Below are 128,248 nucleotides of genomic sequence, written 5' to 3'. Positions count from 1 at the left end.
GTATGGGGGGTCCAGAATAAGGTGTCCAGTCTCAAAATAAGGTGCCGACCATTCATGACCGAGTCATAGAGTTATACAGCATGGAAACGGACCCTTTGGCCCAACCTGTCCATGCCCACTTGAGCTAGTCCCACTTCCCTGTGTTTGGCCCATAGCCCTCCAAACCCTTCCTCTCCAAGTGCCCGTCTAAATGCCTTGTAAACGTAATTGTACCCGCCTCTCTCACTTCATCTGGCAACTCGTTCCACATACCCACCACCTTCTGTGTGGAAAAGTTGCCCCTCCCCTTTAAAAGTTGCCCCTCTCACCTTAAACCTATGCCCTCGAGTTTTAGGCTCCCCTACCCTGGGAAAAGGACTGTGAGCATCTACCTTATCTATGTCCTCAACTGAGATGGGAAGAAGTTTCTTCACCGAGTGCATGGTGAATCTTTGGAATTCTCAAGCTAATAGGGCTGTGGAAGTTCAGTCACTGAGTTCACTCAAAGCAGACACTAATAAAATTTTTTGGATAGTATGGGAATCAAGCATACAGGGTTAGTGCAGGAAAGTGACACAGAGGTAAAAGATAAGATAAGGTATTTATTTATTAGTCACATGTACATTGAAACACACAGTGAAATGCGTCTTTTTGCATTACTGAGAATGTGGTGGGGGCAGGCACGAGGGACTAAATGTACCACAGCTATGTCTACTTCTTATGTCTTGTGGCTTATTTGAGTTTGGGTTCAGTTGGATTTTCACCAAGGCAGGCAACCCTCCTGGTGCAACAAACGATCTGCTGGAGGAACTCAGTGGGTCGAGCAGCATCTGTGGGGGGAAAGGAACTGTTGACGTTTTGAGTCAAAACCCTCCTGATGTTCAGTGTTCAATAGTGTGAGGTACCCAGGTGGCACATGTAGAACAATACACCACAAGAGAAGGGGAAAGGAAACCAGAAACCTTAAGACTCACTGGGTGACGCCATGGCACAACTCGAGCAACCCAGGTTCGATGCTGACCTCCGGTGCTGTCTGCGTGGAGTTTGCATGTTCCCCCTGTGATTGCGTGGGTTTCTCCTGAGTACACTAGTTTCCTTCAACATCCCAAAGGCAGGCTAATTGGCTACATAAATTATCCCTAGTGTAGGTGGGTGGCAGAAGAATTAGAGGGTGCTACTGGACATGTGAGAGGGAATAGATTACAGGGAAATGTGGGGGATTGGGACAAATGGGAATGCTCTGAGAGCCTCCAGTCTCAATGGGCTGAACGGCCTCCTTCTACGTCAAAAAACACTGACTACTCTTGAAATGCGTGTGGATGTTTATGCAACAACAGCCTGTTGTCTGTACGTGGGTGCAGTTATCAAAATGAAATCCAGACCTGGCAGTATGATCCAATGCCCAGGAAAACAAGAGGTTGCAGGGAGTAGCGGACACAGCCCGGTCCATCACAGGCACAGCCCTCCCCACCACTGACAGCATCTGCAGGAGGCGCTGCCTCAAGGAGGTGGCACCTATCATCAAGGACCCCCACCATCCGGGTCATGCCCTCTTCTCGCTGCTACCATCGGGCAGAAGGTACAGAAGCCTGAAGTTCCACACAGCTCCTTTCCTACAACCATCAGCTTCTTGAATTCACCGGCACAACCCTAACCCTACCTCAGCAACGGAACACTAGGGACCACCTCTTGCACTGCCATGGACTTGTCTCTGATTGTGTCTCTTTTTTGCACTAATGTCTTGTTTTGCACAGCCTTTTTTTCTCTTCAGTGTCTTGTATAATTTATGTACAATTTATGTATCAGTTTTGTGTGTTGTCTGAACCGACATGCCTGTAATGCTGCTGCAAGCAAGTTTTACATTGTATCTGCACCTCACCATACTTGTGCACATGACAATAAACTCGACTTGACTCTTCTCCATGCACCCTCCTCACACACCTCCCAAACCAGGCTGGGTGGGAGACTCTGTCTTGTAACTACAAGCTTTGGAGTACAGGTGGATCCCAAAAGAATCCCAGGCAAAGCCTCCAGGACATTGGCTGAAGTCTCTACCCAAACGTTCCACATTTCACCAAAGGTGGAGTATATTCTCTCGTCCATGCTTCCATGTTTCTTAAGAACAAAACTTCCAATTATCTACTTAAACATGGCTAATATATAAAAGGTAAACAAAATTAATGGCCTGGGACATCTGAAGTCTTTGCTGATGAACTGACACTGTAATCAATCATATAACAAATAAGCATCTGTGCTTGCTCCAAGTGATAGGTTGGTTTTATAATTGGATTTGAGTTCTTAAAACTCAAACCTTATTTCTCAGGCTCAGCACTCACTAACTGAGATTGGTTGGCTTCATTATTGTGACATATTTAGCTTGCAATTACTTTTACTGCCTCACAAGCAGACTGAAACCTGCATTTATAATGCGCCCTTAACAACATGCCAAAGTGCTTTAACACCAACAAGATATCTCTTCGAGTTTAGTCACCGTTGTAATATAGGAAACACAGCCACCAATTTGTACACCATAAGTACACTCAATTAACAATATTTGTGTTTAATTGGGGTAATAATGTTGGCCATGGCTTGGGAATAAAGATTTTGTTCTTCCCGGAAGTGATGCATTGTGCATCCATTCAAGAGACTAAATGGGACTGTGGATTAATATGTCATCCAAATGTTCAGTGCTCCCTCAGTCCCGCATCGGAGCGTCAGGCTAGATTGTTGTACTGGAATCTCTGGAGAGGAACTTGAACCCACATGGGCAAGGTGCTACCCACTGAGTCACAGCTGATGAGTACAAGGAGCACGTTGCTTCATCTTAATTCATAACTACCTTGCTATCTTCAAAGGAAAGAATCCACTCCAGTAGCAGCTAAATGTGAAGATGGACTGAAGTACTTCCACAAACCTGTTTCACCTAGTGGTTGGAATGCACTTACAAGTGAGAGAAAGCTAACAGCATGAACCAGTGGGGAGGTGACATCAGCAAGAATTGGAGGAAATTAAACAAGTAATGTTGGCAGAGCCACCAGTGAAGTATGAACACCAGTACACAGAGCTGTCTCCACAGTAACAGTTCCCTGTTTATTACCATACCCTTCTCTTCCTTTCTCCACGTACTTACATCATTTTTCCAATGCTGGACACCTCAGTCACAGAGCACTACAGCACAGAAACAGGCCCTTCGGCCCATCTAGTCAATGTCGTCCTGGTTTTCTGCCTAGTCCCATCTACCTGCATCTCGACTATAGCCCTCCATACCTCTCTCACTCATGTACCTATCCAAACTTCTCTTAAATGTTACAATTGAACCCGCACCCACCACTTCTGCTGGCAGCTCATTCCACACTCGCACCACCCTCTGAGGGAAGTTATTCCCCCTCAGATTCCCCTTAAATATTGCACCTTTCACCCTAAACCTATGTCCTCTAGTTCTAGTCTCACCCAACCTGAGGGGAAAAGGCCTGCATGCATTCACCCTATCTATACTCCTCATAATTTTGTATACCTCTAGAAGATCTCCCCTTATTCTCCTGCGCTCCAGGGAACAAACTCCTAACCTATTCAACCTTTCCCTTTTACTCAGGTCCTCAAGTCCCGGCAACATCCGTGTAAATTTTCTCTGCACTCTTTCAATCTTATTGATATCTTTCCTGTAGGTAGGTGACCAGAACTGCACACAATACTCTAAATTTGGCCTCACCAATGTCTTGTACAACTTCAACATTACATCCCAACTCCTGTGCTCAATGCCCTGATTTATGAAGGCTAATGTGCCAAAAGCTCTCTTTATGGCCCTATCTACCAGTGATGCCACTTTCAAGGATTTATGGACCTGTATTCCAAGATCCCTTTGTTGTACCACACACCTCAGAGCCCTACCATTCACTGTGTAAGTCTTACCCTGGTTTGTCCTCCCAAAAATGCATCACCTCACACTGTCTGCATTAAATTCCATTTGCCATTTTTCAGCCCAGTTTCCCAGCTGGTCCAGATCATTTTCCAAGCTTTGATAACCTCCTTCGCTGTCCACTACACCCCCAATCTTGGTGGCATCCACAAATTTGCTGATCCAGTTCACCACATTATTATCTAAATCATTAATATAGATGATAAACAACAACAGACCCAGCACCGATCCCTGCGGCACACCACTGGACACAGGCCTCCAGTCAGAGAGACAACCATCTACTACCATTCTCTGGCTTCTCCCACTCAGCCAATGTTGAATCCAATTGACTACTTCATCCTGAATGCCAAGCGACTCAATCTTCTGGATCAGCCTCCCATGTGGGACTTTGTCAAAGGCCTTGCTGAAGTCCATGCAGACAACATCCACCACCTTTCCCTCATTGACGTTCTTGGTAACTTCCTCGAAAAACTCTATAAGATTAGTTAGACATGACCTGCCATGCACAAAGCCATGTTGACTATCCCCAATCAGGCCCTGTCTATCCAAATACTTACATATCCTGTCCCTCAGAATACCTTCCACTAATTTACCCACGACTGACGTCAGGCTCACCGGCCTATAATTCCCCGGCTGATTCTTAGAGCTTTTCTTAAACAACGGAACAACATTAGCTATCCTCCAGTCCTCCGCTACCTCACCCATGGCTAAGAGCATTCTAAATATCTCTGCCAGGGCCCCTGCAATATCTGCACTAGCCTCCCACAAGGTACAAGAGGACACCTCATCAGGCCCTGGGGCTTTATCCATGTGATGGGTGTGCCAAGTTCTAATCCTTCTGAGGGAAACCATCACTCTTAAATACCGGACTGAATTTATGAGCATATATCATAGTGCGGTACATATTACTTTAGAACAGTGAATATTATACAAAATCAGAGCAGGAGTTCACCTTGTGGGCCCTTGTGCCTGCTGCACCATTCTATAAGATCATGGCTGATTCTGCTCTTGGCCTCAGCTCAAACTTCCTGCCTGTTCCTCTTTAACATTGACTTTTCTATAGACCAAAGAAATCTGTCTGTCTCAGCCCCGAATATATTCAATGAGTCAGCACCCACAGCTCTCTGTGGTAGAAAATTCCAAAGATTCACTGCCCTCTGAGAGAAGAAATTCTTCCTCAACTCTGTCTTAAATGACCAACCCCTTGTTCAGAAATAATGGTCCCTAGTCCTGCACTCCCCAAATCTTTGCACCACTCTTCTGCTTTGCGTTTATTCTTGTATTTGTATTTATTATCACCAGGTATAGTGTCTACTCTGTGACATTCACACGAACAAGGAATTTCGCGTCACCCTGGTATATATGACAATAAACGAAATCTAATTTAATCCCTCTCATCATCATTCTTGCTTTGTGTGAAAGTTCCCCTGGATTGATGGATAATTAAATTTACAAAAAGCACCTGACTTTATGCCCCAATGTTCCAGTCGAATATATTGTAGCACAATTATGATTTATCATCTCAGAATTTACCCTGTCAAGGATCTTTTATCATGATTATCTTTTGTTTTCCTAAACTCCGATTAGTGTAGGCCCAACCTTCTCAACCATTCCTCTGAAGACAAATATCTTCATCCCAGTAATCAACCTTGTGAACCTTTCTTGAACTGCAAATAATCCCTCCTTAAACAAGGAGACCTGAGCTGTACGTGGCACTCCAGGTGTGCTCTCATGAAGGCCTGCACAGTTGGAGACTTCCTTGTTCTTACGCCCCCATCCCCCTTGCAACAAAGGCCAACGTCTCATTCATCTTCTTAATTACTCACTGTACTGCATGCTAACTGTGTGTTTTGTGTATAAGTACATCCAGATGCATCAACACAGCAGCAGGATTCTGTAGCAGCTCTTTAGTTAAACAATCTCTTTAGTTTAGTTAAACTTGATGGAGGTGTACAAGATGATAAGAGGCATAGATCGAGTGGACAGTCAGAGACATTTTCCCAGTGCGACAATAGCTAACACGAGGGGACATAATTTTAAGGTGATTGGAGGAAGGTATAAGAGAGATGTCAGGGGTAAGTTTTTTACACAGAGAGTGGTGGGTGCGTGGAACGCACTGCCGGCAGAGATTGTGGGGGCAGATACATTAGGGACATTTAAGAGACTCTTAGATAGGCACATGAATGATAGAAAAATAGGGGGCTATGTGGGAGGGAAGGGTTAGATAGATCTTAGAGCAGGATAAAATGTCAGCACAACATTGTGGGCTGAAGGGCCTGTACTGTGCTGTAGTGTTCTATGTTCTATGTTAATCATTTTCCTACCAAACTGGATAATCTAGTATCCTTTACAGGGAAATATATATTTACTTGGAATTGAGAATAACACAGTACAGTTTATAGATTTATCTGGATTTATTATGCATATCATAGTGTAGAGAAGAACTTATTTATTAGGGTTATATTTATGATCACTTACTTTAAATCCTCCCATGTGGAAATGTCTTAAGAGTCAGAGACGCATAGAGTCATACAGCACAGAAAGAGGCTACCCGAAACGTCTATCCATTTCCCTTCATAGATGTTGCCTGACCCACTGAATTCCTCCAGCACTGTTTGTGTTGCCCCAGTCAGCAAGTACCCATCTGTACCCAATCACATTTACCAACCTTCTATGTCCTGGCGATTCAAATCCTTATCTGGATGCTTCTTAAATGTCGAGAGAGTTCCTGCCTCCACCACCCTCTCAGGAAGCGTGTTCCAGATTCCAACCACCCTCTGCGTGAAAAAATTCTTCCTCAGATTCCTTCTAAGCTTTCCACCCCTTCCCCTGAACCTATGCTGTCAAGACACCAACGCTGTGGGGAATAGTTTCCAATGATTTACACTGTCAATGCCTCTCACTATTCCGTAATTTTGTCAATTCTGCCTCCACCATACCAAAACTGTTCACAGTTTCTAAAGGTCTCTAACAAGTCACAATGTACTGTTAAGAATGAAAGCCTCAGCCAGTTGCTAACAGCTTCCAGACAAAACCGGAATCCCTTTCAAAAGAACAATTTTGCTCCATTCTTTAGAACTGCAGTAAAGCTACAGAAAACCTGTTCAGGCCAGTGAACCCCATGAGAATTTAGCTCCTGCATCGTGTGAAAATTACCTTGGAGTGACAATACTTGATTAAATTATCAAGTTCAAAAAGCAACTGAGTCCTAATACCTGAGTGTATTGTGCCGCAAATAGACTTAGCCCAGTACCCTTCCTAACGCTGATTGTAAGACCCGATCGATCTCTCTTGGAGGCAAAAATCAAGAGACAGAGAGAGCTTACACTGTAAGAGATATGGAGCAGGTGGCTAATGCAGATTGCCATCAGGGGCTGAGAGTGGGAAAACTGGGCTTGGTAAGGCATGAATGATGACATCTATTCACATTAACTTGAATGGGGGACATCGTTAAAAGATTAGCGGGCAGTTACTTAAAAGTGAGGTGTATAGGAAATTTTTCTTCCAGAGGGTGGTGAACCTCTACTCTGGCCGGTTGCTGAGGTGACATCACTGGAGGTATGTAAAGAGAAGGTAGATCAGATGGGGGAATAGAGGGCACTGGGAAACCAATACTAAATAGAAGTTGAGGCTTGGGGCAGATCAGCCATGATCATATTGAATGGTGGACAGGCTTGAGGGGCCGAGTGGCCTACTCCTGCTGTTTTCTTGTGTTTACCTCCAGATACAGAGTGAACAACATGATTGTGGATACATTACACAAGCCATTGCTCAGCCAGATTCAGCTGGGTGAGGAGACAATACAGTTCACCAGCCTTTCCATTGGCTTGAGAGATCAGACTGCCCAGTGTGATGATATTGAGTTTGTCGTCCGAGAGCTCTAAACTTAAGTCTTTAAGTTCTACCTGGCATAAGTATCTGCGAGTACCCTCACTATAGTGAGATTATATTGTATCAACTGACACTTCGAGGACTAGTTTACTTCACTATGGAAGGGTCTAGCTGTCAATAATCACTACTTCGAGCAGTGGGTCCCTCCTCCCAGCCATGAAGATATTTCCAGCTACTGAAGCAGTTTAAACACAGTTTATTTGATTTTAAGTGAGATACGTTTAGTTCTAGCAAGTAATTCTTAACAATGACTTGTGACTTACAAAGGACTTCCAAACACAAGTACAATTCTTACAAACTAAAAGGTCACACCAACAAGTTGCAGGTGAACAAGTCGTCCATTGCAAAAACCAAAGGCTGAGGAATGAATTCTTGGTCTTCTTTCTGTAACCCCTTCTCTCTGTCAATCCTCCCCCCCCCCCCCCCCACCCCCGCACCCTGACTGCTTTCTAACATTTATACTGGTTTTTCACTCACTTGACATTATTGGCATGTGATGTTTTTTCAACCACGTTTTCAGGCCAGGTGGCTGTTGTTTAATTAAGTAGACGTGGATCCCATTGTTCTCTTGTTTATGTGAGAGGCTGAGCAGGGAATATTGGTTAGAAGTTTAACTTAACAAACAACAAACATCTTGAGCCTTGGACAATTTCTGCTGTTTTTGCAAAAGGGATTTTTACCTTAATGAGCAACCACTTCTTGGCCTTTGGATAGGTCATGCTGCTGTGCTAAAAAGCTGAGGTTAGCAATAAGCCTATTTGGGGCCTGGAGAGTGAATATCCATCACATCAGCAGCTGCACTGGAAACATCCCTGAGTTTGATGAAGTTCGTCGACTCTGTTTTGCCCAACCCCTACCCCCAAACACACACAGACCTGTCAATCTTCAACTCTGCCCGCCATACTCCACGCCCCTCCCTCCACTAACCCCGCCCCCATAGAACACAGTCTCCCCTACACTGGAGAAACCAAACACAGATTGGGTGACCTCTGTCCGCAAGGGTAACCCTGAGCGCTCGGTCTCCTACCACTTTAATTCTCCACCCTATGCTCACTTTGACCTCTCTGTCTTCAGGCTCCTACATTGTTCCAACATTGCCCAATGTAAGCTTATGAAACATCTGCCCTCTGCAGCCCCGGGACTCAATACTGAACTTAACGACTTAAGGTAACCCTTCCCTTTTTTCCTCCAGAGATGTGGTCCTTTTTTGTTTCAATTTCTTCCTTTATTTTTCTCTTCTGTCTGTAACTGCCAGATCTTAAAGTAATTTTTACCTTGGCAACTTTGGGCACAGATGTTGCTTTTGCTCTCTCAATCCCACCTCTTCTCCATGGAACTTGACCTGCTTGACTTCTCACTTTTCCAGTTCTGATGAAGGGCCTTCAACCTGAAACATCAATTCTGTTTCTCTACCCGCAGATGCTGCTTGACCTGCTGAGTACTTCTTGTGTTCTTGGTTAGGGTTTCGGAGTTGCCTCACTGCCTGGTGTGGAGGCTCCAATGTGCAGGATCGAAAGAGGCTGCAGAAGGTTGTGGACAGCCAACTCCATCGCGGGCACAACCCTCCCCACCATCGAGGACATCTTCAAGAGGCGGTGCCTCAAGAAGGCGGCATCCATCATTAAGGACCCTCACCATCCGAGACATTCCCTCTTCACAATGCTACCATCGGGGAAGAGGTACAGGAGCCTGAAGACCCACATCCAATCATTCAGGAATAGCTTCTTCCCCTCCATCATCAGATTTCTGAATGGTCTGTGAACCCATGAACACTACCCCGTTACTCCTCTTTTGCACTATTTATTTATTTTTGTAACTTATAGTAATTTTTATGTCTCGCACTGTACTACTGCCGCAAAACAACAAATTTCATGACATATGTCAGTGATAATAAACCTGATTCTGATTCTGATTGTCTTGGTTTTTAGGTTGCTAGACCAGTAAATCAACCACAGTCCAATCAAATGGCCCAACAGAAGCAAATCCCTCTGGAAACCATGAGAGGTGGTACACTGATCGACTTTCCTTTCTCTAGTTCCTTCCTCTATACTCTTGAAGGATTTGATCATTCCTGAGCAGGTTCTGACTACCTAACCCAATGACCATTCTTCCAAAGAACAAATTCACCATAATATTCAACTATGTCGCAAGTCACCCAGGGAAATTCAATGGTATCTTCACCAGACACCCACACTGCCTTGTGGGAGATTAATACAGAAGAGGCTAATCTTAAACTAACCTCCAGTTAGTAAGTTCAGCTCTTTTGAAAAGTTTCCCTGGTGTGCTAACATACCTTGATGGTGACACTTCCAAAGTTTGATGTTGAATGATTGATTGATTGCCATTATCACATAAATTCTTCAATTTTCTAAGATGCTGCACCTCACTTGTCAGATGACCTTCACTGTGTGGCCACTGCTCACAAAGTACTCTGTAATCTAAACATGACTTTTGTTCACCAAGATCCCACAAACACCAATTTGATAATCACCAGATTTTTGTGAACTATTCATTCACAGGATGTAGGCATCACTGGCAATGCCAGCATTTATTGACTATCCCCTGAGGAAAGGCAGCCATTAGGAGTCAACCAGATTGGTGGGTCTGGAGTCACATCTGGCTCAGATCAGGTGGGATGGTAAATTTCCTTTCCTATGAGCCATGTATAATTTTCCAATAGATTGGTGTTCACCATTATTGAGACTAGTTGTTTTTTCAGAAAATTCAAAATGTATTTAATTACTTATTTAAATTTCCCAGCTGTCGTAGTGGGACTTGAACTCATGTCTCTGGATCAATGGTCCAGAACACCAGCTGCCAACCAGTAAGTTAACCACTATGCCAACAGGTAATCAGTGTTGGCTGATGTTAGAAGGGGGATAAATACTGGCCAGAGCTCTGGGGGGGTGGGGGGGGGGGTGAACTCCTGTGGTCTTCTTTGAAACAATGTCAATTGGTCCCCAAAATATTGACAACTACCCAGGAATTCCACATCATGAAATATGAATTTAATTTGAGTAATCACCAGGAGTGGGCGGGCCAGGTTCTCAGCCTCTGAGCAGGCAGCAGTATCCTACATATGGAAAATTTTGCCAGAGGAAACAGTAACCAACCCATGCCAACCTTCTGTTTTTGGGGAATAGAGTCATGGAGTCATACAGCACAGAAACAGGCCCTTCAGCCCAACTGCTCCATGCTGACCAAGATACCCCATCCAAGCTCGTCCTATTTGCCAGCATTTGACCTTTCCTATACATGTACCTGTCCAAGTTTCTTTTAAAGGTTGTTATTGTACCTGCCTCAACCACTTCCTCTGGCAGCTCGTTCCACATATACACTACACTTTGTGTAAAAAGTTGCCCCTCAAGCTCCTATTAAATCTTTCCCCTCTCACCTTAAACCTATGCCTTCTAGTTCTTGATTCCCCAACCTTGGGAAAAAGACTGAGTGCATTCACCCTATCTATGCCCCTCATGATTTTATACACCTCTATAAGATCTGTCTCCTACGCTCCATGGAATAAAGTCCTAGCCTGTCCAACCTCTCCCTATAGCTCAGTCCCTTGAGTCCTGGCAACATCCTTGTAAATCTTTTCTGCACTCTTTCCAGTTTAATAACATTTTTCCAATGGAAGGGTGACCAAAACTGAACACCATACTCCAAGCGTGGCCTTAATTTTATCAATGCACCATAGAAAGCATCCGATCTGGATGCATCACGGCTTGGTATGGCAACTGCTCTGCCCGGAACTGCAAGAAACTGCAGAGAGTTGTGGACACAGCCCAGCACATCACAGACACCAGCCTCCCCTCCTTGGACTCTGTCTTTACCTCTCGCTGACTTGGTGAATCAGCCAGCGTAATCAAAGACCCCACCCACCAGGGTCATTCTCTCTTCTCTCCTCTTCCATCAGATAGAAGATACAGGAGCCTGAGGGCACATACCACCAGGCTTAAGGACAGCTTCTATTCCACGGTGATAAGACTATTGAACGGTTCCATCATATGATGAGATGGGCTCTGACCTCACGATCTACCTTGTTGTGACCTTGCACCTTATTGCACTGCACTTTCTCTGTAGCTGTGACACTTTACTCTGTACTGTTATTGTTTTTACCTGTACTACATCAATGCACTCTGTACTAACTCAATGTAACTGCACTGTGCAATGAATTGACCTGTACGATTGGTTTGTAAGACAAGTTTTTCACTGTACCTCGGTACAAGTGACAATAATAAACCAATACCAATACCAGCATTCTGTATAACTACACCATGACCTCCCAATGTTTATGCTCAATGTCTTGTTGGTTAAAGTTTGAGGTACCTTATTCTGACTGCCCAGGACTGCCAAGATCTTGTGCAGCCAACATTTCTCACAGCGGTTGACGAGCAAGTGATCAGTGTTTGAACACAAAATCTCCGATAACACTCCACTGCGGCAACAAGGGAGTGCGTCGTGGTCTGAGGTGCCATTTTTGCAGGTGGGATATTGTTCCAAAATCCTGCATACTTTCACAGGTGCAAATAAACTATCCCACAGCCCAAATTCAGAGAATGGAAGAAAGCTCCTCCAATATCACAGCCAACATTTATATCTTAATTAACATTAATAAAAAGCTGATTATTATCACATCTCTGTTTGTGGGAGCTTGTTGTGTACAAACTGGATGGCAACATAAACTAGGAAAAATTTAAAATGGGTGCAAGAGCAAAGATCTGGGAGATATTTGTGCACTGATCATTGAAATCGGCAGATTAAGAGGGGATCTGATAGGTGTATAAAATCAGGCAGGACCTAGAGGTGGAGAGAAAGTATTCCCGATGGCAGAGCAGTCAAGGACCAGGAAAAGTAGAATGAAGATGACTGGAAACAGAACCAAAAGAACCGGAAGTGGCGTGAGGAAAAACGGTGTGCAGTTCGCAGTTAGAAACTGGAATGCACTGCCAGGGTAGTGACAGAGGCATATTCATTTCTACTGTTCAAAAGGGAGATGGGTAACAACTTGTGGAGCTATAGAGAGGGCAGGGAGGCGGGAGGGACAAACTGGATTGTTCATGCATAGGGCTAGCACAGATTTGTTGGGTTGAGCAGCCACCTTCCATGGCCTAACCATTCTGTCATTATGCTTTCTATATTACAAAGGTGTTATATGTCACAAGCACTTATTAGTCTATAAAGCACTCTGCAATATCCTGAAGGAATGTGAAAATTATACAAATCTGTCTTTCTGTGTGTAGACAGGACTCTATGAAAGACACAAGCCCTAGAACAGCACACTCTTACTCTTGCCTCAACAAAGCACATAATTACAAGATAACAAGAAGAGACCTGAGTACATTGAGGTCTCTTGGCTACCTATCAAAAATAGTTGGCTACTTTTAGCCCCGTTAATGTTTCTGACACGAGTTGGTGCTCAAGCCTCTGGCTTGTGTCTGAAAATCTCCCAGTGCACATCAACAGACAGTCCTGCAAAAATTAATCCTTCTGCATCATAAAGACACAAAGAAGTGAGAACAAAAGTGAGAAAAGATTCAGTGTCTAGGTTTATATTTCAGAAATTTTCCTTCAAATGTCAGACTAATCCTAAACCAGGCAGTTGAAAGAGAGTTACTCTAACCCTTATTATTCTAATCCAAACCTTTCGAAAAATAATCATTGCATAGCTTGCAAACACCCTAAGCCGAACATTTGACACAAGCCCGAATGGTGTAATACACAAACTTTGAGCAGAAATCTCTTCTATAAGTGGTGATCTGAATGGGACCTTTTGTCTCAGAAATGAAAGAACAATTTTCTAACACAACTCTCTCATCTTCTCCCCACACGCAACTAATTTTGTTTGTGACTTTAGATTCTGGCCCCTGGTTTATAAATCAGCAGTGCTGCTGGTCTAATGAGTTTACAACCACAAGGCAGGGTTCACAAAGCGAAGCTGGATCATACAGCAAGGCTCCACAATAACCAAATCACTCAAACATCACATAACGTTTCAGTGCTTTCAACCAGCATTTTGCGGACTGCGTGCAGAGAAGATTAATGGTGGAGGATTTCAGTCAAGGGAGGAGGTTGTTTTAAGTAGTAAAACGGGTGACAGGAGTGGGGAAACTGCGTCAAAAAGATTGATAAAGTGGGGGCAGAGAGGTGCAAGGGGGAGCAAGGAAATAGGCAGAGCTTGAACTCAGAATGTGAGCAGCTGCCTTTGGCTGGAAATGTTTCTGTCGCATTATGCTGCATCTTTTTCTGCACTCTCTACGACGACAATGTGGCCCTTGAGGGAAACCTCCTTCAGTGTGAAGGGTGACTTCCACATGTTGCACTTCAACTTCTTCTCTCTGAATCTGTTCGCCTTTTTGGCAGGCTACATCTCTGCCCCTGCATCAGTCTACCCTTCTCTAAAGGACGATACTATCATCCAACATGGTCTTCACACCAGCAATGCCCTTGAAGTGCCTACTCCAGCCATCTCTGTAGCTCTTTGGCTGTGGTGCTGATTCTACAAGGCTTCCTCAGCCATTGATATCTCCCAGAAGATGTGCAGAAGCTCATTAAGAATGAACTCCCTCTGTTGATCTCTGCTAGCCAAAACCATTCTTGCCATCCTGCATACTGAAGACTTTTGTTCTGCTCAAACCTGGCTGGTGATGTACTAACCATTGAAGGGAAAGCTAGGTGAAAAAAATGCAGATACTGGAAGTATGAAATAAAGGCAAAAAAATGCTGGAAACACTTGCCAAGTCAGGCAGCATCTGTGGAGGGAGAAACAGTGAATGTTTCAAGTCTTAAAGCTTTTGCCAGAATTGAGAAAGAGAGAAAAGAGGTTGGCTTTCAGCAGCAGAGAAGATGGGGGTGAAGGAATGGATAGAATGAAGGGAATATCTCTTATAGGGTGAGACCAAATGCGTAATTATTGCAGTTCAAACATATTATGTTTCTTTGCCTGAGATATGAGTTGCTAATGGTCTGTGGAATGTACAAAGCAGGTCAGGCAATGCTAATAAAAAGAAAAAATAAGATAAGATTTCTTTATTAGTCACATGTACATCAAAACACAGTGAAATGCATCTTTTGCATAGAGTGTTCTGGAGGCAGCCCACAAGTGTCGCCGTGCTTCCAGCACCAACATAGCATGCCCACAACTTCCTAACCCGTACGTCTTTGGAATGTGGGAGGAAACCGGAGCACCCGGAGGAAACCCATGCAGACACGGGGAGAACGTACCAACTCCTTACAAACAGCAGCCGGAATTGAACCTGGACATAACTTGACAATATACTGAAGAACAGGGAAGTTATTCCAGGTGTCTTGGAGACTGTCAATCAATATCCTCAGAGCAGGCAATGTTGTCATTGTCACAATGCTGCTTGTGGGAGCTTGCCATGCCCAAATAGGCTGCAACATTTCCTGCATTGCAACAACAACCACACTTTGAAAACTGCATCATTGGCTGTAAAGCAGCCAGGGACCTCCTGGGGCCATGAAGGACACTGTGGAAATACGCTTGCATGCTGTATAACTGTGGTGATGACCTGCATTATTCTCCCATAACCCGCAACAGTGTGGCAAATGCCATACTGTGTTATATGTTTGAGTCTGAATGAGTCAGGATGAGATATATTTGGCACCATGCCAGAAGTGGGCCCGACCCAAGTAAAAGTACTTATTAAAAAAATACTAAAAATACTCCAGATGGCAGAAATCTGAAATAGAAACAAAAACTGCTGGAAATATTTAACAGGTCAGAATAAGAGAAAATTGAATTTTCAGGTCAGTGACCTTGCAACACAAGGTCATCATCTGAAATATTAACTCTGTTTCTCTCTCCACCGACAGTCCCTTTACTGCTGAGGATGTCTGGCAGTTTCTACATTTTTCTTTTAAATAATTGGGTTGATCTCAAAAAGCAAAAGGAATTGTCAGCTGAAGTTTTTTCAAGTAATCAGGGCAGCATCCACGAAACTGCAGTGAGACCATTTGGGACAAGAGAAAGTACTTACGCAATTAACACCCAAGAACAACTGTGATAAAAATATTCAACTTCAAAGGGTAAACGTCAATAGAATGAGGAATGAACCAAAAGATGCCATGTGGAAGGTAATACTGGATAATACTTCAGCTCAGGAAAAATATGTAAGATCTACATTTACTCAATATCGTATAATACTTTGAGGTGTAAACCAATCAGCTGGTGTAAGTACAAACGATTGCAGTGGACGATATTCTTCCAATGGTCATTGATGCATTGATCAGAAGGAGTTTCAGCCCATATTTAACATGTCATCCTTTCCTAGGGATAAATAATGATGATCCAAGCCTTCCAGGAAATATATCCAATTCACTAACACCAACATGTGGCTACTGCTCTGCCCAAGACCGCAAGAAATTGCAGAGTTGTGCACATAGCCCAGACTATCGCGAAAACCAGCCTCCCCTCCGTTGACTCTGTCTACACATCCTGCTGCCTCAGGAAAGCAGCCGACATAATCAAAGACCCCTCCCATCCCAGTCACTCTCTCTTCTCCCCTCTTCCATCGGGCAGAAGATACAAAAGCTTGAGAACACATATAAAGACATCTTTTATCCTGCTGTTGAACGAACCTCTTGTACGAAAAAGATGAACTCTTGAGCTCACGATTTACCTCGTCATAGCCCTTGAACCTTATTTGTCTACCTGCACTGCACTTTCTCTGTAACTAACACATTTTGTTTTTCCTTTTGTTCTACTTCGATGTATTTATGTATGGAATGGTCTGCTGTCTGGATGGCACACAAGAAGCTTTTCACTGTGTCTGGGTACATGTGACAATAATAAACCAATCACCAATTACATCCAAACATGTATAATGCTACCATCTTCACCTTGGTAAATTGCCCGCATACCTATGGGGTTAAACTCCTTTAATGGAACATAGAGAAAGAGTAGGCCATTTGCCCATTTGAGCCTGTTCTGCTTTTCAATATAATCATGGCCGATCCTCTATCTCAATACCATATTCCTACTCTCTCCCCTATCCCTTGATGAATATTGTATCTAGAAATTTATTTATCTTCTTTTTAAAAATTGTCAATGACTTGGTCTCTACAGCTGTCTGCAGTAGTGACCACCACAGGTTCACCATCCACTGAGTGAAGAAATTTCTCCTCACCTGAGTCCTATGCAGGTGACCCCTGTGTTACTGGGGGATTGCCTTCCTCGAAAACAGACTGTATCATGAAACCGCGTCATCTGCATACGTGTCAAGAAAGGTGAGGTGAAAATAATAATGCTTGAAAAATAAAAACTGTGTTAATTTCTTTACTTTTTCCACACATATTCCATGAGAGCGGATTTTATTCTGAATCTCAAATGTTTTGGGTAGTGATTTGTGAATTCTGTGAGGGCAAATTTCTATTACCAGAATGGCCGTAATAACAATGCAGATGCTAAAAATCTGAAATAAAAACAGAAAATGATGAAAATGCGCAGCCGGTCAGGCAGCATCTGTGGAGAGAGAAGCAGAGTTAATGTTTCAGGTGCGAGACCCTTCATCCAAATTTGTCAAAACAATGCATCCCTCAAAGGGACAGTTCTGACACACTTCAACAAATGATTGGACACAAAAGATTATAGAGGAAACAACTTAAAGAGTATTATAGAATTTTTAACCCTACTGCAATCAACTTCTGACTTACAATCAGGGCTTTCAACTGGCTTTAAGTTTTAAACCAGCTTCCTTCATAGCTCAAGGGTGCTGCAATTAATCTCAAGATGCCAAGACCCCAAATCAGATACTTGGTCTCAAAATTGCAGGCCAATTTCTCCCAGTGCAATACCAAGGAGGTGCTACACTGCCCGCGATGCTACTGTCCAGGTGAGTGTTAAATTGCTCTCCTAGTTGTGTGTAAAACATCTCACGTCAGTAGAGTGGAGGAGTTGTTCCCGGTAGGGCCTGGGTTTGGACCTGAGTCTGTTGAGAGACAACTATATGTACTGTGTGTGTGTGTGTGTGTGTGTGTGTGTGTGTGTGTGTGTGTGTGTGTGTGTGTGTGTGTGTGTGTGTGTGTGTGTGTGTGTGTGTGTGTGTGAGAGAGAGAGAGAGAGTGAGAATGACAGTGTGTGAGAGAGAAAAGAAAGAAAGAGAGAGAGTGTCATGGAGTCATTATCTTACAGAATGGAAACAGGCCATTCAGCCCATGACATCCATGCTAACCAGTGGGCACCCACTTGTATTAATCCCATCATCCGGTATTTGGCCTATATCCTTCTATGCCTAGGTGATTCAAGTGTTCGTCTAAACAGTTCTGAAATGCTGTCAGCGACTCTGCTTCCACTAGACAGTGCAATCCAGAGAGAGAGGTGAGGGAAAGCTGGCATGTAAAGAACTGTTAGTTATGTTATGTCAGTTCAGGGAAATCATAAGTTCTTGGACTCAGGTTGAATCTACACTGGACTCATTAGACTGAGCACGGGCCAGGGCCCAATTTTAGCCACAAGCACACCTCCAGACCCTCATCTACTGGTCAATACATATCCTTTAATTAGCTTAACCGAGAAAGAGTTTACATGGTCATTAGCACATTATTCAAGGGAACTTGCTTTGCACAAATGAGCTACCCAGCTTTCTACAATGACCATGCTTCAAAAAGTACTTCACCGGCTGTGAGGCATCTGGGATGTTTTAGTGTTCAGAAAGGCAAGGCACCATAGGAATGCAGAGCAACACACAAAACGCTGGAGGAACTCAGCGGGTCAGGCAGCATCTATGGAAGAAAATGGACAGTGGACGTTTTGGGTCGAGACCCTTCATCAGTTCCTCCAGCTTTTTGTGTGTTACTCCAGATTTCCAGCATCTGCAGTCTCTTGTGTCACCATAGAAATACAATTTTTCTTTAGAACTGCATAGGCAGCCCTAGAAATTAGCCCAAAATGTCCTTCCAAGAGGAGTTCAAACATGAGTTTAAAATGTTCCATGTCATTGCTTTAATTTTACAGAAAGAAATACATTTAATCAGGCATTTTCTTCACAGAGAAAGGTAGGTTTCTTATCTAACCTTCAAAGACAAGGTGTGTGTGACATGCAATAAGACCTGTCTGCTTGAAAATGGAGGTAATAGGAACAACTTGTCACCTGAGTAGCAATCAGCATTATGTCAGTGAGATTGTGAAAGTGCCAATTTTGAGCAGATTGCAGCAATAACAAATCACTTGCCGTAGTAATGGTCTGTACATCCATGTTCTTACAACATACTCTAAAAGAAAAATAAATTTGCATTTATATAACACCCACTGGATAACACAAAATGTCCAGTGAATATCTCGGAGAGGAGACAAATAGCAGCTTAGGAACTGACAATGCAGGCCGACCAGGGTTGGTACACAGCGCACTGACACCTGTTACCTCTGTGGGCTGGCTGTAATGAGTATCACCAGGCCATTATCCATAGGAGAATGGGAAGTCCAGCGGCAGGGACCAAGGCTGAGCTCTGGGTTGGGTGGGTGGGAGAGGGCTGGCTGTTCTCAGGGGGAGGAGGGAAAAAGAGTGGACATGTGATTGAAAGCCTAATCTAGGCCTGGGGAGAGGGATTCTTTATTGAAGGCCTGATCTGCAATTGGAAAGGCACAGGTGAGGTTTGGAAAGAGTCATAGAGCATGGAAACAGGCCCTTCAGCCCATCGAGTCCACACCAACCATCAAGCACCCATTTACAATCATCCCATTTTATTCTCCCTCCATTCCCAACAACTCCCCTAGACTCTGCCACTCACATACATGCCCAGAGCAATTTACAGTGGCAAATTAGCCAACCAGCCTACATGTCTTTGGGATGTGGGAGGAAACCAGAGCACCCGATGGAAACCCAAAGTCATGGGGAGAACATGCAAACTCCATACAGACAGCATCCAAGGTCGGGATTGATCCTGGATCACTGGAGCTGTGAGGCAGTTGTGTCACCCCAAGGCCCAATCAGATGCAGGGTTGAGGCACGCAGTTGGCCAAAGACTGGCTCATAATGGTGGGGGGTGGTGAGGTGAGGTCTTCACTCAGGAAGTCAGGGCCCAGGCCTGTTCCAAAAGTTTGGGGTGTTTGAGGGATAGGAGGTAAGTTATGGGTCTCACCCTCGTGAAGTCCCAACCAGAATAACATTATACCCAATGACAGTCTCTCCCGAGACACCCTGGGCTATTTCCCCCAGAATACACCAAAAGGAGTACTGGGGAGAGAATGCCACCAGTACCACAAGTCTGACTTACGCTGGGAAGTCAAATTTCCAGAGTGATAGAAAACAATTAAAAAAGTGGTTGTTACATCAATTCACACTGGGAGAAGTCCATTGTCAATCTCACCACTCTGAAAGAAAGCACATACGTGATACAATTTCTAAGCCGGTTTGGTACAAACACAATGAGCAAAAAAACTAAACAGTTGCTCTTAACCTCGACCTCTGGGCCGCAGAGGGGAGACTTACAACAGCCTGGGCCACTCGTAGTCACCATCCACATGTGGCAGGGGCCAGCAGGAGGGCAAGCTCAAGTCCATCCTCAATGTCTCTAAACTCTTTTGGAGTGGAATGGATGAAGAAGGAGCAAATCTCTACCCCACTTCCCACCAGCACACTGCTGAAAGGTTAATCCCTCTGTATGTTTTTCCTAAATTACTGGAAATAATTTGTTTCCAAATTATAATTAAATTTATTCATAATAATAATTAAAACTCTTCTGGTACCACTTTGGTAAAGCTTTTCTCTCCCTCTCCAGAGCCTCTCTGTTACAGAGACCAGAAGCATTCATCATGCTACACCCCTAACTGAAAGCTATCAACCTGAAATGTTGGCTCTGCTTCTCTCCCCAGAGATGCGACCTGACCCGTTTCATACCAACAGCATTCTCTGTTCACACTGTTAATTGAACTGACTGGCTTTACTGAGCTGGTCCACATTTAGCTGACAAAACACCGTGTTTGTTTCCTAGCAACCCATAGTTTCATGGTCACCATTACCGACACTAACTTTTTGTTCCCTAATAACCAGATTTATTTAAAATGCATATTGACTGAGCTGTCACAGTGAGATCTGAGCTCAGCCTGGCAACACAACGGTGCAGCAAGTAGAACAGTTGCCTCATAGCTCCAGTGATCCAGGTTCAATCCTGACCTCTGGTGCTGTCTGTGCAGAGATTGCACCTTCTCCCTGTGACCAGGTGGGCTTCCTCTGGATGCTCCAGTTTCCTCCCACATCCCTAAGACGTGTGGGTTGGTAGGTTAATTGGAGAAAGTTGCTCCCAATGAATAGGTGAATGGTAGAATCTGAGGGGTGTTGATGGGAATGTGGGGAGAATAAAATGGGATTAGTGCAGGATTAGCATACATGGGCACTTGATGATTGCCATGGATTTAGTGGGCCGAAGGGCCTTTTTGCATGCTATGTGACTCTATGACTATGACTCTAATCCATGTTTCTTGATACTCATCCACCAACTCAACCACTAAGTCACCATACCTCTATCACTGGTTAAAGAACATGGAAAATCTCCTTCATGCCACAATGATAGTGTACAATTAGAAACTGGAAACCTTGCATCTTCCAGAGATCTAATAACAGAACTAGAACAACCTGGAAATCCTTAATCACTGTCAAACATCAGCAGAAACTGATTTATCTGTAACAAGAACTGTTTTTGCACCAAATTACTTAGTCTCCAGACAGAATCTTTACATTCTACAAAAGGAAAAAGAACAATCAAAAGGGTACGCAGTGTAATCAGAAACTGCTAGTAATTAGACACCTGCTGCCAATTACAGTTGAATGGGTCACTTTCAAGGGGGATGTTCCATTCTGCAATGTTGTAGTTGGAATTGTGTGGTTTAAAACCATTCACCGCTCAGCTGGTGTCTTGACCCCAGCCAGGAGCCAGTGTGTTTGTCTCCAGGGTAGTCTCAGGTCAGCTGAGAGGGATGTAGATGGACCAGGTAAAGGGCTATAAGAAAACAATGCTGGACTGGGGAGATTCGACCTGTGCACAATACTCCAAATGTGGTCTCACCAACGACTTGTATAGTTGCAACATGACGTCCCAACTCCTGTACTCAGTGGAGCGAGAAACAGAGTTAATGTTTCAGGTGGAACAGCCTTCATCAGAATGCAGTAGGACTGTTTCGCTCTCTGATGTTGGTGGATGACCTGCTGCGTATTTCCAGCATTTTCTCTTTTCATTCCCAAATTCAAGTATCTGCAGGGCTGTTGGACCAGGCAAGACCACTGGGGAAGTGAGAGGTGTTGGGATGTAAACTTCAGCAACAGCTCCATTCAGAGCTGAGAACTCTCTGATTGGCTGAAAGGGGCCAATAGAAATGAATCTGGCATGCAAACACAAACATTCTTCCATCCCTCTCCCAACAACTGAACTAGACTGTTTATCACCTATATAAATACCTTGCCACCAGTCTTGCCTAAGAACATAAGACAAAGGGGTAGGCCACATGAGCCTTCTGGCCTGTCTTGCCACTCAATAAGATCACAAAACACAAGGAAATAGAAGCAATAGAAGGCCAATTGCCCCTCAAGCCTGAACTGCCATTCAATACAACTGTGGCTGATCTGCTCCAGATCTCAACACCTTTTCTGTCCCAATTCCCCAGAGTGCTCAATTCTCTGATCTTTCAAAAACATATCTACCTCTTCTTTAAATACCCCCAACGATCCAGCCTCCACAACCCTCTGGAGTACAGAATTCCAGAGGTTCAGCATCTTCTGAGAGAATCATGCATCAAACTCAACACTGTTGATGTAAACAGGACTGTGTGCACAGCCCCCCTTCCTGAAGTCAATGACCAGGTCTTTTATTTTGCTGACATTGAAAGAAAGGTTGTTGTCATGACACCATGCCACTAGGCTCTCTATCTCCTTCCTGTACTCCGACTCGTCATTATTTGAGATGCAGCCCACTACGGTGATGTCATCTGCAAACGTGTAGATGGAGTTAGAGCAGAATCTGGCCACATAGTTATGAATGTATAGGGAGTAGAGTAGGGGGCTGAGGACGCAGCCTCGCGGGGTACCAGTGTTGAGGATAATCATGGCGCAGGTGTTGCAGCCTATCCTTACTGATTGCGGTCTCTTGGTCAGGAACATAGAACATTACAGCCCAGTGTAGGCCCGTCCGCCCACCATGTTGTGCCAACATTTTATCCTGCTCTAAGATCTATCTAACCCTTCCCTCCCACATAGCCCTCCATTTTTCTATTATTCATGTGACTATCTAAGAGTCCCTTAAATGTCCTTAATGTATCTGCCTCCATCACCTCTGCAGGCAGTGCGTTCCACACACCCACCACTCTCTGTGTAAAAAACTTACCCCTGACATCTCCCTTATACCTTCCTCCAATCACCTTAAAATGATGCCCCTTCATGTTAGCCATTTTCACCCTGGGAAAATGTCTCTGACTGTCCACTCAATCTATGCCTCTTATTATCTTGTACACCTCTAACAATTCACCTTTCATCCTCCTTCTCTCTAAAGATAAAAGCCCTAGCTCGCTCAACCTATCCTCATAAGACATGCTCTCCAATCCACATAACATCCTGGTAAATCTCCTCTGCACTCTCTCTAAAGCTTCCACATCCTTCTTCTAATGAGACAACCAGAACTGAACACAATACTCCAAGTGTGATCTAACCAGCATTTTATAGAGCTGCAACATTACCTTGTGGCTCTTGAACTCAATACCCTGACTAATGAAGGCCAACACATCGTACGCCTTCTTAACAACCCTGTCAACCTGCGCGGCAACCTTGAGGACATGGACCCCAAGATCCCTCTGTTCGTCCACACTGCTAAGAGTCCTGCCATTAACCTTATATTCTGCCTTCAAATTCAATCTTCCAAAGTGTATCACTTCACACTTTTCCAGGTTGAACTCCATCTGCCACTTCTCAGCCCAGCTCTGCATCCTATTGTAACTGCGTCCTGTTGTAACCTACATCAACCTTCTACACTATCCACAACACCACCAACCTTTGTGCCATCTGCAAACTTACTAACCCAGCCTTCCACATCCTCATCCAAGTCATTTATAAAAACCTCTGTAATGGCCACAACATGGTAGTTCTATGTACTTACCCATGCTCTAAGTTCATCACCTTTGTTCCTGATACTTCTCACACGAAAGTAGACACACTTCAGCCCATCCAACGGACAGCAATTTTGCCCTTTCAACTGCTTATCCTTCCTCACAGTCTTTCTACACTCTGCATCTACTTGTACACTAAATGCACCAACCTCTGACCCATCACTCGGGATCTCATCCCCCTGCCAAACTAGTTTAAACCCTTCCCAACAGTTCTAGCAAGAATATTGGTCCCCCTCCAGTTCATGTGTAACCCATCCCTTTTGTACACATCGTACCTTCCCCAAAAGAGATCCCAATGATCAACAAATCTGAAACCCTGCCCCCGTGCCAGCTCCTCAGCCACACATTCATCTGCCAGATCAACCTATTCTTACCCTCACTGGTGCGTGGCACAGGCAGCAATCCAGAGATTACCACCCTTGAGGTCCTGCTTTTCAGCTTCCTACCTAGCTCCCTATATTCCTTCTTCAGGACCTCATCTCTTTTCCTACCTATGTCATTGGTACTAATATGTACCACAACCTCTGGCTGTTCGCCCTCCGCCTTCAGAATGCTGTGGACCTGATCCGAGACGTCTCTGACCATGGCACCCAGGAGGCAACATACCATCTGGAAGTCAAGGATCCAGCTACAAAGGGAGGTGTTGACTCCCGGATCTAGGAGTTTGGAGATGAGTTTGCTTGGAATTATTGAACTCAACAAACAATGGCCTAACATAGGTGTCTTTACTGTCCAGATGCTCCAGAGATGAGTGTAAGGCCAGGGAGATGACGTCCACTACAGACCTGTTTCGGCAGTAGGCGAGTGCAGTGAGGTTGTCTGGGAGGCTGGAGTTAATGTGGGCCAGGATCAGCCTCTCAAAGCACTTCATGATGGTTGATGTCAGAGCCACTGGGCAGTGGTCATTAAGGCACGTTACCTTATTTTTCTTAGGTACCAGGATGATAGTGGTATTTTTAAAGCAGGTGGAAATCTCAGATTGAAGCAGGGAGAGCTTAAAAATGTCTGCAAATACCCCCGCCAGCTGATATACGCAGGATCTAAGGACACAGCCGGGGACTCCATCTGGGCCAGACACTTTCCGCGGGATCACTCTCCGGAAGACTGATCTGACATCTGCAACGGTGACTGTGGGTTCAGGTGCATTGGAGGCTGTCGGGGTGGGTGGTGACATTCCACTCCCCTTCTGTTTAAAACGTGCATAGAATGCATTAAGCTTATCAGGAAGAGATGCGCTGTAGTCGGCAATGCTGCCCAAGTCTGTTTTGTGGCCCATCATAGCATGTAAGCCCTGCCACAACTGGCGGCTGGTCTGGGACTCGACTTTGGGCTGGTATTGTCTCTTGGCATCTCTGATAGCTTTATGGAGGTCATATCTCATTTTCTTGTATAGGTCAGGGTTAGCTGATTTGAACGCTGCAGTCCTAGACTTCAGTAGGAAGTGGATTTCCCAGTTCATCCATGGTTTCTGGGTTGGGAACACCTAGATTGCCCTCTTTGGTACACAGTCCTTACACACTTGCTGATAAAGTCCGTGACGGTTGTGACATACTCATCTAGGTTGGCTGCTGACTCTTTGAATATGGACCAGTCTACCAACTCAAAGCAGTTGTGTACCTGCCTCAACCACTTCCTCTGACAGCTCGTCCCTTATACACACCACCTCTGGATGAAAAAGTTTCACCTCAGGTCCCTATTAAATCTTTCCCCTCTCACCTTAAACATATGCCCTCTAGTTCTTGATTCCCCAACCCTGGGAAAAAGACCGTGTGCATTCAGTCTATCTATGACCCTTATACACCTCTATAAGATCACCCCCCATTCTCTGACGCTCCAATGAATAAAGTCCTAGCCTGCTCAACCTCTCTCTATGACTCAGTCCCTTGAGTCCTGGCAACATCTTTGAAAGTCTTTTCTGCACCCTTTCCAGTTTAATGGCATCTGTCCTAGAGCAGGGTGACCAAAACTGAACACTATACTCCAAGTGCGGCCTCACCAACGTTGTGAACAACTGCAACATAAGAGTCAGTGTGTCAGGCTGAGAATGGGCTACTTCTGCAGATTGGGAGGCGGCTGAATATCATCTAGTTGTGCTCTCAAGCCCGCACATAGAAAAAAATGGCTTCTGATGTTTCTCTTAACTCACTCCGGGGGTGAGTATCCCTGGGGGGACAGGCATTTATTAACCATTAACGTCAACTGTCCAGTTCCCTCCACGGATACTGCTCAACCCACTGAGTCCCTCCGGCATTTTGTCTGTTGCTCCAGATTCCATCATCTGCAGTCTCTTATGCCTCCACTTATTAGCCATTCCTAGCTTTCCCCACTTTCGTGTGAAGATGGTGTGAATGAACTACTTTGGACACTCCAGTCTGTCTGCCGAAGGTGTTCCCATGGTTCTGCCTGACGATCACCCCACCTGCAGACTCTGCCTCACAGACAGGAAGGGAGAAAATTGGACACAAAGAGCCTCCTTAAGACGAAAATACAAAGGAACGCAGTCGACAAAGCGAGGTACTTCATCCCTGCAGCACAGAAGCATCAGATGCATCAAAGCAGCTGCCACATAAACACTGTGCAGACTGTCTTTGGAGTTGATGTTTGTACAGCTTTTACACACAGGATAGGAGAGACTAATAAAGCAGACTCAACCTTTGGTTCCAGAGAAAGTGAGTTTACACAAAAGCAGGACTCTTCTCAACAGCTCTGCTGCAAACACTTTAAATCAATGGCATCTGGCAAACATAACATTCCATTTTGTTTTCCCCATTAAAATTTTTGCCTGTACAGCTCAAGCCTCTGAATTTATGCAAACCCTCAGGCATTGTGTTGTTCCTTTACAGCCCAGTGCAATCTGGCAATTATAAACACGTGTTCTGTTCCACGGAGCTAATCTGTAACTGCAGTCAGGAAAATCCTGCTTCCCACACTCCAGCCCACACTGAGCCTTGTTCTCACATGTACAAAAGTAAAATATTGCAAATGCTGGAACACTGAAGGAAAGGCAGGAAGTGCTGGAAACACTCAGCAGGTCAGGCAGTATCTGTGGACAGAGAAACACAGTTAGCGTTTCAGGTTGATGACCTTTCATTAGAGCTTAGCTTGCTTCGACTTATCTGCCAAAAACCAGACCACTGGAGGAATTCAAATGAGTCGAGCAGCATCTGTGGGGGGAAAGGAACTGACATTTTGGGTCAAGGCTATGCATGAGGACTGTCAATATTAATTGGAATCCTTTAAATAGTTCATGGAATATAATCGTAGGCACGGTAGTGTAGCGGTTAGCATAATGCTTTACAGCGCCAGCGATCCGGGTTCAGTTCCGGCCGCTGTCCATAAGGAGTTTGTACGTTTTCCCCATGTCTGCGTGGGTTTCCTCCGGGTGCTCCGGTTTCCTCCTACATTTCAAAGACGTAGGGGTTAGGAAGTTGTGGGCGTGCTATGTTGGCACTGGAAGCGTGGCGACACTTGCGGGCTGCCCCCAGAACACTCTACGCAAAAGATGCATTTCACTGTGTGTTTCGATGTACATGTGACTAATAAAGAGATCTTATCTTATATCACGATATTGGTATGTAATCCATCTATAATATGTACTCTCATGTTCAAATCACCCCATGGCTTCCCTACCTCTATAATTTCCTGAAACCTTCCAGGAACTCTATTGCACCAATGCCAACTTCTTGCATATCTCACGTTCTGTTCAACCCAGCATTCAGAGCCATGTTTTCAGCTGCCTGGGCTTAATGCTTTGGAGTTTGCACTCTGTCTCTTCACTTCCCTTTCACGCTTCATTCCTTCACCCAGTGGTATAATGTCCTTGCGTGTGGCTCAGTATCAATTGTTGTTTGATGTCATTCCTAGTGAGCATCTTAATGATGTAGTAAAAGTGCCAGATAAACTCAAGTTGTTGAGCATTAGAAATGAACAGATCTGCGTGAGTATGGAGGCAAAAAAAGATCTATATTTAGCAGAAACTTTCAAGTCGCTTTCAGAATGCCCCAAAGCATTTTATGTGCAGTGAAGTATTTTGCAGGTGTAACCACACACCAGCCACTTTGCACAAAATAAGCTCCCAAAACCTGCAAAACAATAAAGACCATATTGAAAAGGGGCAACACACAGGAGCTGGAAGAACTCAGCGGGTCGGGCAGCATCTAAGGTGGGAAATGGACAGTCGAGATTTCGGGTCGAGACCCTTCACCTGGACTGGAAAAAAAAGTGGAGATAGCCAGTATAAAAAGGTGGGGAAAGGGGGTGGAGAAAGAGCTGGCGGGTGACAGGTGGATCCAGGTGAGGGGCGTGATCCGAAATGTCGACTGTCCATTTCCCTCCACAGATGCTGCCTGACCTGATGAGCTCCTCCAGCTCCTCTGTGCGTTGCTCCAGATTTCCAGCATCTGCAGTTTCTCATGTCTCACATTGAAAGGGGGACTTGGATGGGCACTTGGAGCTAGAAGCAGCAGGGTGGTGACCCAAAAGCTGAGAAGTAGGTTTAACCTAAATGCTCCTTAATTTTACCTGGCCTGCAAATGGCTTTTTTCTGTTCTGTAAACTCTGGACAGCAGTGATGTTGTTCATTGTGCCTGTGCAGTCTCCATGAGAGGGCTATCCATTAGTCCCATTACATCATTCTTCCTGGGAGTTATACAAATATACTTTCTTCCTAAAATGTGCATGAGTTGCTGCATTCATGTCATCATTCATGGTGCAAGACAGGGTATATTTGTTTGTTCAAATGCATGCCACAACAGGTTACCTCATCCCACTTACAAGATTAATTTTATATCATCATGACATAAATTTTGGTTTAATTCCGTGAGATGAAGTCCGAGGGTTTTTACAAGGGTTACTGACTTGGGACCCTGAGGGGAAAACACCCCTTTATTTGAGGTTTCCAATGACCATTCCCTTTTGTTTGGAACCTCCATGGCTCACAATACAGTTGCTATGACCCAGTTAAGCTCATCCATTTGCAATGTACCAAAGCAAAGAAAGAGCCACCTTTATATTTTGCATCTTGGAGAAAAGTCTCAAAGTTGATCTTAGTCAAACACATTTTTGAAGTAATGTCACTGTTGTTGTGCAGGCAACCCACAGATCCTGTTCATAACAATCCGTTCCTCAAATGGTTCCAGATCTTTTGTTTCTCCTAACCTACCAGGCACTGTATTCGTTGTCTATGCAACACAATTGTTTGCAACTTATCTTCACTATTTCAAAACTTATTTATTTGAAGCTGTGGCGCCCCATTTACTGATGCTGTACCACATACATTTTAGTCGACTCCAAGTCAAATCTAAGTCTTGGCGATATTGCTTCACCACTGAAAGCGGCTGGTTAAGTCTCCTTTCTGTAAAGATGGCAAAGTCTTTTTTAAAAGGTGTCCTGAGATGAGCTTCCTGCCTCTTTGAAGTGTCAGTTTGCTTCCTGATAATTTCAGATTACAACAAGCAAGATAAAAGAAAACTCAATGCTTAAAAGAAAGAAATGATATTTATGAGGAATATGTGTTATCTTTAAATTTTATTTCTGAGGACTAAGTTCTAAGAACAGGGCTTTGAAGCATGGAATAATTTGATCAGTTACTTCTGACTTTCATGTCCAGTATTCAGTCCCCTTTCCCCACAGGTTCCTTCTCTTTCCCCGAACCATGGTATTTGGACAGGTTCATGGATGGGGAAGGTTTAAAGGGATACAGAACAAATATAGGCAAATAGGCTAGCTCAGGACATCACCTTGGTCGGCATGGACGAGTTGGGCCGAACTGCCTCCTTCCATGACTCTTTGGCTCTATAACTCCAAACCAAATAGTCTAACCTTAATTCCAATCCCGATTCCTAAATTTTTAGAGTCATAAACATTCACTGTCCCCGCATTACTGAGATTCCAGCTGGTGCCATACTGCCAGTCCAAGTGTTTAGTGTTAGCAGTGCACTAAAAAACACATTTCCTTTATTCCTGGGATCAAGGAATTGATCTTATGAGGAAAAGATGAGCAATTTGGCCCCATACTCATCAGCGTTTTGAAGAATGAGAAGTGATTTTATTGACACAAAACAGATAATGAAGGGCTTTGATAGGTTTGCTGATGAGAAAATGTTTCTCTGGTGGGGGAATTTAAAACTAGTGAGTATCATTTCAGAATTAGGGGCCCACTAGATCCCCATCTTATGTGCATTGTGAGTATGGATAGAGTCATACAGATATACAGCACGGAAACAGGTCATCCTGCCCAACTCGTCCATGCCGACCAAGTTGCCTACCTGAGCTCGTCGCATTTGCCTGTGTTTGGAATATTAGGAAGAGGAGCAGGAGTAAGTTGTACCGCTCCATGGCTGATCCCGTGCCTATTCACTTTCCTGCCTGGGCCACATAGATCCCTGGGTTCTCACACTCTGTGCATCTCACTCTTGGATATATCCAATGATTCAATATCTACAGCTCTCCGCGGTAGGAAAATTCAAAGGTTCGCAGTTCACAGTGAAAATAATTTTCTTCTCACCTCGGTGCTAAGTGCTGCTGAGACTACACCACCAGTTCAAGACCCCCTTGTCAGAGGACTTGGCTTCAGCTCTGTCAATGATCTTACATGTCTCAATAAGCTCATTTTCCCTCTCCTGAGCTTTAATGAGCCTAGGCCAATCTTAATCTCTTCTCATCCTAAGAATCAATCTGATATTGACTCAACGTCTATTCTTTATTTGGTAGCTTGAATTATTGTTCATTCTTTGATATTGAACATGGCAGCTCAAATTGTCCCTTTTTTTTAAAGTGAGTTTTTTGATAAACTGATCAGGGCTATTATAGCACAAAGTAACCCATTCACAGTTTGAACAGTGGGCCCTGAGTCCACCTGAGTTTTCAAGAAAGAGTTCTGAACTGACGTTTGTAATCGAATCCCATAGTAGGAAGGGCTTGCTTGCATTGATTAATTGCCCTGTTCCCAAACTAGAGCATGTTCTCACTTATGGATGCTTTTTTTGACCTGTTTTTGAGACATCTTTTGAAATAGCTCTTTATGTGGCGTGAATTACATGACAATATTTGAGTCCTTTGTTTCTTGGGTAATTAAGCTCCACGTGCTGTTACCTGAGCACAGGATTAATCTTAATGTCAGCAGAAAGCTGATTATCCTATTGAGGATATTATTTTAAAATGAGATCAATGGGAACATTTTAAACCTCGGTTACACTTATAACGGCGTAGGTAGCCTAGTGCTCATTTTACAGGATTAGTAATCGAGAGGATTGAACTAATAATCCAGACCCATGAGTTCATTCCCACTCTGGCAGCTGGGGAATTTAAATTCAGTTAATTAAATAAGAATATGAGGTAGTAAGAAAATAGGAGCAGAAGTAGGCCACTCGGCCCTCCATACCTACCCCTCCATTCAAAATGATCATGGCTGATCTGACCCAGTCCTCCCATCTTCCTCTGTGCCAGTTCCCTGTAGCCCTCAACTACCTGATCTTTCAAAAACGTACCTACTTCCTCCTTAAATACCTCCAATGGTCCAGCCTCAACAATCGCCCAGTAGCGGTTAACGTAACGCTCTACAGCGTCAGCGACCCGGGTTCAAATCTGGCCGCTGTCTGTAAAGAGTTCGTACGTTCTCCCCGTGTCTGTGTGGGTTTCCTCTGGGTGCTCCGGTTTCATCCCACATTCCAAAGATGTACAGGTTAGGAAGTTGTGGTCATACTATGTTGGTGCCGGAAGCGTGGTGACACTTGTGGGCTGTCCCCAGAACACTCTACACAAAAAGATGCATTTCACTGTGTGTTTCAATGTACATGTGACTAGGAAAGGTATCTTATCTTATCTTATAAATTCGCCACCCTCCGTGAGAAGTTCCTGTGCACCACAGTTTCAAATAACCCTTCCCTAATCTTGTAACTATGACCCCCTGTTCGAGATTATCCCTCTCAACATCCACCCATCAGACCCCAACAGGATATATATTTCAATGAGATCACCCATCCTTCTTCAAAACTCCAAAGAATATAGATCTAATTTCTTTTGTCACCCTTGACTTCCTTTGGTAATGATGGATAGTTCATTTTCCTCATGGGATCCTTCTTTATAATTGGAATAAATTTCTGCTGAGTGTTATGAACTAGTTGTTTAAGTATCTGCCACTCCTCAACCACTGACCTATCCCTCGGCCTGTTTCCCATTCAGTCCTCTCTAGACAACACTACCTTTATACCTTTAAATTTGCCCTGGTTAAGTTGAGGACATTGGTTATAGATCCCAGGTGTTCACCCTCAAACTGAATCAGGAATTCTACCATAAAACTTGGGTTATGCTGCATTTGGAGTACTGCGTGCAGTTCTGGCTGCCCCATTACAGGAAGGATGTGGAGGCTTTGGACAGGGTGCAGAAGACGTTCATCAGGATGAAGCATGGAGTATTAGCTATAAGGAGAGGTTGGACCAACTTGGATTGTTTTCTCTGGAGCATCAGAGGCTGAGGAGAGACCTATTAGAAGTTTATAAAACTATGAGAGGCACAGATAGGGTAGACAAAGTCTTTTTCCCAAGGTACAAATGTCAAATACTAGAGGGCATAGGCTTAAGGTGAGAGGGGGAAAGTTTATAGGAGATGTGCGGGGTAAGTTTTTTACTCAGAGAATGGTAGGAGTCTGGAACAGGCTGCCTGGGGGAGTGGTATAGTGGGGGATAGTAAACTCATAGTAGGGAATAGTGAATTCTTGGCTTAAGTAGCTACATGAATAATAGAAAACTGGAGGGCTATGTGGAAGGGAAGGGTTAGATAGATATTAGAGCATGATAAAATGTCGGCACAACATCGTGGGCCGAAGGACCTGTACTGTGCTGTAATGTTCTATATATATGAAACCCACGCAAGGGTTCTGAATAGGGGTCTCACTTTTGTACTTTTTTTGTATAGAGCAGCAGATGATTGTGTAGCAGAGAAATAAGGGGGGACGCTACAGGGTTGGTACCAGGCAGTGAAAGTCTGTGACAGGCTCAACTGGCCCGAGCCACAAACTGTAGGTTAAAGTGAACGATAGTGAACTCATGCCTGGTTACCAGCCCGACAACTATCCCATAAACTCCAGGACGGAAGCTTGCCATTGCAGAACAGCTCACAGCTCACTGCAAAAGGCTTACCTGATTCTATGTATACACAGCACAAGCAGGGTAGAGATAGTGGGGGGAAAAGTAGATAAGAAATAGTATAAGAATAATGAAAACTTTGGATCGGGGAGCATTCGTTCCTGGACGAGTGACTCCTCTGCTGACGTCAGCTTGTATTAAAGAGAAAGTTCGTTCTGAAGGCAAATCCTGGGTTTGAATTCTTTCTGTCTACAAAGCAGACATGATAGGAATGTTTAAGGGGCATTTAGACAGGCACATGAACATACAGAAAATGGAGGAATATGGATCATATGCAGGAAGGTGGGGTTAATTTCATTTGGAATCATGGTCGGCACAGACATCCTGGGAAAAAGGGCCTGTTCCTGTGCTGTACTGTTCCTATGTTGTGGTCACTACTCCCCAGAGGATCCTTAACCTCAACATCTTTTATTAATCCGCATGTCCAAATCTAAAATAGCTTGTTGCCAGGTAGGTTCTCTCAGAAAAAATCCCTGATTCACTCCACAAATTACCTTTGCAGGTTTGCTTTGTCTAATCAAAATGCTGATTAAAATACCCACAATGAGTGGAGTTCCTTTGTTACATGCCTTTGTTACTTCCCCATTTATTCTTTGCCCTATTGAGAAGCAACACCTTGCGGGGCCTTCAGACAACTCCCACCTGTGTCATTTTCCCCATTTATTTCCAGCCAAACTGATTCCACATCACTAGTCCCTGTACCTCGGTACAAGTGACAATAATAAACCAATATCAATACATCACTACGCAACAGAAACATATGGCAATGTATAAAATACTTGAGCAGATATTGTTTCCACAGGGGTCGGTTGCTAAGTTTGCAGATGACATAAGAAAGCAAGAGCACAATAGGAAAGAGGTAACTTTAATGAGTGGGCAAAGGTCCGTGAAATAGAGTATAATGTGGGAATCAACACACACAAAATGCTAGAGGAACTCAGCAGGTCAGGCAGCATCGATGGAGAGGAATAAATAAACAGTCGATGTTTCGGGTCGAGACCCTTCAGCAGGACTGGAAAGAGGGCAGAAGCCAGAATAAAACTGGAGGGGGAGAAGGACAGGCTGGCAGGTGACGGGTGAGTCCAGGTGAGGGGAGGATGGTAGGTGGGTGGGGGAGGGGGGGCTGAAAGGGAGAGATGTAAGAAGCTGAGGAGTGATGGGTAGAAGAGGCAAAGGGTTGAAGAAGAAGGAATCCGGTAGGAGAGGGCAGTGGACCATGGAATAAAGGGAAGGAGGTGGGGAATAGGAGGGAGGTGATGGGCAGGTCATGAAGGGAAAGAGAAGGGGTAAGGGGGCCACAGGAATAAGGGAGAACAAAGGGGGGATGGGGGGGAGGGGAAAACAGAGGGGAGGGTCTCCTGGAAGTTAGAGAAATCAATGTTGATGTTAATGTGGGAATATTGCCCATTTGGCAATTAAAATGAAAAAGAAACATATTACGTAAACAGTGAAAGATTCCAGCGGTCTGAGATGCAGAGGGATCTGGGTCTTAATCAATGAGGCCTGCTTGCAGGTACAGAAGTAATTGGGAAAGCCAACAGAATGTTGTTGTTTATTGTCAGGGGAATTGAAAATAAAGCTGGCAGCGATGTCAGGTCATTGGTGAGACCACATCTGGAGTGCTGCATGCAGTTTTAGTCTCCTTATTTAAGAACGAATGATAATGCATTGCAGAGACTTGAATGAAATGTATAAGATCCTGAGGGGCCTTGGCAAGAGTGGATGTGAAAAGAAGGTTTGCTCTTGTGGGAGAATCTAGAACTAGTGGTCACCGAACCATTTAAAAATAAGGGGTCACCAGGTTAAGACTGAGATGAGGTGAATTTGTTTTCCCCCTCAGAGGGTTGTGAATCTCAGGAATCTCTTCCTCAATGAGCAGTGAAATAATTAAACGGCAGAGCAGGTTGGAGGGGCAGAGTGGCCCAGTCCAGCTCCTAATTCATACGTTCGGATGTAAATCAAAGCAAGTCTGCCTCTCAGAGGTGGGTCTCACATCTCTCGTCTGAATGGGTGTCACGTGACTCTGTACCTGAGATTAATGATGCCAACAGTCCCACACAATACAGGACTACTTATATCTGAGAGTTGTCTATCCTACACATCGATGCGGTTTGCCAACTTTTCCTTAAAACCAACCAAGGTTGTGGAGAAGATGCTGGGGATCCCCAGTACTGCCACAGCTCCTTATAGGAATGGATGGTGACATCATCGCCAGTTAACCCCGAAGCCTTGAGGTGTGTGGGGACTGGGCAGAGTTTGGTGGAGGCTGCAGTTGAAGACCTGAGTGAAGAACCTGACTCCCCTGTCGCCTGTGCAGACCCAGGGCCAGGCGCCAGAAAGCAGCCTGGGACCAACCTAAGCTTGAACACCAGCCTGAGGCGAGGGACCCAATGACCACCCTGGGTATGAGCACCAGACTGTGCCAGGGAACTAGAGACCAGCTTAAGACTGGGCACCAGAGACCATCTTGGGTCTGGGCACCAAACCAGACCTAGGCATCAGATTACATAGGATCCAGGATGAGCAAGTCAATTGGATATAAAATGGTCTTGGTGGAAAGAGACAGAGGGTGGTAGGGGAAGGTTCTTCTTCAGACTGGGGTCTTGTGAGCAGTGGTGTGCTGCATGGATTGGTGCTGGGTCCCCTATTGTTTGTCATATATATTGATTCGGATGAGAATGTAGGTGGCATGATGGTGTGATTAGTAAGTTTGCGGATGGCACCAAAATTGGTGGTGCGGTGGACAGTGAAGAAGGCTGTCTAAGGCTACAACAGGATCTAGGTCAACTGAGAAAGTGGGCCAAGAAATGGCAGATGGAATTTAACTGAAGCGAGTGTGAAGTAATGCATTTTGGGAAGATAAACCAGGGCAAGACATACACAGTGAATGGCAGCGCCCTGGAGAGTGTTGTGGAACAGAGAAACCTCGGGGTACAAGTACATAGTTCCCTAAAAGTGGCGACACAGTGGTGAAGAAGGCAAATGGTATGCTTGCCTTCATCGGATGGGGCATTGAGTACAAGAGTTGGGACGTCATGTTACAGCCATACAGGACGTTGGTGAGACTGCACCTGGAATACTGTGTGCAGTTTTGGTCACAATACTATATTGGTATTGGTTTATTATTGTCACTTGTACCGAGGTACAGTGAAAAACTTGTCTTACAAACTGATCTTACAGGTCAATTCATTACACAGTGCAGTTACATTAAGTTAGTATAGAGTGCATTGATGTAGTACAGGTAAAAACAATAACAGTACAGAGTAAAGTGTCACAGCTACAGAGAAAGTGCAGTGCAATAAGGTGCAAGGTCACAACAAGGTAGATCGTGAGGTCATGAGGTCATAGGTCATAGTCCATCTCATCGTATAAGGGAACTGTTCAATAGTCTTATCACTGTGGGGTAGAAGCTGTCCTTAAGTCTGGTGGTACGTGCCCTCAGGCTCCTGTATCTTCTACCCAATGGAAGAGGAGAGAAGAGGGAATGTCCCAGGTGGGTGGGGTCTTTGATTATGCTGGCTGGTTCACCAAGACAACAAGAGGTAAAGACAGAGTCCAAGGAGAGGAGGCTGATGTCCGTGATGCGCTGGGCTGTGTCCACAACTCTCTGCAGCTTCTTGCGGTCCTGGGCGGAGCAGTTGCCATACCAAGCCGTGATACATCCAGATAGGATGCTTTCTATGGTGCATCGGTCAAAGTTGGTGAGAGTCAAAGGGGACAAACCAAATTTCTTTAGCCACCTGAGGAAGTAGAGGCGCTGGTGAGCTTTCTTGGCCATGGCATCCACATGGTTTGTCCAGGACAGGTTGTTGGTGATGTTCACTCTGAAGGATGTGATTAAGCTAGAGGTTGCAGAAAAGATTCACAAGGGTGTTGCCGGGACTGGAGGGCTTGAGTTATGAGGAGAGACTGGATAGGCTGGGACTGTTTTCCCTGGAGTGAAGGAGGTTGAGAGCTGACCTTATAGAGGTTTATAAAATCATGAGGGGCATGGATAAAATGGATCGTCACAGCCTTTTTCCAAGTGTAGGGGAGTCTAAAACCAGAGGACATAGGTTTAAGGTGATAGGGAGAACATTTAAAGGGGACCTGAGGGGCAAGTTTTTCACACAGAGGGTAGTGGGTGTGTGGAACAAGCTGCCAGAGGAAGCGGTAGAAGCAGGTCCAATTACAATGTTTGAAAGACATTTGGACAGGTACATGGATGGGAAATGTTTAGAGGAATATGGGCCAAATGCAGGCATTTGGGACTAGCTCAGGAAGACACCTTGACCAGCAAGGATGAGCTGGGCCGAAGGGCCTGTTTCCGTGCTGTATAACCCCCGACTCTATGACCAGAGAGCAGGCCGAGTCTGAACACAGCCTGGAGCTGATCGGGATGTTCAATTGCACTAAGTGCATTTTAAAGAACTCTTATTAAAATCCATTAGGTTGCGAGGTTCATCCCTGCCACTGCCCCTCTCTTTTCAGAGACAGGCACAAGTAGGGATTCTTGGATAACCCGAGGGAGTCTCGGATAAAGCTGGAGGACTGTGGACTTTTAGGGTGGACAGGGACCTGTGTGCAGCTTCCTGATGCGGGCGAGTGGGAAATGTTTACCGCCAAAAAGTGTAAACAAAACCAACACTCAGCTTCAATGTAATTTTTCTGACTAGCTTGGAGTGCTGCCTTTTGAGTTTAATGGTCAGATTTCAGGAATGGGTAAGCAACATCCCCTGTATTAGAGTCATAGAGTCATACAGCACAGAAACAAGCCTTCCAGCCCAACAGGTCCATGCCGACCAAGATTCCCAATCCAAGCTGGTCCCATTTGCCCACAATTGGTGTGTATCCCTCTAAACCTTTCCTATCCATGTTCCTGTTCAAATGCCTTTTAATGTATTATGTTTTCTTTTTCTCTTTCACTCTCTTGTTTCCACAGTTACAGCAGACAGTTTGGCCCATTGAGGCTGTGCTGATCCTGGGATCTTCTGTTATACACTGTGGTGTGCTTGCCGTAGCCCAGCCCACATCCTCTTCATTACTGTCGGAATACAATGTTGGTGACCCCACGCGGGTTACACGTGAATAGTATTTGCCTTGTAGAGGAGCCATGCAAAGGATTGGATCTACTGGGCCTCTTGATGAGTATACCTCCCATCTGTTTCCTTGCTTGCTTGGGCAGTCAAGAACTAGAGGGCATAGGTTTAAGGTGAGAGACGAAAAATTTAACAGGAACTCGAAGGGGCCACATTTTTTACGCAAAGGGTGGTATCTATGTGGAATGAGCTGCCTGAGGGAGTGGTTGAGGCAGGTACAATAACAACTTTTAAAAAAACAGTTGGACAGGTACGTGGATTGGAAAGGATAGAAGGTTATGGACCAAATGTTGGCAAATGGGACGAGCTTGGATGGGGCCTCTTGGTCGGCATGGACCAGTTGGGCTGAAGGGCCTGTTTCCGTGCTGTATGGCTCTATGCTGCTCAAACATAGAAGATGGAACATAGAACAGTACAGCACAGGAACAGGCCCTTCGGCCCACAATGTCTGTGCCGAACACGATGCCAAATTAAGCTAAATCTCTTCTGCCAGCACATGGTCCCATATCCCTCCATTCCCTGCATATTCATGTGTCTATCCAACAGCCTCTTAAACACTGCTATAGTATCTGCTTCCACCACCTCCCCTGGCAGCCTGTTCCAGGCACCCACCACTCTCTGTGTAAAAAAACTTGCCTCACACATCTCCCTTAAACTTTCCCCCTCTCAACTTAAATGTATGTCCTCTAGTATTTATGTTATTAACAACATTTAAAAGACACTTGCACAGGTACATGGACAGGAATGGTGTAGAGGGAGATGGATCAATGCGGACAACTGGGACCAGTTTAGTCAGCGTAGACCTGTTGGGCCGAAGGTCCTGTTTCCCTGCTGTATTACTCTCTATTCAAAGTAAAACATTTGCAATACTCTCTCTCCTCCTGACCAGTTTCAGAACTTGTCCAGAGTATAAATGAGCAAAACACAACCAAAAGTTGTATCCCAGAGTGTAGAGTACCCTTGAGCTCAGAAAACCCTGGAAAGGGGTAGTAGAGTGGGACATAGCCAAGTAGATGGGTGTAGCAGCTGGGGGGAGTGGAGGGGGTCACAGAGATAAGAGGAATAGGAAAGGGTCAATCAACAAAGGCAAGGATTTGTGAAGAACATGCACTCCCACCCACCAACAATCTCTCCTCTCCCTTGCCCCAGGTTGAATGGGAGCCTGTTGCCTAGGTGACACAGATGGTAGGTGTGTATCTGATTGTAGGCTCCAGCAGAAGGCAAACAATGGCTGCAAGTGGTTGCACAATTAGCCAGCAGCTGGCTGTTTGAACAACCCATTCAAAAGGCAGCACAGATGGATTAATTATTCAATGCTTTTCAGCTCGCACTCCTCATCTACCGTGACACTAATTACGGAGATTTTTTTCTCTCTCTCTGTTCAGTGCAGGGTCCGCCCTGGTTTCTGACGCACACAGCTCAAAACGGCGCATCCTAATTTTTTTTATATATGTGTATTTTGCACTTCTTTAAAGAAAAAATAAGCGAGTCGAAGAAGGATGCACCAGCTCAGAGGACTGGCGGAACACGGGCACACCATTTGAACAGTCCCGTCAGTCCGGTTACCAGCCGTGCCCAATCGCACCATTGCAACTCCCCACATCTCTGCCACTTCATATGTTACAACCGGAGTCCTCGGCGTTATCAGAAGCCGGATCTCCGGCTCCCATTTTAGCTCTACCCAAGCCTCGTCTTGTACCACGCCGAAGGAGCCTTCGTAAGCTTTCTCCCGTTGAATCTGAAGCATCAGTGCACTATCAAGTGTTTTAATTTTCCAAAGGGGAGGTGGGGGAGCATTTAACAACAGAAGAATAACCTTAATCCGACTCAGGGAAATGGAGACAATTTGACAGGTAAGAGGTAATGTGTTGGACTAAATCTGAAACTGCAAACACTTATTGTTCTGAGGTTGGAGATTTGAAGGATTTGTATATTTTGCAACCTAACATTTGTGGAGCTCCGTTGTGTGTGTAATTTTGTGGAAAGGTGCGGTTACTGTCAGTTGATGGCAATTGCATTAATCCAGTAAACTAAACCCGGGAAATTCTACAAAGGTTGGCCGGCAGTCCGAAGGTTATTATATAAAGCGGCTGTGAGCAATGCGGAGGAGATGCATTAATTTTTTACGATGACTGGAGATTGCAGATATAACAGCCACGTGAATGGGTAGGGTGCATGTATCGAATTAAAACGCAGATTGCAAATCATCTTGACAATCTGTTTTATTTTATTCAATTATGCTTTTGTGTAGCTAGTGCTGAAAGGTAAAATAGTTTCATTTAGAAACTTAAAATAGACATCCTGGGAGGGAGATCCAGTTGCATTATTTGCATAACTTTAATTTTCGAGGATAATTTGGGGGTTCCATTGGCTGTATCCCCGTCTAGAATATTTCATTGTTGCCACGATTTGAGCGCACGCCCCGATTCGTAAAACTAATGGGGGTGCGATAAACACAATTTTTCTTTTAAAAAAAAATCATGCTGGAGATTAGCCATTAAACATGTGCCGTGGTGTCCATGAAGTGAAGCGATTAATGGGCTGATAATATGGTGAGGGAATGAGAGGACATGAATCGTGAGGTGAATGGAGGTCCCACAGGACTGATCCGGATTTGAAATATTGGTGAATTTGTTGTTAGTTGCGAAGTAAGCCAAAAGCCACCGTGGGGTCTGCCTCATCTGTGCATTTTCTCTAGTGGGTTTGTATCTGTAGTGGGTTTGTATCTCTAGGTGGGCAGAAGGTACATTATGTTGGCGAGACATTGGCTAAGGTAGAACCACAAACCTTTTTGGAAGAGGTTTTCCAAAACCTGTTGTCAACAGATATATTAATGCTTTCACCTGCATTCCTTTGGACCATTCCCTCGGTGATAGTGAAAAGGTATTTCCTTGTAAGGGAGTGCGAGAGGGAAAGTTAAGGAAACACTCCGGATTGTCTTGCTCTGGACAGGGCTTGCAACAGTGTGAAAATAGTGTGCCATTAGCAAAGCTGTGTAAATAATGGACTGGTGTTGACGTGTTTCTGTAACTTGCAGAATAGAACACAGTGCTCCAAGGAGTTGTGCCCGAGGGGGAAATGGACATTGAGTGGGGAGTGAGGGGAGTGGCTTTTGCAGGTGGAGTGAGATGCAACGCAGGGCAGAGAGGGTTTTGAGGAAAGCATCTGACTGCGTGATGAACAGGGTGCTGCCGATAGTGAGGCGAAAGACACAGCCCTGGAAAAGCAGAGGATGCAGCTTTTATGGAGTAAATCCTGTGAACGTGAACGGTGATGCAAATGGTTGCTGGTGAATCTGCAATCCAGGTAATATCACTATTATTGTCCACATGAAGTGCCTACTTATTGGGCAATTCACCTTAAAATAACTAATTACTGTGCAAATCATGTCCTTTTGGATTGCTGTTGTGCAAACCGCATGAATATGTCATGTTGGATTGCAAGTTGTGCTGTAAAAGTAAATTTGTGTGCATTTGAAATTAATTGGTGCTGATTCCTTAATTTTCTGAGTTGCCTGGTGCAATTTATTTGAAAATGTGGCCAAATCAGTGCTTAACTCTGTGTTCTATGTTGCTCCTTCACAAACTACTCTTCAGCTCCGCAAAAAAAAGAGTTTTCTTTTTCTACGAATCCTCATTCCGCAGGGGGTTTGCATCAGGCATGCAGTGAAATGCCTGCAAAAACTGCATTGCAGAAGGCCCATCTTCACTACAGGCACAGAAATCACACCACCTTTTGGAGAAGGTGTTGACCAAAAGGCAAGGCAACTTTTTTTTACCCTTGGATCCCTGTTCACCAATTGGTTGGGGGTCAACCAACATTCCACTGGTCTGTGTGTCACCTGACACTGTTGGGTCATGGATGTATCAGTACTCAGTGTCTGTACATCAGTGCTCTGTTCAAGTTTAGACAGGTAGGCCAACACGTGCTGTTGAATGAAGATGTGGATTTGCACCTGTGACTGTTAACACTTGAGTTTCCAATGCACCTCTTCATTGCAGAGAATTTGAAGTTGAGTATTCCCTGTGGGAAATTGCTGAGGGATCACTAGGATTCAGTTCAGATGCTGTTCCAGGAGCAGCAAAGTCAGGGATCTAGGGTGTGTCACCTGCACGTACACCCTCAATGTGGCAAAGCCTGAGGAACCAAGCCTGTAACTGGGGTTCGAGGATGACTTAATGAACATATTGATTGTGCAGAACGATACTAGACTTGCAGTCCGGGAATATCAACGGCTGGGTTCCTGAACGAAGCGGGAGCAGCTGTTGGGACATGTTTTGGTAAGGACAGATATTCGGTTGTGTTTCCTAGAGTGTTCACGTGTGACAGCGAGCAAAGGTGCAGTTGTGATGCTGCTTCTGTTCGAATACCCTGACACTTTTGGTCAAGGTTGTAAAACATAGATGAAGAGGTACTGGTTCTTTTAAACACTTGAATCAGTAGCAGTAACACCTCTCTAAGTGTGAATCTTGTGTTGCTTCACGTGCTTCTGACTGGTTACATATTTTGGAGTCATTAACTTCAAGGGTGCCAGGCACGGATAGTTAAATGTTGAGACTTTCTATTTTTATCCACAGAGCTTTTTGTCCAGTTGTCTGGAAACCATCTGTGCTCAATGGAAATTGGATTTGTAGAACAAACACGCAGCCTTGTGTGGCTAGCCCAATGTGTTTTGGACAGAATAGGCAGAGTCCAGAAGAACCCCTTTTGTGGTGATGTATCTGTTTACTAGCAGCACCAGATAAGACCATGCTTGCTGCTCAGACTGCAGTTAAATGGGTTTGTCTTTTCTTTCCCTAGTCACATTTCCTAGTTTTCTTTCCCTAGTCACATGTGGCTGATTAGCTGGGGAAGGGATTCCACAAACAACAGTTTGCATTTGTGTAGTGACTTTAATTGTGGTAAAACATCCCAGGCTACTTTGCAAGCCATCTAATAAAATTTGATACCAAGCCACAAGGGTAATATTAAGGCACATAACTAAAAGATAGTTGAAAAGGTTTGAAGGAACATCTTAAAAGAAGGGAGTTTTAGGGAGAGAATTCCTGGCAAATTGTGCAGTACACCAAACCATGAAAGATGTTGATAGAATGGAATAAAATGGGGGATTCCAGAGTTCAGAATAACCACGGGTCAGGAAGACTCTTCACTTGTCTATCCCGAGCAAAGTCAACCCATCAGTGCCTCGCTGTTGAGATTGTTCTACGCTAGTCCTTTGACTGTACCCTGAACTGCTTTCCCCATAGTTGAAAAGGGGAAGCAAAATGGAGCTATTGTCTCTTGGGTAAGAATGAAACAGGGCTTGAAGGCTCAGATTGCAAGGACAGGTTGCCCAAACATTGCCTGTTCCCTTGACTATGGTTGACTGAGGGTTCATCTCATTAAGGTGATGGCATTATTGTAAGGGTTGATGGGGAGAAATGGGTGCAGTATCCAGAAACTTAAAACTGGAGCAAGACCTTTCAGAAATTAAAGCAAAAGGTATTTAATATTGAAAAGCAGGTGGAAATCTAGAGCAACTTCAGTCCCATGAGCAAACTGAATGGTGGACTGTAGGTCTTCTGCTATTCCTGTGCTCCTAACTTTGGAGTCACCTTCACAGGTATGAGCTAGCAGGGAGTTGGTTACCAGTAGAAATGGGGAAACGTTTGATTTGCTGAGGAAGGCACAATGCCTGTGATCTCAGCTCATTGGCTGCCCTACTCCAGAGGATTTGTTTGTAAATCATCCGTTTAATTTGCTTGGCTCGGGGCTGGTCTCTTGACAGACAAGGTGCTAGTTAGAGGTTTGTCTCGGAGCTGAGCCACATGAGCAGTTCTGTGCCTGAAGTTAGCAGTGATTTGTGGACTACACTGACCACCATGCCCATGCTAGGAAAGGGGGTAAAGCTCAGCTAGGGATGCCACTGTTCCTTGACATCTAATGTGGAAGGCAGGTAAGAAATGGAAGCTGATGCAGGTCATTTCTGCTTTGCCATTCAATAGGGTCATGACTGATCTTTTACCTCAATGCCATTTTCTTTTGCTAACTCTGTAATACCTTGATTCCCTTAATATCTAAAAAATCTCTGCCTTGTGTGAACTCAGCAGTTGATCATCCAGAGCCCTCTTGGGTTTAAAAATTCCAAAGATTCACCACCGCCCGAGTGAAGAAGTTTCTTCACGTTAGTCCGGAATGACTGATCCCTTTTATTGAGACTGAGACCAACAGTTCTAGATATCTCAAGGGAAACATCATCCCTGCATCTCCCTGTCAAGCTTCTCTCTAGAATTTTGTATTTTTTCAATGAAATCTCTCATTCTTCCCAGTAAGTACAGGTTCTATCTGCCAAATCTCCTTGGGGAGTCGGGGGTATAAAAAACAGGTAGGAGAGTGGAGCTGAGACCATGATCTTATTGGATGGCAGAGCAGGCTTGAGGGGCTAAATCCTGCTTTCTGTCTCTATCATGGGCAGGCACGCTATTACAGCGCACCAGGTTCAATTCCGGCCGCTGTCTGTAAGGAGTTTGTACGTTCTCCCCGTGATTGTGTGGGTTTCCTCCCACATTCCAAAGACATACGGGTTAGGAAGTTGTGGGCATGCTATGTTGGCGCTGGAAGCATGGTGACACTTGTGGGCTGCCTCCAGAACACACTACGCAAGAGATGCATTTCACTGTGTTTTGATGTACATGTGACTAATAAAGAGATCTTGTCTTAATGTTCTTCTCCTCCCACCACCCTTGTGATATAGCAGGGTTTGTTTTAAACTACACATGGATGATTATGTATAGCATGCAATTACCTCAACGTGGTACCAATGGCAAACAGTGCTTGCACCATTCATCACCATGAATTCAGAGTAGATGGCAAGGGAGTTGATTGGAGCAATAAGATGTATTCATGGAAATGGCAAAAGCCTGTATAAGCATATGTTGAAACTCAGAAGAGCAAGGAAGGAGGAGTGGCAGTGAAATGAGAGTGAGTTTGAAGGAGTTGTTGCTCAATGTAAGAATGAGTTCGGAACTGTGGTGCTGGAGGAGGGACCGGTTGGGACACAGTAACTGGATATTTTAGCTCAGACTTCATTGCAGAAAAGTGTGCAATAGGAGAGATTAAGAGGGGATGGGAGAGAGAAAGCTAATAGTGTTGCAATTACAGTAAAACTCCAATAATCTGGCACCCTCAGGACTTTGGTATCAAACTGGCAGATTTTCTAAACAATTGGATGTTATTCCTGTTAATACTCCAACCCACTTTTATTTCACTGTCTTTATTTTGCATGTTACACAGTGGTGTAATCTTTTCCAGCAAACCTGGTGAGTTCAAAGGGAGCAGGAAATATACTAGTACTCCAGCCACAAATCTACCCACGTCCCTGGTATTCTAGTCCCTATCCTGGCTCCAGCTGCAGACCCCCCTGCTCACATTATGGAATAATGAATGAGCCAGATGCTGGATTGTGAGGAATTCTGAACAATTGGATGCCAGATTATTTGGAGTTTTACTGTAAACACAAGTGCCGATAGGTTGACCCAAGCTCGCTGAAACTTGAGGCTCAGGTGGTTGGCACCCTACAGGATTAAAAGGGGGAGGAAATTGGGCAGAGAGTTATAACTTTTCAAAATGTGCTAAAGTTGGAGGTAAAGCAAAAGCATTGGAAAGTAGTGAACCTTAAATTCAAAATGACGGGAAAAGACAAAGTGAATAACCGTAAAGCAATATTTTTAACGTTACTAGCAGCAAAATCATTCTAATTCAATTTCAGGGACTTGGTTAGCATTAGAATGGCTTTAAGCCTGATTAGTGAGAGTTGGGGAGTGGATCCAGTAACATTTCTTCATTGTTATAAGTGGGATGAAAGGATTTGGCTATGTAATGAGGCCTGGTAAATGGGTTATATTCTGCAGGGTTGAGGTTAAGCAGTGTTCTGATTGAAACTTGACTTTTACCTCCACTTATTGGCTGAAACCCTTATCCAAGCTGTTGTTTCATCCTTGATATTCCTATTAGCTCCCCTTGTTCCACCACCCCTCACCCACCTGTGTCCCCTCCCCTGCAGTAATGTTGAGGTCAAACAAAACACTAATCCCCACAGCCCAGCCAGTAGCAAACCCTACTCGCCTCTCTGCTTGCTACCTTATTTAAGCAGTGCCTCAAGTCTTGACCTTCTTTCCAAATTTCTCCAAGCACTTGTCCTTTCTTGTTTTTTTTTGCTGTCCTAAACACAAGAAAATAGGAACTGGAGTGGTTTATCAGGCTCTGCTAGTGTACCCCATTGTTCAATAGTGACTGGTCTGCCACATCCTCAGCCTCTGCTCCTCTTCTGTGCTAATTCCTGATATCCCTCAATTCCCAAACCTTTCAAAGGTTTATCTACCTCCTTTACAAGTCTTTACTTTCTGAGAAGGCTGAGGAGATTCGGCATGTCACCGAACATTCTATCAAACTTCCAAGGGTTTGCTCTTGAAAGTATCCTGGCTGGTCGCATCATGGTCTGGTACGGCACTTTGAGTGTGCAGGAACGCAAAAAGCTGCAGAGAGTAGTGACTCAGCCCAATACATCATTGGCACATCCCTCCCCACCATCAGTAGTATCCACATGAGGCGCTGTCTCCAGAAGGCAAAATCTATCATCAAAGATCCCCACCATCCGGGCCATGCAATCTTCTTGCAGCTGCCATGAGGCAGGAGGTAAAGAAGCCTGAAGTCCCAAACCACCAGGTTTAAGAACAGCTACTTCCCTTCAACCGTTTGGCTCTTGAACTAACCTGCACAACCCTAATCACTATCTTAGTATAGCAACACCGTGACCACTTTGTACTACAATGAACTTTGTTCTTTTTGTTCTAATTGTGTTCTTTCTTGTAAAAAAAATTGTTTAATTTGTTTTTCTTGTGAATGTTGTGTATCTGATGCTATGTGCCTGTGATGCTGCTGTAAGTAAGTTTTTCATTGCACCTGTGCACACATGTACTTGTGCATCTGACGATAAACGCGATTTTGACTTTGAAGTTCCAATGATCTAGCCTCCACAATGCTCTGGGGTAGAAAATTCCAGTGATTCGCCACGTTCTGAGAAGAAATTCCTCTGCATCTCAGTTTTAAATGACCACTCCCTTGTAACTATATGTACTCATCTGAGACTCTCCCGCAAACCCCTTAACGTCTACCCTGTCGTGCACCTCCAGGATCTTGCATGCTTCAGTAAGATCACAAGATCACTGCCCTCCTAAAATTCCATAGTATGCAGATCCAAGGCCCATAGACCTCCTTGATCTCTGCACTCCAATTCTTCCCTCTTGCCTGCCACCAGATTTAATTACTCTGCCACTGTACCTTCAGCTCTAGAGCCCCATAACTCGAACTTATCTAAAATCCGCACCCCCTCATCTAAATAAAAGGTATGGCATAATGCAGGGAATTGACAGGGTAGAAAAGGAAAGGCTCTCCTCTTGAACAGGGTTGGCGTGAGGTGGAACAGGTTGCTTTCAAACAAGAGAGCACTATCTAAAGATGAAATCTTGTTTGGTGAAACCCCTCTGCAGGTATTGGTTTTATTGTCATGTGTATTGAGATGCAGTGAAAAAAAAAACTGCATGCCATTCAGACAGATCATGCCATCCATAGGTACATTGCGGTAGTAAAAAGAAAACAATGCAGAATATAGTGTTGCAGCTACAGGGGAAATATGCAGTGCAGGTAAACGAATAAAGTGCGAGGGCTGTGACAAGGTAGATTGGGAGATCAAGGATTCATCTTTAGCGTATGTGAGGTTCAAGGGTCTGATAAGCACGATAGAAGCGGTCCTTGAGCCTGGTGGTACGTGCTTTCAAGCTTTTGTATCATCTGCCTGACAGGAGAGGGGAGAAGAGAGAACGGGGGCAGGGAGGTATCTTTGATTATATTGGCTACTTTCCCAAGGCAGCAGGAAGTGTAGACATAGTCAATGGAGGTGAGGCTGCTTTGCGTGATGGAGGTGGTTGGGAGAATATGCAATGCTGCAAATGGGAAACATGCTAACTGACCTTAATTGGGAGGCAAGGAAAAGGAGAAAATGCCGGGAAATGAGATCAAAAGGCTAAGGAGATGCCTTTGGCAACAAAATGGTGGATCATATAGTCTAATTTAGTTCTTGTGGTAACACTGAATGCTTGGGTTGATTTGTTGGCGTGTAATCTTAAATCACTCTCTTGTCTTTTTCTTACAAGTTTCAGTGCAGCCCAGAGCTGACAATCAAGGAAGGCAGATTGTAATATTTTCTTTTTATTTTCTCACCAGTGTATTTTGACATTAAAATCTCAAAAGTATAAGCAAACTCAGTGGAGTGTGCAAAGCCTTATAACCTTGTGTGGTTTGTAGGCAGCCATCACAGAGGCGCACACAACTCAAATCTGTCAGGCAACATTTGCAATGAGCTTTATATAAATTGAAATCGAGGGGGATAAAAAGAAAAGCTTGCGTTTCAATTTGCATATCATTAAAATGGCTCAGTGCTTCATGTGGATTAATTACCTTCTAAAATGCTGTGACTGTTGTAATGGCAGTAAGTGCAAGGGTCATTCTATAGCAATATCCCAGAAATAGCAACAAAATAAGTAGCAGATTGGTCCATTATGTAGTTTCAGTACTGGGGTGGGTAGAAGCCCATTGGTAAAAGACCAAGAGCACCCACAGTGGTGGCTTGGAGCCTGTGACTTGCTCATGGCCGAGGGTGCCATTCACATCTGCTCGTAGAGAGTGTGAACTTCATACTAATGCACTCTGCACTAACTCAATGTAACTGCACTGTGTAATGAATTGATCTGTATGAATGGTATGAAAGACAAGATTTTTCACTGTGCCTCGGTACAAGTGACAATAATAAACCAATACTGATATCTGGCTTGCACCTCAGTGTCAGCAAAACAAAAGAGCAGGTCATTGACTTCAGGAACTGGGGTGGTGTGCACACTCCTGTTTACATCAACGGCGCTGAGGTCGAGAGGGTTGAGAGCTTCAAGTTCCTAGCAGTGAACATCGCCAATAGCCTGTCCTGGTCCTACCATGTAGACACCAAGAAAGTGCACCAGCACCCCTACTACTTCAGGAGGCTAAAGAACTTCGACGTGTCCCCTTTGACCCTCACCAATTTTTATCAATGCACCATAGAAAGCATCCAATCCCGATGCATCATACTTGGTACGGCAACTACTCTGCCCCAGACTGCAAGAAACTTCAGAGTTATGGACACAACTCAGCACGTCACGGAAACCAGCCTCCCCTCCATGGATTCTTTTCTCACTTCTCGCTGCCTCAGTAAAGTAGCCAACATGATCAAAGACCCGACCCACCCCAGACATTCTCTTCTCTCCCTTCCCATCAGGCAGAAGATTTAAAAAAAAGCCTGAAAGCGTGTACCACCAGGCTCAAGGACAACTTCTATCCTGCTGTTATAAGACTTATTGAATGGACCCCTAGTATGATAATGTGGACTCTTGACCTCAAAATCTACCTCATCATGAGAAACAAAGGATTGCAGATGCTGGAATCTAGATTTAAAAAAAAACACGTTGATGCTGGAGCAGGCCAGGCAGCATCCGTGGAGAAAAGCAGGTGGTCAATGTTTTGGGTCAGGAAACCACCTTCAGGACTGAAGATAGGAAAAAGGGAAGCCCAAAATATAGGAGGGAAAAGCAGAGCAGTGATAGGTGGACAAAAGATGGGAGGCGGGGTGGGCACAAGGTGGTGATAGGGTGACAGGGACCGCTCTCTCCACGACTCCCTAGTTCACTCCTCCCCCTGGGGACTTTACACTGACCCCACCATACGTGCAACACCTGCCCCTACATCACCTCCATCCAGGGACCCAAACAGTCCTTTCAGGTGAGGCAGATTCACCTGCACCTCACTTAATATCATCTACTGCATTCAGTGCTCCAAGTGTGGCCTCCTCTACATTGGTGAGACCAAACGAAGACCAGATGACCATTGCGCAGAACACCTGCACTCCATCTGTAACTGCAATCTGCATCTCTCCGTTGCCAGTAACTCCCCCTCCCACTCCATCACAGATATGTCAGTCCCCTTGTGCTCACCCCGCCTCCCCCTTACCCTTTTCCTATCTTCAGTCCTGAAGAAGGGTCCTGACCTGAAAAGTTGACCGCCTGCTTTTCTCCACTGATGCTGCCTGGCCTGCTGAGTTCCTCCAGCATCATCGTGTTTTTCATCTACATCATGACCTTGCATCTTATTGCCTGCCTGCACTACACTTTCTCTGTAACTGTAACATTTTATTCTGCATTCTGTCATTGTTTTTCCCTTGTACTACCTCAATGTACTCGTGATGAAATGATCTGCATGGATGGCATGCAAAACAAAGTTTTTCACAGTACCTCGGTACATGTGACAATAATAAACCAATTTACACTTCTCTTGGCTGCGACCATTGACAGCAGAGTAGACCTGAAATATTGTCAACCCGACTCTTGGTTAGAAACAAACTGCTAAAGGAACTCAGCAGGTCAGGCAGCACCTGTGGAGGGAAATTGGGCAGCTGATGTTTCGGGTCGAGACCCTTCATCTGACTCCCTCCACCAACGTTGCCTGACCCGCTGTGTTCCTCCAGCAGTTTGGTTTTTTTTTGCTCTAGATTCCACTGTCTACATTCTCTTGTGTCCTCGGGTCTTGCATTCGTGTTTTTCATCATCTCTCTATTTGTCTTCCTTTACAAACCCCCGATGTTGCACGGATTTATCGCCACTGGCCGACTCCATACATCGATTTAATAATGGGAAGAAATTTTATTCATTTGAAGCATTGTTATTGGCTTCAGACTCTGAAGCAGAAGGCTGTAGGTTCAATTCCCACTCTAGAACCTTGACCAGAAAAATCTAGGCTGATGCCTCAGTGCAGTGCTGAGGGACAGTTGAAGGTGCTCCCTTCCCAATGTCATGTTAAATTGAGGACCCTCTGCTCCCTCAAGTGGACATAAAGGTTTCTGTGTCATTATGCAGAGGGTGATGGAAACAGAGACTCTTACGTCTAAGAAGCACCTCAAGGAGCACTTGAATCACCAAGGCGTAGAAGGCTACGGACCAAGTGCTGGTAAATGTGATTGGTATAGATTGGCACTGCCTGGTTGGCATGGATGCGGTGGACTGTGCTGTTTGATAAGAGTGGAGGAGTTGTTCCTGGGGTATGTTGCAGTTTATAACCTCTAGCAATAGAAGAAAAAATTATCACAATAATGCTTGCGGGAGCATGCTGTGCTCTGGTTATAGTGCTTCCTGCATTTGTGCTTATGACTACACTTCAAAAGAACTTTGAGTTTGCATGTTCTCTCTGCAACTATGTGGGTTTCCCTTGGGTTCTCTGTTTTCCTCTCTCATCCCAGGATATGCTGTTTGTTAATTTGGCTATTGTAAATCACCCCTTGTGTCGATGGGTGATAGGGGAATGTGAGGGGGGGAAGTTGGGGTATATGTGAGAGAGAGAATAGGCAATTGGAAATAAGTGGGGAAATGGGACTGGGTGGAAACCCTGAGAACCAGCATAGACCGGAGGGGGCTAATGGTCTCCTGTGTTGTTTAGGGAAAAAGTATGAGAATTGCAAGCTTAATCAGTGAGCAAGAATTTGGTAGATGCAATGTAATTTGGGAAAATGTGAAGTTACCCACTTTTGGTACAATAAACAGAAGAGCAGAGTTATTTTTTTAAATAGTAAGACTTTGAGTAATGTTGAACTTCATAGGGATTTGGGTGTCCATGTACACTAGTCACTGAAAGCTAACATGTAGGTAGAACAGGCAGTTAGGAAGGCAAATGAGACATTGGCCTTTATTACAAGAGGATTTGAATATAGGATTCGTACTGTCTTACTGCAGTTATTTAGGGTCCTGGCGAGATGCATGTGAGGTATTGTATACCATCTTGGTTTCCTTGCTATAGAGGGGGTACAGTGAAGATTCACAGGGCTGGTCCCAAGGAGAGTGGATTTTGTGAGGAAAGATTAAGCCAAAATTCACTAGATTTTAGAAGGCAGTAGACCTCATTGAAACTTACTGGGCTCAATAGGGTGGCTGCAAGGAGGATATTCCACTGACTGAGATGAGCAGAATTTCCTTTCCCCAGAGGGTGGCGAATCTTTGAAATTCACTTGGAGGGTTGTAGAGGCTCAGGCCCTGAGTTAATTCAAAACAAAGATCAATAAATTTCTGAATGTTAAGGGAATCGATGTGTGGACAGAGCAGGAAAATGGCTTTGAGGTAGATCACCCATGATGAATGGTGGAGCAGAATCAAAGGGCTAAATGGTCTCCTTTTGCTCCTCGCTGGTTTCCTTGTATTCCTCTGGATCTTAAAGGCAGTTGTAGATCTGACAGTCACACGGGGCCGGTCAAGTAAATAAAAAGAAATTGGGAAGGGGTAATGGGAAGAAAAATGCCAGTAGAGAGATGTTACTGATGTCTCCCTTTAAACCTTACTGTTCTTGGGATTGGCATGAGGCCAGCTTGCTAGTCTCGGTCTGCAGGACTGCTGGAGCACACATCAAATCTGCACAAGGCACAACCCGTAATCCAATTTGCCTGGAAATGAAATAAAATTACCACCTTCTGACATGGATTATCCTGGCCTGTGCCAGGCTTCAATCAACTGGAAATGGAAATAATTGATTAATTATGGTGCCGCTAAGCTCTCTGAAAAGAAGTTTTAAAGATTTGGGTTTTTTTTAAAATTTAAGGTTCTTGGGCGATGAGGAAACAAAATAGGACTGTGGTGATGGGTGTGTCATACTTGGTGTCAGGTTGGAAATGGGTAACAGATTTACACTGGCTGGAGTTTATGGATTGGAAGAAATAAGTGGCTTTCCAATCTATCTTAAACATTTATTCCTGTCACCAATAATGCACTATGGTTGCAGTATGTACCATCTGCACACCTAGGTTTCACTGACAGCACCTTCCAAGCCTGACCTCTACCATCAAGAAAGATAAAAGAAGCCTTTACACCCAGAGGGTGGTCTGTATGTGGAATGAGCTGCCAGAGGCAGGTACATTAGCAACATTTAAAAGACACTTGGACAGGTACATGAATAGGAAAGGTTTAGAGGGATATGGGCCAAATAGGACCACTAGGATGTGAATTTTGGTCAGCATGGACCAGTTGGGCCGAAGGGCCTGTTTCTGTGTGCTATGACTCGAGGTGCAGGGGAACCCTTCAAGTCGTACACTATCCAGAGCAACAAACAATCTGCTGGAGGAATTCAGCAGGTTGAGCAGCATCTGTGGGAGGAAAGGAATTCATGACATTTCAGATCAAAACCCTGCATGAGGACTGGAAATATCCAGGCTTGGAAACGTATCCCCGTTCCTTCATCGTCAGTGGGCCTGAAGCTGGGGAACTCCCACCGATAGGAATACCTTCAGCAGACAGCTCCAGAAGGTGCCTCATCACCACCTACTCAAGCCAATTCGGGCTGGACAATAAATGCTGAGCTTGTCAGCGCCATCCTTTCCGCTGCTCCCCCTGCCCCTCCACCACCACCACCACCCCCCCCCCCTCAAAATTGAGTAGTTTATAAAACTATTCTGGATGTAACTAAGTCACATGAGAGCACATCATCAAGAATGGTGAGGAGGTCGCAGAGGCAGGTGAAATGGGAGCTGCCTTTGTCATGAAGAGAATGCAAAATCTGTCCCTCAGCTTGGGCCACCTACGCTGCATGGTCTAATGGGCCAATTAGGGACTATTGATTTTCCTTTCACCAGTGGCTGACTTAAAAATAAAGCACAACCTGCAGGCATCCTACTCCACGTGAGAAGTTCCTGACTCTATCTCGTGCTGGTCTTTCCAGAGCAGCCTCTAGGTCCCTGTCCTGTCTGCTTACGGACAATTAGGAAGTCTACCGGCAATATCTGGTGTCAACAAAGATGACAACAGTGACAAGTTGATGCAGGATTTGCATATCTTTGGCAGAAAGATTCTAAAGGATGTGACAAAGTTTGAAGCAAGCCGGTGACAGGTGAAACTAACAGGCTTTTAACATCAGAATTTACATTACAGGAAAAGGCAATAATTGGTGCTGAGGTGTGCTGTCATATACAGTGGCATGCAAAAGTTTGGGCACCACTAGTCAAAATTTCTGTTACTGTGAATAGCTAAGTGAGTAAAAGATGACCTGATTTCCAAAAGGCACAAAGTTAAAGATGAAACATTTCTTTAATAGTTTAAGCAAGATCAGTGTATTATCTTTGTACAATTTTAGAGTGAATAAAGGAAAGGAGCACCATGCAAAAGTTTAGGCATTCAAAATGCCATTGTAGTATTGCAATGCTTCACTAGGAGCCAGTATAGACTGAGTGAACAGAATGACTTCCTCCTGTATCAGATAATGACTAATGCATTATCTAATTAGATTTTGTTTGGAGATCATCAAAATGAGTAACATCAACACTGGAAAACAGTGTGAGGTGAGTTTTGGTGACTCTACCAGTTTGTTGGCCAGTTCCTGTATTGCACTGAGAATGGTGTGCTGTACTTTAGACATGATTACATAAGACATAGAGGTAGGAATGACCTTGCAAGCACCATTCAGTGGGTTTGTGGCTGATCTTTACCTCCAGCCTGTTTTCCCACCAATTCCCACATATCTTGATTGCCTCAGTGTCCAAAAATCCAATTATCTCCAAGATATGTGGCTTATTAATATTGGGTGTGTACCCCTTTAAGGATTGTTGCATTCTGCATGTGTTGCAGCAATGTTTGGGGAGAAGTTTCTAGAAAGCCCATCTCCGTGGACGCTGTCTGCTTGTCTCGGTGTAGCATGCATACAAGCAGAGAAACCAAAATTTGTCTTTCTCAGTTCTTTTGGCCTCCCATATCCTCGGATCCTTGCACGCTTCACTGGACCCACTTGTCAATCTTCTGAACTGCAGGCCAGTCCTCCAATCAGTGCTAAGACAGGGCAGAATGTGTTGTTGGAACTTCTTTTTAAAAAAAAAGACAACATTGCATCTTCAAGGCATACCAGAGCAGACAGCCAGTAAAGCAGGCAGGGTGGAAAGGCACTGAGTGAAGCTTCAACCCTGATGGAGGGGCAGAAAACAAGGCAGCCAAGGTAAATACAGCCTGCTCCCCCACACAGCCATGAGATTGAGCGGGTGATCTGTTTTAGCCAAGGACCACTTTCAACTAAGAAATGAAAGGGACCCTCTGCTTAATACCTTATCTAAAAGAAATCTCCAGAGAAGTACAGTGCTGCAGCAGAATGTCAGCCTGGTCTACAGTGGGATATGAACTGTGGAAACCCAGTCTGCTGTACTTGTGTTGTCCGTAAATCCTTCCTTGGTCTTCTGACTTTGAAGCAAAAGTGCTACCCACACAGTCTCAATAGGAGGAGGTATAGTTATAGAATGGAATGAATTTGGCTATAAATTACATGGTATATACAACACAGACACAGGTCATTGATTCCAACCAATGCAATGCTGGATTTGTTGAATCACTTTTTTTTAGTGTCTTTGTGTATCTGTACTCCCTGAATCCTTTTTAGATATTTTTCAAAGGGAAAGTGGCCTTTCCTTGCGAGATTTAATACCTCGCTTCTATCTGCGCCATAAATCATTGCAGACGATGATGCCCGCTCCGCAAGTTTATTATAAGAGACTTTGACAATGTCCACCTTGTCTTTCAGTATCCCGGCCATGGAGCACTGAGCAGCCGTGCCCCAGGGAGTAGTGCAACAGATGGTGCTGGGATCCATGAAGGTGAGCGACTCCAATTGGGGGAATGTTACTGAAGGGTGGGGGTGGGGGGGGGTGTGAGGGAGAGAAAGCAGCTGAAGGGAATTTTAAAAATAAATAAATAAATTTAAAGCTCACTTCATTTTGCCAGGAGCTGGATGAACAGAGACCCAGAGCAAAGAACTGGGGATTAAAATTCCCTGAGCATGCATGTTACTGCCATTTTAATAGCCAGTCTCCATGTCTAAAGCTTGAGGTGAAACAACACTTGACACCAAACGAGGACAAACTGCCAACTTCCATATTTCCATATGATGTGGGAGGAAGCCATTCAGCCCATTGACTCTATGCTGGCTCCCAGAGCAATCCCACTAATTTTCCCTATAATCTATTCACCTTGCATTCCTATCACTTCCTCTCAGATTCTACACGCTAGGGGCAATTTACAGTGGCCAATTAACCTGCTAACCTGCATGTCTTTGGGATGTGGGAGGAACTGGAGCATGTAGAGGAAACCCACAGGGAGAATGTGCAAACTCCACACAGGCAGCACCCAAGTTGGAATCAAACCTGGGTCACTACAGCTAAGGCAGCATCTCTACTAGAACTCACCCAGAAAGTAATATGCCTGATATCAATAAAGTGGAATGTTGAGCTTCTGTCTTCCCATTCCTGCTGGAACAGAGGATAACAACGACCCTTGCCAACGAGACCACTCAAACATTTCTTTTTGGTCTACCTTGACCCTGCCCTCAAACTACTTCATCAGAGCTTGAAGCTTCCTCAGCCCATTTATCCCAATCTCATCCATGGCTTTCCCTGGTTAGTTATTCTGGTCTCATCCATGGCTTTCCCTGGTGTGTTTACCCTTTTAAATTTAGGTGGGGGAGGCAGGAGAAATTCCACTTTGATTCTCATCTCCGAAGCTCCTAAATCTGGATGCCTCTAATATTTGAGCATTTCATTGCACTGAAGACCTGATGCATCTGTTTCTTGTTAAAATTGTCTTCAAGATGTCTCTTAATTGGATTTGCCATTTGTTCAGACCAGTGGGATCAGGGAACCAAATGAGAGTTTCTATCCCAGTTTTAACCATTGATCCCAATCAGCATCATATTTATTGCACAGGCCATTTAATCTTTATTTTGAGTCCTGATGCAGGGTCTTGACCCAAAACGTCGACTACCCTTTGCCTCCTCAGATGCTGCTCGATGCACTGAGTTCCTCCAGCAGATTGTCATTTTCTCCTGGTTTTGATGTCGGGACATAGAACATAAGAACATTACAGCACAGTACAGGCCCTTCAGCCCACAATGTTGTGCCGACATTTTATCCTGCTCTAAGATCTATCTAACCCTTCCCTCCTACATAGCCCTCCATTTTTCTAGCATTCATCTGTCTATCTAAGAGTCTCTTAAATGTCCCTAATATATCTGCCCCACAACCTCTGCCATCAGTGCATTCCATGCACTGACCACTTTTTTTTTTAAATATCTGACATCCCCCTTATACCTTCCTCCAATCACCTTAAAATTATGCACCCTCGTGTTAGCCATCTTTTGCCCTGGGAAAAAGTCTGACTATGCACTTGATCTATGCCTATCATCTTGTACACCTCTATCAAGTCACCTCTCATCCTCCTTCTCTCCAAAGAGAAAACCCTGGCTCACTCAACCTATCCTCATAAGACATGCTCTCCAATCCAGACAACATCCCAGTAAATCTCCTCTGCACCCTCTAAAGCTTCCACATCCTTCCTATAATGAGGCAACCAGAACTGAACACAATACTCCAAGTGTGGTCTGACCAGAGGGACCATTGTTAATTTTAAACCTGAGGTTAATAGATTTTTGTTAACCAAAGACAGATTTATGAAGGAGGGCTATAATTCCTACTGATTGGCAGAACAGACTTGATGGGCTGAATGTACTCTCCCTTGTCCTATGCATTAGAATAGTTAGACAAGGACAATGTATTATCTAGGTGTCTTTCACTGTGGTTATGTTCTCACCTGAGAATTTTGTATTTTAGTCATGTGGAAAACATGCCAGCAATTCGCTTGTGTTCCCTCTGGGACCCTGTCATGTAGTCGCTTGGTTATAGTGGTCCTTTGACCACACTACCCCAGTTTCCCAGCTGAAGCTGCCAGCAATACATTGTGAGTGGGCTGGAGTAGTGAAAGAAACAACACTGTCAAATGTCCTGTGGTGGGCTGCCTTGTATTATTGCTGAAGAGAACAGGTTCAGATTGAGGAAGCTATCCTTCCATTTGGCCCTACTTTTCCATAGTGCTCAACTACATCCCCTCAGTGCAGGACATTGTAAACTGCCACCAGACCTCCTTCATCTGAAGGACGGCACCTCTGGTAAACCGGCGTCCCTCCGCAATTCTGTGGGTAGACCAGACTTCACACTGAGCTCAAGCCCTGTTTTTTTTAAACTTAAACCACACTGACCCAGTGGCAGTAAGTGAAACCAAACTGACATGCTAACTAAATGTCATCTTGGAAATATCACAGCACGAGCTATGTCAATCAACCCACTTGTTCACCCAGGAAAGCCACAGTTGGTCTATGGTTTGATCTTTGTCCTGGAATATTACATGGATTAGTGCCGTTGGGGGAAGGAAGAAGTGTTTAACTGTGATCTTGTCACCACGAAGCTTGGGGCAACTTAATGGACCTACTAGTCTTTCCCCATATCTCGGTGTTGCGTGGTAGTCCAGGTGAAAGGTTCAGTATGAGCTTTACTCCAGTCTATGGGAATCTCATGATTACAGTCACAGCAATGGCTGGGAGATGAAGGCCAAGGTACACACAGTTCAATCGGAATCTGTAGATGGATTACAGTATTGAGGCAGCTCCTTTTCGCGATGGTATGTTGTGCATTCTGCTTCTATGTGCTGTGGTCTGCTGCTTTTTTTTTTTACCACTTTCCTTTCAAGGGTTCCAGTGATGTTACCACCGAGGATGCTACAGCCCGACTGCAGTTTCTCCTCAGTCTTCTCAGGTGCATGGAGGTTTGTATTTGTTTTCAGTTTGGTTTGTCCTTTCCTCATGTCTCCTCCTTTTGTCGCATGTTCTTCTCTCTCTCTGCTCCCCGCTCTGCCCTGATCTTGCACCCACCCACCCACCAAAGTGGCAGATCCTTCCATTGGCCGGCATGGTGGTATTGGCTCTCCTGTGAAAGGAGAGATGACAGGGGAATGTGGATGCTCCCGGAATGGATAAGTTGCTGAGTCTGGGCAAGGACCTACTAGTTTTGTCACGACTTCTAATCAGTCGAGCAATCCTTCATTTCACTAGCCCTCTCCAACACACCTACAATTGATAAAGGTGTTTGGAGAACAATGGGGGGGAAACTGAATGTCTTATTATCTCAAGAGTTTGTCACAATGTTGGGAGGTTAAGCTGTTCATTCCCTGAGCATTCCTGAATGGTTGGGGTCTCCTGAAAATGGGATGGGCACTCACACCCTAGGTATGCTGCTTGTACCTGACCAGCAGTGAGAACTTGGGAACAGCCAAGTGAATATCTCATCCAACACCCCAGAGAGAGCCAACATGATCCTGCTGAAGTGTGGAAACGTTGAAATGGGATGAGGAGGAGGGGTGGTGGTCAGTCACCAGAGGACACCAAAGTAAGATAATTGGCTAAAGAGCAGACTGCTTTGCTGCAGTTATGGTGACCCAAAATGTGCAGCCTGAGAGGAACTGGATTCAATGGTGACTTTCAAAATAGAGTTGGACTTGATCTTGGAAAAGTATAAATTATACAGCTCCATAAGGAAAGCAGTGGGAGTAGGTGGAGAGATCGTGCATGGATGTTTAGTCAAGTTTATTGTCATGTGCATGAGTATGGTGAGGTACAGGTACAATGAAAAACATCAAGCAGCATCACAGGCACGTAGATAACACAGAATATACAGGGTACAAGACAGTGGGGTGGTGGAGACATAATCATTCACAAGTCCACGGTAGTGTAAGAGGTGGTCTGTAGTGTTCTGTTGCTGAGGTAGGGTTAGGGTTGTGCAGGTCGGTTCAAGAACCTGATGGTTGTAGGAAAGCAGCTGTTCCTGAACCTGATGGTGTGGGACCTCAGGCTTCTGTACCTCCAGTGTGGTGCAGCTAATAGAGCTGTTGCTTCACAGCTCCAACGAGCTGGGTTCAACCCTGACCTCCAATGCAGTCTGTGTGCAGTTGGCACGTTCTCCCTGTGACTGTGTGGGTTTCCTCAGCTGCTCTGATTCCTCCTACGTCCCAAAAACGAGCATGTTGGTAGGATACATTGCCCATTGTGTGTGGGTGAGTGATAGAATGCTGAGAGGAAGGCGATTGGAGAGAATAAAGTGGAATTAGTGCAGGATAAGTGTAAATGGGTGCTTGATGGTCAACACACATTCAATGGACCAAAGAGCCTGTGTTCTATGACTCTGGGTCTAAGGTGGGCTGAATGGCCAAATGCAATGCAGAGATACTGATGCTCATAACTGACGTTGCCTCACCTCGACGAGCACAAAATGAAAGGAAGCAGAATAAATTCAAAACATGAGACACCCCCTGCCATTAATTCAGGCTTTAGAGCTTCAAATGGGATTTGGGACCCACAGCTGGTGAGTTTAATCCTCTCATTCAGTCTTAGCAGCCATTTGTCAGCTCCCTTCCTCGACTGTTACAGACAAGTGACCTGATGTGGGGTTGGACAAAATGGAGCATGTTGTTGGCAAATTAAGCTAAACCCAGAGCAGGAGAAAAAGAAAGGACAGTTTGTGTTAGCCAAATAAGTGAAATGTAATGTTGGCTTCGATCTGCTTAAACAGGCTTAATTCTGTCAGCGTTTGGCATTTTGATACCGAGGTTTAATTCCACCCAGGATTGATGGAAGGATTACGAAGCTGCGGAGCAAAAGCGCAAATCCCACAGCTCAGGTGACCTTGGCTGCCCTTGATTTTCACTGGGCTTTAAGCTGTCAAAGATGAGATAGAATAATCCTCTTTCCAGCTCACTTAGACTCAGTGGCATCTTGGTGTTATCTGAAGGCAAGATTTTATTTTTTTAATCCCTAAGAGAATGTGGCACCCACACAACTGACCTGTAGAAAGGCTGTCACTTCCACAGAATGCCACGTTTTTCAACTACGGATAAAAATAATAAGCGAGCTGAGGTCAGTGTTAATCAGCGCAGACAAAGCAATCGGGTGTTGCTGTCGTAATCATTCTTCAGGGGTCTTTTCTCCAGTGTTCCTGATGGTCTGCATGTAGATGTATTGTGCATTTAGCTTGCGCGACTCTCTAAGGAATGCACTAGGAACGTAGCATAGTGGTTCGGTCTCTGAACTGGTATTCAAAGGACCCAGCCTATTGATCAAGTCCCACTACAGCAGCAGGGAAATTAAAGTACAGGGAACTAAATTTTGAATCTTAAAAAGAAAGCTGTGAAATGACTGTCTAATAGAGTCATGGAGTAATACTGCATGGAAATGGGTCCTTTGGCCCAGCTTGTCCATGCCACCATGAGGTCCATTTAAGCTTGTTCCACTTGGTCCATGTCCCTCTAAGCCTTTTCCTATCAATGTACCTGTCCAACTGTCTTTTAAATGTTATTGTACCTGCCTCAACCACTTTGGCAGCTCATTCCATACATGCACCAGCCTCTGTGAAGAAGTTGCCCCTTTTAAATCTTTCGCTGTTTACCTTCAACCTATGCCCTCTAGTTTTTAATTTCCTTTTTCCCTGGGGTGGGGTGGGAGAAAAGACTGTGCATTCACCCATTCTATGCCCCTCGTGATTTTGTACATCTTTATAAGGTCACCCCTCAGTCTCCTACACTTCAAGGAATAGACTCCAGCCTCTCCCTATAACTCAGGCCCTCGAGTCCTGACAACATTCTTGTAAATATTCTTTGCATTTATCTAGCTTAGTGATGTCTTTTCTGTAACTGGGTAACCAAAACTGTACACAGTACTCCAAATGCAGCCCCAACTCCTATACTCAATGCCCTGGTTCACTATCTTCATTCAGAAGGAAAGTTGCCATCCTTGCCCAGCTTGGTCTGTATGTGACTCCAGGCCCATTAGCATGGTTCACTGTGAATGCCCCCTGTAATGCCTGGCAGATGCAGGGTCATGACCGGAAGCGTCAACCATCCTTTTGCCTCCACAGTTGCTGCTCGGCCTGTCGAATTCTTTCAGCAGTTTATTTGTTCGCTCCACGTTCCAGCTTCTGCAGTCTCTTGTGTCTCCTGCCTAGCAAATCATTCAGTTCATGGGGTAAGTGAGGATGGATAATAAGCGCTGGCCTTGCAAGTGACGTCCATGAACCATTAATAAATATGAAGAAATGAAGGAGGCCATTTATCCATCATGCCTTTGACAGAGTTGCATAATAAATCCTCATGAGCCCTGCACTGCACCAATATCCTTACAATTTTTTCCCTTCAAGTATTTAACTAATTTGGTTTTCAGTTATCATTGAATCTGCTTCCTCCAGCCTTTCAGGCTGTTGGGCTCTGTTTCCAATTCCTTTCATCCTCAGTGATCCGGTTACCCATCTTCCTGCTTTTGGTCATAATCTAAAGCTTTCATGGTTTTGAACACTTCACCTTGCTGTTCACTTGCCTAAGCTGAGCATTCTCGTCGCTCCCACAGGCATTCTGATCCCCTGAATCAAACTTCCCCCTGCGCTCTCACCAAATGTTGACCAAGGTGGCCACGCTGCAGAGCCTAGATGTTCACTGAACAGTAGTACAGCAAAGGACTTGACACAGCTGACCTCTACCCTGCTCCTTCATACCCCACATCCTTCCCCCTCTCCCTGTTCCTCCCCCAGAGCCATGCCTGAATTTCTTGGGCCTCTGAACACTGGTGGACAAGTTCCTGCAACCTCTGGATTGGGGGGGTGGGAGAGAGAAAACCCGAGTTGTCAGCGTGCAAACCTCTGCTGTGTCCATGCCCTTCTGGCTGCTTCCACCCCCTCCCAGGTGAACTTGGACACGGTTGGAGCCCATCTCACTCCAGAGTCTTTGAACCTTGTTGAGTCTAGTTGTGGGATGTACTCAGGAGGAAGCCCAGGCAGGAGAATGTCGGGGTGTACTGTATCCATTTCAGACGTGTTGTTTAGCAGGGTTGCTGTTCTTGTGAGATGTGCCTTTTGTGAGCATCAGTCTTTTAAATCCCATTATTCATCTTGGAAATGGGGGGAGCTTCGCGGGGTGGGAGTAATGTGATATTCACTGCCTAGAAGAGACGTGTGCAGCTTGGTTCATTGGTAGCCATAAGCAGAACCCTCTATGCCCAGCACAGCAAAAAAAAAAAGTCTTCCATGCAACTCAAATACAATTGGTGAAAGAACAACAGATGTGTGATGCTTGGTCCGTCATCACTCAGACCTTGGCTCCTATAACGAGAAGACACACTGGTGGTGTCAAGTAGACTCCCATTGTGGCCACTGGGACTTGCAAGTGCATGAGGTCTCCTTTGGGATAAAATTTGGGGATTGTGAATCTTTGGAAATTCTCTATCCAGAGGGCTGTGAATATACAAGTTAACCAATAGGTACAAGACGGAAGTGTTTTGGAGGATTAAGGAAATTGAGGAATATAGAGATTGGGCAGCCAAGTGGACCTGGTTCAGCCCTGACTGTACTGAACAGTGCAGGGGGTTCAGTGTGCGAAATGTCCTTCTGTTTCCTACTGCCTTCCAGCACAGGCTGTGACTGCACAGGGCTGTCAGCAGCTGTCCACTTGAAGGTATTGTTGGGGGCAGGAGTGAAGCAGAATAGGTTTTTAAAACTGGTTCTTTTGCAGCGATATCTCATAAGAATCTGTACAAAAGTGTGTGATGAAAACTCAGCCTACATTGCTGAATGTCCTTCACTGCTTTAGAAAGGCATGCATTTTTCATCTGATTTCTAAAAATAATCTGCACTATGCAATCACGCATCAGCCTTCAAACTTTATTATTAATTATGTGTGGATCCCTTTCACTTTTTGTATGCTAGCTCACTCTGTCCCTCTTTGCATCAGTGATTTCAGGTAATTGGAAGGTTAGAGGGGAGGTGAGGAACTGATATCCCCTGGAGGCTGCTGGGGGTGTGGAACCTGCCGCCTGAGAGGGTGGTGGAGGCAGAACCATCGCCACATTCAATCTGTGTCTGGATGAGCACTGCAGGAGCTGGGGCAAATCGGAATGAGACCGACCCACACCCCCCTCCCCCCCCCCCCAAAAAAAACCTGAAGGCAAGAACGCCCAGCGTGGTGAATTTATTGACATACACTTATCCCATGACACAAAAGATAAATGTGCCCCCTAGCTGGCTTGGTTACAATGAGCCAAATGGCCACATTCTCTACAGAATCAATGATCTACCTCAGGTTCCTGTATTCCTCCTCTTCCTGAAGTCTCGGACCCAAGCTAACGTGCAGTTTCACCCTGTGGTGCAGTCCCCCTAGATACTAGGATGGATAGCAAGTGCTAGTAGTTTATTCCATATTTCATAATGACGTAGGCTGAGACTATTCAGCCCATCTCAAGTCTATGCTGGCTCTTGGGCCATTCCCATCTGTTTCATTTTCCCCCTGTACATGTCCTTCCCAGCTCACGAACAACAATGAGCGAGTGTTTGGGAGACTGGTGGGATGGATTTGTCAGCTGCTGCAGTCTGCAGACATCTCCCGTTCACGGCCGTATTTCCGACGTGTGAACTGTTCAGGTTACAAACTGTTCACAAGAATGGAACCCTGCTGTAATCTGGGGAGGACCTGTAACCTAGTCTCTTTCTCACATGCCCAACAACTCCTGGTTCTCCTGCACTAGGAGCAATCTCACCTTCACTAGGGTCCATCACAATTGCCAATTAACCTATCAATCTTCCAGGGTGGTTGGGTGGGAGTGAATGTTGCAGTTGATGTGCTCACTGGGAAGAGTTAAACAGCACTTGCTCCTACAACAGGGATTACTGGGGCAGTGCTTGCTGGTGGGAGTAATACCCAATCAGCGATATTTAGTGCTTGGGGCTAACTGACCTCAATGAGCCAATTGCTAGCCAGAACTTTGTTTTCTATTTCATTAAGTGGCCTATCAGGTTAGAGCAGTTGCCCATTGAGCCAGTGTGGAACATTTTGCATTATGATGTGTTTTGTGAGGAGTGTGTGTTTGGGCAATATGGCATCAACTAGGAGATTCAGAAGAGGTGTTTAAAACCAAAAAAAAATGAAACTTGCACAATTGAGAAGACTCGTGACTAAATTGGCAGTGTGAGCCATGCTGTCTTGGAGTTGCTGAGCCAACTGTTTTACATTCTAAAGCTCTGCCAAATATTGCAGTGTGGTATGTTCCATCACCCCATTTATATATACCACAACTAATTTGGGACAGCCGTCTGCCTTTCATATTCATAGATAATTATCCACCTCCGTAATATAATTGTGCCCATCTCCTCATCTCCAGTTGAGTGTGGAACTAATTTTGTTTTGCTGTATGATTTTTTTTTAAAATGCTCCTGCCTCAAATGAAAATAGCTGACTAAATACCTGTCCAATTTTTCCTGCTTTGGCCTTGGATTCCTAATACTGCAGGAAAACCTCCCAGCTGAACGCTTTGTTTGTTTAATTTTTGGGATACAGACATCACTGACAAGGCCAACTTTAATTGCCCATCCATAATCGCCCTTGGGAAGGGGATGGCGAGCTGTTTCCATGAACTGCTGCAGACCTGGTGCTGCTGGAGAGGGAGTTCCAGGACTTAGGCTTGTGATCTTTCCATGCACAAGCTGAAAACCAGACCTGGCCAAAGGATAATCATTGGCCCCTTTAACATTGAGGTAAGATGGTTTGACCTTTTTACGACCAATGAAAGCTTGTCTGAGTCCTTTTGATCTCTTGCTGTAAGTTCAATCTGTTTAGTCTCTTGCAGTGTCCTCGGGATGCCAAGAGACTCTTCGTGGCTCTGCGGATGTGATTGTGCCAAAACTGACAGGGCTGCACACTGGCCTCAACAGATGAAGTAAATCCAGGAGGAAGAGGAGCTTGGCCTCCAATGCTGACGTTCCTTTGGCTTGCAATGGTTTCTTATGGTAATACAGTGGCCTGCACCCAACTCCGCTTCCCTACCATTGACCAATATTAGGTTTAACAGAGACCACATGTGAGATAAGTACCTGGAAGAAAGTAGAATGTAGTAATGGGCAGGTTTGAAGTAAACTATAAGCTTGTAGCTCAAGTATTTTCCTCCTACCTCACCTTTCACCTTTTCTCTGCTCTGTCCTTAAGGATAAGTGATGTCAATTTTTAAACATCAGTTGTCCACCACTGCCACTTTGGGGCCCACATTCTGATTGGAACCTCAAAACTATGCAGGCTGTTTGAAGTTGAACAGGGGCTTCACTCCCAATCCTCATCCTGCCTGCACGTGTTGTCAACACGTCCTGGTAAACTGTCTGTCACACAGGCAGGCATCCTGCTACATTTTTTTTCCTTGAGTACTGAAACCAATATTAACAACCACATGAGACCCTCTAACTTGGTGCAGATCCGAGATCGAACCTAGGACCTTCCAGTTCCACACTGGGCAGTACCGTCAGGCAGAGGGATTTCTACTTGAACCTGAGATAAATCCTTCAGTCCACTCTATTGTTCCTGCTGCTTAACTTTAAGATAGACTTTGCTTTAAAAATTATAATTAAATATAGATTATCAAAGTTTCTGTACATCTGCAAGCTTATGGCAAATAATGCTGTTGAGGTCAAATGGCCACTTAAAGCATGTTACAATGTTTATTGAACAAATGTGCATGATTGACAACAGTGTGCTACAGTGGACTCTTTTGTATTTAATCTGACTCTAACCACAATCCCAGAACAGCCAACATCCTACATCAGTCTTCTGCACTGAGAGTATCAAAATATTGAACCATTTATATATCTAAAATGAAAACTATGATCCATAAGTAAAAGTTATCCCACATGATAACCTGAATGTCCCAAGTTATCACAGTGCTACAGGCCAAAGCACAAAACCCTAGGCAATTACAAAGTTGATTAGGACAGTTGCCTTCAAAAGGGAAGCTGAAAAAGTCTGAGAGGAGCTTGTACTGATAGGATTGAGAGCAGGCTTGTCGGGAGCATAACACAGCATGAACCCACTGGACCGAATGGCCTTACTGAGATGTACAAGGAGCTAATAGCTTTTAATAATTCATCTAAAGTTTGTTTTGTACCTGGGTAATCTAGTTCAGCTTTAGATGACCTGGTGATGAATTTCTTTAACCAGTAGTAATTCCTGCTATTCTGGTGTTTGTTACTGTAGAAGGCATTTGGCAATCTTCTGCATGAAGAAGTAGTCAGCTATATACAGTGTATGGATGTTTGACAGTGAGTGGTGGCTAAAGGCTGGGGGTCTGATTGAATCTATCCTTGCCTACTATACACGTGCATTTTCAGCAGGAATCATTGAAGCCCACCCACGACTGACTGGCTGATCTCTTTACATCCTTCCTTTGTACTGAGGCCCCTCCCCAATCCCACTGAAGTGAAAGTTCCACAAACACATGGAAAATGTTAACTGCATTATACGGTGGTTTAATTTATTCATTCATGAGTTATGGATGTCATTGGCAATGCTGCCAGTTATTAACCATCTAGAATTGCCTTGAATTGAGGAGTCAGCTAAGAGTCGACGCATTTGTGGCACTGGAGTCGTGTGAGCCAGACTTGGCAGTGGATTTCCTTCCTTGAAGGACGGCAGTGAACCAGATGGGCTATTTTGATAGACTGGTGGTTTCATGGTTACTGTTACTAAAAACAGCTTTTTTAAAATTTCAGATTTAATTCATTGAACTTAAATTCCCCTGTTGGTGTGGTGGGATTTGAACCTGCATTGGGATCACTGGCCCAGAACTCCAGCTGCTGGTGCAGTAACTTAATCACAACACCACTGCACCAGCCATCCATGGCAGAGCTAAGAGAATGCAGTAAATCTTCAATCATAGCTTGGTTTCCTGCCACAGTCATACTTGATGTAGATTTACATCAGAATAATCAGTTCTGATTATATTTTTCAAATGAGCAACAACAAATCTACACAGAAGAATTTGTTACTTTTTAAACATCCTGATGTTCAGTGTTTCTGTCTATCCTTTTTGGTTTGCCCAGGTCTCGGGGTGGGGGGAGGGGAAGAGGGGAGGTGAAGAAGGTATCAGGGCTCCTGAGCAGCATTGCAATGATACCTGCTGGAAAATGCACACTCAACATTGGTGTGTTACAAATGTTGAGTTTGTGATTTGTTCCATTGGTTGAATCTCACAAAGAATTGTCAAGCTGATTGCTGACTCTGAGCACAGATTTAGTTAAACTCCTTCCAGAAAGCAGTCAAGCAAAATCTGTCTGTGTATGCGCACCTGTTTTGCAATGTTACAGTTTACACTTGCATGTAAATTAACAAATGGTCAGCAGTTCTTCAGAGTTAACATTGTAATTTAAATTAATCTAACATTTTACTAACCAGTTTAACCAACAACTGAAACACTTACTAACAGCGCAAGCTCTTGGTGCTGATGTCTTATTAACACTGATTAATCATTTACTAACTTGACTTTCTAATTTTGAATAAGCAGGAATGATAGCTGCAATCTTGATTATACTGGGGCTGTCACTGATGTGGTAATAGAGATTTGTTGAAACTATGTTAAATTAATGCTGGTTCAAATCTACACTCACCCCAGACTCTCCCTGTTTTCCCATTGGTCTGCTCACCGGGCGTTGTGTTAGAGTTGTACAGCAAAGAAATGGGTCCTTCAGTCCACCATGTCCATGTCTGTTTTGCTTATCTACATGAATCCCATTTGCCCACAGTAGGTATGAATCCTACTGTACCTTGCCTATTTAAGTGTCTGTCTAAATGTCTCTTTAAACATAGTGATTACATCTGACGTCACCAATTCCTGTGCACTTTTTAAAAAAAAATTCCCCTCAAATTCCCTTAAACTCCTTTCTTTTACCTTAAATGTATGCCCTCTTGTTTTCCATACCCCTATCATGGAAAAAGGATTCTGACTATCTTATTCAAGCCTTTTATAATTTTGTACATCCCTACTTTGCTCCAGGGAAAACAAGCCCAGCCTATCTAGTCACTCCCCATAATTAAAGTTCTCCAATCCAGGCAACATCCTGGTGAATTTCCTCTTCACTCTCTCCAGCACAACCACCTCCTTCCTATAGTGTGGCGACCAGAACTACACACAATACTACAGGTGTGGTCTGATCAGTGTTTTGGTAAAGTTGCAATATAACTTCCCAACATTATTCTATGCCCTGATCTATGAAGGCAAGCATGCCCATATGCATTCTTCACCACCCTATCTACCGCTGTTACCACTTTCACAAAATTATGGACTACTGTATATGTCCTACCCCTATCTGACTTCTCAGAATGCATTTCCATCTGCCAATGTTACACCCAACTTTACCATCTGATCTGCATCCTGGTGTAGCCTTAGACAATATTCCTCACTATTCACAACACCACTAACTTTTGTGTCATCCGTAAACTTGCTAATTATACCTCCTACGTTCACATCCAAGTCATTGACATGTATATCACAAAAAACAAGGGTTCCTGCACCAATCTCTGCAGTTCACCACCATTTACAGACTTTGAATCTGAAAAAGCATCCTCTGCCTCCTATCACCAAACCAATATTGCATCCAGTTAGCCAGCTTGCCTTGGGTCCCATGTGGCTTAACCTTCTGAACCAGCCAACCATGTGGGACTTTGTCCGATGCCTTACTAAAGTCCATATATAGCAGCATCTATTGCCCTGTTTTCAAGCTTATTAGTTACCTTTTTTAAAAAAAAAAGGCAGGATTTCTCCAGCACAAAGCCATACTGACAGTCCCTGATCACCCCTTGCCTTTCCAAATACACACAAATCCTATCCCTCAGGATTTGCTCCAATAATTTCCCTACCACTGATGTAGGTAGTTGCCTGACTTATCCCTGCTGCCCTTCTTGTATAAAGGAACAACATTAGCTATCCTCCATTCTTCTAGCACTTCATCTGTGGCAAACAAAGATGCAAACATCTCTGTCTGGGCCCTAGCTATCTCCTTCCTTGCTTCCCATAGTAACTTGGGATAGAGTTATCAACCCATAACATCTAATGCCTCTTTCCTCGTCAATACTAACCTGTTGCAGATTATCTATGTACCCCTTCGTGAACTCATTATCTTCCACATCCTTCTGGTGAATAGCTTTAAAGCATTAATTTAAGATCTTGCCCACGTTGCCTGGCTCCACACACAGATTATTCCCTTTGGTCCCTATTGGGACCCATGCTTTCCCTGGCTACCCTCTTGCTCCAGATATACTTAATGTTTTGGGATCCTCCTTAATCTTGCTAAGAATATGGCAGAAATTATACATACCATAACAGCATGTAGTTTTCTAAATAGTGTATGCTCCTCTCAGTCTAATATTCCAGCAATATTGGAGGGGTGAGAGTCTGCTGAGGAGGTGGCTGGGGAGAGGAATTTGGTGAGAAATTCCCTCTTATTACTATTTGGCCTCTTTAGTGTTCATATAGTGAGGTGACAGTTGAGCCAAGAACTGTGGATATCCAGGAATATGGGATTGGGCTGGAAAATAGATTTAAGGTATAGGATCAGCCATGATGTCATTGATTGGTGGAGTGAAGGGCTGTATGGCCTACTTATGGACCTTTCTGTCCCATAAAATTGTATGAGCTATCACTTGTAACAATAGGGAATTACTTCACCCTGCCCTTCTCCCACCACCCGCCCCCCGTCATTGATAACTTCAAGTGAAGAAACACTGAGTTATTTTGGTGTGGAAGAAGAGAGGAATTGCCATTAATGATCCAGGATGCAATAAAAGTTTGACCTCCGTGTGTGGCTTAGTCACCCAGGAGAGATTCAGAGTATTATTGAGCTGAAACAATTGACAGATTAGGATAAGATATTTATTTATTAGTCACATGTACATCGGAACTCAGTGAAATGCGTCTTTTTGCATTACTGAGAATGTGCTGGGGGTAGCCCACAAGTGTCGCCACTCTTCCGAGGCCAATGTCGCGTGCCCACAGCTCCTAACCCTTACGTCTTTGGAATGTGGGAGGAAACCAGAGCACCCGGAGGAAACCCACGCAGACACAGGGAGAATGTACAGACTCCTCACAGTGGCTGGAATTGAACCCAGGTCGCTGGCACTGTAATAGCGTTACGCTAACCGCTACACGACCGTGCTGCCCCTCTCTACCGTTGCTCTGGGAAGTGGAGAGTGGTAGCTCTAGGAGATGGGCTTTAATCTGTAGGTGGCTGATGGACAGTAAGGCTGGAGGAGCTGGGAAAGATTGCTTTAGAGGAAGAGGCGATGCAATAAGTGAGGACGCAGTGAGAATGAAAAGTAAGCAGGTGGGAGGGACTTGGTCGGAGCTGAGGAGAGACTTAAATTTGGAGGAATAATTACCACAGATACGTCAAAACAAAAGACCAAAATGGACACCACGGGGTTTAGGGAAGAATTACTTGTCAGATTACGCACTTAACTAACTGCAAATCTAACATCCAGTCCTTTTAAGTAAATTACCATCTGTGACAGCCTTGGAATACTCAACTGTCTAATGAACTTGGTCTGATGCATGTTTATTTGCACAACAATTCAACTAACTTGATTTGATACCAACATTTCTAACTAATATTTCTAACAAACTAATTTGTATTAATTCTAATAATCAGCTTGATGAATGTACCACTTTCTTGTGACTAGTCATTCAGAGCTACTGATTGTACCCACTATATATTCCCCGTGTGGGTCTGTGAACAAGCCAGATTGCTTTAAACTATGTTGTGCACATAGAGAAACTGTTCTAATTATTGGGCAGTCTTGCACAAAGTTGCAATACATTAGTCCTATTTGGGTTAGTTAGATTATATCTGATTAAAATGGTAAACTATTGCCCCCTTACTGCCCAGTGCTATTTAGCGATTGTAAATGTGAATCTGGCTTCCGCAAAGCTAATCCATCACCAAACATGAAAATTCTACTAAACTGTGTCCTTGGCCACAGAATTTCTGTTCAATTCACCCACCACCTCTGTGCTCACTGACCAACTAGTCCAATGATGTCTCAAGTTTCAAATATTGGACCGGGTTTCCAGATTGCTCCTTTGCCACCTCTTTGCAGGGTTGGAGAGATTACAGAGATCAGCAATCTCCAAGGCCTCCTCACTCTAATTCTAACTCTTGCATATCACAGACTTTAATTGCTTTTGTTTTAGCGGCCCTGAGCTTTGGAAATCCCTCCCTAAAACACTGCTTCTCTCTCCCGTTTCTGAAATGCATCTTAAACCCTGTTGCAGATGGTGAAAAGCTAAGTCAGTCGTAATATCTCCAGATTATGCTCCTGCAAATCACCCAGGGATATTTCACTCCTTTCAATGTGCCTGACAAATTCAAGTTGTTTTTGAGGCTCTAAGAGTAAAGAACTTCAGATCCAAGTTAAATAGCTTATGAATCAGCTCCAGTTCTCTTCCACTCCTCTCAATATCTGGCAGGAAGCAAAGCTTAAAGAATAATAATTGTTTTGCCAATAACGGATGAGGTTAAATATTATTCAGTGTAGATTCTAGTTAAATGTTACCCAGCTGTCGTTTATTATATTCATCTTTGCAGTTGATGTAATTACAGTGTGGTTCACTGCTAATTATATTGTGGTTAATTGCCTTTCTGCTTCTTATTAGGAAGTATTTTCCTTGTCTGCGCTGAGTTAGATTTCAGCCAGGGCGGTTTCTGGTGTGTGACAATTACCCTCAACTCCCCTGGGCCGGGGAGATCTATCAGCCTGGATAACTGTTCCCAATCACCATCCACTGCATGTCCCTATTAGACAAGATCAGGATTGTACTCGAATCTGACGCTTCCATGGTTACAAGCCCTAAGCACTCTACCGCAGCATTCGCCTTGCCTGTAAACGCTGCTGCTGCCCATATTGCAGTTCACACCATCCTATTCACTCAATGTGACCTGGTCTGTTCTTGCCTGGGTTTTTAAATAAAAACATTCCTAATTATAGCCTCAGCCCTCCCTATCGCTAACCCCTTTCAGTCCTCTAACCCTCTGAGTCCTCTGCCCGCTTCCAATTCTCGCTGCTTCCACTGCCCCAGCATTAATTCCTCCACTCTTAATGGCTGTGCCTTCAGCTGCCAGGGCTATGAGCTCTGGAAATCCGTTCCTCAATCAGTAAAGGGATGGGAAAACTGCGTTTTAAATGCCTGTCCCTTTTGTTTCTCTCTCCTTTTAAAATCTTCCTGAAGACCTACTACTTGATCGAACTTTTGGTCATCTATTCCAAGGTCGACTTTTGTTTGATAGGACTCTAGTGAAGTGGCCTGTGATGTTTTACCATTTGAAGGGCTCTATGTGAATACAAATAGTTGTCATCTGGACTTGCTTTGCAGATGAGCAAAAGGTCTAAGTACTGGAGGAGTTAGAGCAACGGTAAAACTATCCCTGATCACAGGTAGCACCTTCAGGACAAGGGGAGAAACGTGCTTAAAATAATCTGAATATAGAATAGTATAGCACAGGAAAAGGCCCTTCAGACCATGATATTGTACTGAACTAATTAAATGCTGAACTAATTAAACGCCTAACTAAGCTAGTCCCTATGCCTACATAAGGTCCAAATCCCTGCATTCTCTGCATATTTGTGTGCCTATCTCTTAAATGCCTCTATTGTGTTTGCCTCTACTATCACCTCTGGCAGTGCATTCTGGGCACCCACCAATGTTTTTTTTAAAAAAGAACTTGTCTGCACATCTCCTTTGAACTTGCCCCTTCTCACCTTAAATGCATTAGTAATAGACATTTTGACCCTGGGGGAATAAAGATACTGGCTGTCTACTCTAACCTATGCCTCTCATGATCTGAAAGTGTTACACATTATGTGGAACTTGCCATTGCAAAACTAGCATTGCTGCACACTGTCCCGCACTTTATCATTTCAGTTTACAACCAGATGCTGATGTTTGCTGTGGTATATCATCCCCATAAGTGTTGAGACAGTGTGAGTTGAGCAGCTCACTGCCTCACCGCTGGGATGCACAAACACTGTCTTATAAACTGCATACAGTGTTTCAAAGAGCAGGCCAAGATCTCATCAACATCAGTCCATACGCAATGTGGATGTGTGTTCAGCTGAACCACTGGCTGCCAGATTAATTACATGTTTCAAAGAATTTTGAACCCAATGGACTAATTTTAACTATGAAGTTTAATTAACATGGGAATGATATTTGGCAGTGTTTAAGGAGATAATGAGAGCTACACTCTAAATGATGTTGGGATGTTGTGAATCATCAGACAGTGAAAACAAACAAATAGAGACCATGTAGTCAAGTCTATGCCATACGATTCCCACCTAAGCCCCCATCCACTGTACCCAGGCCAGTTCCACAGACGAGTCATGCAATCTCCTCCTATCTGTGTACTGAACACCATGTCAGGAACTACACTTGTTCCCTTATAAACACAGTACAGAGTTTATTGCATGAGTTTGTACAACCTGGATTGACCTGAGGATGTTTGAGAGGGAAGAAAGTGCCTCACGCTCCTTCCGAATAGTTACTTGGGTAAAGAGTCAGAGCAAGAGTTAGAACCTGTCGTAAGGTTGAAATTGGAGGGGAGAATGTGGGCTATTTGGTTGGGTAAAGCGGGTCAGGTGGGGTGGGGGGGTAGAGAAGAAAGATGGTATGCAATAGTGATGGGCAACAGCTCCATCGCAAGGTTCTCAGCTACGGAAAGGGAAGGCTGCTCAGTTTAGGTGCTACTTTGCCTTGGAATCACAATTATGAACAACAGACACTGCATGAATAGAAGAAAAGTACAGAGGGAAAAGAATCATAACCCAATCCATTAACTGCTGTATGATACGCTGCTACTAACATGCATGGAAAAAAAACTAACTTTTACTAAACCTCTTGCTAACTGATTAACTAATGATAAACCTTGGTATCAAAAGTTATCGTGTGGTCAGCACATAAAATGGCAGAAACAAATAAAATACAGCCGATGCTGGAAACCTGAAGCAAAAACAAAATGTTAGAAACATTCAGCAGGTCGGGCAGTACATGTTGAGAGAGAAACAGTTAAGGTTTTAAGTTGATGAAAGGTCAGGTCTGCTGAGTTTTCAGCATTTTTTCTTTTTCGTTTGTAGATCAGCAACAATACAAGGTGAATATTTTCACTGATGCCTGTACGTTCATGGGTATGTGCCAGAGCCCCACATCAAACGGAATAATGCTTACCAAGATTGTTGGAAAATAGGATTGGTTCCACCGAGAAAATCTCACCAATAATTACATTGCCAGATGTGATTGGAACATCTTGAAGAGCCCTGACTTTACCACTGTGCATGCAGTGGTGTGATAAGGATGATGAGTGGGTAGGTGGGAATGCAGAGTTGAGGTTACAATCAGATCAGCCATGGTGTTAATGGTAAAGCAGGCTTGAGGGTCTGAGTGGCCTACTCTTCCTAATTCCTATTACCTCCCAGTAGATTCACTGCCCACCCATGGTACTCAACTGCACAAAGTTGTAAGGTACTAGGTTCGATCTCCTGGTTTGTCCTGAGTTAGTTGATCCTGCTGGGCAGTACCTAGGGCATTGCAAGTGACCCTGGTACCAAAGGAATGAGAAGGGGTCAGTAAAGCACTGAGTTTTGGTGGGTGGTAGATTTGTGATCCTTGTATCTGGAAGGAATCGGACTTGTTCTGATATTCTCTGTGGTCAAGTAACCTGTTCACAATTGCTGATTGTGCTCAAGTACAAAGAAGTAACAATATTGACCTAACAACCTAGGTCTTGGGATCAAATCCTCCAGAATGAAACTGAATTTAGTAACTCTGGTTCCTTGCAGCTGCCACCATGTAAATGTCCTGAGAACGTTACTAAGTTGTTGAAAGAACCCAACTAGTTCTCCAGTCTTTCAGAGAAGGAAGCTTACCATTTTTTATGATATATTTATTAGTTACATGTACATTGAAACATACAGTGAAATACATCTTTTGTGTAGAGTGTTCTGGGGGCAGACCACAAGTGTCACCACGTTTCTGGCACCAGTGTAGCATGCCCACAACTTCGTAACCCGTACGTCTTTGGAATGTGGGAGGAAACCGGGGCACGCGGAGGAAACCCACGCAGACACGGGGAGAACGTACAAGCTCCTTACAGACAGTGGCGAGAATTGAACTCGGGTTGCTGACGCTGTAATAGTGTTATGCTAACCGCTACACTACTGTGCCTGCATTTCTGCTCAGTCTTGCCTACAGTACCAGATTGTTGACTCTTAAAACCCCAGTTGGGGAAGGTCATGAAGTACTATGGATGTTATCCGTGTCAGATGAACAAATCGCTTTACAAAGATATAATTGGACAGATGAACTGCTTGAGTCTAACTATTGCTGAAAGCACTATTCTCTCTGGGAAGAGGCAGTGGCCCATATCTTTCTCTTCAATGCCCAGGTATATGCTTCACCTGCAAGGAGGAGCCTACTTGCAGATTTAAGGATCTGATGCCTGTGATCTTCCATCTGTGACAGACACTGAGGTGGAAAGTCAGGCTACTTCAAGAGAGATGTAGAGATAATTTCACTGAGTGTATTTGAGGGAGAGAGAATTGGGAAGCCTTCCTGCTTGGACGCCCTGGCCCTGGGGGAAGTAAATCTTTCAAGATTGCCATTCCAAATTGCTGTCAAGCTCACGTGTGCAAACCTGCTTTGACACCCTGTGAGGGCTATTAGACAATTGTTTTGCCTTTTTATACGTGACCTGCTGTGATGGGTAGACAAGTACCAATAGTCTTCTACCTAATACACATGGATCTCAGTAATAACCCCCCCAAACATTATCTGTTGTGAGGTCAGTGTCTACCATCATATTTGCTGCTTCAAATAATACAGTTGTAAAGCTGACATTTCAACAAAGTGGCTTATTTGTTTGTGACCATACAAGGAGTTTGACCAGATTGTTCTTGTGTCATTGTCCTGTTGGGTTTAATACCATAAATCTGATACCATGCCTGCCTGATAGCTGCTTTGGTAGTTACAAAGTCCACTCTGGTACCATGCCCCTTGGACTAGAAAGATCCCAGATGTGTTTTTGCTTCACTGATCTTGAATGGATCAACAGCACCCCGGTTACAGTTGGTATCTGTGCCCCCCAACCGAGAAAGGGGAAGAAATTGGCAAAGGTTCCTGCTCCATATTGATCCCCTCTGCTCTGCTCTCCAAACCAAACCCCTTCCTCTTCAGAACCATCCCCAACCCCACCTCTCCACCCAGAGTAGAAACTGTTGATAAAGGATAGGATTTATCTTGACTGATGTTCCATCTCTGTAGTCAGACTGAGCATTGGACCCAAAGCAACCACTTGGGCAAGGCACTGGAAGGTAACTGGTACCTGCAGAACCATTAGCAGAGGTAGCAGCACCTTCAGGACAAGAGAAAGTAGATCAGGGTCAAGAACCATGTTCAAATATGATTTTTGGTTCCACCACAGTCTTTTTGGATATGATACCTTTTCCACCTTAACTAAGCTTTAAGGACCATTTCCTGTCACACAGGTATTCCTTTTAAGGGGCTTTTTGGATATTTCCCAGTTGCCAGCACAAAGCTCCCAACTGACCGAGTCAGACATAAATAGGCTGAAAAGTCTGGACATCATAAATTGATGCAGGCACCATTAAAAGCAATGCAGCGTATTTGAACAGATAGGTTGTGTGTCAGTTGCTACTGCTGCAAAGTGGCTGTTTTTGCTCTGGCAATTACTGAGAGAATTTCAGACCATTGGATGTCAAAGTGTTCATTTAAAACTCCAATGGTTTCCCGTCAGTACTCTGTGATGACATGTTTCTTGTTTTACTGTAAGGGCCTGCATCTTTCCCAACTTAGAATATTCCTCCTTGAGAAATTTTCTTTCTCCTTCTCTTCCTACCAGCTGTCCGTTGGAGTTAAATAAAATGTCAAGTGGGAGGGGATTTGTTTGGAAAAATTGCATGAGTCGGCAAGAGGGGAAAAAATCCAGAGCTGAAGGGATGCTCTTTACTAAACCACTGCATGCTCTAACAAAATTAACTAGTACTAACCACTCTACTAATGATTCTGTGAGGCCTATTTGGAGATTTCTGTGTTTCCCAGACCAGTTCCTGTCAGAATTTACCACATGGGTTTAAAACAAAATTCTGGTACCACAGGGACTTGTTTCCCATGGTCTGAAAACTATAACCACAAGTGGTTTGTCATTTGTACTTTAACCCTTTCACCATCATGGACCCTTTTTTAATCCAGGTTTGACCCACTAGGTAGGTATACCCAAGGCATCGTCAGATAGAAGATGCCCAGGGGTGGTGTCAGCCTGCATTGGGGTTCAGTACTCTTGTGCAGTCAATACATTTCCTGCCATTCTGTGAATCCAAAACTAAAATCAGCTCATGATCTGTAACTCTGTGACCTCCCAGAGCAGCAGATCATGTCAATTCATCCTGCTGTGTTCTGACTAGATTGGAACCTGATTCGTGCCTACCTTGTCCAAGGGTTGACATCTGTCGTACATTAAGAGCAGGCATGCAAAGGTCATTGTGTTGGACCTTACCATGCCTTTGCCTGGTGAAGAAACTCACAATGGGACTCTCACAGGAGGGCAAGGAAGGAAGAAATTCCAAATCAAATATTCCTGCTATTTCACAACCTCACCGCAGTTGGAATGTATTGTTGCACAAGGTTGTTAACTCTTTGAGGACGGAACTGTATGTTAATTGGCATTCTGTGATCCCACAATGGCTTTGTCATTGCAGTACCTGTTGTTGTGAATGGACAGACCACACCGCCTGGTCTATGGTTGAACCATTCAAAGCAGGTCGCAGATTTGAATCCAGCCGGTGGTGCTTTAAAGGATCCAGACCAGGGGTCAAACCGACTGCAACAGGGTGGGTTGGGCTGGAAATGAATCAGCCAGGTTTCCCACTGCTAATGCCAAGGACTGCCTCAGTGACGATGTGCTATACCTGTACATATAAGAGAGAGATCACTGATGCAACAATAAATGGTATAAGGAGTGGAACGTAATATCAAGTGATGGGAGGATCAGGATTGGCTGTATTGACCGATCACCAAGCCCCTTCGTCACCCCTCCATAGATAGGGTTGCCAACTGTGGATGTCACATGATCGCTTGGCTCCAATTGCATTGCCTATCCCTTCCACTCTCATCATTGGTCAGTATTGTGGTACAGCTCCTTCCTGCCCCATCAGAAAATTAATAGATTCCCTATTAACCAAACAAATGATTCACTGTCAGTCCAAACAGTCTCCTAACGTTGTTGTAAACGTTCAAAGATTTTATTACCTTAAAAAGAACAGAATTTTATGAAGCTCCTGTTTTTATTTTCTGGATTATTCCAGAAGTTAGTCTTTGGTTCCTAGAGACCTCGGGGCAATCCTGGACCAGTGGCAACCCTTTATGTCTTGTTAGATGGCTGATTGTCCCACCCTATCCAGGCTAAGACAGGAGGAATAGATGCTTGGGCAATGTGGTAACTATACCTCAATCAGCTCCTTCTGTAGAAGGTGAAAATTGGCCAGGGATTGAGGAAACACTTGGGTAGTGTTTCCAGATGGGAAGAATTTGCAGGATTTTGATAAACGCCAAGTCCTGAAAGGGTAATAAATACAAAATATGGGATCAATGAATGGGTTAAAGTTGTCGGGAGATACAGAAAATTTCCTGTACTTTCATAAGAGGCCAGATAACTTATCTAAAAGTAAAGACATACTAATACTCTCAACCAGGACACTCTGGTTTTTACTAACCATTACTAACACCACTAATGGTTATCTGCTTACTAACAATGGAGGGAGCTCTCCCCAGCTTTGTAGTGCATGGAAGCTTGAATGATCTGTCACTGCTCAGGGATGTGAACAAAGATGTTTCTTTAAAACGTGTCTGTGGGCATTGAAAGTCTGCCTTTTAAAGGGGCACTGCTGGTCTGGACTGAGGAACCGGCTGGCTGAAACTTGGAGCTTGTCCAAATTTGGCAATCACTGAAACAATTCTGAATCTGCAGCAATCGGGTTTATATTTTTTAAAAAAGACTTATATATGGGAATGGGTTCTTACAAACACAGCTCAAAATCATGAGTGTGTTTGAAACTTGCTTGTTCAATGCTAGGTTAGCTGCACTGGGTTTGGTAGGGAGTGATAAATTGGCTCTGAGCTGAGAATGGAATAATTGGGCAAGAACTCCAGCTTTTAAATGCTAGCCGGTGCTTCCGACTGAATGGGAGGTGAGGGGAAAATTGGGCTCATCTTTGACAGTCCATCTTAATTGATATCTTGCCCTGCTCATCTGTGTAACTGCAGTAATTGGGCCAGAGGCAGCCTTGAGATTATGTCCTCTGTACAAGTCCAAGTGTTCAAGAGAGGAGGTGAAGAGGTAAATTTGATGTCGGGTGGACTTGAGGGGAAAGGAACTTAAAAGGAATGTGAAGAACACCCGTAAAGAGAGGTTTGTGTCCCCAGCAGGTCGATGGTGCCCCTTTAAATGTGTTGCCGCATCAGGAATGTCTGGCAGCTCGAGCAATTCCTGAGTGCAAACATTCAGCATGGGACATAACTTGAGTCTTGTAGCTGTGTGCACTCAAAAAGGTTACAAGTGAACCCTGACTTCCTCAGGTTTTGTGTTCTCGTTCCACTTCCATACATTATTGTTCCTCAGACATGGCAGCTGCGGCAATGTGTATTGCTTGCTTGAAGCACCTTCTGTCTGTGCTCCATGTTGGATATGATACCGCTGCGCATTCCTATGTCTATCAATGTGCCAGTGTTAACTTTGCCAAATGATTGAAGCAGAGCCCAGCTTTGCATCTACAACACGTGCTGCTTAAAGTGTTAGGAACTGGATCCCTATTAACAAACTGGTTGTTGAGGCCAGTACAGAATCCTGAAACAAGCACAAAATCATCAGCCCCGAGACTGACTTGTTCTCTGCTGCTGCCACTATTCTCATTCTTGTTCTCAAAATCTCTTCATGGCCTTGCTCCCTTCCTATCTCTGTAACCTCCACCATTTCTCCAATCCTCCCAGATATCTGTGAGCCCCTGATTCTTGTCTCTAACAAATCCTTTACTGTTCACAGCCTAAGTAATGGGTGCTTTCCCAAACGCTTACTAGCTGTCTTCTTCCTTAGACCACTCCTTAAAGCTTTTTGCTTTGAACAAGCTTCTGGCCAGCAGGATAATATCTTCTTCTGCAACGAGCTGTTGCACTTTTTTTAGCCAGTGCTTCTGTAATCGCTTTACTGTGTGAAAGCTGCTTTATATATGCAAACTGTCACTGTTGTCCCCATCTCCAACATTGTTTGTCAGCAATTTATAGGGTTAAACACTGGACAGTCATCTCAAACTTGAAGCTTTTCCCTTTTCAGATCAAATGAGTTGGACGTTCTCAATCCAGCTAAATGCAGAACCATGGTTTCCAACAGCACTTAATCCACAAACAAATGGCTATAGAAGTCCCCAAGGTGCAGTAGAGCGAAACTTTACATTCAGCCAGTGTCATACCCTGACATTATAAACACACAGTGCCTAAAATTGGAAGTGTTGCAGATCAATGATCCTTTTTGAGAAGCACGTTCTGTTGAAAATATTAAGCAAGGCACATTTCTGCTGAATGTTTGCAAAGAAGAGGGAATGTGGGGCTTGCAAGCAGGAAATTCCTGATGGTTCTTTTTCGGGGATGGTGGGCTGAAAGAGCAGATCTTTGCAGACCCATATTCTCGTGTGTCTGTGCGTGCCTCTTGTATTGTATTGCATTGCATCTGATCTGACAGACGAATAACAAGCACCAGGTGTGCTTGCTGCTCTACTAACCTAATTAATGATTACTAACAAAAACTGGTTAATGCAGACCAACCGTCCACCCCTGGGACCCTGAGGGAGAGAAAATCCTGCACCATTTGGGTTCTCCCCACCACAGCACCCCCCCCGCCCATGTTGTGAAACCCACCTCCTCCGATATGTTCTGTTCAATAGGAGTTAGTGCAGGATTAAACTTGGATATGGACCTTTATACTATCAGGATGTGGAGAGATACAGCCTCCAGCCTAGAAGAGGGAAGGCTGTCGAGTGTACAGAATGGACTGTAGAAAGAAGCACTGGGGACTGAGAGCATCATAAGGTCAAAAGAGAGTTGATTATATATGTCTGGAGCAAAGTTGGATGAAGGGATGAATTCCATTGAGTCGCTATCAATCTTCAACCATTACTTGAACAGAACCTTGGTGGAGTGAGTGATGTGAAACATTGTTCCTTCACTCCAGTTGTCCTGTTAAGAGTTACAAAGGGAAGCCATAAGAACCCTTTTAGAATCTTCAGGCTGATGTTTCTTAGGCTTTGGGACACAGTGGTCATTGCCGACCCAGAACTTTCTGTTTCTGCTGCTTTTGAAGTGTGGTATGCAAGCATCCATTAGTGGTCCAATGTTACGCTTTTGAATGCCAGACTATTAGAGTTAGCAAGTGAGTGGCTTCAGAGTTTCCCTTTGAATAGGTGAGTGGATTAATGCATCATCTAGGGTGGTAAGGAGCTACACAATGCAAAGAAGTTTCCCGGTCTGATCCCACGGCTTTGTGAAATTAATTCTCAAGCAGGTCAGTTTGAGTGGAGTCAGATTTGTCTTCTGCGTTCCTGATTTTCAAAGGGAAAATAAGCCAGAATTTGTCCTTGATTGTCATGCAGTCGGCTCCCTAAAAGATCCATGCTTCTGAACACAGAACGAGGTTAGGATTGTGGTCCACTATGATAATTCCCCCACACCTGCATTTCATGCTGACACTTGCTGTTTGCCAGGGAACGATTGGTTGGGTTACAGATAGGCCACTCGCAGTAGAGGAGGAAGCAACCTGGTCATCAGGCCTCCCGAGGAGAACCATCCACAAAGCCCCATTCTCTTTCACTTTCCTTGTATGGTTCTCAATATGCAAAGACTTACTCCTGCATTGTTTTCTCAATTCCTAACAGCACAATTGAATACAAGAAGACTCTCTCCCTGGTTTATTTTGATCGTGCTCTGCAATGGGCAGCCTCAATATGTTTCACTGTATCTAAGCTGATGCATCCTGGATTCTGTGCCCACCCACTCCTGTTGACCCACACCAGCAATGCCTCCAATTTGAAATGATCACACCCTTGGTCTTGTTTAAGTCCTTCCTTGTCTCCTACCTCCCTCCAACCCCAGCCCATTTCTGGGACTTCCTCCAGCCTTGTGTTTCCATTTTAGTTCCTGTACTTCCCATTGGCTTACTCCAAAAGTGGGGCCCGTACCCTCAGCTGCCCAAGGCCCAGGTATTGGAATTCCCTCCCTTCCTCAGAAGGCGCATCAGCCCTGCTCCTGCAATATTCCACAGGAGCTGTCACCTGTACGAGTAGCACTGCCATAGCTGGCAGTTCCACAGTGGCAGAGACATTGAAGCTTTTCTCGGTGAGTCTCCCACTTGGTGTGGAACAGAACTTAAAGCATCCCTATTGTCACAATCTTCTCTGTCATCACATTGGTACCCTGTTCATCTGCTGGATTTGCCTCTTCTCCAGAAAGCCCTTGTACCCACTCACAGCACCACCTGCTGTAGACAAGGTCAGACAGTAAGTGACAGCAGAACATGGGTTGAGATAACAACACATTAACAACCTGTTCTCATCTGAAATATTTTATTCATTTGACATCTGTAGATAATGGTATTTATTGCCATCCATGAATTATTTGCTTGAGAGACTGCAGTTTTTCTGTCAAAAGTTTGCCCACTGTACTCTTAGGGATGGAGCTCCAAGATTTAGGCCCAGTGATGATATTTTAAAAAAAAAACAAATATTTCCAATTGATGTTGCTGTACAACTTGGAGAGGAACCTGTAGTGTTTCTCATGCTTTTGTCCTTCTGGGTAGTAGAAGTTGCAAGTTTGGGAGGTCCTGTCAAAGTTGAATTGGCAAGTTGCAGTAGTGCACTTTTCATATGGTGAACCACGATGACAGCACACTTTTCATTGCAACCGTGTGGTCCCAGAAGCCTGAGAAATCAGCCTGGTGGGAGGTGGCAGAATCTAGGGGACCTCAGGAGGAGGGGGATTGGGTGCAGGGAAAATCAAAGGAATTACAGCAAAGAATTAGGCTTCAAGTTAGTCATTTGTTTTTAATTGCATCCTCCCAGCACTCAAACTGAATTTACTTTGAGTGAAGTTGCCTTGACGTTGATTAGTTTGACTATTTTTGAGTGACTCGACTGATGTGTTTGTGGGGTTTACTGCTCCCTGATATGTATACAAGGTTTATCCCCAAGAGATGCCTTTACAGCATCTTCATCCTCAGCAGCTTTTGCATTTACACTGGGCTTTTATTTGTATTGTCCCTTTTCTCAGTGTTCTATTCTCCTTTCTTTACCTCAAATTATCACTCTGTTGCAGTTTCACCTCCCCTTCTGTCTCAAGTTTTCTTTCCTCTTCACTGTTCCTGTTGTTAATTGATCATGCCCCTTTGCATTTCTTTCTTGGTTTGATCTTATTCTGATCCATTTATAAGACCACCAACCAACCCCTTTATGTTCAGTAAGGTCACAGCTGATCTTCCACTGCAGACGTACTTCCCCTTGGTTCCCTTTTGAGTGCAAAATTCTATTCATTTCAGCCTTGAATATCCTCAGTGACTCACCATCCACATCCCTCCAAGGCTGAAGGATTTCCCTTCTGTTTATTCATTCCTTTTTCTCTCCTATCGGCTTGCATTTCCACTGTGCAAGCTTCCAGTAACAGGTGCATCAAATAAAATTTGTATTTAAGGACTGAGGACCATATACCACTGAATCACAAAGTAATAACCCAAACCAAAGAGCAATTAGGGAGGTCTCCGTGAGGCTGCTAACATATCTGGGGTGTTGGTGAGTCTGTATATGGCAGTCACTGGAAGAATCTAACACCTACTAATAACACTAACACAGTATTTGGGAAACGAGTACCTAAAAGGGGTAAATCTTCACTCTGACTTCAAGCACTTTAAGACCATTTGTGAGGACTATGCATTGAAATCTGAAGAACTTGACTTGGGAGCACTTAAAAGCATTTAAAAACTTGTTAGCAAATTATTTCTGTCTTTGCAACTTGATGGTTTGAAATGACTTGAAAGAGGACACAAATGTTCAAGGGGTTAAGTCAGAAACCCAAACAAAGATGGGAGAAAAAGTAAAGTGGTCCTTTCAACATCTGCTATGTTGCTTGTAAGGGTTGGGTTTAAGGTGAATCTGTGCAGCCTTAGTCCAGGACCCATGGAATATAGGCCCATGATACAAGATAGAGCACCAGATTAGAACAGTCATTCACAGGCCTACTAATGGAGATAAGCAGTGTCACATTACTACAGTTGTGCCAGGACTTGTTGCTGAGGGTCACAAAGGGGCACTTTACACCTAACCCTGCCATACCTGGCAGGGCTTGATATTGGTACTGATGGGGTGGTTAATGTTAGTGTAACCCACTGCTCGGGGAAACCTGCAAGACTGGGTGCAACAAAAGTCATTTGACCATGAGGCAGTTACAGACAAGCAGCTGTTGTATTTGTATTTGATTCTTCTTCACTCATGCCAAAAGAGGCTCATGGCTAACATCCTCATTGCCAGATCAAGGGGTAGCAGGTGGTGTGAACCAAGTGACAGCAGCATCAGTCAGCCAATTAAAAGGTCATGCAGGGATCTGAAGGGGACAAAGCTCTCGATACATGTACCCAAAGCAAGTGATGTGTACGGTCTCCATCTTATTGTCATAGATATGTCCAAAACAGGTGGAGTTAGTTTCAAAGGTGGTTTTGTCATTGTGTGACCTTCCTCCTCTGAGTCCACCATACAGTACACCGTTAAAGTCCTACCTGTCACAAGTTCAATTGACCTACAATGTAATGCTCTGATATAAAGCCCCACACATACAGAATGGTGCCATCTGATCAGAGATACAGACCATGCTATTTGTGTAACACTGCTTTATAGAGCATGTTGATATGACTCCCAGTAGCTTAACATTTTCAATGTAAAATATGATAAATGAAGATTTAAAAAAAAACAGGGAAGTCAAGCAGTCTTTTTCCCTCTAAAAGGATAAAAGAAGTTTTGTGTAGTCACCCCTTTGGACCGACCTCACTCCCAATCTGTCTTTCCTCCATTCAGCATACTGTTTGATCACCAGAGCTTAATACCCTCTGCACACTGCTTCCCATTAATGGCACAATGAGCCTAGCTGTTGAGTGAAGACATTCTGATTTCCCTTCATAGTCCTGACTACTTGGTTTTCAAACTACGTCCCTTGGTATTTGAGCCTTTAACCATGGCGAATATTTTGATTGGATTAATTAATTGGTTATTTATAGATTGAGACCCTGTTTGCAATACTGTACGGGAGAGATTGTGAATTCTGCTTTAAAGGTCCTTTCAGAGAAGGAATTCCATGTCCTCTTTGCATCGCCCCTAGGGTACCAAAAGCCACATTTTGACATAATTTATGCCACAGTGCTTGGGTCTTTAAATATAAGATGTTTGGTAAATACTTTTTATTGATGAAAATGCCCCTTTAAATAAAACTGGTAATAATATAATGCATTGTTATATTTTGCTGTTACTGGGTGAAGGTCAAGTAATGCAGCAGGCATACAACAGCTTTGATTTTCCAGCTTGTGCTATATTGGAAAGATGATAGTTTGCACCCCCGCCAATATAATCTTCACACCCTGCTTATGAAATTAAATCTTTTTTTATGCAAACATGAGTGTTAAAGAATGCCTCCGTTTTGTCTATATTTCCACTGGTGATGACCATCTCTATGTGATGGCTGGCGGGTATTTTTATCATCCATTTCCCTCGAGTGTCATTGATCAACAGCTATTAACACCTATGTAAACTGTGTCTGAGTTTGGGACACGGATGGTGGAATCCTAGGAATTTATGGCACAGGAGGAGATCATTTAGCTGGTTGTGTCTGGATTATCCTGAGGGATTATCCAACCCAATCCCACTCTCTATCTCTTGGACTGTGATCTTGTCAGCCTGTGCTTTTCAGAATGAACCCAGAAGATGGAAACCTGAAGTGAAATGGAAAACATTTGAAATACTGAGCAGGTCAGACATCATCTGTGGAAAGGAAAGTAGAAGTAATGGCTCAAAAGTTTGAATTAACTGTTCCTTTCTTCACAGATGCTATCTGACTTGCCAGGTGTTTCCAGCATTCTGTTTAGTTTCAGTCTGAACCACATCCAATAGATTGATGTTTTTAAAATATATTTTTTTCCTTCCCTTGTTCTTCCATTTTTCAAGGAGAATCTTAACTCCTTCCTCCAATCAGGGAAAGGCAACAATTTGTTTCACCAGTGACATTGCAGCTGTGGGGTCAGGCAGTGCAGAATTCAAGTAGGGCAAGATTGACTGTGTCCATGTGGGAGATTTATTCCTTTCTCAACACTCCTTCCCCACCCACTTCCCTCTCCTCCCTCCCCCTCTTGTTTCCTCCTTTCCCCTCTCCTTGCTTCACTTCTCTTCCCCTTACTTCGCTCTTTCCTCCCACAGATGGAAAGCCTTGCTTCCATGACACGACTCGCCATCCGGTGGGCTGTTTTGGGAAGCCAGTAGATTCTGAGAGTCCAGTAAACTTTTGGAACTCTAAACTCAACCAACGGAAACAACTCACTTTGAACGATAAGTTGTGATTTGTTACGTTCCATTTTATTCAGTTTTTTTCCCTTCCTGTCCTAAAGCTGCTGACATCCCTTGAGTTCCAATTGTACCAGCACTATTAACACACCCTGTACCTTCCTTCATCTCTCTCTCCCAATCTCCCTTCCCAAATGCCCCAGACAAACTATAGGCAGTCCCTCTCATCAACAGAATTAAGACAGGGGTCTTCTAACACACAACACCTCCTGGAGTACTAGACATTCATTAGGAAAGAAGTTTCAGTCATTGGACAATCCCTGGAGAAGGTCTGGCTCAGCATGGACTGGAGTCTGAAATGGGAACTCTACAAATCAGTCTGACACAGTACTCCACTGAACAAAGCAACTATCTACTGCACTGTAACTACACATAGTCCCCTGGTTCTAGCCATCATTAACCACTTCGACACCCCCTCACCTGAGATCCTTGCTGTGTCTCCCAACTATAAGATTCTTACTGGTGACCGTAAGCCACACAAACTGGATTGAGTTTTAATGGCAGCCATCTCTGTTAATCTAAAGAAGGGTGTTCTCTGACGCTTCAGGGCAATGGTACAAGAGTGGACACTGCAAATTATTTCATGATCTCTTAAATGGTGGCAGCACAATTCAAGTCCTGTGCTTCTATACTGAACTATACTGCCTTCAAAGTCAAACAGTAAACAAGGCCACATGAAAACATGCCAACTTTTCCTGAATTAAACATCAGTTGTAATATTCAGACCATGTATTACAATCACCAAGAGAGACCTATTTTGCAGTGCAAGTATGTTGTTTATGAAATAGTGCCACATTACCTTAACAAGCAATCTGCTGAATATGAATGTAACAACAGCTGTTTAAAAACTCTGTAATTTTTGGGAGTATGCAGCATGGAGTTCGCACAGATTTTGTTTCTGTCATTCCAATATTTTCTTGAATCTGTTAAATGGGAAATAAAAAGTAATTAATTGTGGAACCACATCCGGTGTAATTCAATAGCCCCATATGTCACGAAGTTCGAACTGAGCTGTGCAGAGCTGGTCCAAGGAATTGGAGATGTTAAATAACTTGTTGTTCTAGCCCTCTGAATCCTCTCTCCACAGAATCATATTTTTCTCCTTGTGTCTTCTGAGATTTCAAGGTTATTAATTCAATTTTTGGTCAACATCTGTGGGGTGGGCAAAGCTGTGGGAATTAAAGTCTTGATGGCTCAACTCTCATCGAGGTTTTAGCAAGTGAGTCCATCCCAGTTTCAGGACGTCTACTATTTAGCAAAGCATTCCAAAGTGTTTAACAGGAGAGATAACCAAACAAAATTTGATAATGATTGGTCAAAAGTGTAGGTTTAAAGGAGCATTTTAAAAGGCATAGAAAAAAGTTTAGGGAGGGAATTCCGGAGGTGGGACCTACAGATGCTGGAAACTGGAGCAAAAAATAATTTGTTCGAAGGTCTCAGCTGGTGAAGCATCATCTGTGGAGGCAAAGGGATGGTCAACATTTTGGGTGGAGCTAATACTGGGTGGAAGATGAGAGACTGGCCAGCAGTGCAATGGAAGAACCAACTCTCTCGAGAGAGAACAAAGGCATATATGCAGGTTTCATTGGCCACAGCTAATCATTAGCACCTCTCCTGTAGCCAGAGAGGATTAAAAAACTAAAGTCAAAGTCTCCTCAATTTCTTCTTTTAACAGCCGGGGGATTTCACCCAAGCCGGGTGAGTTATCTATTTTGAAAGATGATAAATTACCCAATACCTTGTGCTATGTTTTCCCCATCCAACGTTCCATTTCCCATTAATACCCATTTTTGTGAAAGCAGTCACAACAACTTATTAAGAATCTTATCCACTTCTCCACCTCCACATTCAGGTTACTTTTTTGGTCTTTAATAGGCCCAACATTTCATTTTTATTCTTTATGTACTCACAAAACATGTTTATATATTTTTATTTTACTTGCCAGTTTTTTACATCCCCCTTCTTGCATTCCTAATTTCCTTTTTAACTTCACTCCTATACCTTGTGCACTCTTCTAGAATTTCAAGTGTGTTGAGCTTTCAGAGTCTGACATAAGCTTTCCTTCTTTGCCTTGTCCTACCTACTGTGCACCTTATCATCCAGAGGGTCTCGATTTGGTAATTCCACCCGTTCTTTGTCAATGTCAAAGTCAAGTTTATTGCCATATGCACAAGTGCAACGAAAAACTTGTTTGCAGCAGCATCAGAGGCACATGGCATTATATAAGCAGCATTCACAAGAAAAACATGAAGTAAACACAAATTATACACAATTCTGACATAAAAGAATACATTTAGAAAAAAAAGCAAAGTCCATTTTAGTGCACATTGATCCAAGTCGTAATAGTGTTGCTAAACTGTAGTGATCAGGGTTGTGCAGGTTGATTCAAGAACCGAATGGTTGAAAGGAAGCAGCTGTTCTTGAAGCTAGTGGTGTGGGACTTCAGGCTTCTGTACCTCCTGCCCGATGGTAGCTGTGAGAAGATGGCATGGCCCAGATACACATTTAATCCGAAGTCCCAGAACCTTTTTACTCCAATAACTGATTTACCAACATGTATGTATGATCCAGTTTTGCTACTTCACAATCTAGTAAAATTGACCTTACACCAAATTAGAATCTTTATTCCAATTTCATCTTTGCCCTTTTCCATAAGTGCTGTATCTAATATAATATTAATCTCTACCGTAAATATGCTCTCCCACTGATCCTCTTTCCACCTGCCCAGCTTTATTCCCTAAAACTAAAGCCAGAATGTTGTCCTTTCTTTAGGCTGGGTAAAAATTCTCCAAGATGCAACTTAGGAACTCTCAGGCCTTTATCCCTTTCCCTTGACCGTCTCTCAGATAGTATAAGTGTAATTGAAATCTTCCACTATCGCTACCCTACTGCTTTTGCACTCACCAAAACTTTGCTTGCAAAGTTGCTCTCCCAACACCTTTGGACTGTGTAGAGGTTTGCAGTGACCCCAATTGTGCCCCCTTTTTGTTTTTTTTCAGTTCAATCCATTTATCCTTCTAACATGACTACATGTGGTAGGGTAGATCAGTCCTTTACCCAGGCTGGGTATGTCAAATACTAGAGGGCAGAGGTTTAAGGTGAGGGCGGGGGGGAGGTGAGGGCGGGGGGGGGGGGCGAGTTTAAAGGACATGTGCAAGGCAATTTTGTTTTGCACAGAGTGATAGGTGCCTGGAGGTGTTACCAAGGGAGATGGTAGGAGCAGATAAAATAGCAATGTTTAATTTACACAGACACATGAATGGGCAGAGAAATGAAGGGATAGGAATCATCTGCAGGCAAATGGGATTAGTTTACATTGGCATCATGGTGGTGCAGATATGGTTGGCTGAAGGGCCTGTTCCTGTGCCGTTCCATGTTCAATCTCATCCCCTCTCACAGTTGCGATTGTCTCTTTAACCAATATTGCCACACACCCTCCATTTTGATCCATCTCTAACTTTCCTGAAAGAATATTAAGCTACCAGTCCTGACCCCTTTTGAGCCATCTCTCCTCAGCGGTTCTACCATATTTCCATGTGCCCATCAGGGCGCACTTCTGCCTTATTCACTAAATTCCTTGCACTCTGGGATGATGTGGTACTTGGACCAGTAGTGGGATAGGGAAGGTTTAGAGGGACATGGGCCAAATACAGGCAAATGGGACTAGCTTGGACTGGAATCTTGGTCAGCATGGACCAGTTGGGCTGAAGGGCCTGTTCCATGTGATCGAGGACACAGATGGCAAAGATTTGGATGAGTTGAAACTGATGGCAGATGAAGGCTGGCCAACAGGAAACACCAACGTGAGAGAAAGAAAAAATAGAAATTACTTCAAAGGCTCAGTGAGTCAGTCAGCGTCTGCGGAGGGAGGAGGACAGGGACCGGTTTAGTGTGACGCACAGCGGCCCCGGAGCGGAAACGACCCGTCCAAGTGACACACTGCGGGGCGGAAATGATGCACAGCGAGGAGCAAACTTCAGGCGCCGCTGAGGGGGGCGGAAGTGAGGCGGAGTTACCGGAAGTGCGCTGGCGGATCGGTGGGAGCGCAGCGGAGAGTTGATGGTGAGGCGGAAACTTGGGGAAGTTTCGGGGTTTTTTTTAATGTTGGTGGCGGCGAGGGGCCCGGGACCCGCTTGTGGAGGGGGGGCGGGGGCGGTCGGTGGCCTCACCGGGGATGTGAATGGTGGGTGTGAGGGAAGTCCTGGGCCTGAGGGAAGGAAGGGAAGTCTCTGGCCCCTCTCCCCTCCTCCCCCCTCTCCCCTCCTCCCCCCTCTCCCCTCCTCCCCCTCTCCCCTCCTCCCCCCTCTCCCCTCCTCCCCCCTCTCCCCCCTCTCCCCTCCTCCCCCCTCTCCTCCCCTCCCCCCCTCCACTCGGCCCTCTCTTCCCCCCCCCGCCCCTCCCCTCCCCTCCCCTCCCCTCGGCCCTCTCCTCCCCTCCCCAAAATTACTGTTTGGAATGAGATAACAAAGAGTTAAACAAGATATTCATAATGTGTGAAGCTGGACAGATTTTACAAAGCTAATGCTTGAGCTGATCTCAAAAAAGATTCACAGTTTAAGGAGTTATTCTGTAGATGCTTGAATTGTCAAGTAAAATCGGAAAATGCGGGAAGCACTCAGCAGATAAGGCAGCATTAAAGGAGAGAAAAACAAATGTTAGTATTTCAGGTTGATGACCTTTTGTTACAACTCGGCTCATCTGCAGCTGATGCCTGTACTGAGTATTTCCAGTATTTTTGGTTTTATCACAGCAACAAATATGTTGCTCTATCCATGTTGCTAGTAAAATTAATTTGCATAGGTGTCTGTTTATTTGTTAGAATTTGTCATTGAAAAAAGATGGATGTGTTTGTTGATCAAATGATGCAAGTTGTAATAAAGTAAATAGGACGTTGGTGAACTTTGATTATAGAATTCAGGCTTGCGAAGTACCTAGTCCACACGTGCTGCCCCTCACCTCTTTGACACACTTTGTTGCCACTAACTCTCTGATGTAGCAATGTATTATCTGACGCTGAGTGATATTAAGGAAGGCTTATTAGGCTTGCTCTAAATATTCAGGTAATTTGAGGCCTTTGAGAGGAAGGAATAAAGCTGGCCAGAGAGTTGGCTGTGATGCAGTTGGACCAGCTATACCTAATCCACTCTGCTGCTCTGCTTTTCAATTCCATTTGTAGTAACAATGTTGATAGGCAGCCGAGGGGGTAGTTATTTAATTGCACGTTCACTCAGCAGCGTTAAACAAGGGCATTAGAGCAGGATTAGAATCATAGAATTCATAGAAATGTTATGGGTCAGAGAGAAACCATTTGTCCATCAAGTATGTCCAGTCCCTACCAGAATCATTCCCTCTTTCCCCAAAGCCCTGCTAATTAATTCAAGTGTTCATCCTATTCCCTTTCCAGAATAAGCTGAGAATTCCAGACCATAAATCCTCTTATGCAAAGATGTAGCAAAGATTTTCCACCTCTTTTCCCCATCTGTTGTATCTTTTACATTTATTCCCTTGGCAATATTGATGGCACTTCAGAGGAGGCGGTTTAACTAGAGTTGTTGAGTATAACTGTTTGAACATGTGACTGAACTGTAGTTATTTCCTGCACGAACCGCATTTAATCCTTGTGAGGAGTTGAGGAAGGATTTTTCTTTTAAGAAGCATGTTTTACAGAAGGATTTTCAGCAGAGATTTGGGCCAGTGTTTGTCAGGGGGACCTCTGAAGGGCCAGTGGTAACCAAGAAAAAAAGGAAGTGAGTTTTTCATATCCATGCACCAAAATGTATCATAATTATGTTACTTTTGAAACATTTCAGTCACTGTATTAAAGTCCAGTGGTTAACTTCACAAGACAAAGGAGCAGAAGTAGACCATTCGGCCCATCGAGTCTGCTCCGCTACCTCACCATGAGCTAAACTGTTGCCATCTTGCCCCAATTCTAGGCCTTTTCCCCATATGCGTTGATACCCTGACTAATTAGATGCCTATCAATCTCCTCCTTAAATACACCCAGTGATCAGGCCTCCTCAGCTGTACGTGGCAACAAATTCCATAAATCCACAACCCTCTGGCTAAAGAAATTTCTGTTCTAAATGGATACCCTCTAATTCTAAGACTGTGCCCTCGAATCCTGGACTCACCCACCAAGGGAAACCATTTGCACCATTAATGCTCTGAGTACATTGAAAATTCGCTGATGTTTTATGTTGATTGTGTCCAGGCACTGAGAGATTTGCCGTGGTCTTGAAGCTTTGCTATCCAGAGCTGGGGTTTGCACCTTGAGAGCTCTGGGGATTGCCATTCATGCCTGAGGATTCTTTGAAGGAGTTAGGATCCAGGGCTGGCAACTGAGTTTGAGAAGTGGACTTAATATCTGGGAAAACAACTGATTTGGAGACATCCTGCTTAGATGCATTGATTTGGTTTGTGTCCCTAATGAGAATTTGCATTTCTGTAACATCATTTGTGTTCTTTGGTATTGGTTTATTATTGTCACTTGTACCGAGGTACAGTGAAAAGCTTGTCTTACAAACCGATCATACAGGTCAATTCATTTCACAGTGCAGTTACATTGGGTTAATAGAGTGCATTGATGTAGTACAGGTAAGAACAATAACAGTACAGAGTGAAGTGTCACAGCTACAGAGAAAGTGCAGTGCAATAAGGTGCAAGGTCACAACAAGGTAGATCGTGAGGTCAGAGTCCATCTCATCGTATAAGGGAACCGTTCAATAGTCTTATCACAGTGGGGTAGAAGCTGTCCTTAAGTCTGGTGGTACGTGCCCTCAGGCTCCTGTATCTTCTACCCGATGGAAGAGGAAAGAAGAGAGAATGTCCCAGGTGGGTGGGGTCTTCGATTACGCTGGCTGCTTCACCAAGACAACAAGAAGTAAAGACAGAGTCCAAGAAGGGGAGGCTGGTGTCCGTGATGCGCTGGGCTGTGTCCACAACTCTCTGCAGTTTCTTGCGGTCCTGGGCAAGGTCCAGTGCTGAGATAAGTTACTACACAAAGTCTGTTGGAAAAAGAAAACAATGTTCACTTTGTGTGTTCACTGTTTCTCAGAGCTGCCCTGTTTTCTTTTGTATTGTGACTTCCTGCAATAAGTTTCTGAGACAAAAAAAACTTCTTGCTTTTCGCTTCCTGTAAAGCGAGATTGCCTCGCACATGTTGGAGCCTGCAAGGGATAGTTAAACAATTGAAGTTCTGCACAGTAGAAAAAGCAAAGATACAAGTGTTTTTAGAAACCAATGGGGTGACTGCTGCTGCTGCTTTGCTGCACTGACCAAATCATTGTAGAATCAGAGGGTGACATTATACAAAGCCATTCAGCCCATGTTGACACCGGTCAAAAGAGACACTCACTGATCCCCTTCCTTCACTGCATTTGTAGCCCTACAGTTCATGTCTTTTAAAGTACACATCCAAGTACATTGAATAGGATGAGCTTTCTTGCCTCCCACCCCCTGAGAGAGAGAGAATATTTTCTCATGCCCCTTTAACCCTTATACCAGTCACTTTAAATCTGTCCGTTCCCCACCTCCAAACTGCTGTTTTTGACCATGTGTTCAATTGGCAGCTAACCTCCAATTAAATAGAGAATAGGACTTGCATTTCTTCAGCGCCATTCGTTACCTCAATATCCCAAAGTACTTTTGAAAGTACCATTGAAACAGTCATTGTTGTAATATTGAAAATGTAACAGCCAATTTGTTCAGCAAGAGCCACAAGCAACAATATGACCAGGTAATCCCATGCAGTGGTGTTAATTAAGAAATAGATACTGGTCAGGATACCAGAGTTAATCTTGTTGCATGGATTTCTTTGCCCCTTAAGAGCAGGCAGAGCTTCAGATGACTATTTCATCTGTGAGATGCATCACTAACACTATAACACTCCCTCAGGACTTGCTCAGGTCTCCGGAGTGGGGATTGAACCTACAACTGTCTGATTTAAGGCTAAAAAAAACTGCCCACTGAGTCATGGCTGGCACACATTGCAGAACAGGAGCAGTTCAAATGGTGCATGGTTAATTTTAGTTTCACAGATTGTGCCATTCTTACTCATAGAGCCCTGTGATGCCCTTGAAACAAGTGAAATACTGTGTTGTCATTGGCATCCCTCACTCATTTGTACAGGATGCATGGCTGCTGATGTTTGTAGGTTTGTGGAGTGCCAGTGTTCAGGGATGGGGTTAGAAGAAGAGCAGGAATGAGAAGAAATCTAAACAGGAGATGTTACAAATACATTGTGATGGTATCTAGGCTACTTTAAGGAGAATAGTCAAGTGAGGCTTGTTGCTTATCCATTTGGAGTTGAGTTAATTTGATTGACCAGTTGAGCATTTTCACAGCCCTTCTGTGTACACCTAGTGAGGCCAGACAGGACTGCAACCCACTTTGTGGGTTCTGAGGCTGGGCTGGGCTGTACGTACAGAGTAGTTCTCCAGTCTGACTGAATGTTTTTGGTGTGTTTGTGGGCCCTACGGGTCAAATTACAGAAGTGTTCCATTATGGGGACCTGCCAACCTGTTCTGAGCTTTTGCCTGCTGTGCTATAATTTCTGGCCTCAGGCACAAGTGCCACTGTCTCATCTTTTGTCCATTGCACCTTTAGCTGTCTAGGCTCTGGAATTCATTCACTCAAATCCTATTGTGCTGTTTAAAACCTACATCTGAGCAAGCTATTGGTCATCTTCCCTGAAGCATTGCATTTTTTTATTATTCATACTGGATGTGGGCATTGTAGCATTTATGGCCCATCCCTGATTGCCCTTGTGGGGTTGATGATATGATACTGCCTTGACCTGTACAGTCTGTTGGGTGAAGATATCCCCACAATGCAGTTGGGTGGAGAGTTCAAGGATTTGGACCCAACAATAATAAATTGTCTTCATGCACCTACTACTCTTCTCTTTCTAGGTGTAGTTATCAAGAGTTATGTGATTTGATGTCAAATTTTATTTGGCAATAATTCCTGTGAAGTAGCTTAGGACATTTAGGTATATTAAAGATCTTGCATAGAAGAAACGTTACATGAAATACTCCCTTCAGGTGGCAGGAATGTTCACGTGGGTTAAAGGGATCCTAACTAAACAATGTGTTTCCACACAGGAAGAGAGAATGTCTGGCGAAAGTGCGGTGAGTCCAGTACCTGCAGCCTCCACCCGTACCACTTCTTTCAAAGGGGCGAGTCCGAGCTCCAAGTATGTGAAGCTGAATGTCGGAGGTGCTCTCTATTACACAACCATGCAGACGCTGACCAAGCAGGATACCATGCTGAAGGCCATGTTCAGTGGCAGGATGGAGGTGCTCACAGATAGCGAAGGTAAAGTGTGTTGTCTGCTTGACTGCTTTATGACCTCCCACATTGACGAGACAGGCCACCACTTGGCTGGGCTTCCTTATTCCAGAGGAAGATAAACTAAGAGGTGACAATAAAGGGCTTTAAATGTATAGTGGGTGGTTAATAGAGTTGATGTCTCTGCAGCATGTGAGAATGATACTTGGAGGGCTGTAGCAAAGTGGTTAAATTACTGGTTTAGTATTGGAAGGCTTAGACCATCGATCCAGAGACATGAGTTCAAATCCCACAGAAGCAGCCGGGAGAATTACACAAATCAGGAATAAAAGGAGGAATGTGACCATGAATCTATTACATTATAAAAACCCATCTGGTTCACTCATGACCTTCAGGGAAGGAAATCTGCCATTCTTACCTAGTCTAGCCAAGTGTAATTCCAGACCCACCAAAGGGATTTAATGTCAACTGGCCAGTCATTTCAGTGATGGCTACATCCTGTGAGTAAATGAATTTAGAATAAAATCAACAGAAATAGCTGAATTAAGCCATAGCGTCCCTTGCATCTGTTCTGTAATCAATAAAATTATGGCTGAAGTCCTTCATCAACTTTTCTGCCTTATCCCTATATTCTGTTTCCTTTGGTAACCACTAATCTTGGTTTTGAATGTAATTAAGTATCCATAGACTCTGTGTGAAGAATTTTCTCCTCATCATAGTCCTGAATGGCTAAGCTTTATCCTGAGATTTTGAACTTTTTACCAAGGGAATTATCTTTCAGCATTTAGCCCTCTCAGGATTTTATAGTTTCAATAATACCATGTCTCAGTCTTCTAAACTACAGAGAATATTGGCCTATTGTATTCGATCTCTATTTGAAGGAGGTAGTGTTCATTCTAAGAATAAATCAATTCATTGCATCCTCTTGAAGACAATTGTACTCTTCCGTGCAGCAAGACCACAACACTACACAGTACCACACCAGAGCCTGTATAACAGCAACAAGAAGACTTTTTAAAGCTTGCACAACAGCCCCTTTGCAATGAAACCTTGCACACCATTTGTCCTCCTGATTGCTAACTGTAGCTGCCTGTTAACTTTGTGACTTGTGTACAAGAACGTCACAAGTAGTAATGTAACGAGTAAGGAATTTGGGCAAAACCTCGGAGAGGTGGGATTGTGGAAACTCTTTCCTCAGTGGGTGAATAAGATGGATTAGAAGCTATGAGTGTGAGAGAGAATGAAATCAAAAGTTAAGAGGGTGAGAGGGAGAGACAGAGTGTACAACAGCAGACTAGAGTTGAATCTGTGTAGCATTTTTCATTTTGGTGTTGGAGATGAAACACGAGACCAGGAGTTGGCCATGTTGCAGAATGGCCATAAGCAACCAGATGGGGCTGTCATCCTGCTCAGATCTCATCGGACATCACACTATTTCAAAGAAGCAGGAGAGCACTGTCCCTTTTCAAGATGCAAACAGCTCTTAACCTAATTTAGTCGATGTACAGCAGATGTGGAACTTTCTCATGGGTGAAAAGTCGACAAGGCAATATTCCAACTTTAAAAAAACAAATTGGCATTGCAAAATCCTAAACTTAAAAAAAACCAATGTAGCTGCCAAGAACTGTGGTGTTGAAATGGTCCATATGGTGTTCCATTTTACACTAGTTGTTTGCACTAAGTTGAATGACTGCACAGAGTTGTCTAATGCATTCCACATCATTATGATTCAGATCTGCCTATAACTTTACAACACAATTGCAAAGTGGAAGGGTGGAACATAACAAGTTGGGGGATGGGTGGGGGGGGGGGGGGAAGGAACAAGGAGAAAGTGGGGACAAAAGGATGAGAGGATAGAAATGGGGAGAGCTTTTGTCAGTACCTGCCTCTATCCCAAGTTGATGCATCATATTTTATAAGTAATGTTTATTCTTGTATCAGGAGAATAAAATGAACCTTGCAATAGTTGCTTGATTATATTTGGAATGGATATCTTGCCTTATTTGTACAGGAAATTTAAAGCCTACAATCTTCCCCTGCATTTCTGTAATAAATTCCTTGGATCCCAGCCCCATGCAATTTACATAAGCCTATTGAAGCCTTTTTCCTGTCCTGTCGCTGAGTATATCAAATCCAATAATGTGCATGCTTGGAATATTTGCTGGAAAAATATTGTCACTCCTTCAAATAGTGACGCAAGGCACTAAATAGTTCTCAGTAAAGCAGGGTTATGTTATTGTGTCCACCCTGTTCTCCTTCCTAGCAGTCATTCCTGCCTTCATTGGCCTGTGTGTCAATTCCAGTCTTCAGATTGGATTAATTTTCGTCATCTTCAAGGCATCCTTTACTGATCTCCAGTATGCTATGACTGTGCCATCTGCGAATGACCATCAGTCCATACTGGTTCCTCTTGCACAAACATATAGGATTCTCACTTGACATGCCATATCACGCTTGAATAGCGTAAGTGCTCAGCAGGTCGGGCAGAAAATGTGGGGAGAGAAACAAGGTAACATTTCAGGTTGGCTGTGAAATTCATTGATGGATCGAGTGTGAAATTGCTTCCTTCGGGGAAACTGTTCTGCGTTTTCACTGATGGAGATGTGCAGAAGGACAATGAGGTCCAAGTCTATAATGCATTTGCCGTCCCCATGCTCAATGGATGTGAAACGTTGGGGGACCCACAGAGCTCAGAAGTGTGGAGAGATACTACAAGTGATGCCTCCAACAATCCTTTACGTCACGAGGGAGATTACTGGACTAATGCCACATTGAAGCTAGTGTCGCCACTATTGAGACAATAACCTCATGCACCAACTGCACATGACTGGACATTAAGTGTAGATAGAAGAACTGTATCTCTCCAAACAATCTCTTTGCTTCCGGTCTCGCGTGCAGGGATCCCATGATGCTTCGAAGAAAATGTTCCCAAGAAATCAAAGGCTGACATCACAAAGTGAGAGAAGCAAGCATCTACCAGCAGGATTGGTGCCACATTCTCTGTCAGGCAGTGGCCTGTTTCAAGGAGAAATGGGAAAAGGGAAGGAAAAGAACCTCTGCCAGCAGGCAGCTGACCTGCAAGAAAATATCTTGCCTCCCACAGGCAGGTTTGCAATTCCAGGATTGGATTTCTAAATCTGTGATAGAGATTATCTTTGAATGGAGGGATTGCCAACAACAGTTCCAGGAACCACCACCACCTTTCAGCCCGAATGTCTCATTCAGTCTCCACCCTATTGCAGACTTTCCCTTCTTTCTGCCCCTCCTCCTTCCTCTGCAACTTAAAACTAGTCTCATTTCTAACCTCTCGTTGTTTTGATCAAAGGACATTGACCTGAAATACCAACTCTTGTTTCTCTCTCCGCAGATGCTGCCAGGGCCTTGAACACTTCCATCATTTTGTGATTTTTATTTCAAATTCCCAGCCTCGACAGCATTTTGCTTTTGGTGTACAAACACTCCATGCCCAACACCTCCCTGAGTAACCTGTGCTACTAGTGCCTGTCTCTCTCACTCAGCAATACCTGTAAACAAAAGGACATTGGATTATATTAGAAGGCCATACATCAGCCAATATGAAGCAATGGCCCCAGCATCTATCTATTGATATCATCTGACCTGCAGAGAAGTTCCACTAATTTCTGACTTCATTTCAGCAAAGGTGTCCAAAATAAGTTACTGGACCTTGCACTGGCCTGTTACATCCGCACCAGCCTGGTTCCTGCCATAGGTGTCCCATCGGGCAGTCTCAAATGATCACATGATTCACACCAAACAATCTGCTGGGGACCTCCAGCAGGTCATATAGGGTTTCGACCTGAAATGTCAACAATTCCTTTCCTCTCTCAGATGCTGCTTGACCCGCTGAGTTCCTCCAGCAGATTATTTGTTGCTCCAGATCCCAGCATCTGCAGTCTCTTGTGTCTACATCATTCAGCACTTTGTGCAGATGGCAAGTCACCAGTGCTTTATCCATGCGGCAAAAGATTCAAGGATGTGCTCAAAACTACCTTGAAAAATGCAACATCCCCACTGACTCCAGGGAACCTCTGGATCCTAACTGCTGGAGCTGAGAAAGAGCATGAGGCACAATATTTAGAATCTCGATACCATGCAGCAGGACTGCAGAGAAGTCCTGCATAACCATCACCTCACAAGCTACCCATCTGTGGAAGAGTCTTGTGTTCCCATACTGGCCTAATTTGCCATCTCAACCCAGAGTGAATGCAAGTCATCCACTATCTTTATGGACTGCCCAAGAAGAAAAGATCTCTGCAGTGACCAACTAAATGCTGGCTTGACCAGTGTCCAAGTGCGAAACAGTGATTGCAGCAATGAGTTTCTTTCAGACAGGCTGCCCTGTAATATATGTAACCAGGTGCAAAAGTAGTGCTTGGGGTTGACATTCCTGGACCTAACATCCGGGGTACAAAGTAGCTTAAATTACATTTTTGCTTTCAGCAGATGGAACAGTGCAGACAGGAACACTGGAAACCACTTTCAACCTATTTAGTTTTGCCAAGAAATGCTTGCTGATGCTGGAAATTTAAAGCAAAAACAGCAATAGCAACTGGCAGTGAATTGCCAGCACCACATTCGTGGCAACTGTACAGCTTGTGATTGACAACCTTCACGTAGTTCTTAAACCTGACCTCTGCAGTTGGCAACCTACTTTCGTGGATTTGGATGAGTTTTATTAAATGCACTGCATCCATCTTCAGCTTTAGTACCCATTCTCACCTCCATGTGGATGGTTTCTTGGGCAATGATGCAAAGTTTCCCCTTGCTGCCTTTGGTTGAAGTTGGAATATTCCTGATTCTAAGTTACAGTTGAATTATTGGGACCTTTCATTTACCAGTCAGAGTGGGTGCCTATAGACCCCTTTTTATTACCTGTTTGTTGTAGCCAGTTTTTTATTATTTTAATAAGAAGGGAAAGTAAAATGTCCTCACTGTTTGGTCTGTCATCACCCAAATTGCAAGGCATTTGCACTCCTCCTGGGGGCAGTATTGAGTACATTCACCTCTAATTGCTCACTAGTGCCACCAGAAGGAGCATTAGTGTAATCCAGATGTTTGCAAAGTAAGGTTTTATTTGAGATAAAACATAGGTGCATAGTGAGGAAACTTTGCTGTGTGAATTTTCTCCATGTACAGTTCTCATTGTCGATCATACAACCTGGTATATTTCTGGGGACTAGTGCTTCAGGCGGGAGGCCATTGATGCAAGTTAACTGTGAGTGACACACAGCTCTCTCATCCTCATGAGGGCAGCATTGTGAACAGGCTGCAGGTTTTCTTTGGGAAGAAACCAAGTAGTGCTGATTTTTAAAAAAAAACACACAGCAAAAATTTAAGAGTTGATCATGGGTAACTTAGCCAAATAATGGTGATGAAAATTCAATGCCCGAATTCCAGTTGTAGAAATCTAACAGCCTGGAAAATAACTGGTTGAGTACCAGGCATCTAAGTGTTGCTGACTTGAAGGAAACCTGGCACCAGTGCCAGAAGAAAACATTAAGTCTCTGTCCTCACTGATGTGATGTGAAGTACTAGGCTGTTTTACTTCTCCATAGAGTCCTGCTTTTGATCACCAGTTGGGCTGTATGTAATGTTGAGAAGGGGGTGGGCTTCTGGCATTTGTGCTTCCTCAGGAAACGTACAGGGACCTTTGTTCACAGACAAGAGAAGGCTGCAAAATGGCCATAGTATGTGGGGGAGGGATGAGAATGTGGAAGTTCAAACTAAGATGAGCACCTTAATGTCTCCTATTTTTTTGCAGGCTGGATTCTAATTGACCGCTGCGGCAAACACTTTGGCGCTGTTCTGAACTACCTACGTGATGGTGCTGTGCCACTCCCAGAGACTAACCGCGAGATCGAGGAACTACTGGCTGAGGCTAAATACTATCTGGTGCAGGGGCTGGTGGAGGAGTGCCAAGCTGCCCTTCAGGTAAAACCACCTTCACATTCTTCAAGCATTACAGCCTTGTAGACTGCCAGCCCCAAAGCATCGCCAAGTGATTGCCAAGACTACAGTTGTCATGCAGATGGGGAGAAGGCTTAATAAACCTGTCCAAAATACCAGTCCTTCACTCTTCCCAATATGGAAATCAGCATCCTGAGTGATTCCCTTTTCAACTATGAAGGGTTGTTATAGAGTTAATATGGCAAAATTGTGTTCGTGGCTAAGAGGTTCAGTAATCTGACAACATGCATGACACAGTAGTGTAGTGGTTAGTGTAGAGCTATTGCAGCGCCAGTGACCCAGGTTCAATTCCCGCTGGTGTCTGTAAGGAGTTTGTACATTCTCCCCGTGTCTGCGTGGGTTTCCTCCGGGTGCTCTGGTTTCTTCCCACATTCCAAAGACATACTGGTTAGGAAGTTGTGGGCATGCTATGTTGGCGCCGGAGGCACGGCGACACTTATGGGCTGCCCCCAGAACACTCTACACAAAAGATGCATCTCACTGTGTGTTTCAATGTACATGTGACTAATAAAGATATCTTATTTTAATTGATAAAGGATTGGTAAAGAATTTACATTGCTTAGGAACTTAAATTCAGAAACTGAGAATGGTGAAGTTTGTAGAACTTGTAATGCAGATGAATGTTAGTATAATTCCTGGGACAGAGGCTTGAAAGAAGAGTATGCCATTTAGTCCCCTGAGCCAGCCTGGTCACTCTGTCAGAATGGTTCCACTTCTCCATTATGCTGCTTCAGTCCATAACCCCGATCTCCCTGTATGAAAGTTTTCAGTGCATGATTTCCCCGCTGAATGGTCTTGCTTCAATTTTATGGTGCATTGTTTTGTTCTGGACTTGCCCTGCAGGAAAAAAAATGGCCAATCCATCCCAGAACCACTTAAAAGATGTTAATTAGTTCATCCTTTGACCACTTCAATTCAATGGCAATAGTTTGTATCATACCTGCCGTTTAAACGTAACAACATATTCCAAAAATTTTTACACCAAACCATATATGGATATATCCATGTGACCAAAAGCTCAGTCAAAAGGAGAGGTTTAAGGGGTAGAATTGACAGGACAGAGATCTCAGCCAACTGGCAGAGACTGAAGAGTGAGGTAAGAGCATAAATGTGTATGAAAATGGGATGGGAATTATATTGTTGCCCTCTAACTGAACAGGAGCCAATGTTAGCAGGCACAGGAATGATGAATCTGAATTCAAAACAACACACTGAAAGTTCGTATAATTCTTCACATCATCATTATCATCCTGGTGAATTGCAGTTCTGTTCTGGAGAAAAACGTACACTGTAGTTATTTAGAAGAGAAACTGGAGGAGCTCTGGGAATGATAATAAAGCCAAAGTATCCAGTCACTGCTGGGCAAAAGTTGTTGAACTTAAGGAGCCACCCTAAGGCACTTAAAATGCACGAGGATCTCCACAAACACTGCGTCACAAAGTAAGAGTTCAGAAGATACAACTACGACTTGGCTGAGGAGATTGATGTTGAGAAGGTCTCTCAAAGGAGAGAGGAAGGTGTAGAGGTTTCAGGAAGAATATGAGCACGGGCTTTTTAGTGCAAGGGTGAGCAGGGTGTTGCAGTGTACTGCTATTGGAGGAATGGAACCTGTAGAGTGCTGGAGGAGATTGCAGTGACAATGAAGCAAGCATAACAACAGAGTGGAAGGGTTGCAGATATAGGTAGATCTTGACAAGTTGGAGTGGACAGCTAACATGTCAGCAATGATAAGGGTAATGGAGGTTAATATCATGGCAAGGTTGTGGGCAACAAACCAGAACGTCATGTATAACAGTGGGGGTGATTGAAAGAAAGGGCATTATTGGGTTTGATAAGATTTGGGAATTATAGTGCACTTCAGTATTCAAACAGGACTCTTGCAGCAGCAGTTGGAACCAGGGTGGATGCATAGCCAATGAGTGGAGATCACAGCGTAGCCAATAACTGCAACTGATGCTGCCCGAGATTGCTAGATTAGTGAGTTTACTGGTGTGAGTTCTTTATTCTGAGCCCTGTTCAGGTTGCACTGTGGGTTCTGCGTGGGGATGCAAGGGCAATGTCCTGGGGATGATGGGCCATCATGGGCCATCAAGACCAGTCTCTGTGGTGTGAGGGGTGAGATTGAGGAAAGGTTGGACAAGCTTCACCTTTTCACCATCCACACAAGGTAACTCGAGAGGAACCCTTACAGAACCACAAAATGGGGTGGAATAAGAACAGATAATTGGGAAGATTATTTTGTGGTCCTGACCAGGAATGTCATTACTATGTCAGGAAGTGCCTCTTTTTTTTTTCCCCCTCCCTCTCTAAGAAAATGCTATTGTGCAAGTAACACACTCCTTCACTCAGAGTATGTCTGGGGCCCTGGATCTGTGTCATTGCCTCAATTTTTAATGTTTTATTGTGCCTGTTTCAATAACTGCTCTTAGAAATTATATCCCTAAAGTGAGCTATGCTTTCTGTTTTTAATGTTTGGAAATTTTCAGATTTTAAATTTTGTTTGTCTTACAGCAGAAAGAAACTTACGAACCTTTCTGTAAAGTTCCTGTCATCACATCAAACAAAGAGGAGCAACGATTAATAGCAACATCCAATAAGGTTAGAACATTTGGAATGTTCCCCGTGAGGAAGCTGTAAATGTTGGTGACTTCTTGATGTGTCATCGCTTGTGACTCTGTTCCTACCACCTCAGTCCCCAATTCCCCTAGCTATTACTTCACTGTTCAAAAGTAGTCATTAACTTTGCCTCTTTCCCCTTTCCACAGTTGTAATAAAGTCAGGCCCAAGTCATGAGATGACAAACAGGGCTCCATGTGTTCTGAGCTGGAGCCAAACTTACAAAAACACCTGTTCAAAACCAGTGTGAAATGTTTCCATCAGTGGTACTTCCAGCTTGTGCCAATCTCTAGACTCTTGTGTAGTATTTCCTTAAGAGTAGGATAAAGAGTGGTTGAATTTGTTTCATATTGGACCCATAAGAGAGTGTTTGAGCAAAAAAAAATATTGGCCCAAATCTTCCTAGCCCAGACCCACTACTTGTAATCACCTGAACTTAACTAATCCACTTACAGGGGGCTTATCTCACTATCTTAAGGTGCCTTCTATTTCATTGGCATGGTCTGACACCTTCCTCCCAGAATGCCTTCAAACCCTTTGTCAACTGACAAACCCTACCAGTTAGCGTTGTTTACGGTCAAACCTGTAAATCTTAATTTCAGAAACATTTAAAACTATTAACAAAGAAATACTTCTTTTAAAAACTAATACTTAATGTTCCAAAATAATCAGCTGAAATCGTAATTTAAATGGAGTAAACAAAAAGAAACTTATCTTCCCCTCTACATTCTTCTGCACAGACGCATAATCCACATTGAAATCAATGGGGTTAGGTTTACTGCAGCAGGTCTGATGGTGCAAGACCTGAGGGCTAGTTCCCCATGGGGAATCCAGTTGCAGACCATCTTAACAAATATGATGCCCTATTACGGAGTAAGTTAAAGACTTTTATGTTTTACCTTAACAAGCCAGGGCTGCCCAGTCCTGCTGGCAATTACCAGCAAAACTAGATTGATAGTCTCTGTGATGTGCTTCTCAACCATGTACCTAATTAATTGTCTAGTTAACTGTCGCTAGTTCTTTCTCATATTGTGATATTCTTCTCTTTCTAGCCTGCAGTTAAGCTGTTGTATAACAGAAGCAACAACAAATATTCTTACACTAGGTAAGTATAGATCATTGTTTAATGCAAGCACACTCTTGGACATTACTTGCACATGTTTGGAAGACTACTATAGTTCTCACAGTAGTCTTCCAAACATGGTGTACAAAGCTAATGGTCAGAATGTCCATTTCCCAAGGTTTGGGTTGTATGGGTGATAATGTTGGCCTTTATCTCTGGGCCAGGGATTAACAATTGCTTTCTGGACTGGGTCAAGATGTGTCAGGATGTTTTTCTTCTGTTAAATTTTAAATTGAATTTGTTTTGACAGCTTTTAATAGAAAACATCCTCATATCAGACACTGAGCCACAGAATGCATTGGGACCATTGACATGGGTTTAGGCAGGAGGTTTTAAGGAAGGTGAAGTAGGGAGGGAGTTCAAAAACAGCAGAAGGTATATCTGCCATTAGTGGAGCAATGAAAATTGGGGTGCACAGGAGGCTGGAAGATTTTTAGTGTGTAAGGGTTAGTGGATTCGGTGCCCTACCAGCACTCTCTATACAGACCAATGCACAAAGGATGCTCCAGAATTCATGCAAGCCTATTGTTCTTGTGTAAAACAGCAAGAGGAGTAGTGGAGGAGGAGTGCCATGAGGTGAGGTGGACGGTGGTGCTCTTTGGCGCCCATTTTTTCTTGTGACTCCCCAGATTCCTGGCTGTTGAAAAGAAGCTAAACATTTGAAAGGGTGGTTGAGAGTCACACATTTTACATTGGGTCAGGACTAAGTCAGCAGATTGTTGCTTCAAGTTGAAGACTGTTCGTCATAACTGGGAAAGATGGAAAACATGTTTCAAAATTGCAGAGAAGGCAAGGATGGACAGGACAAAGGGAATATTCTCACAGTGAGGCCAAGGTTGCAGTGGGGATGCATTGTAAGAATTCATCGAGTGGCTAATGGGAGCACTTAGAAAGAGGGAAAAAAGGTACAATAACCATGAAATAAGGGTAGTTAGAAAGTGAGAAGGAATGTGAAAAGGTGTGAACTGCAAGGCTGAAAGACATGCCCAGCAAGTCAGCTTGTGCCAAAGGAGAGAGAATCTGAGCCAATACCACAGATGGATGACTTGCAGCTTAAAACAGATGCTGCATGTCCTGCTGAATGTTTCCAACATTTTGTTTTTTATTATTATTTTAGATTTACTTAATTGACTGAATTTAAATTTTCCGGTTCCCGTGATAATATTTGAACAAATTTCTTTAGGTCATTAGTCCAGATCTCTGGATAATTGATCCAGTAACGTGACCACTATGTACTGTTCCCTGAAAAGAAACTCTATGGAGATGCTATTCTTTCACCCCAGCATCATATTATCCCTAGCTTAACACTCGTATCTTACAGACCTTTAATGGAGTGCAACATTCCAAGGCACTTCACAGGAGTGCCATCAAAGAGGATTTGACACCAAGTTACATAAGCAAGTGTTAAAACAGATAACCAGATGCTTAATCAAAGGTGTGTATCTGGAAGCTGTGTAGTGAAGGAGAGAGAATCAGATATCCAGAGTTTAAGGGCTGCAGTCTCTGCCTACCCTACAAGCTTAAGGAAGAAAAAGTGAGTTTATTTTTATAAAGCACCTTTCACATCTTTGAGCATCTCAAATGCTTTACAGTCACTGTAATCCCAGTGTTTATTACACTTGTGGGAAACTTTTGCCTATCACCATTCATCATCCCTGTTGATGGCTCCCTCAATTAGAGATGAAATTCGGGGTTCTGATCTACTGATACCAACCTATTTGCATTTCATTGTATTTTCAGCAACTCTGACGATAACATGCTAAAGAACATCGAGTTGTTCGACAAGTTGTCTCTGCGCTTTAATGGCAGAGTTCTGTTCATTAAGGACGTTCTCGGTGATGAAATCTGCTGCTGGTCCTTCTATGGACAGGGGCGAAAGATTGCTGAGGTGTGCTGCACTTCCATCGTGTATGCCACAGAAAAGAAACAGACCAAGGTGGGTTTCAGCTAGAAACCAACGTTTTATTCACTGGTATAAGCCTGGGCTTTTCCTGTGAAACTAACTCAATGGACTTGGACTCTCCTGGGTTACTGGTTGACTCCATTAAAAGAAGCTGTTTCTCTGTCTTTTTTATAGTTGTTTACTTTTGTAATATTGAAATATGAGGATTTTTATAGTGTTACCGAATGTTCCAGTGTTTTAATGAGCTGTTCACTGTTGCCAAGGTGATTGCTGTTTACTGTAATGAATGGAAATGGCATTATGATCAGATGAAAGAAGGCGCTTCTCCCACTTGTATAGCATAGTTCATATCTGGACACATTAATGTACTTAACCGCCAGTGAAGTGGATTTGAAGTGTAGTCAGTGTTCTTCTGTGAAAGAAAGAGCAGAAAATCTGTCCACAGCAAGCTTCCACAGATCTGATACTCACCAAATAATTATCTCTTTTAGTAGTTGAAGGATTAAAATCGACCAAAGCACCAGATATCGCTCGCCTGCTCTTTTCCAAAATTGGGGAAGAAGCTATGAACTCTGTTCTGTCACTGAGATGGGGTCTCTGGGACTTTCCTGCCCATTATGATTAAGTAACAACTAATTAATATTAAAGTTCTGCATTGCAAAGCTTTATTGGGAGTTTTTGTTTCCAGCACTGGCCAGTAATGTGGTTTTGTGATCAAAGTGTTGTAAAACTGTTTCATCATAAAATCCTGTTCAGTGTAATAAACTTGTCAGATTAAACAGTGAAAGATAAAGATCCAGACAGCTATAAACTGTGGAAGGTGGCATGATTATTCAAAATCGTCCACTTTCTTTTGATTATATTGTACATAAAGCTTTGATTACTTCAGGTGAACTGAGGCAAATGTCTTTAAAGTGATTCAAAGAGGAAGTGCTAACACTGCCCATCAGGTTAAACTCAAGGGGAAAGACTGGCTTCCATCTCGGAGATGGCTTGGATTTCTGAACGAAGTCCACATGAATCTGCCTTCCTGTTTCAAGCCATGCTGCACACTTTTGTTTTATCCCCATGATGTTTATTTTTATATAATTTATTATGCAAGAGGCATTAAATTGAGACCAATATAGCCTCTCAGGATGGACGCAAAGGATCCCATGGTATTAGTTGAAGAAAAGCAGAGGAGATATCCTGGTGCTCAGTACCTATACCAATAAAATGACCAGATGATCTTTGTGCTGTTTGTGGGAGTTTGCTGTGCCTGAATTGGTATCAGCTGCAATTATAATGGTGAATACATTTCAGAAGAACTCTGGGCATAAAACAGTTCGATATTATGAAAGCATTTTATAAATGCATGCCTGCCTTTTTTTTATTGGCTCAATATCCTAGTGATGTGATTAGTACGAGTACGGAAGCAGGAAGTCTCTCGTTGCCATGGCAAGTACCACGAGAACAAGGGTGGGAAGCATTTAGAAAAGGTAGGCCCCTTGTTCTTGTTGCTGTGGTGAGTTGATAGGCCTGTTGATTAGCTAATTAGCCAAGAAAAAGAAGTTAGGGTCAAGCAGAGTGGCCATTGTGGGAGAAGGTGACGAAAGAGGCGGAGTAGGTGAGTGGAAGCTTCTGGTAGGTTCTCTTTCTTCTATTTGTAACTTTCTTTGTATAAAACAGTTGGAATGGCAGTCCGGGCAGAAGTGTGCTCCTCCTGTAGGATGTGGGAAGTCAGGGAGACCTCCAGTGTCCCTGATGACTTCACCTGCAGGAAGTGTGTCCAGCTGCAGCTCCTTACAGACCGCGTTATGGAGCTGGAGCTGCGGCTGGATGAACTCCGGATCATTCGGGAAGTTGAGATGATAGACAGGAGTTACCAGGAGGCAGTTACACTTAGGGTGTGGGATGTGGGTAGTTGGGTGACTGTTAGGGGAGGGAGAAGGAATAGGCAGTCGGTACAGGACACCCCGGTGACAGTTTCCCTGAATAACAAGCATATTGTTTTGGATGCTGTTTGGGGGGGATGAGTCACTGGTGGAGAGTCACAGCAGCTGGGTCTCTGGCAGGGAGTCTGGTTCTGTGGCTCTAAAGGGAAGGAGTATGTTAGAGGATTCGTTGGTTTGGGGTACAGACAGGAGATTATGTGGACAAGAATGAGACTCCCGGATGGTATGTTGCCTCCCAGGTGCCAGGGTCAGGGACATCTCAGAGCTAGAGCCGTTGGGGAGGGTTTAAAATAACTTGGCAGGGGGATGGGAATCAGAGTGTCAGGTTAGAGGATGGATCAGTTGGTGTAGAAGTAGATGCGATGTGTACAGAGAAGGTGAGGAAGGATAGGCAGGGGACGGGGCATAAGTGCATTCAGTTTGATGGATTACTGTCCTGTAATAGCATTGATTCCTTAAGAATCTTAGTAAACAAAGCTCACGAGAAATTATCTCTAACATTTACAGCTCTGACTACAGAACTTAGAACAGAGACACTAATCATATACTGTATTTCATTTCACTTCCCCATCGCCTACCTGGGCTGTGAATACTGTAATTGAAAAAGGAATCATTGTTTCATTGGGGGAATATTATTGTTACTGCATAGTAAAACATTACATTGGTGAATAAATATAAAATTGGCAAAGAAATAGACATGCATTGTCTGCATTTAACTATAGATTTTGCTTTTAAAGTAATGGCTTTAAGTAGGGCATGGCTTTAAAGTAATGGGTGGGAAGTTCAAGGGAGATATCAGAGGGAGGTTTTTTTACCAAGAGAGTGGTTGGGGCATGGAATGCGCTGCCTGGGGTAGTGGTGGAGGCAGGTACATTGGTCAAGTTTGAGAGATTGTTAAATAAGCATATGGAGGAATTTAAAATAGGGGGATATGCGGGAGGGAGGGGTTAGATAGTCTTAGGTGAGGTTTAAAGGTCGGCACAACATTGTGGGCTGAAGGGCCTGTATTGTGCTGTACTGTTCTATGGATTGAAATGCGCTTACCTTAAAGCAGGAAGTGTTAAGAATAAGGGTGATGAACTTAGAGCATGGATCAGTACATGTTGTGGCTATTGCAGAGACCTGGCTGTCGCAAGGGCAGGAGTGGCTGCTTGAGATTCCAGGGTTTGGATCTTTCAAAAGGGATTGGGAAGGGGGAGAAGGGGTCGGGGGGTGGCACTGCTAATCTTGGATAATATCACAGCTGTAGAAAGGGAGGACATCGTAGAAGGATCGTCTATTGAGTCAGTGTGGGTAGAAGTCAGAAACAGGAGGGGAGCAATCACTATTGGGAGTATTCTATAGGCCCCCACCCCCCCCCCCCCCCCAATAGCCACCGGGGCACTGAGGAGCTGATCAGGAGGCAGATTTTGGAAAGGTGCAAAAATAACAGGGTTGTTGTCATGGGTGACTTCAACTTCTCTAATGTTGATTGGCACCTCCTTAGTGCAAAAGGTTTAAATGGGGCAGAATTTGTTTGGTGTGTACAGGAAGGATTCCTGACAGTATGTGGACAGGCCAACGAGAGAAGAGGCCATATTGGATCTGGTATTAGGCAATGAACCTGGTCAGGTGACAGACCTCTCAGTGGGTGAGCATTTCGCGGATAGTGACCACAACTCCCTGACCTTCAGCACAGCCAAGGCCAAAGATAGGAGCAGACATTACCGGGAAGTATTTAATTGGGGGAGTGCAAATTACGATGATATTAGGCAAGAACTTGGGAGCGTAGACTGGGAACAGATGTATTCTGGTAAATGCACCCCAGAAATATGGAGGTTGTTTAGGGACCACTTGCATGGGGTTCTAGACAGGTTTGTCCCACTGAGACAAGGAAAGGATGGTAGAGTGAAGAAACCATGGTTAACAAGAAAGGTGGAAGGTTTAGTCAAGAGGAAGAAGGAAGCATATTTAAGGTTTAGGCCTTGGCAAGTAGGGTTAAGGAAAGCCCTAAGGCGTTCTACACACGTGAGGAACAAGAGGATGACTAGGGTAGGGTAGGACCGCTCAGGGATAAGGAGGGAAAAACTTATCTGGAGGCGAAGGAGGTAGGGGAGTTCCTAAATGAATATTTTGCTTCAGTGTTCACCGGGGAGAGGGACTTAACGAATCTGAGGTTAACATAGAACAGGCAAATGTGTTGGAGCATGTTGAGGTTAAGAAAGAAGTAGTGTTAGAGCTACTAAAAAGCATTAGGGTAAGTAAGTCCCTGGGGTTGGAGAGGATATACCGCAGGTTACTATGGGAAGTGAGGGAAGAGATTGCTGGAGTGTTAACGATGATCTTTGAGTCCTCCCTGGCCACAGGAGTGGTGCCAGAGGATTGGAGGATGGCAAACGTTCCATTGTTCAAGAAAGGTAAAAGGGATAAGCCTGGGAATTATAGACCAGTAAGTCATGCGTCAGTAGTGGGCAAACTATTGGGGAGGATTCTTAGGGACAGGATTTATGAGCATTTGGAGAAGCATTGTCTTATTAGGGATAGTCAACGTGGCTTTGTGAAGGGCAGGTCGTGCCTCACGAACTTAATAGAGTTTTTTGAGGAAGTGACAAGACGAATTGAAGGTAGTGTGGTTGATGTATATATGGATTTTTAGCAAGGTGTTTGACAAGGTTCCCCATGGTAGGCTCATCCAGAAAGCCATGAGGTATGGGATCTATGGAAAATTAACTGTGTGGATTCAAAATTTTGCCCACTGAAGCCAGAGGGTGGTTGTAGAAGGGGAGTATTTGACCTGGAGGTCAGTGACTAGTGATTTTCTGCAGGGATCTGTTCTGAGACCCCTGCTCTGTGATTTTTATAAATGATTTGGATGAGGAAGTGGAAGGATGGGTTGTTAAGTTTGCAGATGACACGAAGGTTGGGGTGTAGTAGATAGTGAAGAAGGTTGTTGTAGGTTGCAATGGGATTTAGACGGGATGCAGAGCTGGGCAGAGAAGTGGCAGATGGAGTTCAATCTGGAGAAGTGTGAAGTGATACACTTTGGAAGAACAAGCTTGAAGCAGAGTGCGTGGTTAATGGCAGGATTCTTAGCAGTGTGGAGGAACAGAGAGATCTTGGGGTCCAAGTACATAAATCCCTCAAAGTTGCCTCACAAGTGGATAGGGTGGTTAAGAAGGAATATGGTGTGCTGGCCTTCATTAGCCGGGAAATTAAGTTCAAGAGCTGATAGTGAAGGTAGGAATAGGAGGAGGTGGCAGATAAATACGTGGCTGAGAAGCTGGTGCAGGAGGGAGGGTTTTAGATTTCTGGATCATTGGGATCTCTTCTCGGGAAGGTGGGACCTGTACTGAGAGGACGGGTTACACCCGAACCAGAAGGGGCCAATATTCCTTGCGGCGAGATTTGCTAGGGTGGTTCGGGAGGGTTTAAACTAGTTTGTGAGGGGGAAGGGAACTGGAGGAGTAGGTCAGAGGAAGAAGAGAATGGGGAAAAGTTAGATCAAACAGGTAGAGAGGCTTTGGGGAAGGAGAAGCAGAATACAGGCTGTAAAAGTAGTAAGGTAGATGGACTGAAGTGTGTTTACTTAAATGCAAGAAGTGTCAGGAATAAGGGGGATGAACTGAGGGCTTGGATAAGTATGGGGGACTATGATATCGTGGCTATTACTGAGAGGTGGCTGACGTCAGGAGAGGAGTGGATATTGAATATTCCTGGTTTTCGGTGTTTTAAGAGGGATAGGGAAGGGGGGAGAAGAGGAGGAGGGGTGGCGATACTGGTCAGGGACACTGTTACGGCTGTGGAAAAGATGGATGTTGTAGAAGGATCATCTCTAGAGTCCGTATGGGTGGAATTAAGGAACAAGAAAGGAGCAGTTACTCTACTAGGAGTATTCTATAGGCCCCCCGGTAGCAGTAGAGATATAGAGGAGCAGATTGGCAGGCAGTGTTTGGAGAGAAGCAGAAATAACAGGGTTGTTATAATGGGAGACTTCAACTTCCCAAATATAGACTGGAACCTGCTTAGTGCCAAAGGTTTAGATGGGACGGAATTTGTTAAATGTGTCCAGGAGGGATTCCTGATGCAGTATGTTGACAGGCCGACTAGAGGGAATGCCATGTTAGATCTAGTTTTAGGAAATGAACCGGGACAGGTGAAGGATCCCGGTGAGCATTTGGGGGACAGTGACCATTGCTCCATAACCTTTAAAATTGTCATGGACAGGGACGGGTGCAGAGAGGACAAGAGGTTTTTCAATTGGGGAAGGGCTAACTACGAGGCTATAAGGAGAGAACTTGGGAGTGTAAATTGGAATGTCCTTTTTGAAGGAAAATGTACCATGGAGATGTGGTCGATGTTCAGGGATCTTATGCAGGATGTTAGGGATAAATATGTCCCGGTGAGGCAGAGAAGGAATGGCAGAGTGAAGGAACCGTGGGTGACGAGAGAGGTGGAACGACTTGTTAGGGAGAAGAAGGTAGCATACGTGAGGTATAAGCAGCAAGGTTCAGACAGGGCCCGTGAGGAATATAGGGTAGCGAGGAAGGAACTTAAGAAAGGGCTGAGGAGAGCTAGAAGGGGACATGAAAAGGCTTTGGCTAGTAGGGTTAAGGAAAATCCCAAGGCCTTTTTCAAGTACATGAAGGGTAGGAGGATGGCTAGGGTGAAGGTAGGTCCGATTAAGGACAAAGGTGGGAGAATTTGCCTGGAGGCGGCGGAAGTGGGAGAAGTTCTCAATGAGTACTTCTCTTCGGTATTCACCAGGGAGAGGGGTCTTGATAATGCGGAAGGGAGTGCTGGTAAGGGTAATGTTCTCGAGGTTGTTGATATCAAGAGGGAGGATGTGTTGAAGTTGTTAAATAATATTAAGACAGATAAATCTCCGGGGCCTGACGGGATTTTCCCCAGGCTGCTTCGAGAGGCTAGGGAGGAGATTGCTGAACCGCTGGTAAGGATCTTTGAGTCCTCGTTGTCTACGGGGGTGGTGCCGGAGGATTGGAGGGTCATGGCTTTAAGGTTATGGGTGGGAGGTTCAGGGGAGATGTCAGAGGGAGGTTTTTCACCCAGAGAATGGTTGGTGCATGGAATGCACTGCCTGGGGTGGTGGTGGAGGCAGGTACATTGAACAGGTTCAAGAGCTTGTTGGATAGGCATATGGAGGAATGTGAGATAGAGGGATATGCGGGAGGAAGGAGTTAGGTAGTGTGAGGGTGGTCTGATGGATGGCACAACATGGTGTGCCGAAGGGCCTGTTTTGTGCTCTATGGTTCTATGGAGAGGTAATGTTGCAGCTCTATAAGACTCTGGTTAGACCACACTTGGAGCCTTGTGTTCAGTTCTGGTCACCACATTATAGGAAGGATGTGGAAGCTTTGGAGAGGGGGCAGAGGAGATTTACCAGGATGCTTCCTGGATTGGAGAACACATCTTATGAGGAGAGGTTGAGCGAGCTAGGGCTTTTCTCTTTGGAGTGACGGAGGTTGAGAGGAGACCTGATAGAGGTGTATAAGATTATGAGAGGCATAGAGTGGACAGCCAGCATCTTTTCCCCAGCATGGCAATGGCCAATACTAGAGGTCACCCGTTTAAGGTGCGTGGAGGAAAGTTCAGGGAAGATGTCGGAGTTAGTTTTTTTTTTACAGTGGTGGGTGCTTGGAATGCACTGCTAGGGCTGGTGGTAGGGGCTGATGCGATAGGGTCATTTAAGAGACTATTAAATAGGCACATGGACGAAAGGAAAATAGAGGGTTAAGGGAGGTGAAGTAGAGAGGGGGATAGATTGAATGTGGATAAGGTTTATATAGGTTGGCACAACATTGTGGGCTAAAGGGCTGATACTGTGCTATGTTCTCTGAGGCTTTCTGGTGTTCCATGACAAAATATTTGTGCACAGCTTTACTAGTGGTTGTCAAATAAGGAGTGTGAATTGAGGCACTCCTGTCGGATTTCTACTAGTATATTTAAATTTGTTAAGTTTGGTGTACAGCATTGTGAGATGTTCATTAACAGTTTGCCACTCATGCAGGTTGAGTTCCCTGAAGCCCGAATCTATGAAGAGACTCTAAATATTTTACTGTACGAGACTCAGGATGGGCGTGGGCCAGACAATGCTCTGCTGGAGGCAACCGGAGGAGCTGCTGGGCGGTCTCACCACCTTGAAGAGGAGGAGGAGCGAGAGAGAATTGAACGGGTTCGGAGGATTCACATCAAGCGTCCAGATGACCGATCACATCTCCATCAGTGAGGGGTAGTTTCTCCGGCTGAGTAGCAGTACAATTCCATCCCTACCTTCCTCGGAGAAAGAGAGACAACAGAAAACATTATCACCTGGTGGAGTTCTTGCAAAGTTTGATAGTGGAAACTGGTTTAAAGCCATTTGGTAAAGCTTAGCCAGACTATCTTCTCATGAGAAGCAGTACATGAAGTGTGGAGAATTGCAGAAACACTGCAAAATCTAACGTGGGATCCTGGCTTCACAGTTAAATTCTAGCCTTAAAATTTACCCTAATTAATGAAGAAGCAAGGTACTGTGTTTTTTTTAAAAAGTTGTATAGAATGTTACTCAAAGAAAATGTGCATGTACACTTGATTTATTTTCATTGTTATCAGATATGCTGCACTTTCTCCATATATAGATAGCTCTTTCAACCTTAGCAGCCTCCACATGCTGCTGAGAGTAAGCTTGGAGATTGTGGGGATGAACATCAGGTGAATCACACCTGAGAGACAGATGATGCTGCAGTCAAGTAACATCCTGCTTCATGCCTGCCCTTTCTATTTCAAACACTGCCATCCTGCTGTGTACTCCAGCATTTTGCCATGGTTATTTTGGATTCCCAGCAATCTCTTTACCTGATTAATTGGTGTAACAAACACTGCTGAGCAAAAACCTCTTTCCTCTTCCACATCGACCACTCTGTACTTTTATTCCTCACAGGTGTCGCTGAGTAACTTAACTATTTATTTTACACTGTTGTTTTCATTTACCGAAGCAACCAGAGATATTGCTACAGTTTGGATTCCCTTGTAACCCCAGAGAGCTGCAATCCATTACTTTGGCTTTTAAGATTTTCAGACAGCTGCAGATGATTTTCCAGTCCTTCATTCGGAATTCTCCATAAAACCTCCTTTTAATCTCTAAAGTCCAGTCATGATAAATTTGTAATATTGAATCTTCTTCCTACCACTTGTCTTCAGTCTTTTACTCCATTACAAACTCTATTTTGCTGTGCAAGTGATTGGCAGCTTGACTCCTGGCCTTCCATTCTGAAGCAGTGATCACGGTTAGGAGTTTATTGAGAATGTTTTATGGCTGAGGATAGAAGGGCCAGCCTGTAATGTCAGGTGCACAATGTTAGCATGAATGTAGGGATTTAGTTCCATTGTAAAGTGTTCCCTGGACCTTTCTGAATTTACATTCACGTTACAAATACTTGCCCATGAATCACTCTGTTCGGAAGACATGAGGAGCAGACTTGTAACTTCAATGTTCCCATTGAAGTTGCAAGTGATGTCCATCCCTGATCAGAGGAATGGTTACCAGAACTGTGTAGTGGTTTAAATTATCCCTCTTGTTCCAGATTTTGACTGCCTACTATACTAGCACATCCACCATCCATTCATTTCCCTATTGACATTAAAAATAACCCTTTCTCCAAACCCATTTCACCACTCCTGAAGACTGAGATATCACAGTGATACTCTAGTGATTATACTTGCCACTGCTGAGCCACGATCTAAGAGTGGGTGTTTCTGTGTTGAATAGTGATGGGGGGCAATCTTCCACTGCAAGAGATTTTAATAAATTACTGAAATAAAAGCCTAAAGAAACTTGCGTCAACAGTAACTAATCAGGAATCGGTGTCTCCCAAAAGAAGAAGACCTACCTGCGTTCATTCTGAAGTCGCATTTTATTACAATTCAATGTTTTTCTTTATTACCTCTAGGTTAATATGGAAGGTTAACGTTAATTAGCTAGCAAATGATATGTTAACACAAATCGTGCTGAATCTAAACCACACAACAGTCATAGTGCTGGGTTTTAAATCACAGTGAAATTTCTTACTGTGGTCACTTTAATTGTAGAGGGAGGGGAAATCTCAATGTAATGAAATTAGGTTATAGATTCTCACCCGTGGGTTCAATTGGAAGCAGCATTTTGAGTTGAATATCACTAGAGTGAAATGATGGTGACTGTGAATGAGACAGTGTAAATTAAGGTGGTGAATCAAGAACATCACACTGACTTAATTCCAATTTCCCAAAAGCATGCTGTAGACAGTGCGGACAGTATGGTGGGATGGTCTGAATCTGTTAGCTGGTATTAATGAAAATGATGTATCCACAGTGCTGACGTATCACTAATTTCTTGCATCAACATTTTGGCATGAAGTAAGCTAATAAGTAGAATGGAGGCTCATGCAAGTACCACCTCTTCAGCCTGATTAGGAAAAACAGTCACTGATCATTCCAATTTGTAGTTAATGAAGTAACATTGGTAATCTGAAGCTATTTCAATGACTAGAACCAGTGATCTAATATCACACAAACACAATTTTACCACATCTGGAATTATCCTTGACGGAGAATTGCAACTGTTTGAAGCAGGAACAAAAATGCATTGAGTGTAGATATTCCTTGAACTCAAGTGGCCCACAGTGAACAGGAAAAACCTCATGTTTGCAGACTAAATTTTAATCAAATCCCATCTCGCCTGACTCCAGCCAGCAAGATGCGGTTCGTCTTCTGGCCTAACCAGCAATTTGATTCGGGTGTCAACTGTTTGCCAGATTTGTGGGACCGTCCCGAGGGCTAATGCAAGGTGATCCAGCACAGGAGTTGTTCACTGTGCTTGGTGTGCACTCACAGGCTGGTGGGAGCTAATTTTTGGGCCAAAGTCACGGGAAAACTGGAGTGTACACAACCGTGGATCTATGTTTGGAAAATGGAAGACTTGTTTTATTTCAATGAGCTAGTTTCAGGAATACTTGTTGGAGAAAAAAATATTAAGGTACAGACATTTGTCCTCAATCGCATGGACTGAATGAACCAGGTATGTATGTGCATGTAGAAGTCTGTATCCAAAAATTTGGTGAACTTTGCTGGAACTGAATTTCAGAAGCAGGCTATGGCCTTGCTTGTGCCCAAGAATGAATTTCTATCCCTTGTTAGCCTTAAAGGGTGTAGAGAGAAGTTAGGAATCAGCGTAGTTCAGTAGTGCCTCAGATGGCCAGTCTTTTTAACACTCAGTTTTAATATGACCAGGAGCCGATGGTGATAGTAAATACTGTTCATGGAATGTCCTTATTGTTGGTAGATATTCAAATAACTTCACTGCCTCGGTTTTCAGTTGTTTCTATTGTAAAACCACACAGAAGACGAACGGTTAATATTACACTGCAGTCTCTTCCTTGCCTCCCAGCCCTCCATTTATGGAGAGCTCTGAGGAAAGTCCTCCATAGATGGTCCAAGCTCAAACAGAAAACCAGCTTTAAATGTTTTTTAGGAGTAGGGATTAATCTGCTTATGGCTTTCATTTATCTTTAGCCAAGTCTCAGCCACACCATTGGTAGGCTTCAATTGAATGACATGAAAGTCTTTGCTTAGATTCTAGGCTACAGTGTGTGATTAACAGCTCACTTTAAGCACCCCAAAGCATGGTGATCATTGGAGGTTCTCAACCACAATCTTCTGGATGGCTTCCTTAATGAATAACCTGCTGCATTTTGGCTGAGAAGATAACAGTGGTTTTAATAACTGATGATCAAATTCAATGGAAAAGTTTATTCAGAAACTTCCATTTATTAGTGATGCTTGCATAATGTGAAGTGTTGTAGATATGGGCAATCCTGAATAGACCTTGCCACAGCATAGAATTCCCTTTAACACTTGTACTCAGACTGTAAGACAACTAGCATGGGCAAGGAAACAATGAACACTACTGGAGAATGCTCTCCTGAGATACTTTGAGTTAGTGTTTACTTGTTATCTGTGTTACTGTATTGGGCTCCTTCAAACCTGAGTTTTAAGGCACTATAACCTTCTCTGTGAGTGCTTGATGGTGTTTGAGAATGGAACATGCTTTATTCCCCAGTACTAGTGTCATGCACTTTTATACCACAAATGTTTTTTACGTTGCAAGTTACTCTTCCAATCTGGTACTATAGTAATCTGTTCAGAGAATTACACCAGCACAGCTCTCTGTATGCAACTGTCCTTCAGTTTTCCATTTTCAAATGTATGTTCAAGTCAATGTCTGATTTTTATTTTCCAAAATCTTTTGAAAACTACTTTTGTTTCATCTGTTCAAATTTTTGACTGTCATGGAGGTTCATTGTATTCCCCTTTATTTTATGATAGTAAATTTTAAAAATCTGCATTTTGTACAGATGTAAAAACAAATCTCCACCTTTATTTAGCTAAATGATGTGAATAAATTGTGAACTATATTCATAATTACCCTTGTGTGCCTGCCTTCAAGAGGATATATCTATGTTCTGCTTAAATTTGGTCTTTCTAGCTTGGTGTATTTTATGTAGTGCCATCACTTCCCATTGATCTCTAGGCTTAGAAAGGAAACCAGCCAAGGTCTTGTGCTCATCGCTATCCTGACCAAGTCTGCAAAACCACAGCATCTCAGTTTAACTCATAAAAATGCTTTTAACTCCACATGCAGACCCCCCACCAAATATCACCCACCATTCTATCTTGTCCTGCTGAAATCATTATACGCTGTTTAGTTTTCTGTGGGTTTAATTCCCTCAATTTCTGTACAAACTCCCAATGGACACAGAATATCAACAGCAATATCTAGACCATTATTAACTGTAAATCATCTGAAAACCCAGTCATGACTTCTGATTTTCATCTATCAGCTGCAAAATTCAAGTCTTTATTTACTCAGGATCCAAAGATATTTGGACAACATTCCTGCATCCTTTGCAGATCTGATTCTGGTCTACGTGACTACCTTCCAACCTAATATCACAGTCCCAAACCACATCCTCATGCAGATTAATTCTCTAGGTTAAAATTATAGAGCCACGCTGTAATTTAGTGGGCTTGTTGGTGGATTAGTAACCCAGACACCTCAACTATTGATAGAGAAGTTTTAATTTTGGCACAGCAGCTGGGGAATTTGAATGTAATAGGGTCTGGATTGAGAAGTTAATATTGATGCTGGTAACTGTGAAACTACCTGACTTGTAAAAACACATCAGGTTCAGAACAGAAATCTGCCATCCTTGCCCAATCTGGCTTAAATGGTGTTAAACCCACCAACTTGATTGACCCTTAACTGTCCTCATATGCTTTAAAAGCTGCTTCTAGAGGGTAATTAAGCATGCATAATAAAATCTGGCCTTGCCAGTATCATCACACCCTGTGAACAAAGAAATAAAATCTTTAGTGGTGCCATGACTCGGCATAAGCCAGGACTGAGCCAGTGAACTTCTCTTGTCCTTAAGCCTCAGCTCCAGAGAGTTGTGTTTTCCATGTTCTAAACTATAGAGAAGTTCTTCAGGAGTCTCGGCTAGTTTTTTCCTGGTTCTTGTATCAATGGCCCAGATTTTGCATTCTACATGGGAGAGATAAAACTCACCTGGAAATCTGTGGTACTTCTCTTCAGGAAAGCCTGGTCAGTTTGAAGATTCCTCTAAGCTGCCAAACCAAAGAATAAAAGTGACAGTTTTTTAAAAAAAAGATAAAATTGAGATGTGATTAAAAGTGAAACACCTAGGAAAAGACATCTATTTGGAGACATTTTATGTTCCCCAAATAAAGCCTATGGAATGGTACTCCACACTTATTGAGTTTTTCCGGAGTCAGAGAGGTTGTGACTTAAACAAGGCTTAAGCTCTTCGTCAGTCTTTATGACATGAGTAAGTAATTTAGGTTGGCAATAAATCACGAATTCTGTGTTGGTTCCATCTGTGACGGTTGCACTGGTATCCTATGGAAAATTGTGACATCTGACACCAATGTCTGAATCTCCCAAGTTCCTGAAGTTTTACCAGGTGTTAAGACACAACTTCCAATGTAATTACAGTAAATTCCAGCTCATTATTTATATACTGAAAATCTCTTGTGTGATTTAGAACCAGGGTGAGAAAACTACCCCATTTGGCACTGATTTCACCACACAGGGCAGTCTGAATTGTCTGGGACTTTGAGGTAGAGATTTCTTCTTGCACGCAATAATGAATCTCTAGAATACTCTACCTCAGATGCTAGATCACTGGAGGTACTTAAAGTACTGACAGATAAATTTTCAAAAGATTAGAGGATCGAGGGCTATGGGGATCTGGCACAAAAGAGGACTTGAATAGCGGGTCTGGTTTAAGAGGCCAGGTGGCCTACTCGTGTTTGTGTGAGATGCCAGTAGCTTGAATCAAGGCAATTACTTCCAGAGGAGAGACACTTCTGGTGCAAATGTTCCACTTGCAATCATCTGTTTTCCTGGTACTTAAGAAAAATACTTCAGTACATACTGAAAGGCAATTATTCGAAGCAGGAGGAGATAGCTAATTTTGAATTTCGTCTTTCTCTCACAAACACCACTTTATACCCCAGTGGGTACTCACTGTGCCCAAGATATGTTGTTCATCTGATCATTCTTCACGGTCAAGTTGAGAATGAGAACCCCGATAGTCCAACCAAGAATGAGAGATGTCAAAGCTGAACCCAGCCACGGTTGGCAGAACAGAGAAAAAAAAACATCAGTAGTTCCTGAACTGCACAACCCCATTCCTAGCCAGGGATTTCTAAAAACTCTTCCCGTAAATATACATTCTGCTTTGCATCAATGAAAATGGTGTCTTGTTCCCTGCCAAACAACTGAGGATGGTGGTCTTACTTAACATTGTTTCCTTCAGATAACAGAATGTGGCTAACACCCATGCCTTGGCACACCATCTCAATGTCCTGAACACTGATCCATCTGTAAATGCAGATAAAACCTCTGCAGTCGATCGTCATTCTGGGATAAGAGAGCTGGCAAAAAGGAGGGAAGCTACACGAGGCCAGATTTGAGAGGTGACATTCTTCCCTGTTCCTGATCTGAACTTTGCATTGGCTCCAGATTCAACTGTGTGAACTTCTGCGGCCAAAGGCTGACTGATTGGTTTTAATATGAAGAATGGCCACTGCATCCAGGAGAAGAAGAGCAACAATCATCCCCCAACATCTTAAATAGTAAGAAAAATTCCTATCACTGACTCAAGTTGCTCTCAGAAAAGTGGCTTTAATTTGTAGAATTATATGTTTCAATGAAATCAGTTCTTATTCTAAACTGGAGGCAGTATAGGCCCAGTCTGCTGAATCAGGAGAACCTTCACTGCATTCCTCTATTGCAAGTGTATCAGTAAATTGGCAAATTGCTTTATTATTGTCACGTACTGAGGTACAATGAAAAACTTTGCTATGCAAGCCATCCATACAGATCATTTCATCACATCAGTGCATCGGGGTAGTACAAGGGAAAAACAATAACAGAATGCAGAATAACGTGTTACAGTTACAGAGAAAGTGTAGTGCAGGCGGACGATAAGGTGCAAGGACATAATGAGGTAGATTGTGAGATCTTATCGTACTGGAGACCGTTCAGTAGTCTTAAAACAGCGGGATAGAAGCTGTCCTTGAGCCTGGTGGTACGTGCTTTCAGGCTTTTGTATCTTCTGCCCGATGGAAGGGGGGAGAAGAGAGAATGTCCGGGGTGGGCTGGGTCTTTGATTATGTTGGCTGCTTTACCAAGGCAGCAATAAGTATGGACAGAGTCCATGGAGGGGAGGCTGGTTTCCATGATGTGCTGAGCTGTGTCCACAACTCTCTGCAGTTTCTTGCTGTCTCAGACAGAGCAGTTACCGTACCAAACCGCGATTCATCTGGATAGGATGCTCCCTATGGTGCATCTATAAAAATTGATGAGGTCAATGGGGACATATTCCTTGTTAGGTGGGGAGACCAGACCTGTAACAGTATTCCAGGTGCGGTTTCACCAGGTCCCTATAATTGCAGATAGGCATCTACTCTTGTACTCAAGTCCTGTTCCAGTAAAGGCCAAAGTGCTATTTGCATTCCTAATGGCTTGCCATACGTACGTTAATGTTCAGTGATTTATGTACATAGACACCCGGGTCCCTCTGAACGTCAACACCTTTCAATGTCTCACTATTAAAAAAAAGCTTTTTTTCTTCCAGTTTGGAGTTTTCAATAATATATTCTATCTGACTCGTCCTCACCCATTCACTCAGCCTCTCCATATCCCCCTGGAGCCTCCCTGCATCATCCACACTGCCACTTAATTTTGCATCATCAGGAAACTTGTAAGTATTACACTTGGTCCTCTCATCCGAATCATTGATAAAGATTGTGAACAACAGACCCAGCAAGATCCTTGAGGCACTCCATTAGTCAATCTCCAACCCAAAGTATGACCTGTTTGTTTCTATTCTACTTCCCATCCATTATCCTTAATCTATGCCACGATTACTAACCCTAATCCTATTTATTCTAATTTTGTTTAATAATATCTGATGTGACATCTTATGGAAGGCCTTCTGAAAGTCCAATCGCACGACATCCTCTGGTTGTCTACTCTGCCAGCTGACACCTCAAATAACTCTGACTGATTAGTCAAACATGCTTTCCCTTTCATAAATCCATGTCCACTTTGCCCATTTTCTAAGCACCTTATTACCACTCCCGTAATAATAGATTCCAGCATTTTCCCTTCTACTGAAGCTGGAGGAACTCAGCAGGTCAGGCAGCATCTATGGAGGGAAACGGACAGTCGACGGTTCAGGTTGAGACCCTTCATCTGGACTGAAGGATAGAAGGGAGATAGCCAGTGTGAGTGGTGGAAGGAAGGGGTGGAGCAAGGGCTGGCAAATGAGAGGTGGATTGAGGTGAGGAGGGGGTGATACACAGGTGGGGGAGGGGAGAGAAGCTGGGCTGACAAAGGGCTGCAGGTGATGCAATCTGATAGGAGAGGAAGGTGGAGCGTGGCGTCAAATAAGGGAGTTGAGGAGGGCAGATGGGAACAGTGGGGGGAGGGAACCCAGTGGGAGTAGTGCACACCTTTAACTCCTCTTGTTAGTGAGGGCTCAACCATTTTACCTGTTGAAGTTTTGTACCTTAAAGGCATAAGTAATGATTGTTGTGAACTTTGTATTAATTCTTCAAGTATCAGACGTTGTTTGTTTACTGGCTGATCGATTCATGTAGCTTCCCAACTGACCACAGCCAACAAATACCTCATATCTTTGGAGTTTGTTTTGTTTAGATGTAATGAAGAATAAAGAAATTAGATCTATATTCTTTGGAATGTAGAAGAATTGAGGGTGAGCTTATTGAAACATACAAGATACTAAGGGGGGCGTGACAGAGTAGATGTTTCTACTAGTAAGAGAAACTCAAATGAGGGACATAGTTACAAGATTGGAACATAGAACATTACAGCACAGTACAGGCCCTTCGGCCCACAATGTTGTGCCGACATTTTATCCTGCTCTAAGATCTCTCTAACCCTTCCCTCCCACATAGTTCCCCATTTCTCTATCATTCATGTGTCTAAGAGTCTCTTAAATGTCCCTAATGTATCTGCCCCCACAACCTTCGCAGGCAGTGTGTTCCACGCACTCACCACTCTCTGTGTAAAAAACCTACCCCTGACATCCCCCTTTTACCTTCCTCCAATCACCTTAAAATTATGTCCCCTCGTGTTAGCCATTGTTGCCCTGGGAAAAAGTCTCTGACTGTCCACTCGATCTATGCCTCTTATCTTGTACACCTCTATCAAGTCACCTCTCATCCTCCTTCTCTCCAAAGAGAAAAGCCCTAGCTCACTCAACCTCTCCTCATAAGACATGCTCTCCAATCCAGGCAGCATCCTGGTAAATCTCCTCTGCACCCTCTCTAAAGCTTCCACATCCTTCCTATAATGAGGCAACCAGAACTGAACACAATACTCCAAGTGTGGTCTAACCAGAGCTCTATAGAGCTGCAGGAGCCAGTCATTTAAAACTGAGGTGCGTAGGAAGTTCTTGCAAAGGATTGTAAATATCTGACATTCTCTACACTGGAGGGTTGTAGAGGTTTGATCATTGGGGGCATTTAAGAGGAAGAGAAAATAAGGGGTACCTGGATAAGTACATGGATAGGAGAGGTTTAAAGGGCTATGGGCCAAACACAGGCAGATGAGACTAACTTGCTGAGCAACACAGTGGGCATGGACAAGTTGGGCCGAAGGGCCTGCTTCCATGCTGTATGCCTCTACGACTCTCTGAAGTCGATAAAATTTTGAAAGATCAGGGTATTAAAGGGAACTGGCACAGAAGAGGAAACAAGGCCTGGGGCAGATCAGCCATGATCATATTGAATAGCAGGGCAAGTTCGAGGGGCCGAGTGGTCAACTCCTGCTCCTATCTTCTTGATCTGATTTTAGATTTAACTAAATCATTTTCAATTTGTATATTAATTTTTATCCCATTATGATCACGTTCCCTGAAGCCCCCTTGACTACCAAATTATTAATTAACTCTTTCCCAATGCACAATACTAAATCCAACATCCTGATGTAGAAAAATGTGTCTTATACACTATAGAATTCAAAGTCCACCGTTAATTTCATTTGCCTGGTCTGTACATGAAAGTCCTTGTATTACCCGATAATTTCCTGATTTATGCCATGCACTGAATCACCACTATTGTTCAAATACTTTGGAGCTGTAAAAAAAAATTAATTAATTGTATTTATGTCTGCAATTCATTAACATTGAAAAATATTGCCAGAAAAATCACTTGCTTCGTGAAGTTTGGATTTCTGGACCATTGATCAACAGACATGAGTTCGATTCCCACCATGGCAGATGGGGAATTTAAATTCAAATATTTAAACAATAATTAAAGTGTTCAGCTCAGCTGTGGTTTCCATGAATCTTCTGTGAGCAGGGATTGTAAGTTCAAATCTCACTACAACAGCTGAGGTAATTACATAAATCTGGAATAAAAATAGTGACTATGAAACTACTGAATTATCATTAAAGCCCTTCTGGTTCACTCGTGACAAGGAAATTTGTCATTCCTCCCTCATTCTGGTACTCCAGACCATCTATGTGGTTGGTTCTTATCTGCCTCCTCAGTTCTGGGGCAGGTTGGTCAACAAAGGCCAACACTGGCCACATCCTGGGAACAAATTAATACAAAGCTGGACGGCAGCCATGCTCTAAAACTTTCCACATTCAACTGAGCCCCTGTTCCCTGTGCTCACACACGAGGAACAATCACTTGGATCAATAACCAGAGAGTGGCCAGAACCTGCTGGAACTTAAAAGGATGAAGAAGTAAAAGGATGAGGCCATGCGTCTCGAGTCTAATGGTTCCTTCTAAGTTCTCACTGTTGCTTTCTAACTTAATAAAAAGAGAAAAGCCAAGGATGTAATTTTTACCATGACTGCTTCAACAAGGTTTATTAATATGGAAAGTAGCAGTGATTGAACTCAAGAACTGTTACATTCTAGGACAATCGCATTAAGTTAACAACATTATTATTCAAACTTCTCAGATATGAATGATCACACAACAGAATCCAGGCTGTTAATGAGTTTCTGGCTGAGAGTCTATCATCTTAATATCCAGCAAAGCATGGACCGGCAAAGAACAATAGATTGAACAGATGAAGGTTTCAAAAAAAACATGTCCTGCAGACATCTACAGCATTAATGACTTTTAAAGTCAATTATTACAATGAGTAACAGGACTCGAAGGTCACTTGAAGGTCATGGTCAAAGAAAACTGTGTTTTAAACAGTGAA

General features: G+C 43.9%; 1 protein-coding gene and 1 long non-coding RNA gene across 3 annotated transcripts; both read left to right on the top strand.

Moving 5' to 3' along the window:
- Positions 1 to 39,456: 39,456 nt before the first annotated feature.
- LOC127579265 (uncharacterized) lies at positions 39,457 to 88,568 on the top strand. Of its 2 annotated transcripts, XR_007957655.1 has the most exons (7): positions 39,457 to 39,965; positions 55,765 to 55,837; positions 58,758 to 58,832; positions 61,973 to 62,079; positions 65,433 to 65,629; positions 65,712 to 65,881; positions 75,036 to 88,568. It is a non-coding gene; the product is annotated as an uncharacterized LOC127579265 (long non-coding RNA). The 2 variants fall into 2 exon arrangements; XR_007957654.1 differs by lacking the exon at positions 61,973 to 62,079.
- Positions 88,569 to 91,575: 3,007 nt separating this feature from the next.
- On the top strand, positions 91,576 to 120,894 carry kctd10 (potassium channel tetramerization domain containing 10). The gene is made up of 7 exons (XM_052032381.1): positions 91,576 to 91,667; positions 96,710 to 96,923; positions 102,679 to 102,848; positions 105,396 to 105,482; positions 106,553 to 106,605; positions 108,364 to 108,559; positions 116,465 to 120,894. Exons 1-7 carry the CDS (start codon positions 91,665 to 91,667, stop codon positions 116,681 to 116,683), a joined length of 942 nt encoding a protein of 313 aa, XP_051888341.1. The 5' UTR covers positions 91,576 to 91,664; the 3' UTR covers positions 116,684 to 120,894.
- Positions 120,895 to 128,248: the final 7,354 nt, after the last annotated feature.

Source organism: Pristis pectinata, chromosome 17 (assembly GCF_009764475.1).
Source record: "Pristis pectinata isolate sPriPec2 chromosome 17, sPriPec2.1.pri, whole genome shotgun sequence".
Lineage (NCBI taxonomy): Eukaryota > Metazoa > Chordata > Chondrichthyes > Rhinopristiformes > Pristidae > Pristis > Pristis pectinata.
The sequence above is the reverse complement of the archived record's forward strand: the minus strand, read 5'-3'. Positions and strand labels throughout refer to the sequence as shown.

Excerpts from the sequence above, each read along its gene's own strand:
- kctd10 (XM_052032381.1), top strand. Across the intron at positions 102,849-105,395 it reads AGTGCCAAGCTGCCCTTCAG|CAGAAAGAAACTTACGAACC; the intron begins GTAAAACCACCT and ends TTTGTCTTACAG. Across the intron at positions 106,606-108,363 it reads AACAAATATTCTTACACTAG|CAACTCTGACGATAACATGC; the intron begins GTAAGTATAGAT and ends TTGTATTTTCAG.